The sequence below is a fragment of the Mustela nigripes genome, chromosome 1, assembly GCF_022355385.1.
Source record: "Mustela nigripes isolate SB6536 chromosome 1, MUSNIG.SB6536, whole genome shotgun sequence".
Classification (NCBI taxonomy): Eukaryota; Metazoa; Chordata; class Mammalia; order Carnivora; family Mustelidae; genus Mustela; species Mustela nigripes.
Window position 1 is genome coordinate 10,997,864 of NC_081557.1, and position 143,082 is coordinate 11,140,945.

Here is a 143,082-nt window from a genome sequence, read left to right on the forward strand (position 1 = left end):
CCTTTTTAGAAGTAAGAGATTATGCTGAGTGAAATAAGTCAAGCAGAGAGAGTCAATTATCATATGGTTTCACTTATTTGTGGAGCATAGCAAATAGCATGGAGGACAAGGGGAGTTAGAGAGGAGAAGGGAGTTGGGGTAAATTGGAAGGGGAGGTGAACCATGAGAGACTATGGACTCTGAAAAACAATCTGGGGGGTTTGAAGTGGGGGGGGGGGGGAGGTTGAGGGAACCAGGTGGTGGGTATTAGAGAGGGCACGGATTGCATGGAACACTGGGTATGGTGCAAAAACAATGAAAACTGTTATGCTGAAAAGAAAGAAAGAAAGAAAGAAAGAAAGAAAGAAAGAAAGAAAGAAAGAAGGAAAGAAGTAATCAACGGGAGGCTGGACGGTAGAAATTTACAGCTGGTTCCATGGGCTGTTGTCTACTCTCCAAGGATGCCAGGGTATTTGACCCTTGGTTAACTCTCCTAACATTAACTCAGAGAATTGTTACGAATACTTACAGGAGATGCACAATAAGTGACAATCTAAAAGAAGACTATTTACTGTTTCATTGCTGCTACGCCAGAGAACGGAAGCTAGTCACAGATACCTGAGGGCCTGTGTCACTAAACAGGTAGATATAAAAGGTGAGAGGAGACCCCGGCACTGATGGTTCCCTTAAGCTAAGGCTGTCCACATACGCTCAAGCCTCATGTCTCATGGCCATGCCCATCTCAAGTACAGACTGAATGGAACATCAGAAGCTGTGCCTGGGAGTCATAACATCTCCTCTGTGTTGATACTGAGTGAGCACGCAGAGTAGTTTCATGTCTTGAAGCCTTCCTTATAGCTAAGCAAACTTGAGCCAGGGTGAAGCCTATTGCGCCTCATGAGTTGGATTGTGAATTTGCATCTAACCTCACTTCTGCTGGAAGAACAGAGGAGACACTGCCAAGGCAGTGCCAGGAGACTAGAGGTTGAGAGAAGAGGAGGGTCTGTGGGGTTTCTCCCCTGAATCTCTTATCCTGAGACATCTACAGTCGGTCTACCTCCTGCCAGGCAGCCCTTCCTTTCCATGGGTCCCTTGCATCCATCAGCCCCTCCAGGGCTGGGATGGTGTCTCTCTGCAGTTGTTAGATTGAGTTGCCTTATGTTCTCCTATTTCTTCTTTCAGCTCCCACAAACCTCAAAAATATAACCCCCATATTAAAGTACTCTATTGAGCTATCTGGTGTGTTTTCTGCTTTCCTAACCAGACCCTGAACAGAATAGTTCAAAGCAGGAGCGGTCTTACAAAATACAGCCTTAAGTTACAATCTGGGGATTGAATGCTTATTTATTTTTGTAGGAATGCAGTATCACCTCAGTGTTAGTAAAAAATGACATTTTAAAACCCGTGGGAGGGGTGCCTGTGTGGCTCTGTTAGTTAAGCAAAGGCTCTCCATTCAGGTCATGACCCTGGTGTCCTGGGATCCAGCCTCTGCTTAGTGGAAGTCTGCTTCTCACTCTCCCTCTGCTCCTCCCCCAACTCACGCTCGCTCTCTCTCTCTCTCTCTCTCTCTCTCTCAAATAAATAAATTAAATATTTTTTAAAATAACCTGTGTTATATGGTGGCATCACATTGGTTTATCGGTCACCTAGTGTTTCTTAGGGTGATGGGCCTACTGTTGAGGGCTAGATTTTTGGAGATCAGTTAGTTTCTGCAGTTGCCTGTGATTTCAGCAATCATGATTAAGAGGAATATGTGGTTAGATGCTGATTTCAGCAATCATGACTAAAAGGAATATGTGGTTAGATGCTGATTTCAGAAATTATGATTAAGAGGAATATGTGGTTAGATGTTGCTTCCGACATCATGGATCAGCTTACAGCAATAAAATTATAAATTCAAAATCTTACCCTCTCTGTTCAACTTAAATCAGAAAACCAGACAGCTTCTATATGAGCTAGACAAGATGCATTTATTTCTTATACCCACAGGCCATGGGACTTAGGAAAATTAGAGCACAATCTAATTGTACAGCTTGCAGAATGAAAGTTTAGTATTTAGCCTACCAAATCTCCATGGTAAAGATGTGGCCATTGACAAGGAAGGAGTGGGATTCTGAGACTCAAGGTGAGAATTTTGAATATACTTCAAAGAATCTGAGAATCTTGAATCACCCAATCGCTTTGAAACTTCCTTTTTCACAGAATTAGATTTTCCCATCAAGACTGAAAGGACTAGTCTTCCTTTGCTTGGAGGCCCTGACATGCCTGTTCTGCCTAAACCTGTGCCTGTGATTACTCATTACTCAGAGCCATCACTATTGTCAGATCCCAGTGTGACCCAAGAAGACAGGGGCAAAGTTAGACTCAAGAGAAGATAGTTTAAACACAAAACTAATTACAAGATCTTCATAATTAACATTTACAGAAACCTAAAAAACATGTGTAGAATTGGATCATTGATGTGTTAGACCAAAGAAAACAGAATATAATGTTGGATGATGCCAAACTTATCAATATAGATGCAGTTAGCAGAGACCATGAAGTGTCAGCACTTGAGCAACAGCAAGTGGCTCCACCATTTTTCTTGGTTGTTAGTATGGAAGCTGGACTCAATAATGACCTACATGAGTAAGAATGTGATGCCCAAAAGGCACCATCAAAGTCTTAAGGAGATGGCCATACTGAAGAGGATTTTTATCATGGGCAACCCATTCACATGACTCTTTCTTCCTTGGGGGAGAGTCCAGAGTCACAATGACATTAGGAAATCAATTAGTGAAATAAAATGGTTGGAAATAATAGAGATAGTCATTCCAGTTATCTCAGTTGGTATAATGTCACCCTAAATCAGCCAGATGTGATGACAGTACTTGAATCATGGTTGGAGTTGGACAAGGTTGGAACAGGCAACAGAATAACAATAGGAATATTTTAACTCACAGAGATCTATGAAATCAGCTAATGAATCAGGAGGTACCTAGGAATGAAATAGGTGATCAGCTTCCTAAAGTATTGCTTAAACTATATAACTGGAAAAATTCTAAATATTGCATATAATTTATCTACTGCTGCAAAACTCACCACTCTGAAACCTAGTAGCTTAATACAATCATTTTCTCACAAATCTATGGGTCAGCAATTTGACGCATATATTTAAACCATCTAGGTTTAACTAGATACTCTATTAATTTTGACCAGGATTATTCACATTATTTTATTCATCAGGTGGTTCAACCAATGCTAAATGAGCTAAAAGCTCCTCACACAATATCAGGCAGCTGGCAGGCTGACAACTAGAATGTTTGAGTTCTCCCATGTGTGGCATTTACAGCAGGCTAGTTCTTGTTCCTACATATAGCAGGTCCAGGATTCAAACCACAGAATTCAATTGAAAGGCAATTTTCAAACTTCCTCTTACATCATATTTGCTAACTTCCTATTGACCAAAGTAAATGACATGACCAAGGCTAAATTCAAATCTAAAATTAAATATACTCCTGTACAGAGGTAGAAAAAATTGTTTATGCTCAGTTAGCCAACATATAGTACATCATAATTTTTTGATGTAGTGTTCAACAACTCATGTGTTGCATATAACACCAGTGCTCATCACAACACATACCCTCCTTAATGCCCATCGCCCAGGTACCCTATCCCCTCCTCCTCCTCCTTTCTATAACCCTCAGTTTATTTCCTGGAGTCCAGAGTTAATAGGACCATAGGGGAATGCAGGGAAACTGAATGGGAAGAAATCAGAGAGGGAGACAAAGCATGTGAGATAGAAGTTTTTAAAACTTTAGCATGTAGGTATCATTTAAAACCCTGAGATTTAATAAGACTACTAAAGGAGAGAGAAGAGTTTTGGAAATTGAACCTTAGAATATGACAACTTTTAGAAAATTTAGGTGCATTATGAGGAACCAGCAAGAGAACCTCAAGAAGGATCTGTCAGGACAGTAGAAAGAAAAAGAAAAAGAAAAACTCCATAGAAGGATGAACTTCTAGCCAAGTAAAGTAAGTAAGGAAAAAAGAATAATCAATGTCAGGTGAGATAAATGAGAATTTTATTTATTTGTTTGTTTATTTTGACAATTTTATTTATTTATTTGTCAGAGAGAGAGAGAGCACACAAGCAGACAGAGTGGCAGGGAGAGGCAGAGAAGCAGACTCCCTGTTGAGCAAAGAGCCGGATGTGGGACTCAATCCCAGGACCCTGGGATCCTGACCCAAGCAGAAGGCAGCAACTTAACCCACTGAGCCACCCAGGTGCTCCAAAAATTTTTAATCAACATTGAAAACAGCAGTGTGGAAATGATCCTGATAAGATCAGTCTTAGTGGAGGGGTCCAATTTCAATTAAGAAGCTTACAACTTCTACTTTCATTTTTATATATTTTAAGGCTTTGCCCCATCAAATCTAATCCATCAGGAGACATAAACATAACTATGATGCTGTACATTAGATCCCCAGAATTTGTTCACTCTATATCTCAGAGTTTGTACCCTTTGACCAACATCTCCCCAATTCCTCCAGCCTGTAGCCTTTGGCAACCACAATTCTACCATCTGCTTCCATGACTTTTGACTTTTTTTTTTTTTTAAGATTTTTTTTTTATTTATTTGACAGACAGAGATCACAAGTAGGCAGAAAGGCAGGCAGATAGAGAGTAAGAGAAGGAAGCAGGCTCCCTGCTGAGCAGAGAGCCCGATGTGGGACTCGATCCCAGGACCCTGAGATCATGACCTGAGCGGAAGGCAGCGGCTTAACCCACTGAGCCACCCAGGCGCTCGTCTTTTGACTTTTTTAAAATGCCACATGATATCATATAATATTTGTGTTTCTTTGCCTCACTTATTTCATTTAGCATAATTCCCTTGAGATCCATCTATGTTGTTATAAATGATAAGATTTCCTTCTTTCTCATGGCTGAATAATATTGCACCATATATACATACCACATTTTCCTTATCCATTCATCAGCTGACAAACATTTAGGTTGATTCCACTTCTTGGCTATTGTGAATAATGCTGCAGAGAACATGAGAGTGCAGCTACCCCTTTGGATATATATTCGGGATTACTGGGTCATATGGTAGTTCCCCGTTTAATTTTTGAGGAACCTCCATACTGTTTTCCATAATGACTATATCAATTTACCTTCCCACCAACATTGTACGAGGGTTCCCTTTTCTCCACACCCCTGCCAACACATACTATCACTTTACTACCAGCCATTCCAACAGAGTGGGTGGTGATATCTCACTGTGGTTTTGCTATACATTTGCCTGATGGTTAGTGGTGTTGACCACCTCTTTATGTAACTGTTGGCCATTGGTGTGTCTTTGATGGAAAAATGTCCATTTGGGTCTTTTGCCCATTTTCCAATGGGATTATTCGGGGGGGGGGGTTGTGATTAAGCTGTAGGAGCTCATTATAGATTATTTTTCTGAATACCTTATTAAATATATGGTATCTGATTAAAAAGAATTTGTTTACATTCTATAGCTTGCCTCTTCATGCTGTTTATTGTTTCCTGGCTATGCAAAAAGCTTTCCAGTTTGAAGCATGCCCACTTTCTATTTTTTGCTTTTGTTTTTTGTGCTTTCAGTGTCAGATCAAAACAAACCATTGCTAAGGTCTATGTCAAGGAGCTTCTTTGCTTTGTTTTCTCTCTATGTATGTTAAGTCCGTTTATTAGTTTTCTTTGGCATCATGTTTGCTTGCTTTGTGATCTGTCTGGCCTTATATTTGTGTCTGTGTGTTTGAAGGAGCAAGCACCTATCCATCTTTACAGCCTGTTTTTGACAGGTAAAGACCTTCTCCTGTCAGACCCAGGGCTGATGGGATTCTCTCCGGGATCACAGTGACCAAGGTTGGATGAAACTGGGTCACCTTGCTGCTGCTGGGTCCTCAGTTAGGTCTGCAAACCACAAGTCTATTATCAGGTACATGACAGTCCTGGCTCCTGCTGGGTCACTGGAGAGATCCCAGCATGGGCAGGATTGTCCCTGAACCATAGCTGAGAGGGGATGGAGCCAGGTCACAGGGTCCATTCAGGATCCATAGGTGGACCATCGTCAGCCAGTCTGCCTCCTAGGCACTGAAGAGTGTGTCTTCTGCTAGGCGCCTGGGTGGGAAAGACTGCTCCCAGACCATGGCTCATGCTGTACCCCAGTCATAGCGCTTCAGGCTCCTCAGCCCTAACCAAGGTCAGCAGTCCTATCACCCAAGGCTCAGGTGGGCATGATTCCTTCCAGGTCCCTTGGCCGATGGTGCAATTCACAGAACCAGTGCCAAACACTGACAGAGCCAAGTCCACAAGGGGATGAGGCTGTTTTCTGGTCAGTACCCAGGACCATGGTCAGTGAGCCTGGCTCTTCAGGGTACAACAGGGAAAAAGCCAGGAAGAAAAATCAGAGCAGGCAAATTCTGTGCTTTAGCTTTTGTGAATACAAGTCTTTCTTCTTTGGTATGTCCTTTCATCACAGCTCTCCTCAGCAGCTGCAATAAGGTTTCTGAACCTCTTACTTGGAACACAAAATTCCCACATAGAAACCCCTGTCCATGGATGGCTGCTAAAATGACTGTTGCTGTGGGGGGATATTCCACCATCTGGCTGACCCATAACAAACATTTTAAGGCCAAACTGATAGTATTCTCTAATAACTTCTGGGAGACCTATGATAGACAACACATCTTACATGGAGCTTGTAGCATCTTTCCTGGCACAGCAAAAATCCACATTTGATGTGTATCTCTGTAGTGTTCCTCCTGGGCTATGAAACTGGCAGGGCATCTATCTTAGAAAAAATCATGCATCAGAAACCACGATGCCAAAGATCCTCAGGTGCCAGGCTCCCGCAACTTGCCTGGTCAATTTCAGTCTTACAACTTCTACTTCCATTTTTTTATGTGTTAAGCCCTTGCCCATCAAATCTAATGTTTCAAGAGACATAAATAAAATACAACCAAACTGGAATGGAAAAAGAGGGAAACTTAATTTATCCTCACTGGGTTGAAGGAAAGTAAGGACTGTGAATCCTAAAGTTTGGGATGGGGAACAAAGAATATTAGTTCTTCTTCCTCCCTGACCATTTATCTTTCAAGTCTTCTTCCTGGTTTATCACAATTCTTGGAAAAATACACTTCACCACACCACACCCCCTGACATTGCTCAATATTTGCTTAAGTGAAAGAGGCTGAGGCAAGCTAAAGGAGGAACTCTCATTACCATCTGCCATCACCCAATAAATAGCCAGACAAGCCCTCACCATTCCAGAACACTTGGAAAGATGAGACAATCTCACCAGCTGCCCCTACTGGGGCTCCTATTGTTTTCTCTTATTCCAAGACAACAATGCGAGATCTGTGGTAAGTACGCATTGAGCTAAAATTACTCCTTGTGTGATAGTCTTCTAAAGTCTTCTGGCAGAGGACTTGTGTAGAGTGACCTGAGAAAATATCCTATTCCAGTTCTTTTTTATTTTTAAGATTTTATTTCTTTATTTTACAGAGAGATAGAGAGTACAAGTAGGCAGAGAAGCAGGCAGAGGGAGAGGGAGAAGTGGGCTCTCCACTCAGCAGGGAGCCCGATGCGGGACTCGATCCCAGGACTCTGTGATAATGACCTGAGCAGAAGGCAGCCACTTAACTGACTGAGCCACCCAGATGCCCCCCTATTTCAGTTCTATATATGGTTGGACTGAGTAATGTAAAATTTGGCAGGACATGGCGAGGAAAGTTCGATAACATATGTTGTTTTAAGAGGCGTTGTAGATTTAATGCTAACTTGCCTAACTATTCTTCCTATATTTAGATTTTCTCCACCATAGGAACCCTACCAAGAAACTGTCTATTCCTCTTCTATTCAAGGATAGACTATTCAGGATACCAGAAATTTTTCAAGATCATAGAAAGCTTTATTTTGAATTTGAGATGCAATCTATTTTTTTGAAGTTCAACCCATGGGTTTTGGGTTAACCCCTTATAACTGCACAGAAAAAAAATGTTAAAAATCCCTTTCAAATAACAAAAACTTCTCCCTTGTCATTATTGAGTTTAGATGTTCCGAGGTACACATCAGCCTCTCCAATTCATCCCCACAGGGCATGCATACAAGCCCATCACCTCTCCTCTGGGTATAGGAATCCATGATTATGAGGTTCTATTAAAAACTACTAAGTAGGAAAATGAAAAACTGGTTCAGGTATAGTCTGACCCCTTACTAGCTGTACGATCCAATGCTTTTGAATATTTTTAGCTTTATCCATAAATTGAGGAGAGTTGGGGAAGGGTGTTGGAGCAAGTGATGTTATGAAGCTTGGTATAGCTCTCAGCTTCATGTTTTCTCTTTTGTAAGTCTTGACCCTGGAATTGTGCTTAAACCCAGTCCAAAGATGACTATGTGGTGCCATTGGTGGCTACATGCTCCTGGTGTTCTGTAGCCTACAAGAAGAGGTCAACACCACAGCTGAAAGACTTGTGTTCACACAAGCTAAAGCAGAAATGCTGCCAACTCTAATTCTTCTTCCTGGCCTGTCATTTCCTTTGTTGTATCCTAAGAATAGGGGGTCTCTGTGGAGGTTTTGAAGTTCAATCCACTGTAAAAAATAATTACCTGTCTTTAGTGGACAAGGAACCTGATGAGAGGTTGACCAGGAAATGAAAAGTCTGTTTCAGTGCCGGAAAATCTGCTGAACTGGATGTTTCCATAAAATCTCAGTCATGACTCAACAATTGTCCAGTTGTTCTTCTAACAAAGAAGGACTTTTCTACAACCACTGGTCCAGATCGCCCTGTCTTTTAAAGAGAAGAAAGATAGAGTGGTGCCTGGCTGGCTCGGTCAGCAGAGCATATAACTCTTGATCTCAGGGTGGTGATCCTGAGCCCCACATCGGGGATAGAGAACTCACATTGCCTCAGTTCCCTAAGTATAGTGATCGAAACTACAATTGAGCTAAGAGTGATAATATGTGTGGTACTTTATAGTTTGTTAACTGATTTCTTGTCCAATAACTATAAAATAAAGGTTAATATCCACAATTTTGAAATGAGGGAACTGAAGGTCAAGAAAGTTACATAAGTCACCCATAGTCATAAGTTAGGGACCGGAGAATCCAGCCAAAGTCTGGCTGAACAAAGAGCTCGTGCTATTCTCAGTATCCCCACTAACCCAAGAAATAATCTGGAGATGGGTAGGATTTTTCTTGGGAGTGTTAACAAAGTACATTTTTTTTAAAAATGTATCTATTTATTTTAGAAAGGGACACAGAGAGAGAGGAGAGAGAGAGAATGACCATGATTTGGGGGAGGGCAGAAGAAGAGGGAGAGAGAGAATCTCAAGCAGATTGAGCCCAAAGTGGGGCTTGATACCACCACCCTAAGGTCATGAACTGAGCTGAAATCAAGAATTGGCTGCTTAACAAACTGAGCCACCCAAGCACCCCTAAGCAAAGTTCATTTAAAAATATTTTAATTTGGAGCGCCTGGGTGGCTCAGTGGGTTAAGCCGCTGCCTTCGGCTCAGGTCATGATCCCAGGGTCCTGGGATCGAGCCCCACATCGGGCTCTCTGCTCAGCAGGGAGCCTGCTTCCTCCTCTCTCTCTCTGCCTGCCTCTCTGCCTGCTTGTGATCTCTCTCTGTCAAATAAATAAAATCTTTAAAAAAAAAAAAATATTTTAATTTATTTTTTATTTTCAGCATAACAGTATTCATTATTTTTGCACCACACCCAGTGCTCCATGCAATCTGTGCCCTCTCTAATACCCACCACCTGGTACCCTGACCTCCCACCTACCCCCCCCCCGCCACTTCAAAACCCTCAGATTGTTTTTTAGAGTCCATAGTCTCTCATGGTTCACCTCCCCTTCCAATTTCCCCTAACTCCCTTCTCCTCTCTATCTCCCCATGTCCTCCATGCTATTTGTTATGCTCCACAAATAAGTGAAACCATATGATAATTGACTCTCTCTGCTTGACTTATTTCACTCAGCATAATCTCTTCCAGTCCCGCCCATGTTGCTACAGAAGTTGGGTATTCGTCCTTTCTGATGGAGGCATCATACTCCATAGTGTATATGGACCACATCTTCCTTATCCATTCATCCATTGAAGGGCATCTTGGTTCTTTCCACAGTTTGGTGACTGTGGCCATTGCTGCTATAAACATTGGGGTACAGATGGCCCTTCTTTTCACTACATCTGTATCTTTGGGGTAAATACCCAGGAGTGCAATGGCAGGGTCATAGGGAAGCTCTATTTTTAATTTCTTGAGGAATCTCCACACTGTTCTCCAAAAAGGCTACACCAACTTGCATTCCCACCAACAAAAAATATTTTAAGTGGTAACTCTTAGAACTCTTAAAACTAACTCTTCTTATTTTCCTCCAGTTATTGAGGTCTCGGGACTCTTAATTCCACAGCAGAATGTGACTCCTCCATCCTTTCCTTTGGGATTTGGTCATATTACAGGCTAAGACTAGAGGGTTTTCTGAAAGGTACAGGTTGCTGAATAACGATCCTGATGCCAGATCGGTTGGACAACCAGACAATTCAGATCTCTGGGGTCAGTCACCACCGTACCATAGAACTATTGCCCTCTTTCCCTCAGTATTAATAACCTGATTGAGTTAGAAGATGGAGAAGGGAAGGAACTCAATCCAGCAAGTAGTGAGGACTACAGACTGGGATTGGGAAGACCTGTATTTTAGTCTCCATTAAGCCTTCAATTATGGAAGTTTCTTTAAGGACACCCTGGCCTCAGGATTTCTTTAGGGGCACACAGGCTTCCTCCTCAAAATCAGGGAATCCTACTAGATCTCCCAGGCAGGACTGATAATCTGCCAATACACAATAATAAGGCTGAAAAAGCTGTTAAAAAATTGAAACACTTCCACGCTGCTAAAGGAGCAGAGACTCCAGACCCACCTTTGTATTGTTCCAGCAACACAGTCAGTGACCACTGGGTTGTTCTCCCTGGGCCCTGTTACTAAACATGTCTGTTACAAAACATTTTAATACCAACACTGTTCCTAGGGTTCCTGTTCCTTAATATTTTCTTTTTTTTTTTTTTTAGAGATTTTATTTATTTGTCAGAGAGAGAGAGGGAGAGCGAGCGAGCACAGGCAGACAGAATGGCAGACAGAGGCAGAGGGAGAAGCAGGCTCCCTGCCGAGCAAGGAGCCCGATGTGGGACTCGATCCCAGGATGCTGGGATCATGACCTGAGCTGAAGGCAGCTGCTTAACCAACTGAGCCACCCAGGCGTCCCTTCCTTAATATTTTCTTAGTGTGCATTTCTTATTTCTTCTTATTTCCTCCTTCCCCTGCCACAGAGGTAAGCAAGGAAAACAAAACTGCTCTAAAACCTCTGATACATACAATGATCAATTCAAATTATACCGAAAGAATCCATGCCGCCAATGCACTGCTGTCTCTCAGACTTTGTGGGTCCCTGAACCAAAGCCAAGATCAACATCTGACTGAACAATTCATACTCACTGTGAACAGTACAGGTGAGTAGCTTTATTCTCTGGAAGTTTTAGGAGAAGACTTACCTATCCATAAAGATTATCTCCAGCAACAGATCTTTAGACATAATTTTGTATCTAAAGTGTCCCTGCTACATCTATTCTAGCTGTATAAAACTTGAAGGGACAGAAAGATACCTCAAAAAGTGGAGATGCAACATGGGGGGGTTTGAGGGTAGGGAAAGAATAAATGAAACAAGATGGGATCCAGAGGGAAGCAAACCAAAAGAGACTCTTAATCTCACAAAACAAACTGAGGGTTGCCGGGGAGAGCGGGGTTGGGAAAGGGTGGTTGGGTTATGGACATTGGGGAGGGTATGTGCTATGGTGAGTGCTGTGAAGTGTGTCAACCTGGAGATTTACAGACCTGTACCCCTGGGGCTAATAATACATTATTTGTTAATTTAAAATAATTATAATTATAATTATAATAAAATGAAAAAGAAAGAAAGAAAGATACCTCAAATCCTCTTGCTATTTACTGCTAGGCCTTACTTGTCTGTGTCCTGAAAAATATTTTCCTTTAAAGAGTCACAAAGAAAATCAAAATAAATTAAAGACTCTTATCTACTAATACTGTTCTGTAAGTTACCTGAGTTCACAACCAGGAGGGATATGGCCCACATGTAAGAAACTGGACAATAGCAAGGAAACCGCAGGGAAATAGAGATGAGGACTGGGTCTTCTTGGTTTTGTTTCTCTTTTTGCTCTTTGTTTGTTTTAGAGAGGTGGGGAGGGACCAAGGTAAAGGGAAAGAGAGTATCTTAAGCAGACTCCATGCTCAGCACTCAGTGCAGACCCCAATACAGGGCTCAATCCCACAACCCTGAGACCATGAACTGAGCCAAAATCAAAGAGTCAGATGCTTAACCAACTGAGCCACCCAGGCACCCCAGATGAGCACTGGGGTTGAATGCAGGCTAGATGCTGAGCCCTTCATGTCAATAGGGAGCCTTAGCTTTCTGATTGAGATAAGGGAGAAATGAAGCCACCCCTACCTACCTCACAATATTATTCTAAGAGTTACAAGAAACCTGAGAATTTTGATACTCTACAAGGCAGAACATCCAAGTCAATTATTACTATCTTGGCAAGATGGCACCCACAAAGAGAGTAAATCCCAAAGTTTTATTATCTATTCTTTTCCTTTTAAAATTGTTATAAGGATTGCAGGATTCCCAAAACACTTCATGATTTCATGGGGAAGACTATGATTTAGCTGGCATTTATACAACACTGCTAGAAAAGTCTCTGCTTTGGGAATAAAGAAGTAAATATTTGTATAGAGTGGAAAAAAGGACAGAATTGACAGGTGAAGTAAGACAAGATGCCCAAAAAAAGTCACAAACATGTACCTTGTTAAACTCGAATACTTTTCTTTTCAGAGCCATCTTTAACCTCGGGACAGCTTGCCTTGGCTATACTGGCTTTGGGAGCATGTAAAGCACCTGATGGGATGTCTATAAATTATTCTGAACTGGTCAAAAGACTAGGAAATAAATACAAAGAAGAAATCAGAAATATGGGTGAGAGTCAAATGTTCAGAGTCCCTGGACAACTTGTCTTCTCCTCCACTGATCCAGATCTCAAGAAGTTTCCCTTCAGTCTTTCCTTCTCCTCGTCATTCTGTTCATCCCACATAACTTTGATCATTTTCCCTTCTTCTCTCTTTCAACACACATCTTGAATTTTCTTTTCAAATAGATCCAAATGAGCATGGACTTTACATCCACCTTACATAAGATGATGAACACACACACACACACACACACTAAAGGAACACAGTTTTCTTGTTCTCTAGAAGCTTGACTTTTAGACAAATAATGAAATACACCAGAAATGGCTGATTAATACAAGACACTATGTCAGAAGTACCAAAACATATGATACTAGTGGAAGAGATAAAGAGATAAAGATGGCCAAAAGTGCTTTATCACTGGGAAAAATAGGCTGATTGTGATCGTGGCTACTGAGGTGCATTGTTTTTATTTCAACACCCAACCAGTATTCATCCTGTTATCCATTAAGCTGTTCTAATCCCATCTTCTTGTGAGATGGCCTCTACTTCTTCTACTTCTTCTACTTCCAGTTCCAACACATTTCCATTCAAAGTGCAAGAAGCTTAGTGGTGGGAAATCTGTATTCTAGTCCTACTTCTGTAACCACCTGAGTATCAGGATGGTACTTTAATCTCTTTAGTGCTGAGTCACCTCAGTTATAAAATGAAAGGAGTTGAGTTAATTTGGTGGCTCTTAACAGCCTTTACATTTCTTAGGTTTGATGATTCTATGAGTGATCTTTCTCCCTCTATTACTCACCTTTTCTTAAATGTAAAGAAATTCTAAAAAAGCAGGTAGGAGTATATTGAAAGTTTATTACTCCACTATTACTTCCATGAGTAAGGTATTTCTTCCCTCTCTAACAGAAGATCATAATGGCAATCCACTGACTAACTACTACCAGCTCAGCCTGGACATTTTGGCCTTGTGTCTGTTCAATGGGAATTACTCAATCACTGAAGTGGCTAAATTCCTCAATCCTGAAAATAAAAATTACTATTTTCATGGACAGTTCTCAGTAGGTGAGTGATTACACCCAGTTCCCTTGGCATAGAGGACACAGTCACTGGTAAGTCTTTTCCTTTGAGTTTTTCTACCTGTAAGTACTTGGACTTTATTTTTATCCTTTTTACCCTAGTGATCAGGGAAGAGAATTTTCTTTTTGAGAAGAATGAATATTGGCGGGCATTTAAGCATCTTTCTAGATATCTAATATAGTAGAAAGATCCAGTTCCCACACTACTCCTTCTTTGAATTATATAACCAGTGGATATTAACCCTTGACCTTAATTTTCCCATCTGTAAAATAAAGATAGATTGTGAGAATCTTCATATAAGACATTTTAGGAAGTGTAAGTATAGAGGCAGGAAAACAGTGGAATTCATTTAACTTAACTTCACCTCTTTCTCTAATTTATTGGGAGCACTGAATGTGTGGGCTTACTTGGACAACACAACTTCTCCATGGACAAGGGCCCAATATTTTGTTTAATAAAGTCTGTACCTTCAATAGACAAGGACTAGAAATTTTCTCCTGGGTCAGTTTATACATCCAAAAGGAAGCCCCCTCTAGACAACTAGCATTGTTGCTCAGCCCTTATGGATCCAGAGACACAAGCTCATCTTTCTCCAAGAAGCCCAAAGAGAATCACCACTCAGTATCTCTGGATAGTGAGGTGATATTTCTTTCCATGGGAGAGGGAAGGTACGACACTTAAAGAATCCAGCAGGGGAACTAAGTAACAAGCCAGAAAAAAAGATTTTATCCCCCTTTCTTCCAAACTGTTGCTTCATGCTCCCGCTTAAGAAGCTTTATTGGAAAACAACTCTCTTAAGTGCTATTTTTCTAATCAGCCTAATGGAAACATTGGAACATTGCAAAGACATATGTTGCTTGGGGTATCATCATGAATTCTCCCAATTCCTTTGCCAATATGGCTGAGAGATGAAAAAAAAAAAAATGAGAACAGCCAAGATGTAGAAGTGGAAAACTGTCCATGTGTATGCACCTGCAAATCTGTATGTGTTCCTATGACCAACAGGTGAGTTATTGTGTACAAGGCACAGGGATACTGAACATAAGAAAGGGATATTGAAATATTTGAGTGTTTAGTGCTGAAGAGATGATTGCTATCTCTTCAAATCCTTCTCTCCCATCATCAACTAGGATGACCAATCTTCCCAGTTTGTCCAGATATGAGAGCCTCTTTTAGTGCTGAACATCCTACTTACCAGGAGACCCCTCAGACCAAGGCAAACTGGAATGGTTGGTCAACCTATCACCAATGTTTTGTTTCCTGGCAGATACTGGCGCGATGGCTGTCCTGGCTCTGACCTGTGTGAAGAACAAAACAAGACGGCAGAAACAAATAGATAAAAAGGATATAGAGAATATTAATAATTATACAGAGTCACTGATAAACAAGATTCTGTCTCAGAAAACAGAAAATGGTCTTCTTGGAAACATATATAGTACAGGAGAAGCTATGCAGGTAAGTCAGAGGGTAAAACAGGAGACAGAGAAGAGAGTTATGAAGGAAAGAAATATCTGTATCCTTTCTTCCTGGCCCCAGAAGATATTATCCACTCTGTTTCCTATACGAACTGATCTTATGTGATTCTTCTCCTCTGATGGAAATGTATTCTCCTCACCTTAGATCCTTAGATTTCCATGTCCAGTGCTTCCATGAAGCTTTTCCTGACTACAACTTTTTTTAATTTTAGAGTCTACTCCAACCTCCTATGTTGTTCTATCACATGCAATTTCACCATATGCCATATGCTAGCGTTTGGTGCTTGCCTCTTATCTCCTAAATTAGATTATGGCTGTCCAAGTGATAAGAGGCAGTGCCAGTAATACCAGCTAGTATTTACTGGCATGCTCATGAATGCACACAACAGCCTAGTGAGGAAAATATTATTAGCTCCATTTCCCAGAATAAGAGCATGAGTCATGGAGTATCAGTAACTTGCCTAACATTACAAGGCCAAAATGTGATTTACATGGAGAGGGAACCTAAACAGTTGGTTTCAAAACTCATACTTGGCACCCACTCTGTCCTGTATATGTTCCTTGAAGTCTGGGGCTTTATTCCTGCATTCACTCACTGGTTTACATGACCCTGCGGGGTAGATACAAGAAGAGATGAAGGAAGATTGACAGGAAACAAAACTTCACTGAATCTTTAGTATGAGTAGGGGTCTGCCAGGCCCCCCCAGGATGAGAGGGCTTTCCAAGGGAGAGAGGACAGCAAGAAGCATGAAAGAACATTTTAGCAAGATCAAGGTGTTCAATGTGGCCAGTGAGGGTCCTTGAGAAAAATTACAAGAAGCTGGGGTTTAATAGTGGTCCAATCACACAGGCTGTCTTTACTGTTGGTGAGAGGCTGTTGTCTGTTTTGCTGAGTTTGGCCTTCATAGAACACTGGTTGTCCATTCTGGCTGCACATATGAATCATCTAGAGGAGCTTTTGGAAAACACTAATATTTAGGCTCCATCAGCCAGTCAGTAGAGAAACTGAGAGGTGGAGCATGGGCCTTGGTCCAATTTTACTTTTTTTTTTTTCATTTAAATTCAAGTAGCCAACATATAATACATGACTTGGTTTTTGATGTAATGTTCAATGTTTGATTAGTTACATATAACACCCAGCTTGGTCTGGTTTTGAAAACCTCCAGGGGATATTTATTCACAGCAGACTTGGGAACTGCATGCCTACAAGACAGTTTTGAAGATGAAATGAAATATAATCCTTTTTATATTTTTTTAATTTTTTTAAAGATTTTATTTATTTATTTGACAGACAGAGATCACAAGTAGGCAGAGAGGCAGGCAGAGAAAGAGGAGGAAGCAGGCTCCCTGCTGAGCAGAGAGCCCAATATGGGCTCAATCCCAGAACCCTGAGATCATGTCCCAAAGGCAGAGGCCTTAACCCACTGAGCCACCCAGGCACCCCATAACCTTTTTTTTTTAAATATCCCACAAATGCTTGTTGACTTCTTGGTTAACTTAAAGAGTCTTCAGGAAAAATGAAAAGAGGAACCATCCTTCCCTTAGAAACTACAGAGCAACATCTGCAGGACCAACCCATTTTTGTCCTTGTCTTACTCACTCTGATACCTTCCTAAATTTTCCTACCCCATCATGCTGTCCCCTCCGGTTTACATTTGCTGCTTCTATAGTTTCTATTCAAGAATCTATCTGACTCCACACTGTTAAGGAAATAATGTCAGACACCTCACTCTGAAGCTCAGGGATCCACCAATGTGGCCCCAACCACATTCTCTGCCTGTTCTTCCACAATCACCCTGAGTCTCCCCTGTACACCAGTCCTCCAAGGCCATGAGGAATTCCCCAGGGATTTTGCAGACAGTGTCATCAGAGACAGGCCATGCCCTGGCCTCACCTACTCTAGCATCCTTGATCATGCTATTCCCTCTGGGTATAGTGCTCCTCTCCTGTCTCCTACTGGAATGCTGTAATATCGTCAAGGCCTACCTCAAGTATTACCTTCCTCAAGTATGTGCTCTCCCTCTTCTGAAAAGCCATGGCACTAGATGCTTCTCTTAAGGCATTCGCCTTAGGGACTCCTTCATGATTGTCTGTTAACAGCATTTATCAGGTATCTCCCATGTGAAAGGTATTGTTCCGTGCCAAGGCTGCAAGAGTGAATAGGTAAAGTCTGTTCTTATTGATGCCATTACTGGTTGTGTTATTAAGCAATTCTCCATCTCCCCCCAAGCTAGTTTTTAAACTTCTTGGTGTCGGGAAAGGTATCCTAGTTATCCAAGGTTCTTCCCCTGTGGTCAGTTTCCAGTAAACATTCACTGAATTCATTAGATGTAGGCTTTGCCCCTATTTGACCTTTCTCTCATTCATTCTCATTCCCTTTCATTCTTTCTCTCACACTTTAGGCTCTCTTTGTTTCATCCAACTATTATAACAAAAATCAATGGGTTTGCGAAAAAACACGGGATACAGTGCTCACAGAAATTTCTCGAGGAGCATTCCGTATGCCAACTGCTGCAGCTCAAATCTTACCAGCCCTGAAGGGAAAGACCTACTTGGATGTTAACAAAGACTCTTCCTGCGTCTATAGCTCAGGTAGAGTACTAAAGAGCAGAATACCCAAAGAATGTGAGACTAAGATGTTCTTAGGGACCAAAACTGACCAGATAAACCCCTAAAGCATAACAGTTCCCAGATAGAATGCGGTCCTCCATGTGTCACCAGTGATTATAACCACCTGAGGATTTGTTCTTAACAGTGTCGTAGATGGTTGTTCTTGTTTCAAACACTGATAAACAATGTAGACTTGATTCAGTAATGTCTGTCTTCAAAGGGATGTTTTCTGATGGTTAGAGAGATGTTCTGAGCATCATTCCCATTCTAAACAAAGTATTCTCTCTGACTCTCCGTTATGCACAATGAGTGAGCCCTCAGGGAACTCAGAGGAATATGGAAGGAATATGAAAGGGTTATAAGAAGAAAATTAGAACATGAATCATTTATTCAAACAACTGATTATTAAACCAGGGATGAAAGAAGATTTGACTTTTATCTATGTTCATTCCTGGCTCAGCCACTTGCAGGTTTAGAAACCTCAGACAATATTGAGGTATGTGCCCTCTATCCCTACACTTTGAAGAGTTTTGATCAGGAAGGGATGTTGTACTTTGTCAAATGCTTTTTCAGCATCTATTGAGAGTATCATATGGTTCTTGTTCTTTCTTTTATTGATGTGTTGTATCACATTGACTGATTTGCGGATGTTGAACCAACCTTGCAGCCCTGGAATAAATCCCACTTGGTCGTGGTGAATAATCCTTTTAATGTACTGTTGAATCCTATTGGCTAGTATTTTGTTGAGTATTTTCGCATCTGTGTTCATCAAGGATATCGGTCTATAGCTCTCTTTTTTGGTGGGATCCTTGTCTGGTTTTGGGATCAAGGTGATGCTGGCCTCATAAAATGAGTTTGGAAGTTTTCCTTCCATTTCTATTTTTTGGAACAGTTTCAGGAGAATAGGAATTAGTTCTTCTTGAGAAAAACCCACCGCAAATATCATTCTCAATGGAGAAAAACTGAAAGCTTTTCCGCTAAGGTCAGGAACACGGCAGGGATGTCCATTATCACCACTGCTATTCAACATCGTACTAGAGGTCCTAGCCTCAGCAATCAGACAACAAAAGGAAATTAAAGGCATCCAAATCGGCAAAGAAGAAGTCAAATTATCACTCTTCGCAGATGATATGATACTATATGTGGAAAACCCAAAAGACTCCACTCCAAAACTGCTAGAACTTATACAGGAATTTAGTAAAGTGTCAGGATATAAAATCAATGCACAGAAATCAGTTGCATTTCTCTACACCAACAGCAAGACAGAAGAAAGAGATATTAAGGAGTCAATCCCATTTACAATTGCATCCAAAACCATAAGATACCTAGGAATAAACCTAACGAAAGAGACACAGAATCTATACTCAGAAAACTATAAAGTACTCATGAAAGAAATTGAGGAAGACACAAAGAAATGGAAAAATGTTCCATGCTCCTGGATTGGAAGAATAAATATTGTGAAAATGTCTATGCTACCTAAAGCAATCTACACATTTAATGCAATTCCTATCAAAGTACCATCCATCTTTTTCAAAGAAATGGAACAAATAATGCTAAAATTTATATGGAACCAGAAAAGACCTCGAATAGCCAAAGGGATATTGAAAAAGAAAGCCAACGTTGGTGGCATCACAATTCCGGACTTCAGGCTCTATTACAAAGCTGTCATCATCAAGACAGCATGGTACTGGCACAAAAACAGACACATAGATCAATGGAACAGAATAGAGAGCCCAGAAATAGACCCTCAAATCTATGGTCAACTAATCTTCGACAAAGCAGGAAAGAATGTCCAATGGAAAAAAGACAGCCTTTTCAATAAATGGTGCTGGGAAAATTGGACAGCCACATACAGAAAAATGAAATTGGACCATTCCCTTACACCACACACAAAAATCGACTCAAAATGGATGAAGGACCTCAATGTACGAAAGGAATCCATCAAAATCCTTGAGGAGAACACGGGCAGCAACCTCTTCGACCTCTGCCGCAGCAACATCTTCCTAGGAACAACGCCAAAGGCAAGGGAAGCAAGGGAAAAAATGAACTATTGGGGTTTCATCAAGATCAAAAGCTTTTGCACAGCAAAGGAAACAGTTAACAAAATCAAAAGACAACTGACAGAATGGGAGAAGATATTTGCAAACGACATATCAGATAAAGGACTAGTGTCCAGAATCTATAAAGAACTTAGCAAACTCAACACCCAAAGAACAAATAATCCAATCAAGAAATGGGCAGAGGACATGAACAGACATTTCTGCAAAGAAGACATCCAGATGGCGAACAGACACATGAAAAAGTGCTCCATATCACTCGGCATCAGGGAAATACAAATCAAAACCACAATGAGATATCACCTCACACCAGTCAGAATGGCTAAAATCAACAAGTCAGGAAATGACAGATGCTAGCGAGGATGCGGAGAAAGGGGAACCCTCCTACACTGTTGGTGGGAATGCAAGCTGGTGCAGCCACTCTGGAAAACAGCATGGAGGTTCCTCAAAATGTTGAAAATAGAACTGCCCTATGACCCAGCAATTGCACTATTGGGTATTTACCCTAAAGATACAAATGTAGTGATCCAAAGGGGCACATGCACCCGAATGTTTATAGCAGCAATGTCCACAATAGCCAAACTATGGAAAGAACCTAGATGTCCATCAACAGATGAATGGATCAAGAAGATGTGGTATATATACACAATGGAATACTATGCAGCCATCAAAAGAAATGAAATCTTGCCATTTGCAACAACGTGGATGGAACTAGAGCGTATCATGCTTAGCGAAATAAGTCAAGCAGAGAAAGACAACTATCATATGATCTCCCTGATATGAGGAAGTGGTGATACAACATGGAGGCTTAAGTGGGTAGAAGAAGAATAAATGAAACAAGATGGGATTGGGAGGGAGACAAACCATAAGTGACTCTTAATCTCACAAAACAAACTGAGGGTTGCCGGGGGGAGGGGGTTTGGGAGAAGGGGGTGGGATTATGGACATTGGGGAGGGTATGTGATTTGGTGAGTGCTGTGAAGTGTGTAAACCTGTTGATTCACAGACCTGTACCCCTGGGGATAAAAATATATGTTTATCAAAAATAAAAAATTAAAAAAAAAAAAAGAAACCTCAGACAAAATGTTTAATCTCTAAACTTCAGTTTACGAATATAAAACATGCAAATGATAAACATACCTAACATGGATATGTTGTAAGGACTGAATAAGATAAGCTATGTGAAATGATTAGTACAGTGCCTGATACTTAATATGTCTTCAATAAATGTTAAGAAATAAAAGGCATCCCAAAAAAGGAAAGCATCATTATAGGCTATACAAAAGAAAAGAAAGAAAAGAAAAGAAAAGAAAAATTCAGGAGTGTTGATGAGAAAGAAGAGACAGGGAACCTGCACTGTTTAAACAGCTGGGAGTGAAGCTGAACCACACATTTACAAGCTGATGCCTATCTGGTTTAGGCACACAAGAGATCCTCCCCTTGGCTGATGATTCTTGCTCCTTGTAGCAATCCTCCTCTACCTAAAGAAAACTCCCCCTCTACCAGGCCTGGGGGAGGGGTTGGATATGTTTGTAAACTTGAACATCATTTTTATTTTTCTGAATAGTAATTCTTCTCTGCTTTTCTGTTTCTGCCAGATTCCTTCCACCCTTCCACTCAGGAGCCTATTGTATCAGTGACACCTGCTGTCTCACCTTCACAAATCCAAGTAAATTACTCTGTGGTAATTGATAAAAGAAAAGATCGCATTGTGGTCTCTGTGACAGATGGTTCTGTCTTCCTAAATGTGATGGAACAAGCTCAGAAAGAAAATCCAACTCTATTTAGGTATGTCTGTGCCTAACCTAAGGTGAAGGTAGTTGGTGATTTTTGAAAGACTCAGTAAGAACACATAAGTACCTGAATAGAAGTATATTTGAAAAGTATATTTGAAAAGTCTCATTAGTACTTTGCTCTCCATCTATATCTCATGGCAGGGGTTAAAAAAAAAGGTGAGACTTTCCATCTTCCAACACACAGTAGGTACACTAAATTAATGGTCACTTAATGGGTGAATAAGTCCAAGAGATCTCTCTTCTGTCAGTAAAATTCCTTCAACAAAGAGAACCTCTTAGCTCAGCCATTTTGTGTTCAGAACACTGGGTCATTATCTTTGAATCACTGACCCCTTTGAAAATCAGATGAGTGCAGTGGCTTCTGATTCCACACAAGTAAACACAGACACAAAACTTCCTTTAAATCAGAGGTTTCACAAATGCCCTGAGTCTCTCCATGTTCCTCCCTTTCAGATTCATGGAGCCCAAATTTAGATTTCCTGGCCTAAAGAGGTCAAATATTAAAATTAAGATATTAACTTTGCCTCTGAAAGGTATGATTCACTTGACTCCCTAAACCTAATCAGCAATTACTTTGTCTAGTAACATAATGTAAGATGCCATAAAGAAAATTTTATATATATAGTATGTACTGTAAATGTTATGCGCGTGTGCACACACACACACACACCCACATAATGTAAGTATTTTAAAGGTTGCTTTCAAGGGCTCCCAGGAAGGCAGAGAAATGTGTCCCGGGAAACAAACATTGGCTATGTCACTTTTTAATAAACACAACATGAAATATTAAGTTGCTCTTTCCTGTTCTTCTTTCCTAAGAGAAAACCTACTTACTTATGATGCCTCTAGGATGTGAGTTTAACATTTTCTTCTGCTGCTTTTGTCTCTTCAACCATTACTATCTTGGGGTAGAAGATTAGCAGTTGTTAAATACAGAGTGTCTACCACAAAGGGAGGCAGGGGCAGAAATAAGATTCATTCCTCTAATTCAGCAGAGATTGTGCGGTGCCTGCATCAGAACCACCTGGAGTGTTTATGACACATGCAGATTCCTAGGCACCACCTATTTACCTACAGAATCAAATTATCTGTGGATAGGGCCGGGAAATCTGCTTTTCTTGATAATAGCTTCAAATGATTCTTAGGTCCATTGGAGTTTGAGAAATGCCCATTAAAGTTGCCCTTGAAAGTTCTAAGTTCTTGAAACCCATTTGCTGTCCCCACAGGTTCAAAACAAAGGAGACCGCATGGGGCCCCTACATCATCAGTGTTCGAGGCATAAAGGCCAGCACAAATGACAGGACCTACTGGGAGCTCCGGAGCAATGGTGAACACCTGAACCAAGGTAAGGGAGAGAGGGCTAAAAAGCCCCACAGAGTGACAATGCCCCCAAACATCCAGAAGTGAGTGTGTAAGCTCTGGTGGGGAATGTGCCAAGGTGTTGGGAAAGTGAGAACCATTATTTGGTGATTTGGTAGTTAAATCATTTGAACCATTGGGCACCTGGATGACTGAGTCAATTACGTGTCCATCTCTTGTTTTGAGCTCAGGCCATGATCTCAGGGTTATGAGATCAAGCCCTGAGTAGGGCTCCATGCTCAGTGAGGAGTCTGCTTGACATACTCTCCCTCTCCCTCTTCCTCTGTCTCTCCCCTTCCCTGCTCCTATTCTCTTTCTCTCTAAAATAAATAAATCTTTAAAAGAATAATTTGACCCACTTTTCATTCTTCCTTTTCAGGAGCTGGTAGTTATGTTGTCCATGCAGGAGATGATTTGGAGGTTCGCTGGAGCACATACTAATAAATTCAAACAGTGGACTTACAGGCAGAGATTGGCCTCATCCCTTCCTTTTCTCTCATCTCCATTTTAATAGGAGCGTCAATAAGCTCCCTTCTCTCTGTAGGTGTTCAATTAAAGATCAACAACAATACAAAAGGAGCATTTTCTAATCATTTCATTTTAAAGGGGGATTATTGGTAGAAGGAAGGGGAAGGGAAAAGAGATTAGACCATATGTCTAAACTGAGTTCTACTCACGGTTCCACTGCTAACTGGGTGGGTGACCTCAGGCAGTGCGTGGGAATGGAGATAAGGTTCTAGATCTAGTGTTGAAGCAGCAGCCAATGAGATCTGGTAGAAAATCTCTAGGGAGGCAGTTCTCTGAGGCCCAGATGTAAGGGACTGACTGAGTGGACATATTGACCTCAGAAAGGCAGTGTGTAGAGAGAAAAAGGTCTGAGAAAGAGGGAAAGGTGAGACTTCTACATAAAAGACCAGTCCATAAAGTCTCAGGAATAGTCTCCAGCTACCTCCCTTGGGTTCCATTTTTTTCTTCTTCCACATGTATTTTCCTTTTATTTCACCATAAAAATCACTCTGATATTCATATCATCAAAATACACATGAGGAAAAAATCACCTTTGATGATTTCAGTAGAATTCACATTTTTAAAGTATATATATATTAAATCAGGGGCACCTACAGGTGCCTGGGTGGCTCAGTCAGTTCAGCAGCTGACTCTTGGTTTTGGCTCAGGTCATTGACCTTAACACCCTGGGATCAGTGGTGTTGGGCTACCTGCTCAAAGAGGAGTCTGTTTGAAGATTCTCTCTCTCCCTTTCCCTCTCCCTCTGCACCTCACCCAGCTCTCTCTCTCTCTCTCTCTCTCTCTCTCTCTCAAATAAATAAATCTAAAAATAAAAATAAGTTAGGGGTGCCTGGGTGGTTCAGTCAGTTAAGTGTCCCATACTTGAGCTCAGCTGTCATGAGCTCAGTGCAGTTTAGCACCACGGCTAGCTCCATGCTGACCATGAAGCCAGCCTGAAATTCTTTCCCCCCTTCCCTCTGCCTCCCCCTCTGCTCCTTACCTCGCTCTCTCTCAAATAAATAAATAAAATCTTTAAATAAAGATACCCCAAAAGGAAGACGCCTTCAGGCAGAATTAGTTCAATTACTTTATAAGTGCCTCCCTCATTTCTCCTGTGTTCCCTTCATGATACTCTTAGCTTCCTCCCATACCACCAGCAACCCTTCTTCATAGTCAGGCTCTGACCATTGCTTTCTGATACTGGTCCTCAACCCTCAGGGTCATCTCCACATGATTCTTCATTAACTGGATATGACAGATGCCTTCATCACTAGACAGCAATGGATTCTATCCCCTTGGGTCTGGGTTTCATCTTGAAAGCTAAGCTAGAGACAGGAGACCTTCATGGTGCTGCTCATATTGGGGCAGCAGCTGTCAGACATGCTTGTAGACTCTACAAGCTATGTGAAATTGAGGGATAATGGTTTATGGTAATAAATATGCAGAATGTTACATAATTGCTATTCCTGACTATGATACACAGTGTGACCATACAACTTATCATCCAACCACAACACTGTAAACAGTGTTGTTTGTTAACAATTACGCTCAAAAAGACAGATTAGAAACTGGTAATATCCTGGGGGGAAAAACAGTACATATGGCTGGTTTTGTCCATTAGGAAAAATAATGAAGCTCCAGCAAAAAATTACAGGAAGTACTGAACCTGCAATGGACCACTGAAATTGAATTTCAAAATAATGAAATTGGAATGGGTCCTTTTGAGATTGCAGACTATCACACAAAGATTCTAGGTCAATTTCGATAATAGTCACTCAACATGAGTAAAGCACACAATTTATATTAGACCTATTCTCCCGAACGTGGTATAAGGATATTCTAGTTGGCACACTGACACAGAATCAAATAACAGGTTATCACAGCATGAAAAAGTCATTTCCTTTACAATTCTCATTTAATTCCTTTCGTTGGATCAAACATAAAATCTCCATTAATACCACTGTGTTTCTAACACTTCCCTGTAGCACCAGGAGCCTCCATTCTTAGCAGACAGAGCTCAGTTTCTCCCAATCACTGGTCCCATAGTAGAATATAGTAACATTGCTATCTGATAGGAATGCATTTAATCACAGAGACAGACATGGAGAGAAATGGAGTAACATTCCCTTTGCATTCTACTGACATTGCCCAGGGAATCCTAGCTCTGGCCACACCTGCCTTATGAGAAGCTCTAAGGCTTAACACTATGACAGAACCGAGAGAGTCTGAGGGCAGAAACTTCCCTCTGCTGTCACAGCAGAGAATAATCAACACAAATAAACCTCTCAGACGTCCATTGAGAGTCTGGGTGCTTGGATACCAGACAGTGAGGCACAGGAAAAAACAGACAAATAAATTGATAATTTTCCATCAAGGGATGCCTGGGTGGCTCAGTCAGTTGAGTATCTGACTCTTGATTTTGGCCCAGTCATGATCTGAGTGCTGAGAGCAAAGTCCAAGTCAGGCTCTGTGCTCAGCATGGACCTTGCTTGAGATTCTCTTCCTCCCTCTCTCTCACTCTGCCCCTCCCCCATCTTCCCCCAACACCCCCACCCCGGTCTCTTAAAAAAAAAAAAATAGTTCCCTCAATAGTTAGTCAAGGACTGTCGAAATATATGAGTTAAGAAATGTATGGCCTGTGTGGTTTCTGCTCCGGAAGTTACTTGCTAAGTGAGACAATTGTATCATAATCAGTCTTGCAACAACCACAACTGTGGCAATTTATAAGGAAAAGTGTGTTTAAAGAGCAGGCACATGAAGGGGTTGTGGCTTATCTCAGGATGGGCACAATCAGGCACTGAAACCCAAAGTCAGTGCCATGCTGGGATCCTAATCCTGTGTTAGATTCTTACTGCTGATGCAACAAATTACCACTAATTACTGGCTCAAGGCAAACACATCATCGTACAGTTGTGGAGGTCAGATGTCAGAAAGGGGTTTCACTGAGATAAAATCAAGGTGTTGAAAGGGCTGAGTTCCTTCTAGAGGTTCTAGGGGAGAAACCCATTTCCTCACCTACTCCAGCTTCTGGAGGAAGCCAGCATTCCTCCACCTTCCAAGCAGCACTCAGATCACTCCCACCTCTGTTCCCATCACCATATCCCCTTTTCTGACTCACTCTGCTGCCTCTCTCTTCCATTGATAAGGACCTCTGATTACAGTGGATCCTCTGATATAAACCAAAATAATCTTCTTATGTTAAAATCAGCTCATTTTAGCAACCTTAGTTCCCCCTTGCCATGTGACCTAACATATTCATAGATTTCAGAGATTAGGATGTAGATACCTGTATGGTGTTGGGGGGAGGGCATAATTGTGCCTACCACTCCTTCACATGACATGCAAACCCCTCAAACTGTCTTTCTGGCCTCACCCCACTGTACACTACATAGTAGATAATAACACAAAACTTGATGGCTTAGAACAACAAGATATATTATCTCAAGTTTCTGTGGGTCAGAGTCTCTCAATGAGGCCACAGTCAACATGTCAAATGAAGCTTCATCTAAAAGCTCAACTGGGGAAGAATCAGCTTTCAAGATCATTCACATGGTTGTTGGCAGAACTTCTGCTTCCCTGGCTGTTGACTGGAAGCTACCCCCAGTTCTTTCCATAGAGACTTCTCTATCAGGCAGCTCAGAACATGGCAGCTGCCTTTCTCAGAGCAAGAAGCAAGAAGAACCAGAGAGAGACTTCAAGCAAGAGGGGATTTGGACCTTTGTAACATCATATAACTTTTCCTGTATTATATTCATAAGAAGTGAGGCCAGCCCACACTCTGGGGAAGGGGATTTCACAAGGGCATGGATATCGGGATGTGGGAACACAGGGCCATGTCAAAAGCTATCTAATGCACTCCAATATATATCCTGTGCTTTCATCTCACAAAACCACCAACACTCCCCTGAGAAAGAAAAAAAAGTCCTATATTTGTTCATTAATTTGCTCATCCAAAAATTATTTATTCTGTTCCTACTGTGAAATAAGCAGTACAGTAGCTCAAGGGCTGGAGATAGAACAGTTAACAAGAAACAAAGACCCTTCCCCCTTGGAGTGAACATTCCAGTGGAGAGGGTGACAGACAGTAAACAAACCACACAGTGTGACAGAGGGTGAGGAGTCATAACAGGGAAGGGGCACAGTGAGTGTCCATGGGGGTAACACTGTCTTCTACATAAGAGAGATGGTCTGGGAAGACCTCTTTGAGAACTGGTCCTTGAGCAAAGACATGAAGGAAGTGCGGGAGCCACAGTGAGAATATTTGAGGAGGAGTGTCCCGGGAAGTGCGGACAGCAAATCCAAAGGCAGGTGATGGGTTCAGGGAACAGGAAGCTCAGTGCCGCTGAAGCAGAGGGAGCAAGGGGGAAGGAAGTCACAGGGGATATCCAAAGGCAACCAGGAGCCAGAACTGACAGGGTCTTGTCATTAAAAATGACTTGAATTTTATTCTAAGATCGGAGTCACTAAAGAACGGCCCCGCCAAATAAAGCTACTTAAATTCCAGTAGTTACAAAAAAAATTAGCCCCTCCCTTCATAATTTCAAATACTATTTCTAGTTATATGTTATAGGAAGGTATACTTTGCTTTAATATAGCTGCATTTAACATTTAATATAGTCCATTGATCCACATTTTCTAATTACTTACTTTAAAAGATAATAACTGAAAGCCCTAGGTGTTTGAAACTGCTTTGTTCCCAGATAAAGAAAGAAAAGTCCAATGAAACAATCTCTGGGCGGAGCCTCTGGGTGGCTCAGGTCCGCATCCGCTCTTGCTGTCGGCTCAGGTCTTGATCTCAGGGTCATGAGCTGGAGCCCCACCTTGGGTTCCACACTGGGCATGGAGCCTACTTAAAAAACAAACATACAGTTTCTGGGAAGCTTGGGTCCATTGCTCACCTGAAATCAAACAACCTTAAAGGGCCTAGGCTGGGACTCAGGTCACAGCAACTTATTAACTGCATAAAGGCCAACTTCACAAAAGCAAGGTGGTGCCTTAAGAACTGCCTAACCTTTGGTGAAGTGGCTACTGACCAACAGCCAGGAGGCTGTCTGGGCAGGTGTGTACAGGCCCAGGAGGAAGGCCTGTTTACACTCACTCGCACACCAGCCACACTCCTGATGTGATGACCCAGGACTGTGGGAAAGGACACTCTGTCATGGCCATCACCCCACACTCAGCCCCAAGTGTCTCCTACGACTGTCCCTCCTAGAAGTCACCTCCACACTCCTGGGAGGATGGATAGGCGGGAACCTAGATAAGCATATGGAAATCTGTTCTATCAGAGAAGGAGGGGTCAGCTTAAGTGGTTAGGAGTGGTCAGAACGGGAAGGACGCCAGACTGTTTGACAAAAAGAAGCACATATAAGAGAAAGTAGAGAAACACCCTGCTTTCAAACACGGGGATCTGTACACGGGAGCCGTAGACTAAACAAGAGAGAGTGGGATGACCTGGTTCACCCTCCCCCTCCTGAACCTTCTCTGGGCTGCAGCTGGGACCAGCACCTGGACCCGAAGCTCATGCTGTGAGTATGGTGGTTTTTCCAGAGAGGTCAGGGGAGCAGTTCCCCCGGAGCACAGGGGGAAACCTCTCACACGGAGGTCTGCTGAGGAGAAGGTGATTGAAAACGGCAATCACGGGGCGCCTGGGTGGCTCAGTGGGTTAAGCCTCTGCCTTCGGCTCAGGTCATGATCTCGGGATCCTGGGATCAAGTACAGCATCAGGCTCCCTGCTCAGCAGGGAGCCTGCTTCCCCCTCTCCCTCTGCTGCTCCCCACACTTGTGTTCTCTCTCCTTCTCTCACTCTCTGTCAAATAAATAAATTCTTTAAAAAAAAAAAGAGAGAAAAGAAAAAAAGAAAGAAAACGGCAATCACTGTAGGAGTTCCAAGTGGGCAAGTCAGAGTGAGTGTGTGCTGCATCCTTCCTGACTGAACCCCGTAAGTGCTTGGAGAGGCAAGTCTATGCATTTTACCTTAGAAGAGGTTAAAATAGTGGTGCAGGAGCAATGGATGGCAGCACAAAGAGAGACGCTCAGAGCTGTTCTGACCAAATGCCACTGCTGGGGGATGTTTGGAACTCACTGAGGACAGCTCGTATCCCTTGTCTTCCACATTTTCCATGTAAGACTGAGAAGAAAAGGGGGTGCCTGACTGGCTTCGTTGAGGAGCATGGAACTCTTGATCTCAGGGCTGTGAGTTCGAGCCCCATGCAGAGTGCAGAGATTTAAAAAAAAAAAATCTTTTAAAAAGGAAGGTCACCTGGGTGGCTCAGTCAGTTGAGCATCTAACTCCTGCTTTCAGTTCAGGTCATGATCTCAGGGTGGTGGGATCAAGCCCAGCGTTGAGTGCTGCTCTTAGGAAGGAGTCGGCTTGTCCTTTTCCCTCTGCTCCTCTCCCTGCTGGCTCCCAGGTCACTCTCACTCTCTTTCTCAGTCTCTCTCTCTCTCTCTCTCTTAATCTCTCTAACAATTAAAAAAATAAATAATAAAATCCTTTTAAAAAAAAAAAAAGGACTTTTTTTTTTTTTTAGGATTTATTTATTTGAGAGAAAGAGAGAGTGAGATGGGGTGGGGAAGATGGAGAGAGAGAGAGAGACTCTCAAGCAGACTTCATGCTGAGCACAGAGCTGGACGTGGGGCTCCATCCCAGGACCCTACGGTCAGGACCTGAGCCAAAAACCAAGAGTTAGACACTTAATCAACTATACCACCCAGGCACCTCCCTGAAAAAAAGCTAACTTTAAAATAAAAGAGTGAGAAAAAAATACAAGGAAATCAGTGATTTCTAGGAATCTGCTAAAAATAATATGAAATGGCCATGAGCCATATTGCTTGAACTTCCTAAGTGAGAAGTCACCTTGTTAAACATAAGGGTTGTTTGAGGAGATCCAACTGGTCTACCTGGCCTCAAAAGAAAATGTCAATGTTTTCTCCACCTCTCTTTATTTTTTTTTTTCTAAGTGAAACAGATATAATTAACATGACTGATGTATAATTTTTTTTTATAAACATATATTTTTATCCCCAGGGGTACAGGTCTGTGAATCACCAGGTTTACACACTTCACAGCACTCACCAAATCACATACCCTCCCCAATGTCTATAATCCCACCCCCTTCTCCCAAACCCCCTCCCCCCAGCAATCCTCAGTTTGTTTTGTGTGATTAAAAAAAACAAACTGAGGATTGCTGGGGGGAGGGGGAGAGGGAGAAAGAAGCAAGCTTCCCACTAAGCAGGGAGCTAATCCCGGGGCTTTCTCCCAAACCCCCTCCCCCCAGCAATCCTCAGTTTGTTTTGTGAGATTAAGAGTCACTTATGGTTTGTCTCCCTCCCAATTAAGTGGGTAGAAGAAGAATCCACCTCTCTTTATTTTTTTAAAGAATTTATTTACTTATTTATTTGACACAGAGAGAGAGACATCGAGAGAGGGAATACAAGCAGGGGGAGTGGGAGAGGGAGAAAGAAGCAAGCTTCCCACTAAGCAGGGAGCCAGATGTGGGGCTTGATCCCAGGACCCCAGGACCATGACCTGAGCCAAAGACAGACGCTTAATGACTCAACCACCCAGGTGCCCCTCCATCTCTATTAGGGACACTAGAGGGTGTCCCTGAAAATGTTAATGCTAACTAATCCTGTCTTCTAACAGAGTGACACATGGGAAACACGTTTCTGAGATGAGAGAGAGTAGATTAGGGGTTTAGTAAATGGCTTTTCTCTTCTCAGCTGTTCCCCCAGCACAGCAGCCCTTGGTTCATGGCATACAAGTGCTCATGGAGAACTCTGTGACCAGCTCAGCCTACCCCAATCCCAGCATCCTGATTGCCATGAACCTGGCTGGAGCCTACGACATGGAGGCCCAGAAGTTCCTAACTGACAAGCTCATGGCCAGTGACAGTGCAGGTGAGAAATCAGAGCCTTTCTATACACTCCCTGATTCTCCAGGCTCAGATCCCAACTTCACATTCCCACACACACCAGTGCCACCTGTGATCATCCCTGAATCACCCAAACACCTTTCCTTATGTACCTGGAACGAAAGGTTCGTGAAGTCAGAGCATCTGTAGAGTTACACAGGAAAGCAGAATAAGCTCTAGACCAGATATTAAAAAGAGGGGGCTTGCAGCTCTGGCTCCACCATGTATTAACTCTGGAACCTTGAACAGGTCACAAATCCAGACCAACCTCACGCCTTCATTTTCAAAATGCAGCTGATTCTAATAACAAGGATTCTAACAGTAATAATAACAATGATAATAATAATCAAATCTCTGTTCTGCCTACTTCACAGGAGTTGCCTTGAGGATCAAGTTAGATAGTAAAGTTAAAATTATTTTCAGGTCTGAATTTGTATGGGTGCCCATGCTGCTTTTCTAAATAGATACCAGGGATTGCTGAGGAAGTTGTCGAGTCACACAGTGGTCACTAGATTAAACCCTCCTTGAACATTTCTCCATACTTCTTTCCTTAAGAAAAACAAGATCAAAAAACTATCTCGAGGTAGCTGGCTGGCTCCATGGTGGGAACATGTGGCTCTTGATCTCCAGATTGTGAGTTTGAGTCCCAGGCTGGGTATAACAATTACTTAAAAAAAAAAAAAAAAAAAAAACTTTTTAAAAAATTATCTAATCGTATTGGGTTTTTTTTTCCCCTCTGACAAGATTTGGTATTTTTTAAGAAGATTTTTTTTTTTTATTTCTTTTCAGCGTTAACAGAATTCATTGTTTTTTGCACCACACCCAGTGCTCCATGCAATCCGTGCCCTCCATAATACCCACCACCTGGATCCCGCAACCTCCCACCCCCCTCCCCTTCAAACCCCTCAGATTGTTTTTCAGAGTCCATAGTCTCTCATGGTTCACCTCCCCTTCCAATTTCCCCCAACTCCCTTCTCCTCTCTAACTCCCCATGTCCTCCATGCTATTTGTTATGCTCCACAAATAAGTGAAACCATATAACTGACTCTAATCGTATTATTAAAAAATCAAAATGATCTGGCGATCAGATCAGAGAGCTCAGCCCTGACCCCTGGCACACTCTCCCCTGAGAATACCTTTGTGACTGTTTTGTTCTCTCCTCCACAGACCTGACCATTGGTCAACTCGCCCTTACCATCATGGCCCTCAACTCCTCCTGCCGAGACCCTGGGAATAAAGTGTCAGTTCTACAGAGACAAATGGAAAGTTGGCCACCCTCAGGTAAGACCTCAGCAGAAGGGAGGGGAGGGTGAGGCGAATGGTCCTTCCTGAGAGTATTAAACCTAGAACAAAAAAGATGGGTGAGGGGCACCCAGGTGGCTCAGTGGGTTAAAGCCTCTGCCTTCAGCTCAGGTCATGATCCCGGGGTCCTGGCATCGAGCCCCACATCGGGCTCTCTGCTCAGGAGGAGCCTGCTTCTCTCTCTCTCTCTCTCTGCCTGCCTCTCTGCCTACTTGTGATCTCTGTCAAATAAATAAATAAAATCTTAAAAAAATAATTAAAAAAAGACAGATGAGTGGAAAATGAGGGAGAGGATACAAGTTATCTCCACTCAGGATTCTTTGGATGACCACACAGTGAGATATTCACTTCGATTCCAAATGTACTAGAGAAGATCACCATCCTGGGAAACAGACTTGTGCCGTCACCTGAAGACAGTCATCCTTTTTATTCTCTTGTCCTGCTGGCTGACATTCTTATTCTGAGAAATGTTAAAGTTAGCTTTTGCCAATATGGAGTCTTTCTTTTTTGGACAGGTTTTCTGGAAATTGCTGCTTTAAAGGTTTGACTTTTACCTTTTTCACAGATGTCCTCCATTATGGTGAATGTTAATCTTACAGAGACCCTCTGTCCCCTTCCCAGGTCCCCGTGCTCCAGCTTCAAACTTCTATGGGCCCAGTCTGGCGGTCCTGGCGTTGTGCCAGGAGAACCCAACAAGAGCCTTACCCATAGCAGCCCGCTTTGCCAAGATCCTGAGGTTTGGTTCCTCCCCCTTCAATACGGGTGAGTTGGTTGCCACTTCCAAACACTGCCCTGAGCTGGGAATATCAAGGACACTCAGTGGGGGAGGGGGGCAGGAGGGGAAAGTGGGAGGGGGAGCTTTCCATGGCGGAGGAGCCAAGGGTCATGAAAATGTCTGCAGATGGAAGGCACTGAACAAACATTTGCTGGACATGTGAATTAGGGAATAAGTGAAAGGGAGACAGTAAAACAAAGAAACGAGGGCAACGCTTGAAATGTCTGACAATGACAGAATCTCCACCGGGAACAATAAATAAGTCACACAAGTCAGCAGTTATTCCCAGACAAATTCTTAAACGATTAAATCAATGTCTAGACCCAAGTCTTATCCTGAAACCTTTTTTTTTAAAGATTCATTTATTTCTGTCAAATAAATAAATAAAATCTTTTATATATATAATATAAATATATATTTATGCATATATATAAACATATATATATTACATATTATATATAGTTACATATAATATATTACATATATATTATATATAAAAGATTCATTTATTTATTTTAGAGAAAGGGAGAGCAGGGAGAGGGGCAGAAGGCAAGGGAGAGAGAGAACCTCGAGCTGACTTCACCCTGACCGCAGAGCCAGACACAGGGCTCCATCTCACGACCCTGAGATCATGACCTGAGCCAAAACCAAGTCAGACACTTAAATGACTGGGCCACCCAGGCCCCCTGAACCCTCTCTCTTATCACTACTGATGATTCTACTCTCTGTTCCTCTCCATGTTTCTTCTTATAACATCCTGATATTCTCTTTCTAGTAAACAGATAATCTCTGAACCCTAAACCCATGATGCTCCTCCCCTTCAAGGACACACTGGAACCATGTTACTTCTTCATTCTGTAAGAGAAGCTTTTTCCCCTACAGCACCATGTCCTTTTCTGTCCACCCTTCTGCAGGTCATGATACCTGCCCTGAGTAACACCCTCTCTGTGGACATTATCACACGCCCTTCATTCATGGTCACCTTTCCTCCTTTGGACTCACAAGCAATAGCATATCTCGGGTTTTCACCCCGTTAACCACCCTGCCCCTGCAACCTCTCTTGTTTCAGGCAAACTCTCCTATTTCAGTCTCTTTCAGATCATAATCAAGTACTCTAGTGCCCTCCCTGTGGCTCAAGAGCAGACAGGCCTCTGTTTTCCATCTGGGACCTCATGCATTGCTAGGGAGTCTGTCAGTTCAGGAGATTTGACTTCTTGGCCACCAATGGTTTCAACAACACTGTCATCCTTAATGAGGTTATACAATTCAGGTGGTGATTATAGGAGGGAGAAGATCAGAGAAGTCATCTGGCAAGTCTTTCACTTGTTCTCTCTTGTCCTGCCGTAGCTTGCTCATTCAATCCACATACACTTTCCCATGCAAATAATGAAAATGCCCCTGTGCCAGGTGCCCCGGGGCGTGCAAAGTTCCCACCATCCAGTTGCTCACAGAGCACAGTAACGATAAAACAGAGCAGAGAGTGCTGAGATGGCAAAACAGGTCCGAACAACACATGATAAAAATGCTCAGGAAAGAGGGGCACCTGCATGGCTCAGTTAAGTGTCCAACTCTGGATCTCAGCTTGGGTCTTGATCTCAGGGTCAGGAGTTTAAGCCCCACATTGGGCTCCATGCTGGGTGTGGAGCCTATTTTTTGAAAAGTTCAGAAAAGAGACTGTACCTGTGGCACTGGGCAGACCAAAGGTTTCACTGAAAGGTGGTGATGGCCGGGCCTTCCAGAACCAGTGAAATTTTTAAAAGATAAACACTGGGACAAGAAAAATGAGACTGAATGAAGCACCAGTCTACATGAATTAAAAACATGAGCCTTAGATCTGGGTTCAGGTCCTGGCACTGCTACTTACCAGCTGTGTGGCCTTGGGCCATGACTTGGCCTCTATGTGCCTCCATTTCCTTATCCCTTCAGTGGAGTTCATTATAGGTCCTATCTCACAGGTTGTCCGGAAGAATAAAGGAGATAATGTAGTTGGAACGCAATAAGCACACAGTAAATGTTAGCTGTTCATATTGTTGGGTGATGGTTGTCTCACCCACCTCCCACCAACCATGATTCACAGACACAGGAGCTATGGCGACCTTGGCTCTGACTTGTATGTACAACAAGATCCCAGAAGGTTCAGATGAAGGTTTCAAAATTCTGTTCAGTGAGGTACTACAGGAAGTCGTGAAGAATGTCAGCATGAGGATCAAAGACAATGGCATCATTGGAGACATCTACAGTACTGGCCTGGCCATGCAGGTAAACACATCACCTATGCTTCTTTGTTGAGCCCATGCCAGTATGATAAGACTTGATTGTGGGATCAAGACACCAGGTTCTTACAATTATATCTCTGGGGAAGATAAGCTAGTATGACTTGAGGTAGATTCCTCGTGGTGTTTGTCTCAGTTTCTCTACTGGGAAAACACAGGTGTTAATTCCTTCTTACCTCATAGGTAAAGGGTGAAAATAAAATTATAAGAATTCCTTTCTCTTTCTTGGAAAAAAAATAAATCCCAGAAACATATCAGGTTATTACTGACAATGATCAGTGTGTTCATAATAATCATAGATTGATGAGAATTTGATGTATAAAAAATAAGATATTAAAATAGGCCCTCCAAAAAATTAAATTTTCTAATTCCATCTTGCCAGTCAAGTGTTCTTTTTTTAGCCCTTTATCTTGATCCAGAAAATGTAGGCTTATGTTCAACCTTAACACAGGTTGAAACAACCTGAACACAGCAGTGAAAACACCTAAAGCTGACCTGTCAAGCTCCTATAATCTCGATCTCACTGCAACTTCACACAGTGTTCTAAATGGGAATCAGGTGTGTCTGGTACTCTGTCCATACTCAATCCTATGTTTCCCTAGTACAGAACCCAGGCTTGGACTCCATAAGATGCTGTTTGATATATCTCCAAATGCAACCCTCACCCCATTGATTAGGGTTGACTAAGGCAGCATCTTCCCATGGAAGACATACTAATGATAGTGGGGAGAGGTAACCAGCTAGAATCAGAAATTAAAGGGTCATCTGTGGCCAAATCGTCTAGACCAAACTCAGAAGTTCATGCTCCGAAGTCATAAAATGCCTTATGTGATTCATGGAAAAACTGTACCATGACCTTCTCAACTCAGAAAGCCCAGGAAACAGAGAACCCTGGAGTTACAATGCCAGGTCTAAACCTAATATACCTCTGGACTAGTGGTGAAAAGAAATCCTTTGGGGGAGAGGAGCAGAGACTGCCCCTGATGTTCCACACATTAGAAATTAGCAAAGGACATAAACAGATTAGAAATTAGTTTATGTTAAACACAAAAGTAAATACAATATCACCACTCCAATGTGCAGTGTATTGGAGCAACTAATCGGCTTCCATGGCATGTCAAGGTGAATGAAGTTTTGTCGTGGAAAAAAAGACTGTTACCACGGCTGACTCATACAAGAACAATCCTGGGATTCAGGGCTAGAAAGCCTTGTGGAATATCAGAGGCAGTGTGGACAGGATATAAGATGGGTTTTATCTATACCTCACTTAAAATAAACTTGCTTCCCCTTAGTGCCAGACAGAGAAATGTTTGCTTTTGCTAATTAGGTTTATGAATTCCGTTTGGGATTTTCTCACCCACAGGGTACACTCTGATAAGCTGTACCTAAGAATTAAAGCTTTATTTATGAAAAGGCAAGACCTCATCCTTATCTGATATCATAGGTCATATGTATTTCTAATCAGTTAGGATACATAACCTCTCCTTACTCGAGTTATGGCACATAACGAGAATTTACCCAAGCAGCCTGAAGTCTGAAATCACCAGATATCTAATACACGACTTTTTTTCTAATTTAAAATGTTCTTCTGTGGAAAAGCAAAGGGCTCTCAAGATGTCACAACTTGAGTTTGAATCCCAGATCTCCCACCACCGTGGGCAAATATTGAATTTTTCTGAATTTCACTTTCCCCATAAAAACAAGGTTGCAAAGGTATTTTTTTAAAACATCACAAGCACAATGTGATGCCAATAAGTGTTCATGGTTTCTGCCAGTGGAAGAGTGGTGATATTAAGCTTCCTCTCCAGCCTTCATTCATCCTCTTTCAGGATGCCAGTGCCCTTCAAGTAGCCTGGGCCACCCACCTGGCTTCCCTAGGCACTCGGGAGGCACTTCCTCTGTTGTAGAATTTCTTCTCTGCTTTCTGTCAAGAATCCAAAGCCTTCAAAGTTCCTCTTAACCTGGGGATTTAACTTGGAAAAAGGATCTGATAAACATCTTTATGCAAAGCCATTAATGAGTTCTCATAGGTAATGTGTTATTCCTCTCTAGAGTGTTGGCATTGGTAATATTTTATCCCAAGGGGATCCATCTTGCTTTTGGGATCTGAGAGGTGAATATGGCAAATGAACAAGATCTGGCTGCTGAGGAGGATCTACCTGAAGCCCCTTAAGCCAAGCTGCCCCGTAAAGTGACCTCTGGCAGAGCAAAGAGGTCTAACAGTGTTGGTCATGTCAAAAATTGTTGGGTCGTTCATCAGCTGCCTTTGGCTCACAGAACCATTTCTTTTTTTTTTTTTTTTTTTTTAATTTCTTTTCAGCGTAACAGTATTCATTGTTTTTGCACCACACCCAGTACTCCATGCAATCCGTGCCCTCTCTAATACCCACCACCTGGTTCCCCCAACCTCCCACTTCCCGCCCCTTCAAAACCCGCAGATTGTTTTTCAGAATCCATAGTCTCTCATGGTTCACCTCCCCCTCCAATTTCCCTCAACTCCCTTCTCCTCTCCATCTCCGCTTGTCCTCCATGCTATTTGTTACGCTCACAAATAAGTGAAACCATATGATAATTGACTCTCTCTGCTTGACTTATTTCACTCAGCATAATCTCTTCCAGTCCTGTCCATGTTGCTACAAAAGTTGGGTATTCATCCTTTCTGATGGAGGCATAATACTCCATCGTGTATATGGACCACATCTTCCTTATCCATTTCTGATCTGACTCTCTTCTCTCACTTCCTTTTCCAAGCTTCAGGTGAATCAGTCACCAGCAATCTCAAACCACTGACTTACTCTGAGGGTTATGGTCAGCACAACCCTAAAGGGAGGGAGGTGGTGATAACAGCTTACACATTACACATAACAAAATGCTTTTGCTTATTGTCCCACATCTGAACCTCAAATGAACCCACAAAGGTAGGAAGAAATTGTGATTTCTATTTTACTCACGTGATACAAATCTCAGCAAAGTAGAATGAATTGCTTGGAGCATTAATCAAGAACCACTGTGCAGATAACAGAAACCCAAATAATTTTTGCTTAAGAAAAAAATGGGGATTTACTATTTCATGTTATAAACTAGAAGGTCCACGGCTAGATTAAATGGTTTCAGGATTAAGCAGAATAAAGGGCTCAGATTGTGCTTTTAGGCACTACTTTTCTTTGTCACTCAGCCCTGGTTTTCCTCACTGTCTCCTATGGCATGGTTTCTTCAAAGGGGCTGAAGAAGATGGTCACAGCCCAGTGATTACTTACATGGTCCCAGCTGAATACCCCAGCAGGAGGAAAAGACGTGCTTCTCTCTCTGAATGTCTGTATGTCAGGGAAGGATGCTGGCTAGTGGGGTGCCCACTAATCACTGTTAGCAAAAGGATGGCACTCTAGGATTACCCCAGCCCAGGCTAGGAGTCCACCCCTGTGGCCAGGCTTGTGGAACCTCTGGCTAACTGTCCTGACATGATCACAAAGTACGGGAGGAGTCCGCCAAAGGCTGTGCAGGACAACACAAAACAAAGAGCACTGCTATGTTTGGATGACCAGATGTCCCAGACTAACACTGCTCCTGGAGCTTGCTTTCCCTGGGACTCACCTTCATTCTACATTCAAGAACTGTTTTATACACATATACTATAAATACAGCAGCCCCAGTAGTGTTCCTCAAATCTAACTGGTGCACTGATATTTGTTGTGTGACTGCTATGTGACAGACCCTGAGCTAAGAGGTGGAGACACAGCAGGGAACAAGACAGACAATGTCCCAAACCTTGGGCAGCTCAGTTTTGGACTCTGAGTGATCCCCCAAGATTAGTGATCAAGTATATCTCTTGTAAAGCTTATAGAGGCCAACTCTCAGCTATGCCTAATCAATCTCTCATTCCCTCTCTCTCCTGCCCCCAGGCTCTCTCTGTGACACCTAAGCAACCTAACAAGGAGTGGAACTGCCAGAAGACCATGGACACAATACTTCAGGAGATTGAGCAGGGAAAATTCCACAATCCCATGTCCATTGCCCAAATCCTCCCTTCCCTGAAAGGCAAGACATACCTGGATGTGCCCCATGTGTCCTGCAGCCCTGGTAAGAACTCTTAACATCTGCCTTTCCTTATGTCGTAAAGTAGTGGCTCCTTATGTGGATCAATTTTAAGTGGCACACAGGCTTATTATGTAGGCAGAGCCACATCTGATATCCAGTCCCCAACCATTGTGTGCTAACACACAGCCATGGCAGCCTGTCCTCAGAATTTAGCCCCCATGTCTACTTCACTCAGTACACTTTAAGTGAACACCTACTATACACATAGCATTTTGTGAGACGCTAGTGAAGAGGGGACATCCATGGTCCTAACAATCAGATGATGCATAACTTCCTTCATTCGTTTGACAAATGCACCAAACCTCATGCACTATCTTATGATACCTGCTCTTTACAAGGTCAGGATACAGATATGTAGACAAAAACTACAACATTTGGAAGAATGAAATAAGTATTACATAGAAATAGAAGCCACATGTAGTGCATAGCAAAGAAAGTGTGACCAATCATTGAGCTGGTCTGAGACACTTATGAGAAAAAGAGCTGGATTTTAAGCCCAGATTTGGGGATCTAAATACAAGGCCTGGTGCTCCTGGCACACCAAAGGAATAGGGTGGAAACGAGGCATTAATATGCCTTTTTATTTTAAATATCTCTATTTTAGCCAATTAAAAATATAATATAGGGCTACTTAAAAATTCAAACTTTGTAGAAATATGCACAAAGAAAGTGGGAGTCCTGCATAAAATTTTATCTCTCCAGCGATAATGAGTCTTGGCAAAGACAGCTCCAACTCCTCCTTCTAGACAAATACTAGTATAGAGTACTGATGTCTTATGTTACATGGATTTGTTGAGATAAGCAGAGATTACTAAATTCCTTTCCTATCTCAGAACAGAGTCTATACAGACTGTAATCAAGCAACCCAATCCTAATCACACCAAACACAGCTATATTCACCAAACTCCTGCTTCCCAGTGATTTCCCAACCTGAACAAGGTGGCCATGGAGTCTTTCCAAGGACTCTACACTATAGCTGCCCAGGTGTTTTGTTAGATGGTCTGAAACTTACTACCTTTGTTTCCAGATTCACAGTGTTACCAAAAATCCCACAAATCCACAGAACTCAACCATGTAAAACACATGACTTAGGGCTAACCATCCTCCTTTCTGGTTATAAATTCTTTTTTTTTTCCTAAAGATTTTATTTATTTATTTGACAGAGAGAGAGAGAAAGAGAGAGAGAGAATAAGGAAGCAAAGAGGCAGGCAGTGGTGGGGGTGGGGGGGAGCAGGCTCCCCGCTGAGCAGAGAACCCGATGCATGGCTCCATCCCAGGACCCTGGGATCATGACCTGAGCAGAAGGCAAAGGCTTTAACCAACTGAACCACCCAGGTGCCCCTAGTTATAAATTCTTTTAACAAAACTAATGTTCAATATAAAATGAGCATCTCCACATCACTCAGCTTCAGGGAAATACACATCAAAACCACAGTGAGATACCACCTCACACCAGTGAGAATGGCTAAAATTAACAAGTCAGGAAATGACAGATGCTGGCAAGGATGCAGAGAAAGGGGAACCCTCCTACACTGTTGATGGGAATGCAAGCTGGTGCAGCCACTCTGGAAAACAGCATGGAGGTTCCTCAAAAAGTTGAAAATAGAGCTACCCTACAACCCAGCAATTGCACAACTGGGTATTTACCCCAGAGATACAAATGTATACGAAGGGGCATGTGCACCCGAATGTTTGTAGCAGCAATGTCCACAATAGCCAAACTATGGAAAACTATGGAAAGAACCTAAATGTCCATCAACAAATGAATGGATAAAGAAGAGGTGGTATATATACACACAATGGAATACTATGCAGCCATCAAAAGAAATGAAATCTTGCCATTTGCGATGACGTGGATGGAACTAGAGGGTATTATGCTTAGCGAAATAAGTCAATCAGAGAAAGATAACTATCATATGATCTCCGTGATATGAGGAAGTGGAGATGCAACATGGAGGGCTTGGAGGGTAGGAAAAGAATAAATGAGACAAGATGGGATCAGGAGGGAGACAAACTATAAGAGGCTCTTAATGTCACAAAACAAACTGAGGGGGGCTGGGGGAGGGGGGTAGGGAGAGGGTGGTGGGTTATGGACATTGGGGAGGGTATGCGCTATGGTGAATGCTGTGAATGAAGTGAGTAAACCTGGCAATTCACAGACCTGTACCTCTGGGGCTAATAATACATTATATGTTTATGAAAAATAAAAAAGATATTTTAAAAAAGAAAAGAAACAGTTAAAATGAGCCATCAGCTCTTCAGCTATGAGCAATTCTCTAGATTGGAATGAGAGCTTCATAGATCACATGAGTTCCTCAGAACCACACACAAAGGACACAAAATCTTTGCCATTTCTTGAAATGTTTCTTTAGGATAAGTTGCCAATAACAAAGATTTTTGCACCTATAATAAAAGCCCTGTAATCATTAACAAATGTGGCCTCTTCGCTCTTCACAGGTGTTGAAGTGCAACCAACTCTCCCCACTCAACCCAGCCCTGTTCCCACCACAGCATACAACATCACCATCATATACACCATAAATAACCAGTTGAGGGGGGTGGGTCTGCTCTTCAATGAGACCATGGACATTAGTGTGAAAAGTGGATCAGTACTACTTGTTGTCCTAGAGGAAGCACAACGCAGAAATCCCACGTTCAAGTGAGTGCTGTAAGCAATGTTCACCATTCTCCCCAAACCCCACCTGAATTCCCATTCTCTCCCACCTTCCTTCATCTTCTTACTTTTTTTTCCTTCTGATAATTTAACACCATTTCATCCCCCCTTGAGAAGCGTGCAATCTAACTATCGAAGCTGGCTCAGGGAAATTCAATCACCCCAGTCAACATACGATGGAGTTTTACAAACAGGAATTCAAAGGGGGGAGAGTCTATTGTGGGTTAGAACAGTCCAGGAAGGCTTGTGGCTTTGGAGCCCATTTGAAAAATAAGTACTGTTAGGGAAGATGGGGAAAGATGGTATTCTAGAAAGAGGGAATGGCTAGGACAAAGCATTTGAGACAGGAATAAGCAAGGACTTCAGGGTCAGTGGGTAGGCCAGCTTGACTAGAGAAGAGAATAGGGGACTGAATCAAGTGAGTAACTTGTAAGGATAGGCTGGGAGACACAAAGTCTGAAAAACCAGGTTAAGGAGATCAGACTTCTATTAGAGAAAGCACTGCAAGTTTTCAACTAAGAAAAGTCACGTTGTAAAACGTTAATTGGTTCGAGAATGGGACACAAGGAGAGATCTGGGGCTAGCCTGAGGTGACGAATCTGTGAAGTGATGAAGACCTCTTCTAGGATAAACAGACTCACACCAAGGAAGACGCCAGTTGGCTCTGTGAGTACTGGGGGAGAGGAGACAGCAATAGAGAGAAGCTTCCAAACTTTGGATAGGAGTGTCAGGAGGAAAGAATGTCTTTCAGAGAAAAAGACTTAGTTCCTTTAGACATGTCTAATTGCGGGTGTTCACAACAGCAACATTAGGGAGCTTTTGGAGGTTTAGATGAAGGCCTAGAAAAAGAGGTCAGGACAGGCGAAAGAGGTCAGACGGTCATCTGATAGAGGGGATGACTGAAGTTGAGGAACTGTGCAGAGGTAGCAGAGACAAGTTCCCAACAAGCCACAAGTCCAGAGTGTCTGGCTGGCTCAGTCAGCAGAGCAGGCGACTCTTGATCTCAGGATCGTGACTTCAAGTCCCGTGTTGGGCGTAAGTCCACTTTAAAAACAACAAACCAACCAACCATGATCTATATGCCCATTTTACAGATAACACCACATAGTCCCAAAGAGGCTAAGTAACATTCCTAAGATGCCATGACATGTAACTAGTTCAGTTGACTGTGAAGCTCACGTTCCTTCCACTGTTCCTTCCACTTTTTTTCTTCTCTTGTCAGGAAAGGACAAAATATAGAAATAAATCCTGAGAAATAAAATTAAACTTGGGATGTCTTCATAATATGCAAGAAGAGGAAGCAGTAGAGAAATATGGAGAAAACTAAGCTCACAGAAAGAGCAGAGGGGAAATGCCAGGTCCTGGAAAGGAAAAGAGGAGAGGCCTTCAAAGGACAATGATGTGACCCAAATTCTGCAGAGAGATGCCAGAGAGAAAGACTGACTAAGCCCAAGGAAGTAACACCTGAGTGGGATGTGGAACCTGTTCCACAGGATTAGGTTCCATACATTGTGCCTGCTGTCCACAGCCCAGCTCCGTAATTCCCTGACTCCCACAGACAGGTCAAGACAAAAGTTGCGTTTCAAGAATACTTGGATTTTAAATACCCTCAGAATATACCTTACTACTTCTCCAAGCTTAACTATAATTTTGCCTGATTTTTCTTTTTCTGACCGTGCATGTTATGAATACATACAGTGGACCGTTGGGGGGTGATGCATAATGAACAAAACCTCTAAAACTAGTAGTACACTGTCTGTTAATTAACTGAATTCAAATAAATTTTGAAGGGGCGGGGGGTGGAGGTTGCGGGAACCAGGTAGTGGGTATTAGATAGGGCATGGATTGCATGGAGCACTGGGTGTGGTGCAAAAATAATGAATACTGTTACGCTGAAAAGAAATTTAAAAAAAAAAAAGAAATTTTCAAAAAAAAAAAAAAGAAAGGAACAAGACAAAGCATGTACAGTATGTCCATAATGTAATCACTGTTGACATTTCTTTATGATTTGGTAGGTGTTTTCTTCTGTGCATGTTATAGATAGCTGTGACCCCTCACATGGGCAGGATAGTTATTTCATGTAAAATTTGTGTCCCACATTTTCACCTAACAATTGTTGCATGAGCATTTTTTTTTAAAGATTTTATTTTTATTTATTTGACAGAGAGAGAGATCACAAGTAGGCAGTAGGCAGAGAGGCAGGCAGAGAGAGAGAGGAGGAAGTAGGCTTCCCGCTGAGCAGAGAGCCTGATGCGGGACTTGATCCCAGGACCCTGGGATCATGACCTGAGCCGAAGGCAGAGGCTTAACCCACTGAGCCACCCAGGCGCCCCTGCATGAGCATTTTTAATGTCACTTAAAAGTGTGGAAAAATACAATTTTGTCAATGCCAAAAAAAAAAAAAAATTCAGTCTTGAATATTCATCTCATCACTCATGTAAGTATTCACCCATTGTTGGGCGTTTACATTTTTAAAATTTGCTTATTGATAGGTTTTTTTTAAAACCCATTCATTTAAATATCATTTAGTACCAAGTGAAGTGATTTCATATCCATTAGTCATTAGCAATTTCTCTTTTAAGCATTTTTAAAAATAAACATATTTTTAATTTACATTAATTTTATTTGTACCTAAAGGGAGACATTTTTTTAACTATGTTTGGTTAGCCACTGTATAGTACATCATGAGTTTTTGACCAGTTTTCAGTGATTCATTAGTTATGTATGACACTCAGCGCTCATCACAACACGTGCCCTCCTTAACACCCATCACCAGGTTACCCCACCCCCCCACTCCCCTCCCCTCTGTAACTCTGTTTGTTTCCCAGAAAAGCAACTGATTCCTGCGCATTAATTTTGTATCCTGCCGCACTGGTGAATTGCTCTATGAATTCTAGTAATTTGGGGTTACTTTATGTGGATGACATGACACTTCAAGGCTTTTATATGATCTCTAAAGTCTTTAGAATGTCTCTGTCCGTTCACCTTAACACCTTATTGCCTGACATAAATGAGGTTAATCACATATATTTTTATTCTTACAGATTTGAAACCACGATGACATCCTGGGGCCCTGTCGTCTCTTCTATCAATGACATCACTGAAAGTGTTCATGAGCGGACATACTGGCAGTTCCTTAGCGGCAAGACACCTCTGAATGAAGGTGAGAAAAGGAAAGGAATCTGGGACTTTCTTCCATAGTCTGCAGGCTGCTTTCTTTCATTTACTTATTTAATTCATTCATTCATTTAATCAAAAACTGTGAGACTGTATGTCTCACATGTGAGATATGTGAGATACTTGTGTATACAGTGAAAAAATATACAGGTACATGTACACATGTATTATGAATATATATATTCATATATATTAATTGATTTGATTGAATAACAGATAAATGACGAGTAGGTAGATGGATGATAGAACAGGTGGCTGGCTTTCTAAAATAGCTTTTTCGAAAATGAAGAATCCTGACTCCATCCTGAACCAATGGGGACATATCCAGTGACCAAGAAAAGTGGATTGAAATACTTAAAGCAATAGGAGCTGAAAAAGGAAAACCCAGATAACATGAGACACTAATAATAATAATAATAATGTAGAAAAAGTAGTATGTGATCCAAGAAGGTGGCCACTTTAGGATTTAAAAATTAAATATCATCATGTAATATAAAACCACCGTGACTTCATAGCCTGTGGGAAACAAACATGAGGAAGGGGAAACCTAGCTCTTCGTGCAGTGATGTTATTGTATGCCACATGTCAACTCTGTAGATATCAGTGATTCTCTTTTTACAGAGAGAGAAACTTAAGTCTCGGAGGCGTTAAAGGGACTTGACAAGTCCTGCATCTAGGGTGGGACTGAGCGATCATCCAGACCACGCTTCCAAACTGTAGCATGACTGTCCTTCCCCCACAGCTTCACTCAGCATTCATTTTTCTTCCTGCTCTAATGTTTTTTAAAAATCTCCAAATAGAAGAAGGTTTATACACATTTTTGTGGGGAAGAGGCAAGAATAAAATTCAGACTTCAGCAAAACCTTAACATTCTTTAAAATTTTGCACAAATACTAAAAATAACTCTAAGTTAAAGAGCCATGCATGCTATTTTGTCTAAGGAAGATGTTCGCTAGTTAAAGGATGTTAATCGTCACCGTGCAGGGAGATGTGAGGCCACATAGGGTCACAGCAGAGCTGTGGCTGCGGCTTTGTAAGATGCTTCATTATCCAAGATTACGATGGGAGAGATGTTTTCTTAGAGTCTGTCAGGTATGTAACAAAATCTGTCCAGTCAGAATTTGTTGAATTGCAGCAAAACACATAATAAAGACCTCAAGGTTACATAAGGGTTCGTTAGAAGCCCCCTTCTCCTACTTACTAGCTGCTTTAGGCAAAGAGTGAATCTTCTCAGAACCAGTTTCCAGAGCTATGAAATGAACACAGTAATAGCCATGTCTTGGGTTAGTATGAAAATTAAAAATAACATGTTTAAAATGAGTAAGTACAATGTCTCCTGCAGAGCACGCACTCACAAATGCTCAGTATAAGTATTATTAGTTCTCCTATCACCTTCATCTCCAGAATTACCCAGGAACCTAAATCAGGGTTCGTCTCATGTCTGCCAATTACTTTTCTTTTCTGGGGAAAGAAGGGGAAACAGACAGGCCTCTGAAATCCAAAAAGTTCCCAGAAAGATCTTATTCTTTCTGATGCCCGGTGACTTGAAAGCTAATCATCAATACTGCCATCATCTAACTTCTCTGCCCTGAAACACAAGAATTCTCAACCCACTGCCCTTCCCTACTTTTGGCAAAATCTTCAAAAGTGAACATGAGTTCCTACCTTGAATGTTCTAAACTTGGCTTAACTAAGTCATTTTCTTGCACTCTTACCATGTGTCAGGTACTATATTAGGCATCTGGCAGTCATTATTCCTAATACTGAAATGATTCTTTGGGGTAAATATTATTAGTGCAGTTTTAGACATGAGGCAAAAGAGGATCTCACAATTTAAGGGGCTTGTCCAAAGACATGCTCCATGTGGCAACTCTGAGCCTGGAAACAAAGACTCCCTAAATCTCAATTCCATGCTCTTCCATAGTCATCAAGCTGCCCATTGCACTCTGGGATGATTTTCCTCCTCTAGGAAGGGGGCTGGTCCTTTGGGAGGTGGGGGTGGTTACATGCACCATGGTCTCCTCATGTTCTTCTCTGCTTGTTTCCAGGAGTTGCCGACTACAAACCCGCCGACCATGAGCACATCACGGCCAATTTCACACAGTACTAAGGACAAGGTGGGTTCAGGTTCTCTCAAACATCTTCAAAAGATGGTGGAATTTTTGTTCACTTTATTCCAAGTCTATGCAAAAATATCCTGGATATCTACAATGCTGCTATATTCCTGCTAAAAACGCAGAAACCACTATGTAGAATAAATGATTCAAACTTCCCAGGAGTCTTAACATCTGTGACCCATGAAAAAAGGTCCAGCTTCTCAAGGCAATGACTGCCAATCATCATTTAAACCTAGGATGAGGGGAGGAGAGAGAGCCCAGGTGTTGTCTTTGGAGTTCATTCTGATCTTCATGATTAATTAACAAATGGATTCCTTTATTTCTACAAATGAAGTGATATATATTAAAAATTCCTATTTTTAAACAACCTATTTTTGTTTCTTATGCCAAGTACTGTTTTTCAAATCACTTAGTGAAATGACCAAAATTATTTCATGAGTCTCCCAGATGGTTTAGAACTAAGTAAATCATGTTCATACTCTCCCCTTGCATTTCTAGTGCTCATTCTGGGTAAAATTAGTTTAAAATGTATATTTTTATATAATTTGTAGTTAAATACACACATTTAATATGTAAGTATAACCTACAGTATGTAATATAAAATTTGATATCTATTTAATATTTTATATCTATTTTATATATTAAATATAAATATACATTTAAAATCCCAAACCACACATATAACATATGTATTTTACACAGTAAATAGAAATACAGATCTATAACCACACCCCATACCTACATTTGAAAGAAAAATTAAGTTTTCAAAGACAGTCGTAACTCTATTCTCTGCTGGTAGGAGTCAACACTGGTAGCAACTTTCTAGTGAAGGATATGAAAATTGTATCAAAAGACCTAAAACAGACTCAAGTACAACCTCCAAAATCCCAATTCTCAAAAGTATACAAAGGAGAGAATCACAATAGGGCACAGATATACCGGAATCAAAATGTGTGCTGAGGCAATTACAGAGCAAACCCTAGAGATGGAGCCTCAGTACATTTCCTTTTTTTTTTTTTTTAATTTTTTTTTTATTTTCAGCATAACAGTATTCATTATTTTTGCACCACACCCAGTGCTCCATGCAATCCGTGCCCTCTCTAATACCCACCACCTGGTTCCCCGACCTCCCACCCCCCCGCCACTTCAAACCCCTCAGATTGTTTTTCAGAGTCCACAGTCTCTCATGGTTCACCTCCCCTTCCAATTTCCCCCAACTCCCTTCTCCTCTCTAACTCCCCTTGTCCTCCATGCTATTTGTTATGCTCCACAAATAAGTGAAACCATATGATAATTGACTCTCTCTGCTTGACTTATTTCACTCAGTACATTTCCTGAACTGACCCCAAGGCAGAGCTCCACCTGCCCCAGCCCAGTCTTCCCGCCCCAGCTGCTCAGAGCAAGAGCCTGCCCTCTGGCAACAGGGGCTCCCAGGAGAAGGAGATGTGAGCCACCAGCCCAAGCATACCATTAGGTACATCACTGAACCCCAGGAAAAGCCCAGCGCTGGTGCTGTGGTGGAAGGCACCCTCCAGGAATGTGAATAAGTGATCTCTCACAACATGCCCTGATAATCATAATATAGAAAACACGCAAACAGCCTACATGCCCAACAACAGGGCAATGAAGAGATAAACCCTGGAGGATCCATATGCTGGGATACTTAAAAGTCACTGAAATTCTTAAGTCCACATATGACTGAGGACATACAGTATCTATCTTTCTCTGACCAACTTCACTTAGCATTATACCCTCTAGAGCACCCATGCTGTTGCACATGGCAAGATTTCATTCTTATTTATGGCTGAGTAATAGTCCATTGCATAGCTACACCGCATCTTCTTTATCCATCATCTACGAATGAACAGCTGGGCTGCTTCCGTAAATTGGCTATTGTAAATAAAGCTGCTATAAACATAGGGGTGCATATATTTGTTTGAATTAGCATTTTCATTTTCTTTGGGCAAATACCCAGTAAAGGAATTACTGGCTTATATGTGGAATTTAAGTAACAAAACAAATGAAGAAAAAAGAGACCAAAAAACAGACTCTTAACTAGAGGGAACAAACTGGTGTGGCCAGAGGAGAACTGGAGGTGGGGATGGGTGAAATAGATGGAGAAGGTTCAAAATACACTTATGGAGGGGCGCCTGGGTGGCTCAGTCTGTTAAGCGTCTGCTTTCAGCTCAGGGTCCTGGGATCGAGTTCCATATCAGGTTTCATTGTTCAGAAGGGAGCCTGCTTCTCCCTCTGTCTGCCACTCCTCCTGCTTGTGCTCAGTCTCTCTCTCTCTCTCTCTCTCTCTCTCTCTCTGATAAATAAGTTAAAAAAAATTTTTTTTTAATGTACACTGGGATGCCTAGGTGGCTCAGTTGGCTGAGCATCTGCCTTCAGCTCAGGTCATGATCCCAGAGTCCTGGGATCAAGTCCCACATTGGGCTCCTTGCTCAGCAGGAAGCCCGCTTCTTGCTCTGCCTGTACTGCCTGCAGCTCTCTGTGCTCCTGCTCTTTCTGACAAATAAATAAATAATCTTAAAAAATTTAAAAAAAATTTTTTTAAAGGTACACTTATGGGGATCAGCATTGAGTAATGTATGAAGTGTTCAATCACTACTTGTATACCAGATACTAATATAGGTGTATGTTAATTATACTTTTTTTAAAAGTTAATTAATTTTTTTAAAGTATACAAATTAATTTTTTTAATATTTTCATTTTTATGGGGGGGAGGGGCAGAAGCCTAAGCAGACTCCACACTGAGTTTGCAGCCAGACCAGGGCTTGATCCCATGACCCTGAGATCATGACCTGAACTGAAATCAAGAGCCAGATGCTCAACCCGACTGAGCCACCCTGGCAGCTCTTTTAAATTTATTTTCTTAACTGTCAGTAAAATTTGTGCCGGAGATAAATACTTGCTGACATAGAAAGACATTCATGATCACCCTGATGCCATGCATGCCAGAGTATTAGAATGGTTAACTGTGATGGAATTACTGGTAACTGATTTTGTTTGTTTGCTTCTCTAGTGTCTACATTCTCTCCATTCGATACAATAATTGGACTAGAAAATGGGAAAAATTACTTTTAACAAAGATGACTTTTTAACTTATCAATAAATTAGGCAATGAAAGGAAGGGGTGTGTGAGAGAGAGAGAGAGGGAACCACTGTCCAACTTTTGCAATGAACTGGGTGTGCTTATTTGTATTGGCAAGGATGGGGGACAGGTGAGCAAGCTGACAATGGCTCTATGACAAGTTGCGATTCCACTTTGAGGAAGTGCTGTAATAAAATGTAGTCTGTGTGTGTTCATTGCTGCATAACTGTCCAAGCACGGGTTTGGTAATGCTCTGAGAGACTATCATAAGTGTTTTTGCCACCTCTACTGGCCATGGATGGTAAAGCCTAAACTTCCTTCAGGGAAGTGGTCAATTTTCTGCGTTACTGTTTTTGTGAAGATGCAGGGGAGAGGTGGGAAGATTGTTACCAAATCCAACTGTACTTTCCTTTAACTAGATATACGAATGATGTATGCCAAGTTTGTGACTGAAGATCACACCCTGGTGAGGAAGTGGAACTACAGAGATCCTCCTCCAGCCCCTTCCAACTAAGATCCTGTAAGTCTTTGAAATGACAAAGAATCTTGCTCAGAAGCACAAACGCCTTTGAGATTTCTAAGAAGAGGAATAACAACAACAACAACAAGAATCCTGGCCAAGAAAATAAAAATAGAAAGGGAGAGAGACTAGAACAAAATAGTTCCAAATTCTATCTTGAAGACCAAACATGCAAAACAGCCATGATGTTTTTTGGACAGTAAAGTGAATTTGACCAAACATATAAAAATATGTAATAAAGTAACGATAATTAAAACAGTCTAACCCTGGTTTCAGATCAGGGAGAGCAAGGGAATGGAATAAAATGTTAAAAAATATATTACATGAGAATTTAGCGTATTATAAAATCACATGTTTTTTAAAGATTTTATTTATTTAGAGAGAGAGTGTGAGCCTGCATTAGCAGAGAGGGGCAGAAGGAGAGAGAGAGAATCATAAGCAGGCTCCATATTCAGCACGGAGTCCAATGCAGGCATCCACTTCATGGACCTGAAATCATGACCTGAACTGGAATCAAAGATCCAACACTTAACTGACTGAGCCACCCAGGGACCCCAAAAAATCACATATGAAATGAGAATTTTCAACTTGCCAAAGGACATCCCTACTTCTGGCCTTATAAGCATCTTAGCAAAGTCAAAAACTCTTAAGAAAATAACTGAAAGATTTTACTGCATGAAAATTTAAAAATTAAAGAATATAATAAAATAAATAATATAATAAAATTAGAGGATATAATAACACTGTAAGAAACTGAATCATACAAACAAGAGTTAATATGATCAATATACAATAAGCTTTTAGAATTGATAAAAAAGAAACAGTACATTTGAATCATACAGAAAGTACACAAACAAATCACATACGAAAAAATGGATAAACATATAAAAAAAGGTAGGAGAAAAAGTTCAACATCACTAGTCATTAAAAAATTGCAAACTAATGTATATTCAGTGTGTAAATTATATGAAGTAGGACTCAGAAAATGGTATTGGAAATCAAACTTAGGAGTGCCTGGAGGGCTCAGTCAGTGGAGTATGTGGCTCTTGATCTCATGGTTGTGAGTTCGAGTCCAGACTGGGGGTAGAGATTACATAAAAATAAAATCTTTCAGAAAAAACAAACAAACAAACAAACAAAAACCTTTAGGTTACCCTGCTCCTACTTACCCAAACTCCAAACCAACTTTGTCAGACTGGGGGGGTGGGGTGTCTGTATTTTCTCAGTTCTCTGACTTAAAAAGAAAAAAGAAAGAAAAAAGATAATTCTGATTTCAGTAACTAAAATGCCCAATACCGTGTAATAGTCACAACTCTGAATTCCGTCTAACAGTGAAGCTGCCTCCCTCTGCTAGTTCAGGCCTGCTCCAGATAGGGTGACTGTAGCGGAAACAAAATGGGAATGAGGTCGGGTAGAGGGTTCTCTATTTCCTCAATTTGCTCTTTTACCAGTCATGTAAGATCTCTCCTGCCCCTCATCTCTCACCTCTGTTGCTGACCCCTCTGGGAAGACTGGCATAGCACCTGATATGGGTTGAAGTATGTCCACCTCCCCCCTGACCAACCAATAAGTGTTGGAGTCCCAATCACCCCCTCCACCCCCCTATTCCCCACTTCTGCCCCCATCCACTGTACCTCAGAGTGTGACATTGTTAGGAGAAGGGGTCTTTACAGAGGTAATCAAGTTAAAATGAGGTCAATAGGGTGAGCCCTAATTCAATATGACTACTGTTTAATAAAATGGGGAAATCTGGACACAAAGACACATATAAAGGAAGAGAGAAAGGGAGAAGATGGAGAAGATGGCCATCCACAAGCTTGGGAAAGAAGTCTAGAACAGCCCTCTCCTCACGGCCCTCAAAAGGAACCAATCCTGCTGACACCTTGATTTTAGACTTCAGGCTTCCAGAAATGTGAGGCAATAAACTTCTGTTGTTTAAGCCCCCCAGTTTGGCGTACTTGGTTAGAGAAGCCCTAGCAAAATGATACAGCACCCAACAGTAGTTGACTCAGCTCCTGGTATAGTTTAAAGTACACTCATTCTCTCAGGGGAGCTTTATGGATTCTTCAGAGAAACACAAACACACACACACACACACACACACACACACACACACCCTACCCTAACTGCTGAGGCTATATCTCGATGCATGCAAATTCATCTCTGCTGAATGACTGGCTGGTTGCATACAAGTCTTCCCTCGGGCCCTAGACACCCATCATTTCATCTCTTCCAGCATCTTTCTCCTTGCTTCTCAGTGGGGGCCTGTTAGATGGGATACAAGAAATCCCTAAACCAGTACACTGCCTGGGGGTCCATGTCTGGTGAAGAAGGTATGCACACCTTTGACCCACCATCAATGGAAATGTAACTACTTCCCAATTGCAGCCCTCTACTTTGCATCAAACCTCCAAACACAGACTTTTGTCAAACACCAATCCCTCTCAAACAGTGGGTTCATATCAAGCTGAGTGGTCTTGAACGCTCTCTCTCATGAAGCTTGATGGAGCACCCCAATCCCGAGCCATTAGAGAGGAACAGTGGAACTCACAATATACCAACAACTCAGTCCAAAGAAATCTTTAATGTAATTTCCAGTCTCCACTTCTTTTCTTGATTTTCCCAGTCCTTTTTACAGTCTGGAAAAAAGTAAGGAGCTAAGAATAACAAAGCCATTTCCTACCACCTCCTTTATAAATCCTACCCAGGGGGCTCCTGGGTGGCACAGATGGTTAGGCTCCGACTCTTGGTTGTGGCTCAGGTCATGATCTCAGGGTCCTGAGATCAAGTCCACACTTGGCCCATGCAGGCTGCTTGAGATTTCCCCCTCTATGACCTCCCCCTGAGCATTCATGCTCTCCCTCTCTCTCAAATAAATAAATAAAATCTAAAATCAATCAATCCATCAGGCCTGTCCAGATGGCCCAGCACCTCACTCTGGAATGTACAGATTACCACATACACTGGGGCTTCAGGCAAAGTGGAGTCAGACACAATCCTGTTCCAACAGCCTCTTATAAACATAATATTGGGTATAATTTCTCTCCTTTCATATTGGCAGAGCTCTAAACAAAGCTATGCAAGACAACTCAGCAAGGATGTGGATAATAAGCACTCTGATACATTGCTGGTGAAGATCATTCCCTCTGGAAATTTCCTTTATCTCTACCCACCCCCCAAGATATATGCTAGCAATTATCATTAGCCCCCTGATCTGCATCTGAAGGGTCACCAAGAGTCATAGAAACCAATCCAGAGAGATTGTACTGACACTTTACTTTCTATCCAAGATAAAATTACACAATATTCAGCCTGAGATTTTTAAATGCCTGAGCACATTCAGGTCTCCCACTTTGGGTGGAAGAGAGTAGGGAAGAGCTCTCTAGAATCTGACACTGGCTTGGGAGTGGGGGACAGTTAAACCTTTTCAGAACTGCTCTACACGGCCGGAAATGGCTAAAATAAAGTCCATTAACTCTTTTTTGAGACAGCTTTTATCAAGAGCGCCTAACGCTGTGGACAGAGAAAGTTCTCCCAGTAACTTTGCAAGCATTAGAGGTTTTAGTTTTTGCCATTTCTGAAATTAATCCTTTGGGAAAGACCATACACAGATGCAGCGTGATTTAAATACAACAGACATCAGTCTCCATTTGTTAATCCCATTTGTGTCCCAGAAGCTTGGGAAAAGAGCCTCTCTCAGTCTAAGTATTTAAAGGGTTCAGACCCATGATTTTACCATCATCCTCCCAGACGAGTCAGGCATGACTTTAACTTGATCATCAAATCTGGATCCAGTCCAGTCCCTCGGGTCCCTGGAGTGACAGACTCAAATTCTGATCTTACCGTTTTCTGCTGTGTGACCCTAAGTGAAATCCTTCGACCCCTGGCACGTTATCTGCACATGGGTGCCATGACGTCATTAGCTCCTGAACTCTGAAGGACACAGGCAATGACAGGGTACTGAACGCCTACCACACTGCCACCGAACACTGACAAGTTCAAGCAATGGTCAGTCAGTGGGCTTTTCCCAATGTCTCTGAGCTTCCCCCACTAAAGAAGCAGCGGAAATCCCCACCCCGCTGCCCGCATCCAGGGAGAGACCCCAAGAGTATACGTATTGAGACTTCCAGAAACCTAAAGCGGCGCTGGGCGTGACTTGCACACGCCGGCGCGGGAACCCGAGCGAGGCGGCCCGGTTTCCTCTGCTTCCGCCGGGATCTCTGCGGGAACGGACCGTTGCGAAAGCAACTTCCGGCCCGACCAGGTCCAGGGAGTCCCTGCGTTCGCGGTGGGAGTCCGGCGGCGGTGGACCCCGCGTGGCCATGTGGCGGCTGCTGGCTCGTGCTGGGGCGCCGCTCCTGCGAGCGCGGGTGTCAGGTCAGGAGGCCCTCGGTCCCTCAGAAGACCTCCCCACCCCCCGTGCGGCGCCTAGCCGGCTCCGCCGACCGCTGCCCCAGAGCTGAGTAGCTGAGTAGGGGCCGCGCTGTCCCGCCGTGGGGACTCGTGCCGGGGGGCCACGGCCACCTGCGGGGGTCAACGTTCGGAGACCTCTGCTGGCTTCCCCGGGGGCGGGGGGTGGGAATTGGTGCTGGGCCTGTGAGCGCATGTAGCGGAACCCCACGGCCCCCCCTCGGGGCCCTGCGTCAGGACTGACTTGGGTCTGGGTCCGAGCAGGCCCGGGTCTTGTCGCTTCCGGATCTTTCTTTGATTTGCTTTTGTAGATTCTTGGACCGTCCCGCCCGCCAGCGCTGGCCTCAAGACGCTGCTCCCGGTGCCGACTTTTGAGGGTGAGCTTGTGTCCCTTTCGGGTTTGTCTTCTCTGATGGGACCCGAAGAGGGGAGGCGAGAATGAAGGCGGGTCCTGCGTTCCCCCCTCCATTCACTCAGTGAATAACCCTAGAGGGCCTGCTGTGTGCCAGGAAGTGGTGTAAACGGTCGGGATAGAACAGGTGCTGTTATGGCGCGACCGTGTAATGGGGTACCTCCCCTGTGGTACTGTGTGGGGCGGTTCCCCCCAGCGCACCCCTCGTCCCCAGCCAGCGCATATTGCCATCAAATTAGAACTTCTGACGTTCTCCCTAAAGGATGCTACACTATGCAGTCATAGAACTATGGGGAAAGCATTAACTTGTTAAATACAAACGTTAAGGTAAACCACAATTTTGTAAATATAATTTACCATGTCTTTACTGTATTGGAAGTCTTAAAAAAAAGAAAAACAGTTGGAAAAAAAATATGAAAGTGTCCTTGAGCTCTGAGGATTTTATCTTCTACACATAATTGTGAAACTACTGTATGCTCCAGAAGTTCATGTGGATTTGGAGGGGACAGCATCACTAAATTTCTCTGTAGCTGCTTATAGAAGGTGGAGGAGAGAGCTGCCTGGGTGGCTCAGTTGGTTAAGCAGTTGTCTTCTGCTCAGGTCATGATCTCACCGTCCTGGGATCCAGTCGCACTTCTGGTTCCCTGCTCAGCAGGGAGCCTACTTCTCCCTCTCCTTCTGCCTGCCACTCCCCCTACCTGTGCATGCTCTCTCAAATAAATTAAAAATTTTTTTTTTTAAAGAGAAAAAACTGGAGGAGAGCAGGTGGCAGTTTCTAGGTCCGTATTAGCCAATTAATAATTTGGTATTTCCTTGAAGGCCCTTGTTTTATATTTGACTCCATGATAAAGCTGTGCCTGTTTTACCATAGACGGGTTGTTGTTTTTTTTAAAAGATTTTTATTTTTATTCGACAGACAGATCACAAGTAGGCAGAGAGACAGGCAAGAGAGAGAGAGGAGGAGGAAGCAGGCTCCCCGTGGAGCAGAGAGCCCGATGTGGGGCTCCATCCCAGGACCCTGAGATCATGACCTGAGCCAAAGGCAGAGGCTTTAACCCACTGAGCCACCTAGGCACCCCGCCCCCAGAGACATGTTTTAAGTGCCTTTCAAGTTAATAATTTTTTCCCCCAACTTGTCAGAATGTCTACTATGAAAAAGATGTACCATGTCCAGCCTGCATTTCAATCCATCCACTCTCAACACAGCAAGCTGCTGCACATTGTAGGAAATGCACAGGTGCCAGCATGAAAAGCCCCTGTAGAAATAGAGCATAGATCAAAGGATTCCTAGGTTCTAGGTTTCCTAACAATCTGGCAGAGCAGAACTTAAGTATTTTCATGTACAGTGTAGTATTCTTTCCACCACCCCAATTAACATCCAGAGATGCTGTGCAGTATTTAAGAAAAGAAAAAAAAAATCCATCTGGCTTTGCTGTTTTCACTGGATGGCCTAGACAAGATTATAAAATGTCTCTAGGTCTCAGGTTCCTCTTTTATAAAATGGAGATTTAAAATAGTACTTGCCTAGGGGCACCTGGGTGTCTCAGTGGGTTAAGCCTCTGCCTTCAACTCAGGTCATGATCCCAGCCAGGGTTCTGTGACTGAGCTCCAAATCTGGCTCTCTGCTCAGCGGGGAGCCTGCTTCTCCCTCTCTGCCTGCCTCTCTGCCTACTTGTGATCTCTCTCTGTCAAATAAATTAAAAAAAAAAAAAAAAAAATAGGGGCTCCTGGGTGGCTCAGTGGGTTAAAGCCTCTGCCTTTGTTTCAGGTCATGGTCCCACGGTCCTGGGATCGAGCCCCATGTTGGGCTCTCCGCTCAGCGGGGTACCTGCTTCCTCCTTTCTCTCTCTCTGCCTGCCTCTCTGCCTACTTGTGATCTCTGTCTAATAAATTAAAAATCTTTAAAAAAAAAAGTACTTGCCTCAAGTTCAGTTTCTTGAGCAGGGTGACTGTTAATGTGGATGTGTTTATGCATTCACTTTCTAATAATTCACTGACCTGTACATTTTTTTAAGATTTTATTTATTTATTTGACAGAGAGAGATTACAAGTAGGCAGAGAGGCAGGCAGAGAGAGAGAGGAGGAGGCAGGCTCCCCGCTGAGCAGAGAGCCTGATGCGGGACTCAATCCCAGGACCCTGAGATCATGACCTGAGCCGAAGGCAGTGGCCCAACCCACTGAGCCACCCAGGCGCCCTTCTGATTATGTGTGCCAAACTTCAAAGTTCAAAATTTTAAAAAGGGAAGGCCTAAAAAATTACCAAGCCTCTAAAGTGGTTTTAAAGATTATATGAGGGGTGCCTGGGTGTCTTAGTTGTTAAGCATATGCCTTTGGCTTGGGTCATGATCTCAGGGTCCTGGGATCGGGCCCACATCAGGCTCCCTCTTCAGGAAGGAGCCTGCTTCTCCCTCTCCCACTCCCCCTGCTTGTGTTACCTTGCTTGCTATGTCTCTTGCTGTCAAAAAATAATCTTTAAGGGGCACCTGGGTGGCTCAGTGGATTAAGCCTCTGCCTTTGGCTCAGGTCATGATCTCAGCATCCTGGGATCGAGTCCCGCATGGGGCTCTCTGCTCGGCAGGGAGCCTGCTTCCTCCTCTCTCTCTGTTTGCCTCTCCGCCTACTTGTGATCCCTCTCGGTCAAATAAATAAATAAAATCTTAAAAAATAATAATAATAATTTTTTTTTAAAAAAGATTAAATTAGATACCGCACATAAAGCATTCAGTTCAACATCTAGCACTTAGTAAACATTAAGAAAAAAAAAAAAGTTAGCCAGTGTTATCTGTGACAGTCTCAATCTCTGTACCTTCCCAGATGGTCTCTTTTCTAGTGTTATGTAGAGTGCATTTCCTTTGAAAGTTGAAACTTCGTTATCTTCAAAGGTTCAGAACCTCTCCATTAATACTTGTCATAATCAAAAGATTCGAGTGTCAATAAAAAAGCAGCCACAGGAAAAACCTAATATACTTTTGAAATTATTTTTTTCAGTGGTAACTCTTAAGACTTCCACTTGATTAATATAAATCTTTGTAGGAAGAAATTGGATCCTTGGAGATGTGTGGTTTTATTTCTTCTTGGCTGTCTGTGCTCCTTTTTAGATGTTTCCATTCCTGAAAAGCCCAAGCTTCGATTTATTGAAAGGGTACCACTTGTGCCAAAAGTGAGAAGAGAACCTAAGAATTTGAGGGACATCCGGGGACCTTCTACTGAAGCTACTGAGTTCACAGAAGGCAGTTTTGCAATCTTGGTAAGTGAGTTCAGTGTCAAGCAGCTGCATGATGGAAGCCAGGGATTAGCAAAATCTCATGCTCTTAGAGTTAATTCTCGTCCTTCGTGGGTTTTATTGGAATGGCCACCATTTGCTCTTTAAACTGATGTGCACTACCCAGTGAACAATTGAATTTCTTTTTCATGTCAAGTGAAAATAATACAAAAACAGGAGAAGGCAGGCTACCAAATTGGCCCCTATAATCAGACTATGAAATCCTCACAGGCTTCTGGTGAAAATAAAACTATCCATGACTTAAGATGCAGGACACGATTCCTTCCTAGAGTGGCTTCCATGGAGACTTGATGTCAGTAGCTGCACAAATGGGTGTGGACTAGGACTGATTTCCTATCAGGATGCCAGAGCAATAGTTTACAGTCCTTCCCGCCACCTGCTGATCAGCCCTGGACTGCTTCTCACAGGCCCAAGCCCATACCCTGTCCTTCACTCTCTTCCAGCCATTCTGCCTTCTGCTCACACTCACCAAGCCATTCCTCTTCCTTTAACTTGTTTTCCCTTGGCTGGTTCCTACCATCCTGGTCTCAGCTTTATATCACCTCCTCGGGATGCCTGAGTGACTCATTGGTTAAGTATCTGCATTTGGCTTAGGTCATGATCCCAGGATCCTGGGATCATGTCCCTGCTCCCCTTGCTTGTGCTGTGTGCCCCACTTCTCTCTGACAAACAAAATCTTTTAAGTAAATAAATACCAGCTCCTCAAAGAGGCCTTCCCTGGTTATCCATTGAAATGGGTCCACCTTGTTTTCATTTACTTCTGTACCCTAGGCTTTTCTCCATGGTCCTTACCAGAACTTTTTATTTTTTTGTAAATTATTGAAGCCACAGTTACTGTGAAAGAGCACATGCAAGATAACTAAGTCCCCACGTATTTCTAATTCTTTCATCCACTTTTAGGCACTGGGTGGTGGTTACCTCCACTGGGGCCATTTTGAAATGATGCGCCTGACGATCAACCGCTCTATGGACCCCAAGAACATGTTTGCTTTATGGAGAGTACCAGCCCCTTTCAAGCCCATTACCCGCAAGGGTATGGGACAGCGCATGGGGGGAGGCAAAGGTGCCATTGATCACTACGTGACTCCCGTGAAGGCTGGCCGTCTCATAGTAGAAGTGGGTGGGCGTTGTGAATTCAAAGAGGTACAAGGTTTCCTGGACCAGGTTGCCCACAAGTTGCCCTTCCCAGCAAAGGCCGTGAGCCGGGAGACTCTAGAGAAGATGCGGAAAGATCAAGAGGAACGGGAACAGAACAACCAAAACCCCTGGACCTTTGAGCGCATAGCCACTGCCAACATGCTTGGGATACGCAAAGTCCTGAGCCCGTATGACTTAACCCAGAAGGGGCGGTACTGGGGAAAGTTCTATATGCCTGAACGTGTGTAGTGAGAATGGGAGACACAAATATACAAAAGCTACCAAAAGAAAATCTACATTTTTATTCCCCTCAGCCTGCCTTTAACAGTCTATGGGTGGTACTGATAATCTAACCCAGGAGCAGTACGAGTAAATGATTTGTGAAAAATTATAGAATATCCATTGATTTTTTTAAGTGCATTATATTTATATAAAATAAAGTCTGAGTATCACCTCAGGATGTAACTTCTCATTGGTCACTCCTAATCCTTAAATGATTACTGAGCCAGCTTCACTGATTGTTAGTGGGTCCAGTTCTCCCCAGCTGTAAGATGTATATCTTCAGGGCTGAAACAAATGCCTCCATCTCCCATCTCTGTATAAGTTGGATTTAACATCTGCCTGGGTTTCCTTGCTGTCCAAGTCTTCTTCACATCACTTCACTTTTACCAAAGAGCTACATTGGTACCTGTTTTCCTCAAACTGAAAGAAATCTGAAGATTTTTGCTTTCACAAAATGGTAATTTTTCACTGTACATTGTTTCAGTTTTAGGAACACTACTTTTGGACACTGGGAGAATTCTGTACCACCTTTTATAGCACAGGAGCTAGTTGCTGTCTTTACTAGTTACAGATGTTTTTGGAAAGCAAAAACACACCAGTCCGTACATTAATTCAACAGATATTTATTTATGCCCAACTACCCATCTCTCAATTTTAGAAGACAAAGGGGAATGTTGGACAATATGATAAGGAACATACCCTTGCCTTTTAACACAAGTAAGTGATAAAAGTTGAAGTTGGCCTTTCCTAGGTCTGAAACTCCGAGGAGGGCATGTATTTGGCTCTACCTTTGTGGCCCCACAGGTTCTAGGACAGTGCGGTGCCGCACAGCACTCAACTAGTTACTGTTGGATGAATAAAGGCCCCATGTATCTCAAATCCCCATGGCTCCACCTTCCTGTCTGGTCTGTAACAAGATTCATCTCTTCCAGAACTACCCAGCAGGTTTCTATCCCCTATTCAAACTGAAAGAAATACAAATGGACAGAAATCATACACCATTTGCTTTTGAAAATGGGTAGAAAGAGCACACTGACTTGAAACGTCAGCTTTTTTTTTTTAAATCCCGCTTTCTTAAAAAAGACGTGTGGCAAAGAATAATCTTTCAAAAGTGCAATTATATCTAAACAGTTACATGGTCCTCAAGAGTTGCACAAGGTGGTGGTGGTTAATGTATTTGTAGTGAAGCTCTTGTAATATAATTACTAAATTGCATTAGAACACATCTGAACTTTGAATTGTTCAGGATAGTTTTAGGCACACTGCTGGCCAAGAAAATTCAGTTTCACCTAGCAACATGAACCATGTAAGAAACGATGCAAGTGGTAGCTGCCTGTCACTTTTCTGACCTGACCTCTCCTCTCTGTTACAGTTCATAGAGCATGGTCCTGATGCTTGTTGGGAGTTCAGTCATGGTATAAACCTGTTTCTTTTGTTTGGGAGCCACAATCCTGGGACCAGCAGTCTTTGAGAGTGAGAGACTGTCAACTCCCATCGCCATTCATAAAAAAAGACCATGTCACAGTAGTGGGAAGCCTGTCATGTATTTGCATAAGTGAATCAGCCCCTTCACAGGTATTTGCACACAGCCTCTCATACTAATAAACCCACTTACCACTGATGCCTTAAAAGGTTTCAAAGTAAAACCCACGGACTCAACCGTGAGCAGAAATCAGAGCTTAATTACAGCTAATTAAGTCAACCCATCCTTGAACATCTGGAAGTGGCAAGCACTGTACTAAGGACTGGGGACGCAGCTGTGAGCAAGACATGCGTGGCACCTGTGGTTAGACCATCTTCACTTTAGACTATCAGACCCTGAAGAAGGAAGTAGATGGAGTGTTGGTCGAAGGTGAGACCTAGAAGAACCTGAAGACCAGACGTAACAGGCCTGGTACTGGTCAGAGAAAATTAAATGCTAATGAGCTGGATGTGCTCCAATACCTGCCTGGCTCTGTTTTATTTCCCCAACAAGCACGTGTTCTCTACCCCTCAGCCTCTCCTTGACACCACCTTCCTAACCAGCTCGTGTTCCTTCAGCCCTGCCCCCCCCCAATCCCGCACTGTCCTAAGTCTACCTTTGCATAACTTTTAAGAGGTGGTTGATGGAGACCCTATGTCATAGGTTTCACAGTGGAAAGGAGTAGCTGTTGAGGAATCTGCAGTGGAGAAGTGATGGCACCACAGAAAGTGGAAGGAGGATTAAAAGTGCCGGCCGAGGCTCCATCGGTGAGGACTACAAGGGGTAATGGAAGGGGAAGAAAATCACAGGTTATACAACAGGAGGTTTGAATCCAGGATCACCAAGTGCTTCCTCTGCAGGGGCAAAGAGTCTACTCGGCAAGTCTGCACTAATGGTCCTAACCCTCAAAGAGAGGACATTAATTTACTCTGGGGTTACTGGCTGGCTCTCTCCTACTAAAGAGGGGTGCTTCCAGTGCAAGAACTAATTCTTTCTCCTTTAGCCATTCCCAGACACCACCACCCAAATTTTGCTGCTGGAAGTCAACATCCTTCTATAAATCATTCTAAACAGAGCAGACTGCCCCCTGCCTCCCCATCTATGGCCAACTCGTTATTCATCCGTACTTCTCTATGAAACCTTTTTTCATAGTTCTCTCCAGCCTTTTTCTAGTCTAATACCTGTTCCCTCCCAAATCTGGGGAACCAGCGACAAGTGCTTTTAAGCATGTAAGAGTTTCAAGTAAGTGAAAGAAAAAAATCATCTCCCCACAAATGGCTCACCTTTTTCAGGCAAATATGCCCCCAATGGTAGAAGCTAAGATGATCGCAAGGATAATACAGCAGATCATGATCATGATCTTCTTCTGCTCATCCAGACAAGGAAAGAAAAAGCATGTGAGAAGCAGCATCACTGCGCAGAGTTGCAGGGGAAGGAAGGCGAAAGTGGATCCAGACACGGAGGAAGACGTGAAGGGAAAGGGTGATGGATCTGGCTTCAAGAACCCAGGATGTTACTAGAAGCGATGCTTTCAGGCAAGAGATTCAAAATGAGATCAACAGCAGTCTCTGAGGATGTTCAGTATGTTGTTCTGCTTTCTGGTTCCCACCACACCAGAGCTACCCCATCTCCTCCTAGAGACAGATACTCCTGATGAGTCAACTGAATTCTTAGGGAGACCACCTTAAACCTGAAACTCAAATATAGTTAAACCATATTCTTGAGAGTTAACGCATTTTCAAAAATTAGAACTTTTGATCCATGCAGTCTGGCACATGGATAAAAAGCACTGTTAACCCTTGTTTCCAAAACCTAAACAAAAACCACCACATGGTGGCACCCAACCACTATTTTGTAGGGAAATAGAGCAAGAACTGTTTCACGATCAATATAAAGACATTTATTTTTAAATTATCAATAAAATAATCAAGTTTACATTTAAAAAACACAAATGACAAAAAAAAAACCTTCACTTATTGTATTCCAAACTAAGCCCCAGGGCTCAGCAAAGGCCTATGTTAAGAGCTTGTCTTCCCTCGTTGCTGGAGCCAGTCCACTGTCTGACTTCATAGCCATGGGAAGAGGGCATCCCTTTGGCTCTGTCGGAGTGCTGAGCAATGACGGAGTACATAGCCTTTGCAAAGGAAGCCCAGGGCAGTGCCTGGATTAGGTGCTCACTCTATCCTAGAGTGTCGAAGTTCAATTATACATCAGGGAGACTGGCAGGGAATCTAAGGGGCTCACCACTGGGTCACCATAGTCACTACACTTGAAATCATTTCCTGGCTGTTGCTTCCTCCATGATAAGAATTGGGGAGGAGACAAAGAACCTGTCAAGCTTATTTACCTGGTAGCAATACCAGCTACTCAGTAGTCCCCGGTCTCTCCCAGCTGACTCAGCCCTGGAGACAGGATCATCCTAAAGGCCCCAGGAATGATCTAAGATTGCTGTGGGATACTCCCAGGACAAGCCTCACCTATGCAGCAGCAAGGAGAGGTGCCAAAACTTGTCATAGCTGTATGCTAAGCAGAAAAACTTAGTGGGATCAGTGTAGTCCTAACCCCAAAGATCTATGATCGTCCCAGCACTCATCCAGAAAACAAGGTTTCTCAATGACACAGGAAGATCCTATTTCTGCTGTGATTCATTTGCAAATAAGCAAATGTCTTACCTAATTTTTAGCTCAGCCCAAGGTTTTTGTTTTTGTTTTTTGATGTTATAATATTCTCCATTTCTAGTTTCCTACTTCCTGAGAGAGACAGGCAAATATATATGTACGTCTCACACACGATTATAAAAGTACATCTGGAACATATGAAATGAGTGACTGAACACTCGCACCAATCTAAGCATTTCCAGAGCCTCAGACTCAAGCACCTTGTCCCTGGCCCAATTTTAAGTGCCTGATTATTTCTGGCCTCAAGGCAGTGGCTTCACAAAGCATTGCTCCAAAGGAGAACAGCCGGTTTCCAAGACTCAGAGAGGCAAACAAATATCTCATACCTTCAGCCTTTACAAATGATAACGTCAGACAACCGTATCATCCTGGTGCCTCCTTGAGTAAACATGAGAGAACACAACATAAAGACTGAAGTTGGCCATGAAGCTGAACATACCAAGAGCTTAATTTAAGATTGAACTTCAAACAAGTCAGCTGCTAAGACCAAAGTGACACCTGCCAGTTCCACATATTTTCAAGACATAGGGACAACAAACTATGAGGACCAAGACCCTGCCAAGTACAAGGCTCGAGCTGAGCCTTACTGTCACCACACTTGGAAGGGAAGAATCCCTTTGTGTTGTTAAAGATACCCCTTAAAAAATACGTTGCAATTTCTGGGAGAAGAATACTCCATGAGGTAGAAAATACAGCACCCTGGGAAGGTTTGGAATCGGCTTTCCAAGGCGCAAGGCTTACTTTGACACATTCAGAGGGAACAAAGAAAAGCTGGGTTGGTTCAAACTGTCCGGGAGAGAAGGTACTTCAGAGTTGGTGGGGCAGGAGAAGGTTCTGAGAACTCAGGGTTACATCAGGCAGATTAGCTTCCTCCGGGGCTAAGTTGTTTGCTGGGTCAGGTCCAAGGACGGTTACAAGGAAACAAAGGAACAGGTCCCACTCTCTCTCAGGAAAGCCATTCAAACTCCGTTCCCATCTGAAGACAAGGGTGGCCACACCAGGCTGGAGTGAAATCGGGTTCTAAGAGAGGCACAGGAAGGAGTTGCTGATCAGTGCACAGAATGATGGTGGAGAGCAACATTAACACTTAGTCACAAACCTAGAAGGTGGAGACAGAAGATCAGACGTCACCGCAAAAAAGGAAAGTGATAGAGAAGTCAACACTAAACCTGAGAAATCCTACAGACAAACCCAAGACAGGACGGGATATGGGATCCGGAACTAAATATCCTGCTGTGACAGAAACAAAAAGCTGTATTATGAGAGGGGGAAAAAAAGTCCCTGGACTTCTTGTAATCCTTCCACACAGGCTGTCACATCAGTGGGAGGCAGTCACTGCACAAAAGCACCTGTTCTCTCTACAGGGTCCTCATCAGCGCTTTTCAAATACAAGCTGCAGAACTGGAATCTTCTGCTCCATTACTCCTCTGCTCCACACTTCTCTTACACCGTGAAAAGAATAAAGAGAAGTTCAGAGGTCATCACGGCTGCTCCTCTTAAATGGCTGGGTAAGCCTGGACAAGTTTCTTGACTTCACTGAGCTTCAGAGTTTCCCATCTGAAAACAGGGACCATGTTACTATCTTAGAATAGTACCTGGCACACAACTAGAGAGTCAAAGGTAGGCTGTCTTCCCTCCCTCCTGTTCAGAGACCTTGTCCTCAGGCCACGTGGGAGGGACAGGTGGGTCCAGACCTAAAAGGAGCAACCAGTCGTGACTTCATGGACATGGAACACACTACAGTAAATTCAACACTGCTCAGCGAGAGGCAGCCTCTTGGACATCAGGTAAGTCAACTAAAAACAATACATTCATTAGTCTCCTCATTTAAAAAAGGGATTCATTTACATTCTCAAGAAGAAATTGTTGTTCAGTGCTCTAATTATCTGACTTTGAGACCCTCTGGCTCACAGGAGCAGGAAGAAGGAAGAGGCACACAGAAGCTAAAATGAAAAGAAGGATCAGGTCTGGGCACCAACATGGAAGTAATGTGACGAGTACTGAAGACATTTGTATCTATTACCTCAGCAATCCTAATTCTCTAATTTCATAATAAAGAGAAAATAAAAATGAGAAAAATATAGATTAGTCACACCATTCATTATAGTAACATTGTAATCGCAAAACTCCAACTTTGGGGAAGTATTAAATAATTCAGAGTATACTCACAATCTTGCATTGGAAATTAGATTCACCAAGAGATTTTAGTGATGTGGAATGACACACAGGATTTTTGGACTGGGTCTAAAACCACTGATATACTCTGAAGTCTGTGGACCATGTGTGAGTGTGTGAGCATGCCACAAGGTCATCAACAATAATATTAAAAATTAATTCTGTTTACAGTTTCTGTTTTAGAAGTTTTTGTTAACATTACATCCTATACTTTATCCAGAAAAGTAATATTTAGGAAGTTACAAGTGTGTTAACAGGGCCAATTAGGTCATTCCCATCACGCTGCTATGCCCATGAAGCCCTGATTCAGTGGTCAGCTCTATTCTTTTCACCAGATTTTAAAGAAAATGATAACCTAAATTTTAAACTCGCTCTCCTCCAAGGTTCTCTAGACTTTGTAGACAATGATAAATGGCTACCTGATTTCACAAAGAGAAGCTAAGACGTAAGAAAGAACTCTCCTGAACCCCCCATCAGCTGTGTGTTCAAACTTGCCCTTTGACTTAAGATCTCTTTATAAGCCTGAGTGTCTTTGTCTGTAAAATATGGTAAACGACAGTACCTACCTCCAGAAGGTGTTGTGGGGATTCAAGGACGTGTGTATGAGGTGTTCAGTACATGGTCCGGCATGACTCAACACTCAAAAACGTTAACTGCTTTATCATTCAAGATCCAACCCATCAGCCACAAACAAAACCGCGCCACCCCACACCCCAACCCAGAGCTTTCTTGACACTAAAAAGGATATGGAAAGCAAAGCCCAACATCCATCAAAGTCAGCAAGAATTCAGAAGATGAACCCCAGACCCAGGACACAGATTGTTCCCAATTAGGAGCATGCTTCCTGAGCGAAAGGAGCAAAAATGTGGTGCTCAGGTGTGTCAGGAAAGGTGGCGAAACATGGTGTAAGAAAAAGGGCTGGGACAGAGTCCCCAGGAGAGGAACCAATGGGAGCCTGGCCCAGAAGAGAAGTTTCTCCAGGGCTAGAAGCCCAGAGGAGTATTTTAAGGAGATGAAAGAAGGCACAGGCGATGGAAAGTCCGAGCAAGCTCTGTGAATCCAAGGACAATCACAAAAGAAGAGCACTGCCATGCGAAACCCCAGGCCAATTTCTCAAGAGAAAGCCAATCCAGAATCCCCAAGAACCTTCCATTTACTTACATTTCAGTGCAGCAGCCACTCGGGCCACCATTACTTCAGCCCAACGGAAAGTCCAATAATCAATGCTAAAATGCCCAGCAACACCACTACTACCACAATGATAATTATCAATTTCTGGAGAGGATAAGAGAAACAAAACAAACCATCATTAGAAACAACCAAATAACAATTCATCCAAAACCCAACCCCTCTCACCTCCACACTGAAAGACTCTTATCAACCCAAAAAAGACTATAGCTCTACATTAAGACATTCTACTAGGATATTTTACATATCTTAAGTGACTTCCTGGCTCGCAAGGCCAGCAAATGGAAATACGGAGCTTCTGTTGACTCTTAGCTCACACTTCAGTCTTGTGTGCATGCACAGATTTAAAAAACCACCATCACAGGATCTCTTAGCAACAACCGGCCATGGTATCAAGGGACCAATTTTTCCTGTTCAAAAAGAAGTGTATATTTTCAAATAGCTCTAATTTCAAACTTCTGTCTCTCCCCTAAAGCACACGCCCACCCATCAGACCCAGTCCAGGGACTAGGGAACAGAAAGCGGGACTGCGGTCCGGTTGTGAGCCAGCCTGGATTCATCAGGTAAAATAACTTCCCAACTCCTTGAATCGCTGCACAAGCAATGGGTGAAGTAGAAGAAAAAGAACTGAAGAACGAAAGTATCAGAGCCCAGGAGAAGTAGTCAGAAAAGAAGAGTCTAAAAAGTGCAAGCCACCAGAGCTGGCTACCCCAGTGGGCAGAGAAGCTTCGAAGTCCTCAAGCAACAGGGGCAGCGGAAGAGGGTAAATAATGCTGGTACAGTGGAAAGCGCGTGACTGGAACCTGAACCGGAATCCCACTCCTATACTACTCGGTACCATGAAGCCAATTACGGAACTTCTGACCCTCCACTGTTTCACCTGTAAGTAGGAATAACAGGTGTTCCGTAACATAGGAGGTCATGTTGCACGGACATCAGCACAGCACGGGGTTCACAGCAGAGAAAAGAGGGCTGGGCCTGGTTTAATGGAATGGAGGAGAGTGAACAGGTTTCTGAAGAACAGAGGAGTCAAGTGTGACATCTGAAAGGATCATGAGCTCTGTGCAGGAGAAGACTAGCAATGACACTGGGCAACGCATCCACCCTGCAGAACTGCCTTCAAGTGTGGGTTCCTGGGTAGAGAACATGTGAGCCAGATCCATGCAAGGCACGCCAGGGAAGGAAGGAGCTACTCTCTGGGAAAGGCTGACACGGGTGTTGGGATGAAGCCGGGACAGAGAGAAAAAGCATGGGCTTAAGGACACGGGTGGGGAGGACCAGAGAGAGGAGGAGCAAGCCGGACCCGTGGAGACTGAGGCGCTCACCCTCCGAGCTTCACTCTGATACTTGACAGCCTTTTTGGTATCCGCCACGGCCCGCTCCACAAAGCCTACTGACTGGTCCATGTTGTTCTCGATACGGTCAATCATGGCTCCCTTTGCCCGGATGCAAGAGGTGGTGGCAGCAGAAAAGGAGACAGGCAGAGGGAAGAGAGAAAGAGCGAGAGAGAGCAAGCAGAATGGACTCTCTTCTCTGAAGGCAGCTGGAGAGTCTCACCTTCCGGGCCTGACCCTGGTACTTCACAGCTCTTTTAGTTTCTTCCCGTGCCTTCTCCACATGGTCCACTGTGTGCATGACATTCAGCTCTATGTTATCTAGCATCTCACCCTGCAAAGGACAGACACAAGTTACACCCCATAAACCTGCCCCAGGACAGTCAGAGCTCACTGGGGACAGGGCTTTCTGTTATAATCCCCAGTGCAAAGAGGAGCATGGGGAAGTCCTTTGTGGGGCACACGTTCCATCTTCCATGGGATTACCTATGGCCCCCCCAGTCCTTGGTGGTGGTCACTCACACAAGCAACCCTCAGTACCACTTCTCTGGGGACAGGCACTGCAGGGGACACTTGGAGCACACTGTCAAGATGCCTGGTAAATATGTGTTCTAAGACTGATCCCACCACCACTGTTCTGTTTTTAATTAAGCATGAGGAGAGAAACCAAAATAAGAGTATCTTAGGGCATAACTGGGATGCTGGCCTCTTCCTGGTCGTGCAGACCTGAACCAAGTTCATCTGGCCTGAGGCAAGTGTGTGGACTTGTGCTTCGGAACAGTGCTAGCAAACGGGAGCTATAAACACCCATGGTTGGGAACATTCGCTTTCTCCAAGAGATACTCCCAAGCCCCTAACTGACAGGCACGTGCTTTACCTAAGCTATCTGGTTACATCTTATATCTATGAGGTTATTAAGAGACAACAGTCTCTTGGTGAGGTTCCCAACCATCTCCCGGCGATTACTTCCTGACACAAAAGTCTGGTCACTCCAATGAATTCTGAGCATCTTAGGATGGCAACAACCCTCCCCTACCAAGACCTGCCTCGACCCAACCCGTTGCTTGACGACACTCTGTAAACAGAGAAAGGCACTTACCAACACCGACTCTCAAACCAAGTCCTCAGCAAGGCCGCGAGGAGAGAAAAAAAGAAGAGCAGGGAAGAGGGCACTTAAGGAATGGTCCGAAAGGCCAGAAGGGGACAGAGGAAAGGCAGCCGGGCCCTGAGCAGGGGACAGCTGTCAGAAACTAGCCAAGCAGTGCTCAGGCTTCAGTTAGGTTTTGCAGCCCCTCCACAAGGAGCAGTTTTCAGTCCTTCCCAGGCGGCAGAGCGACCAGGGGGTTCATGGTAACGGTGGCACACATGGACACCAAGGCATCTCTGACTGCGTCTTAAGGACCAGTGGCCGCCTGACCATGTGGAGCCAGCACCGCATACAGGTGACAGGGACGCACGGCCTTGAGCGAGCAGCCCAGGGACAAAATAAGCTGTCAAACCATGGGTGTTCCGAGTGTTCCCATAAATATTATTCTACTGTTCCTTCCTTCCTTTTGTTATCTGCTCTTGTTCCTTAGCAAAAAGTGCCAAAATTTTGGGGAAAACACACAGAAGATAAAACAAAAATGGGGAAAAAATTAAAGCCTCTGGGAAAGCTAACTTTTCACCATGAACTGGGGAAATGATCCTGTCTTTGGTGTCACCCATGAAATAGTTCCCATCAGGAGGCCGCTTTAAGGCAACCCCATTATGAACCCACATCCCGGGGCGCCTGGGTGGCTCAGTGGGTTAAGCCACTGCCTTCGGCTCAGGTCATGACCTCAGGGTCCTGGGATCGAGTCCCGCATCGGGCTCTCTGCTCAGCAGGGAGCCTGCTTCCCTCTCTCTCCCTCTGCCTGCCTCTCCGTCTACTTGTGATTTCTCTCTGTCAAATAAATAAATAAAACCTTTAAAAAAAAAAAAAAAAAAAGAACCCACATCCCCAGGTAAAAGGGCACAAGAGGTGCTGAGACAGTAGGAGGCAATACTTGACCAAGCGCATCGAACCCCACAGTAGGCAGAAGTGAGGCCGACAAAGCGGGCAAGAGGACGAGGCTGAGACGGACGCGGGAGGGCGTTCCTTTCCAGGACACTGGGATCCTGTTACCCCATGTGAAGATTCCCGAAGATTCCCCCACCGCACCTCACCTGACTCTCCAGTCCACCCTTCTCAGGAGTGCGCCCTTCTCAGCAGGACCTGAGCTTTCCTCCCTCTGCCCAGGGTGGTGCCCACGGCCGGTTACCTGATTCTCCACCAGCATGGCGATGTCCATAAACATGTCATGAAGCTCCTTGATGCTGCTCTCCAGCCTCACGATGTCCTTGTGCCGCCCTTCGATCTCACTGAGGGCTTGCTTGGAAATCTGAGAGTCGATGATCTACAACAGGCCACACAAAGACCATGAGCCAGCACCCCTGCCACAGCCCCCACCCCCACTCCAGCCAAGCCCGCTGCCTCCCTGCCCCTGCCCCTGCAGCCCCGCCCTCACCGACCACACACAGCTCCACAGCAGCCTCCAGTCTCCACGACAGGGACTTGCATCCCAGCTCCTGGACACTCACCCCAGAAGTGAAGATGGCAGGGTTCCCACTCTCCAGCATCTCCTCCAGCTCCTCATCTGTGGTCTTTTTGCCAGCTTTATAACGAAAGAAGTAGAGCATCAAATACAAGATCAAAGCACACCAATTCAAAGTTCCCTGAAAAGGGTGCCTGGGTGGCTCAGTCAGTTAAGCACTGGCTATCAACTCGGGTCATGATCCCAGGGTCCTGGGCTCGAGCCCCACATCCTGAGCTCCCTGCTCAGCGAAGAGTCTGCTTCTCCCTCTCCCAGCTCGTGCTCGCGCATGCTCTCTGTTACTATCTCTGCCTCTCTCAAACAAATAAAATCTTAAAAAAAAAAAAAAAAGATCTCTGGAACTTTTACCATGTGGGAACACGGTAACTTCACTCTAAAGACAGTGGCCTCTATAACACACCCCTGAGAGCCCCCGATGCGTCTTGCTTCCTTCTGATTTCTCCCCTAATCCAGTGCACCCTTAGCATGACACGCAGTTACTTCCTGAAGCACGAGTCTGACCACATCCCTTCCTGCTCAGAGAGCTGACCGGCCCATGCACTGTGCCTCGGAGGATCGGGAGCCAGTTCCCAGGCGAGCCCGCCCTCCTCCACCGAACCCCACACTGCTCTTCCCAAGGGCTCCCTCTTCCCAGGCTGCACAGGGGCAGCACTCCCAGACACACTCGCGTGTCTCTGACCACATGCTGCTTCACACACTTCCTCCACTTAGAACCCTTGGCACCCTGCAGCGCCCTGAGTCCCTGAATGTCATGTCATGTCCGTCACATCTGTCACGTTCCTCACAGCACCCTGCGCCATACTATCATCTCATAAATGTTCTCTGCTGTCAAAGACACAACAAAAAGATGTCACAGGTCCCCAGGACAGCAACTGTCAGCAGGCGCCTCCCCTCCGTGTGAGGAAATGCTGGCGCCCCCAGGAACCAAACAACCGGGGCCCACAAGCATCGCGCCACCCTCAGCCACGACGGGCATCAGACACGCCGGTGACCGAAGGCCTCTCCTGGGCTCGGGTGCGAATGCAGGCAGAAGGCCAAGCGGGGGGCTGCCGCTTGCTCTCCCAGTTCTCCCGACTTGGGACAGACAGCCCAGGGCAGGGAAAGGCACAGGGGCGTGCGCCAAACTTCACACACGTACTGATTTCGAGCTGCCGCTGGATTCGCCCTTTACTGCGTTCGCGGAAGTCCACCTGAGCCTCGTTGTATCTGGTCATCACCTCCACAAACTTCCGGGACAGGACGGAGTGCTGTGGGAACCATCCGAATGCAGTGAGCCCCCGGGAGCGGAAGGCCGGGGAGCCCTCAATGTCAGAGAGCCCGCGCCCCTCGCCCCACACGGCCCAGTCTGTGGCAGCGCTGCACTTGGAAGGGAAGACCAGGTATGAGACTCAGCGTTCCGCTTTCCTAACTTCACACCATCAGGAGAGTCTGCTGACCTTTCCAAGGCATGTGTCCAGTATCTGTCTGCTGACCTCACGTGGTAATCCTGAGGCCAAAGGAGAGCCCTGCATCCACACGACTAGCTGCCTTTTTCTGGCACAACCTTTGGCTTGCTTTCTAAAGCTGCCAGACTCCCTTCCAAATCCAAAACGTGCCAAAATTCTTGAGTTCTTACCCAACCTGACCTCCCTATCTTCCCCTGCCTATAACGCAATGCATTCGCTCAACAGCCCCCTGTGCCTGTGTTCCAGTCTTCACCATGATTTCTACTCCTTGCCCACCTCTCCCCATCAAGGCCTATGGCTTCACCCTTGCAAAATCACCAGTATTTGCAGCACGCACATTCAAACCAAAGTCACTGCAGAAGCCCAGCAAGAGACACCTGCCTCTCAGCCCTCCCATACTCTGGTCCCACTTTCGGGAGGCTCCCAGACTGTCTCCTAACAGAATACAAGCTGAAGGAAATGGACACAGGCTATCTGGTTCCCCAGACAGGTATTCAGAGATCTCTGAAATACAGCACTAAGTTCTTGATAAAAACTCAACAGCCACGGGGCACCTGGATGGCTCAGTGGATTAAGCCTCTGCCTTCGGCTCAGGTCATGATCTCAGGGTCTTGGAATCAAGCCCTGCATCGGGCTCCCTGCTCAGCAGGAAGCCTGCTTCCCCCTCTCTCTCTGCCTGCTTCTCTGCCTACTTGTCATCTCTATCAAATAAATAAATAAATAAATAAATAAAACCAAACCTCAACAGCCACAAGCCCACAACTAACTTTTCTCTCCAGACAGGCTGTTCTCTCCATGCCTGCCCCTCACCCCTGCCCCACCCCCATCACTACCACAACTGCTACTAACATAACCACCACTCCTGTCCCCACGCCTCTTAAAGGAACCTCTCTACCCCTGAGCCACGTTGCCACTCTTGCCCACCCAAGGCCCAGCCCCCTCTGACCGCCCCCAACTCTGCCCAAGCTCTGTGAATGCTGAGAGCACTGTGCACGTCACTGAGTCTTCCCACCGCTCTGTTGGGTCCTATGTGACAGCCTCCTCATGCCACTTGAACGTGACTGACAGTTCTCTGAGGACACGGATCATATCTTTGATCACCACCAGAGAGCCTAACTCCAAACTGGACAACTAATGACCATAATCTTCAGAGAGAAAACCTCCATGCCCTCAGGAGGCGAATAATTCTGCAGCTGTGCCCAGGGGGACCCTCAGAAGTTCTCTAAGGGCCTCCTTAGAGAAGCCCGGGTAGCAGAGCGGCCACAAGGCCTGGCCTCTGGCCCCTCTCCTGCTTCAGCCTGGGCAGCAATCCTTTACCAGTTCTTCCAAATGAGTCCAAACAAGAACTGTACTTGGGGTGGGGGGGGAGGCTCCACAGCTAAGAATGACAACAACAACAAAGTTAAGACTGGATGAAATGATCAGGGAACATCTTACCTGGGATTTCCGAATCCGAAGGTCTGCGGACGACCGGACCTCATCTTCCTCAATGTGCCTCTCCATACCTGCGGAGCACAGCAAGCTTACTCTGGCAACATCATCGCTGCTCTCCTCCAAGACGCATAGCTCAGTGCAAGGCTCCCGCACCCCCTCTCACACCCAGCCCGCGGATGTAGACATAACAGGCATCCACCATCCCGACACACCAGCTCACCAGGGAGCCACAGGCCTCACGTCCCACACCCATTACTGGACCAGGTCTTGTCTGACTATACCGTGACCCAGCTAACAGCAAGAGTCTCTGTCAGCAGGAGGCTCAGGCTCAAATCCTTGCCCTGCCACTCGATAGCTGTGTGACTCTGGGAAGGCCATGTCACCTTAGTGTTCCTGTCCGCTCGTGTGCAGAACGGAGGAAGGAAGCACCTCCCCCACCCAGCGGGCAGTGGATAAGAACACACAGGGCTCTGCACACTCTCCCAGCTACTACTGGAAGCTGCCCCTAGCCACCTCCCCCTCTGCCCAAGAAAACAGGGACTGTGATTCATTTGGGGGGAAGAAATGCTAAGTGCTGCCTCCACTCCCTGACCAACAGCCTGCATTCCCAAAACAACGGGGCAAAAGTGCAGCTGGAAGAAAGGGACCTTTCTGGCCCCAGGGGTACCCCATCTGTGACCGGGGTCTCACTGAACAAAGGTCTAAACTGAAGCGGTGGAGACCTGGCCCTCCAAGAAATGACTGCACACTGAATAATAACATGTTCTGCATCTAGACAGCTCCAGCATTTCTGCCCACAGGGATGCAGACGCTGGGAAATAGGACGAGTAAGAGAAAAGTCAAGGGACTAAGTTAAAGCACCAAGTCACGTAACAACTCAGCAGCCGGCAGCACACTTCAGTTCTGCACTCTCTCGACTGCCGTCCTGCTTCCAGGACAGGCAAACTTTCAGGGGCAGTGCCCAAACCGCAAGGAAAGATGGGACGAGTGTATCATCTGGATGTGTTTTTGTCCCGAAAAGCTGGGTCCACAGATGTGAGGGGCTGGTGCTGGGCCCTGCGACGTGAGGGGGTGGTGCTGGGCCCCGCGGAAGTGAGGGGGTGGTGCTGGGCCCCGTGGAAGTGAGGGGGTGGTGCTGGGCCCCGCGGAAGTGAGGGGGTGGTTCTGGGCCCCGTGGATATGAGGGGGTCGTGTTGGCCTGGCTTGTTCCCTTTGCTCCCTTCGTACTCTTCAGTTTGTTCCGGACGTTGTTGGCCCTTTTCTTGATCTCGGTCGTGAGCTGCTCTAGGTCATCCTTGGTTTCTGGGTAAACAAAGGCAAGCAGAATCAGTAAGACTAATTGCTTTGTGAGCCTCACCAATCAAGGGGAGGTGGGAGCTTTCTCAGGCTCCCACCCCCAGCAGTATTTATCCTGGGATGCTCCCAGGCATCTGTCCTTAGAATCACAGACAGCTCACTTAAAAGGCACTTTTCCAGGCACCCTGGTCCCAGACCTACAGAATTAAAACCCCCACAGCTGGAGCCCTACAGGCTGTCTTTTAACAAACTTTCCCAATGCTTATTGCAGCAATGTCAACAGCCAAAATATGGAAAGAGCACAGATGTCCACTGACGGATGAATGGATAAAGATGTGGGGTGCGCGTGCGTTCATGTGCGCGCATGCACACACACACACACACACAATGGAATATTACTTGAATCAAAAAAAATGAAAGCTTGCCATTTGCAACAACATGGATGGATCTAAACAGTATTATCCTAAGCAAAATAAGTGAGTCAGAGAACGACAAATACCATGTGATTTTACTCATATGTGGAATTTCAGAAACAAAACAGATGAGCATGGGGAGGGGGAAGGGAAGGAAAAGAAAGATAAAAACAGAGAAAGAGGCAAACCATAAGAGACTCTTGACTCTAGGGAACAAACAGGGTTGCTGGAGGGGAGGGAAGGAAGGCCCTTGATGTAATGAGCACTGGGTATTATATGCAACCAATGATCACTGACCTCCACCGGAGCCTCACAATATACTACATGTTAACTAACTTTAATTAAGTTGAATTTTTAAAAAAAGCTTTCCCAAGTACTCTCCAGCACACAAAATTAAATTATGAGAAAATCATCTGGTTTACCACGATGGCTTCAACTCAAAGGTAAGAGAGAGTTTCATGGGATTCAGGCAAATATTTATGACATACCTACCACGGTGCACAATGCTGTTCTAGGATCTATGGAGCAAAGTAAGCACTGGCCAGGACTATTCATTCAGAAACCATGTTTCAGCCCCTGCTACAAGCTTGGACCTGAGCTAGACACCAAGCCTTCAGAGAGAAGACAGAGATCCTGCCTCCAGGGGCTCAGGGTCTACTAAGGGACAAGGGACGAATCAATCTGTTGTTCTCATGTGCAGTGTGGAGTAAGGTGTGAGTTCTGGTCAAGATGTGCACAGGACGGTGATGAAGAGGCTTGTAGCACAGCCTGGAGGGATCTGGAAACGCTTCTAAAGACAGATGACAGTAAGACCGCGTCTTGATGAAGGCAGGAGTATTAACCAGGCAGGAAAGGAGGAGAAGAGCAGAGTGTCTGGGAGAAGGGACAACATGTAGAAGACATGAGACAAGAACTACTTGGGGAACAGCCCAAGTTCAATCTGGCTAAAGTAAGGGAGACGTGCGGAGGTGGCAGGAGGAAAAGGTCCAGAGGATGGCAGGCATGTGACCAAGACAATTCCAACATGCTCCCCTGAAATGTTCCAGCTTTAACCTTCAGGTGCTAGGGAGCCACTGATCAATTCAGAGCAAAATAATACTGTCTGGCTCATTCCTTGTCCTTAAGGAACCTAAAATTCAGCCTCAGGCCCCACTCTAAAAATGTGAAAGTTTGCCGAGGCGGCAGCAACAAATGGGAGGACACTTCATGGAAAAAAGGTGGCCCTGATCTGGCAGGATCTGGTTGGGGACAGGGAAAAGCATTTCAGGTGGAGAAACAGCACACGCAAAGGTACTGCCAAGGGTGGGAGATAGGGGACGTGAGAAGCAGTCAGCGTCACTGCAGGCATGAGAGAGGCTGGATGGGAGGAGAGCAGAGCAGAGCCACGTGGATTCCGCAGGACCATGAAGACAAGCGCTGGCCACGCTGGGGGTGTGAGCTCAGGCAGGGAAAGGGGAACGGAGAGCAGCCAGTGTGTCCACAGTGTGGGGCGGCGCACACACTCCCTGCTGCTCACAGGAGCAAGACTGGCTCAGTCCCAGTGCCAAGGGCCATCGCTGGATGACTCAGCTCTAAGGAAACACTCACTTGGCTCAGGAATCGGTGCAGACAGGATGATACTGTAGAGTTTCTTAGCCTCTTCCACGTGCTCTGAGATCTTGTCGATGTTCTGACGAGTTTCCTCGATCTAGAATCACAGAGACAATGGCCTTTGTTGGGAGAGGAAGAACATGTCCACAACTGAGACAAAAGCTTAGCAGAGCTCACTGGTGAAAGCTGTCCACCTTCTGGGTTTGTGGGACAGCTAATGAGGACTGAAAAGTCTGCTGCTCCTGGGTAAGCGCCCTTTGCATGGCCAGATAAACTAGCATCCAGAGCAGTCACCAAAAACCCACACATGCTGCTCCTCGTGAAGAACACATCCGCCCATCTGGGACGGGAGGCTGCAGACCAGAGACAAGAAGAGCCGGGAAAACCCATGAAGATGAGTCGAAGGACAAGGCCAATAAGCCCCATCAAGCAGACCCGTCAGCCATCCCCAGGATGAGAACAGCAGAGGGGGAAAGAGGGCAGAGAGGAGAAAAGGAAGAGGAAAGAAAGGTAAGGAATGGGAGAGAATAAATATAGAGAGTGAAAACAAAGAAGAGAGAGCGAGAGACTAGGAAGCATGGCCCCCTCAGGAGATGCCAGAGCTTCCCTTGGACACGTGTTCTGCTGCATTTCCCCAGATGATCAGCCTCCAGATGCTCCAGGAGCAAGACTGGCTCAGTCCCAGTGCCAAGGGCACTGTCTAAAGTTCCTGATTATGCAAGGTGCACATCATAAAATATTTCCAGCATCACAAGACACGGATGCACGAGCACTCAGGCACCATGGCCCCTGCTGATGCAGGAGCCTGACACAGACCTCAGTGCCCTCCAGGTCTAGCTGACGCACTTCCAGAAGGTCGGGCTTGTCAACACTGCAGCAATTAACCAACAAATTCTGTAAAATACCATCTGGCAGGATCTTACCGTCAGGGATACAGTAAAATGTAATTCAGTACGCAGTGTCCAGCATGCCTTCTTCCAGCACATAATTCACTTGTGTCTGAAAACCTAGTCAGAGCTTTCCAGATTTAACAGACAACAGGAAAAATAAAACTTGAGTTCTCTAACCCTCAAATGAGCCCTGCTGCCAGTGGAACCGTGGAGTTTGCCTCTCTACAAACACAGTGGTTGTGAAGAACCACAGTTTGAGAGCCGACTCTCTTGCTTCAGGATGCAGGATGAACTGTCAATGTAACCGTGTGATCAGAGTATAAATCAAAGTACAAGTTGCTACCCACGCATTTGCGAAGCACGTTAGCAGCTGGCAGAACCAACCACAGTGATGCATGAGGTCCACGTGAGGAACCTAAAGGTTGAGGACATCACAGGTCACATAGTATGATGACACTCAAATAGGGATGTTTGGATGTTAGAGCACTCCAGACTCTAACCTGATTTTTGCATGTTTTTTGCATTATTTCTAAAACTTGCATTATTTTGCATTAGCATTTTTTGCATTTTTTTGCATTATTTCTAAGACTTTTGCATTATTTCTAAGATGCTTTTTTGCATTATTTCTAAGACTTGATCTTTTGGCTTCTCTATACTCTTTAACTTGTAGCAGAATCCCAGACCACCCATCGCTAACAAGGGTCTGTGTTACCACCTGTGAATGTTGGCAGGCTCTAGAGGTGTGACCACCTCAGAATCAGGCCCTCGGGTCAACCCAGAAATTGCCACTTTGCCCCTCCCTTCCCTTATCTCTCACAACTCATAAAAGGTCATTGCATCACACCACGTTCCATTTCTATCATGGGACTGTCTTGCCAAAGTAATTCCATTACATCACATAGGACTGAGGGAAAAGGCTGTCTGGAATAAAATGCACAAACCACTTCAAAAAGGGTTTCACACATCTAACACACCATAAGGCCTCAGATTTTGCATGTTCAACAGATTGGATGTCTTAGACTATATATTCTGGAATATTATTTCATAAAGCAAAGAATATCCTGATCTGAACTTTGGTCAATGGTAGAAAGATGAGATAGGAAGCTGTTAGCTGCAGGGCCTCACGTCCACTGTCACTCCAGATGTTCGGAGACCAGCAGGCAGATGGCCTATCGGACCCCGTGGATGGGAGAGCCGAGCCCTGGGTGCTGCACCCTCAGCTTGCCTGTGGAACGTCCCACCCCAGGGAGCACGGGCTCCCACTCCCAGCAACTCCACCCTCCACCCAGTGTGGGCTGGCTGCCCTCTTTCCTCTGTCCCCATCAACCCTACCACTTGGAGGCATCTCGGGGATTCTGATTTAATAATACAGGAACTGTCAATTCACCAAACAATCACAGAGCCCATCTAGACCTTCAGGAGGGGCAACTGGCTGATCACAAAGCTTCCCTTTTTTGAACTCGGTGTCTCTGTTTTTTCTTGGAAGTGCTGGTTTTCCTCCAAGGTGACTTTCTGGGTATTTCATGGTGGCAGCTACATGCAACTTATTTTCTTTTGTGCATTTGCCAGATAACTGAAGCCTCACTGGCGGGTGGTGGAGCAAACCTGGTATGAAACCTACCAGGCTGAATCCCAAAGCCCCAGGGCTGTTTGTGTTTGTTGGGGGCTGTTCCCGTGTCCTGACATCACCTTATACAAGAACATATTTAAGAACTGAACTGATTTAACGAACTTGCATGTCAGAGACAAGCGGACACTTCTGTGAGCTCACCCTCATTAGCCCCTTTTTGTAGCCTGAGAATACTGCAGCTCACAGGACGGCGCTCACTGCGGGCCATGCTGCAGAAAGAGGTGAAACCGGGTGTCTGTTAGACCCCAAACCCTGTCTCCTGAACCAGGTACAGAGGTGCAAGAACTGCCAATGGGAGGCTCCTCTCTCTTCTCTCCCTCGTCCCGGTGTATTCAGCCAGTGTCACATTAACGCTCATGTTCCACTCCCTGTCTTGTGAGACGGGCTCAGTTGCTGTTTACTGGGTTCATGTGGCTTATTGCTTCCTTCTCCTACAGAGAGCTTTAAGCACCAAGAGTCCTCAAGAATCATTGCTGATGGAGGGAACCCATCTGAAAGTTGTAACTTTTTTAACCATCATGCTAAATTTGCAGCCAGTACTTCCTCAGTGCCTACTGATTATATGTTACTTTTCAAAATGTATTTTTTGGGGCACCTGGTGGCTTCGTTCAGCATCCGACTCTTGATTTCAGCTCACGTCATGATCATAGGGTCATGAAACTGAGCCCCACATCGGCCTCTGCACTCAGTGGGGAGTCTGCTTAAAGATACTCTCCCTCTGCCCCTCTTCTCTTTCTGTCTCTCAAATAAATCTTTAAAGTGATTTTTTAAGAATGTATTTTTCAATGACTTGTCTGTAATGTGGCCATTCAGACAGTACAGTTCAGAAAATGTTAAGAATCAAACAGGCCAGGCTCAAGTTTCGGCTCCATGTCCCAGCAGTTTTATAACCTTGAACAATCCACTCACCCCCCTTTCACACACACACACACACACACAGCCCTGGTTCTTTTCTCTGTGAAACGAGGATTTTCCTGTTTCCCACTGTTTCCCACTCCGTAGAGTTTCTGCGGGGATAAGATGAGATAACACATGTCAAAGGCTTAACGAGAAGTACATGCTCATGAAGTGAATTGAAATGATGAGAAATCCAGGAACAGCCAGAAATTACCGCCTGTGTACGACGCACCAGGCGCTATGCCTGCCTTCACAAGCGCGCCTCATCTACACCTCCCAGCAATCCCTAGCGTTAACAAAATGCCCTGTGATGCTGTCCGCAGCCACCCCAGGAAATCAAGTAGGGCAGCAAGTCAGTCGCTCTCCACGTTGGGTGTTGCCTCAGGGAACCAATTATGACTACCAGATTATACTAATCACCACCCTCTAACTAGAAGGAGGGAGTTATTTTCAAGGCATGGATGGCCTCCTTCTTCTAGACCTAAGGAGACAGTGGAATCTAATTAGATAATGGGAAGCAGAGAAAGTCCCTTCTTTGGAGAAGCGGCATGCTGCCGTGGGGGAGGGTGGAAGGCTTTGTCCACTGTACTTACGAGTATCTGCCTCCCCTAAGTTCCCACATACTCTGTACCCCCAGTTAGACATACATTAATTCCTGCATATTTATTATGTGCCACCTCGTTACGGTGACAAAGTAATGGGATTGTAAGGGTCACGGTTCATACACCTTCTAGTCCTCAGAACTAGGAGAATCCAAAACAGTTCCTGTTTCATAAGTTCTCAGTCAAGTCCTCTTTGATTTGTTTGCTTCTTGGCTTTGGAAAACAAACAGACTAGAAGGAACAAAGAGGTCTCAGCCCAAGCAACAGAAGTCAAGTCTGTCCGGGGTTTTATCAAGACTAGTGATAAACCAGTGAACTCCCCTTTCACGAACCAAAAGAAATTAGCAGTCTCAGAGTCATTCTGACCGATGAAACTTGTATTCTTAGATAACAATCTCAAATCAATTAAGTACGTTCTGGTTTTGCATCACTCAAAATGTGGTCAGGAAAGCAAAAATCTCTCTAGTTATTTTAGCCAAAATAACAGAATGCAGGGATTCTTTCCCCCAGGATGGAAGGGCCAAGAGGCCGAACAGAGGACGGTGAGGCACGCTGGAAATCACCAACAGCAGGGTCACCAGAGCCCAAGGCCAGGGGCCCTCTGATGGGAGCCAGAGCATGCTGGAGCTGCCCAGCAGAACGGGCACCATGGAGGCAGGCTCTCCCCAGCAACAACGGAGGCCACAGAGGAGGCATGTCTGGGGAGGAAAACCATGGCCTCTTCCCTCCTCCTTGAGTCTTCTGTCAGTGCCTCCCCTAGGGCAGACGCACCAAAGCCAGCGGGCAAGGGAACCTGGGAAATGAGTGACCTTCGGTACGGAGCAGAGCCCAGGAAGGGCAAACAGACACGCGACGGGCAAGGGCTTCACACTGCCCAGCTCACTGATTCACCCAAATATTCCACCTGTAGAAGAAACTAAAGAGTCCTTAACCTGCCAGATTTGACTCGATCCCGAGGTTTCCATGTTACTTTCACTCTGAGGTTCTTAGTTTTAATGAAAGTTAAGCCTCTGCAGAAATGCCTCTGCCTCCAGTTCCTCTAAGTAGGCATCGCTGCGCCCTGCCAGGCCCCCAGCCCCTGGCACACACGCCCTGCACTCTCACCTGTCCCAGCCCTGACGCAGTGACCTCCTCCTGCCTGCACTACCTCACAGCCATCACTGGCCAAGCACGGGGCGTGACGCAGTGTAAGTCTGTTGACTGAGTACATAAGTGAATGCAAGTAATTCGGGAGACAAGCAAGCTTCATAGACCATTGGAACTGCCAAACAGTCTCACAGACTTTTTTTAAAAACACTTCCTCTGGGGCGCCTGGGTGGCTCAGTCGGTTAAGCGGCTGCCTTCGGCTCAGGTCATGATCCCAAGGTCCAGGGACTGAGTCCCACATCAGGCTCCCTGCTTGGCCGGGAGTCTACTTCTCCCTCTGCCTGCTGATTTGCCTACTTGTGCTACTTGTATCTCTGTCAAATAAATAAATAAAATCTTTAATAAAAAAAAAAAACCACCAAAAACTTTATAATAGCATTTTCTGAAACGTCACTATTCACCCCTGCTAATAGAAGTTATGCATCAGAAAGCATTCTGTGAAAAAAAAAATGCTCAGATAAGCAAATTAAACAGTTTTCTTTATTACGAGACATCTCAGAGCCTTTAGTAAATTCATGTACATTTTAATTCCCCACAGGAGGAAAAGAGTACGAAGCATTTTCAAATATATTTGCTCACCAGCTCTGACGAGCACTCTGATGCACCAAATAGCCATCCCCTGCCCCTGCCCTTCCTTGTGAACAGAACTCGAGTCTGCCTGGGCGGCAATGTCGTCAGCCCCACACGACGATGAGTCAGGATCAGTTCCACGTCAATCCCTGGTGCCCCTCCCAGCTCAGTGGCCATGACATGTGATCCACTGCTGGTCAGTGGGCCCCAAGGGGAAGTCAACTTAGAGGATCTGGGTGGTTTTCTCACCTCATAAAAGGATCCGGGACTGCTCTGGCTTCCCTGTTTCTGACTTCTTGCGATGCTGGTACACGGTGGTGTTGTATCATATGGAGCTGTGGCTCTGGAAGTTTTTAAAATGTGGCACTGGTTCTTTAATGGCCCTCCCACTAAGAGGGGGTATCTATGCACCACTCTTGTGAACCTGGCAGGCCTGTGACTGCTCTGACATCCGAGCACAGAAGTGATGTACCATAGGACCTCCAGAGCCGGAACCCTGCGTTGGAGCCCTGAGCCTCCATGTGACAGAGAGGAGACCCTGAGGATGCTGAGTCGGCCGGGCTAAGAAACCCAAGTCGCAGAGACGGGTCAGACAGAGGCGCTCTGATGGAGGGTCTCTATGGAGATTTCCCTTGAGTCAGCAGACATCTGAATAAAGAAGTCACTCTAAGTTCCAGCACCCAGCTGTTCTAGTCTTCCCAACTAAGTCCCCGGAAATCATGTAGCAAAAGCCACCCACCTCCACTGTGCCCTGTGCCTGAATTCCTAATCCACAGACTCTGTTGGCACGATAAAATGGTTGTTTTGACACCCTAAATACTGGGGTGATTTGTCATATGGCAACAGGGAATCAGAACAGACTCTATTTCCCAGTCCCAAGGGAAAAGCCAAGAAGATCACAGACATACTGACCCAGACGCCCACCACCTTCAACCCACCGCACCAACCTCAACGCGGACGTCTTCACGTGGGAACTGATTATGCACCTTTATTGCTTAAGCCACAATAACTCAAAAGCACCCCAGACGGAATGCCGTGGTATGACCCCTAGACGGTCCAGACCCGGGTTAGAGTCCTCATCCCCCTTCCCACAGGCTGCTGCACCAGCCAGCCGCCTAGTCCTTCCACTGCTGGCCTTTCCCCCACCTCCACGAACTGCCACCAGAACGATTTTCCTGAAACACAGTCTGTGCCCAGCATTTTCTTGCTGAACACCTTCAAAGGCTCCCCTGTCACTCTGACGCAGTTCATAGCCGCAGAAGCAGAAGACGCATCCTCATCTGGACAGACTTCCCAAAGACCTGGAAGTCTAAACCATTCCAGGCCCCCTGAACGGGGCACGTGGACAGGCGGGAAGCTCCGCAGGTGAGTCTGAGGGGGCTTCCCTCACCTTCCGCTCTCCCCTGCTGTGCTCCCCCGGGGCCTGATGTCTCTATCTCGGTGAATCACCAGATAAAGGGACACCAGAGGGCAAAGGACCCTGTCACACAGAATGTTGTTAGTCCCAGCCCTTAACACGCCGTGTGAGATGTAAGCCTGTGTGTATTCTCGTGAATGGACGAACGGATACAGAGTAAGCCCCTGATGCTTCTGCCTTCGCAGGCAGGTCCGTTTCCTCTGCAAATGTGTTCTCTCTGCCAACTGAGCAAACAGAGCAAAGAAAATACAGACAGGCACAAATCAGACACTAATCGGAGGTTTATCATTTACCGGCCCCTGGCGTAATCATCACAGGCCTGGGGACCCAAGGGCCAATTCTTTTCTGTAACAGCTGAGAAGCTGGAGAACCCATTTGAGTTTTACGGTGCAGTGCACATTCTGAAAACGTCCTGGTCCCATGACTTCACCTGCACCTTGCACCCGCCCCTCTGACCGGGTTGTGATTCACACACTCAGTCCTCGACAAACAGCAGCGGGGACCTGCTTGCTGGAACAAGTCCAGAAAGCAAGGCATCTCACAAGAGTGCTTCCCAAGCCATCTATTTGGCTCTACTCCCGCAGGATGCACTCAGTGTGTCCCCAGCCACATGCAGGGGCCCCTCCTCATGTCCAAACCCCCGTCACCTGGCACGTACTTTATCCCACTTTCAAGGCTATTTCCAGTCCACATTCCCAAACACATCAGGAACAGCGAGCACAGCTCAGACAGATGAAGACATACTGTATGTCAGCCACCATGCGCGGTACATCTACATATATTCTCCATTTACATTTATAATATCTAGCAGGGGGGGTGGCTGGGTGGCTCAGTGGGTTGGGCCTCTGCCTTCGGCTCGGGTCATGATCCCGGGGGCCTGGGATCGAGTCCCGCGTTGGGCTCTCTGCTCAGCGGGGAGCCTGCTTCTCCTCATCTCTCTCTCTGTCTGTCTCTCTGCCTATTTGTGATCTCTCTCTCTGTCAAATAAATAAATAAAATCTTTAAAAATAATAATAATAATATCTAGCAGGTAACACCACTAGTCCTGCTTTAGAGGAAGCTGGGGTTCAGGGTAGTGAAACAACTTTTCCAAAGTCATGCTGCTGGTCAGGGAGGTGCTGAGATCTGGACCAGGACCCGTGGACACAAGCGGTCCAAGGCCACCCTTAACCCTCCCCCCGTCCCCGCCCCACTGCGGCGTGATCCTCACGGGGGCCCGTCAGATGGAAAGCAGGGGAGTGACATTTACCTAAGCCCAAACAAAGCATTTTCTGGGGGTCAACTCTTTTACTCCCCAACAAATCTGCAAGGTGACTGTGTTGCTCCCCATTTCACAGACCAGCTCATCGAGACTGGGGGAAGTCAAGAAACATGTCCAAGATCACACAGCTAGTAGCAGATAAAGAACTTAACTCCAAAGATGACTCTCTTTCCACCCCACTGTGTAGTCCCCTCCCCCACCCTAATTATGACAGGGTTTGGATTTGTTTTTTGTTTTTTCCTTTTCCTCAATGACAGAAAAGCATCTGGTAAGAAGAAAGCAAAAAAGAAAAGCAGCCCTTGAGGTCTTGTTAAGATTCCAAACGTGACTTTGATGCAGCCAGCACTTGTCTGTTCAGAGAACCCTTGCCGGATGTCTGAAACCCACGTTACCCCCATAACTACCTTGAAAGTACGTACTGACATTCCCAATTTCCAGAGCAGGAATTAGAGGCCAAGGGCGTTAAGTGACTGGACCAAAATCAACTGCTAAGAAACGCTTGAGGAACTGGGACCACGTTGTGGAGGCCCACCATCTTCCCACCTCACATGGGACCCTGCCTTCCGGGGACCCTCACGCTGGCTTACAAGGGGCAAAGCACTGTTTCTGGCAAAGCTGCCTTATCTAAGGGAAGATGTTCTCTAACGTCTCTGCTCCTCCAAGGCAAGATCAGAACAAGCTACCGTGCCTACAGGGGTCCTCCCCACCCCTGAAAAGATCTGTTCCTGCCACGATCCACACCTGGGACAGCACTGGACTCAAAAAACTCAAGTGCTCTTGGGTCTCACAGGGACTCCTGGGTCTCACAGGGACTCCTCGACCAGAAGGACAGACCCACCCAGGGAGAGCGTGGGGAACTGCGGGCGTTCACAGACAACTTCCCCATGAGGCCAGCACACGCTGCACTTCGCTCCTACCTGCTAACGACTCCCACAGACGACCTGCCGTGAACCGCCATGCTATTTAGACAAGAGCTCGAGGGCGACTTCCCACATCCCCGACCTAGAGACAGGAGGCACCCCCATTCTTCCTGCGGAAAGAATGTAGCGCTCCTTGTCTTCTTTCCAAAAATATAAAAAATTTTATAAAATTAACAAACAAAAAACCCACAGTATGATGGCAGAAACTTCCATCATGGAACTTTTCATGCTTTTGTTTTGAAGGAATATCCATCAGACCCGAACAGGTCTGATACTACACTGAATGCCTTACAAACATTATTCCAGGATATCATCGTAATAACCCCACGGAGGATTATAGTATCGATCCAGATACGGAAACCATGTGTGGGAAGGAACCACCACAGGTCAGCAGCAGGGCTGAGATGTGAACCCATGACTCTACTCCACCACTCACCATCGAACAACGGCATTCCCCACGAGGACCTTCAAGATCAAAGATTATGTGGATCTACAGATGGGGATCTCTGCCCCTGTTGAACTTCCAAAAACATAAACTGCTTGTTTCTTAAGTGCTACAGTTATCACTAGACTTAAGTTAAAGAGCTTGAGTTTTTGGAAACAACAAATAGGATCTATCTGAATCATGGACCAAAAAATGTAATATTTTTTTCTTCTACACTCTTGACGTGACCCCCATGGCTGATCCTGTATTGAAATCACAAAATTTAGGCAAGAAAGGGTATCATGAAAATGGTGTCATGTAGCATAAGACCCTAAAAACATCTCTTTAGGTATAATTTAACCCTCCGTTGACTTTCTCAGTAAGATTAAAGATCCAGCCCCTCCCAAGTATGTATGGAAGAGAATCTCTGGGCAACTGCTTGACCTGGCCGCCCCCACCCCAGAAAAAGACCAACCATCCTTTGCTACCCTTGAAAGAGCCGAGTTTCCTCATGGACATTCAAGACAGTCTCCTACCTCTGCAAAGAACTCATCCATGAAAGCCGTGTTGTCAATGGCAATCTCGACCTCATCCGCATCATCATCCTGTGTGAGCTGCTTCTGTGGGAGACAGAAAGGAGCAGAGTGAGGCTCAGGACCCGAGACGGGGCTAAGGGCACCAACTGGCGCTACGCCCATACTAAGCATTATACATATAGGATCTCCCTTAAAACTCAGAACAGCTCTATGAGGCATCAAACTCCAACCTCACACTGTGTGCACTTCAACCCCGGCTGCACCGCTTACTGACTTTTGGCAGTGGGGTGGGGGAGAAAGGGAGGGATGGGTAAGCTACCGACCTCACTGTGCCTCGGCTTCCTTATCTGTAAAATGTGGACAATGCACTAAAGAAGGGGGAGTGGTTAAGAAATGAGACAATGAAGCTAAAACACGTTTTCATTGTGCCTGGCATACTGTAAGTACTCAATAAATGCTAGGTTTTAATGTTGTTGTTACTGTTGTTGTTGGAGGTAGTAGGGTACGTAGTAGTAGGGGTAGTATTATAACTCAATCCAGTTGGAGAACCTAAAACAGAGAGGTTGCACAACTTGGCCACAGTCACACAGCTAAAATGTGGAGACAGATTCTAGCCTGTCTCTTGGATTTGGACCCCATGTTCCCAGCGCCTTCCCCACAGTGTTCAAATGCGTGTCTGCCCTACCAGAGATCTCTATTGGAACAGTTTCTAGCCTCAGTTCCTCCACAGCACTCGCTTCTGATCCTCACAGTGGGAGCAAAGATTTTCCTGTTTTCATAAACCACCTATTGCAAAAAACCCGGCACTGTGTGTTGTTCCCTGTCAGAACGCATGTTTATAAGGAAACGGAAGCTCTCCCCTCAGCCCCCGGCAACCCCTGGGGACCCCAGGTTTCTTGATCTCATTCCACTTCCTCTGCAAAATCATAAAACGGCTACCTAAAGGAACTGATTCCACTCCCACTCAGCATCCAGGGCCTCAGCTGTTTCTACGTTCTCCCCAGCGCCACACAACACACTGGCCACTTCTAAGCACAGAGGGAAAACGGGTCCTTGGCAGTAGAAGTGGAGAGCGGCAATCCCCCTACACCTGCTTCTCCACGACCTCCAGGGGGCTTTCTAAACCAAGATGTGTCACCCAGACACTCTGAACCCACCAGGGGCCTCTCTTCTCTACCTGCTACCAACCTCCTCCCCAACACACACACACACACACACACACACACACACACACACACACATACACACACCACCACCACCACCACCACCACCACCACCACCACCACCACCCACGCCCCCCAACCCCACCCTCAACAGATGATGGAATTACTAGGAATTCCCACTGAAATCTGAGACTCTCCAGACACCTGCAGAGTCCGTTCTGACCAGCTGGCTCCCCCATCGTGGCATTCTCTGGCTTGTCTGGAACCATCAGCAACCCAAACTTGACAGCCATATTCCAAGAAACTGAATTCGAGGGCAGCGCTACAGCCCCTGAAATCGACTTCCTAAAAAGTCATTCTTTCTGTTCATCTCCTCCAGGACTGAAAGTCCCATTGCCTAAAAGAGCACACGGGACCCATTAAGGCTGGCCCCACCCACACGCCACCCTCTAGGGTGAACTCTCTAGACCAGGCACTGGCAACTCCTGGCTGTTCCAGGACACACCATTCTTTCATTTGCTCAAATGTCACACAAGGACCAGCTGGAAAAACTGTACCTAGCCTTTAAAAGTCAATCTCAAGACCAGCTTCTCTGTGTGCCTTCCCGGTCCCTGCTAAGGTCACAGCGCACCCAGCACAGCCTACTGTTAATTATTCCTTCGCTTATCAATCTTCATCTCCTCCCCACCCTGGCTGTAAACCCCGAGGGCCAGGGTTGCCTCACCTACTGTAACAGACACTCTGAGTGTCCCTGCCTGCCCAGAACACCTTCCTAGGTGCAGAGGACCTTCCCAGAATTGTGTGGGAAAGGTAAAGGGGACCGACCTGGACCCCGGCTCCCTGAGGGATCTGAACGGCACAGTGAACAGAGCTGAGTCGGCCAGCAGCAGTGCCCAACAGAGACACCTGCTGGTTTTGCAGTCACCCTTGCCTCTACCCTTCTGAAGCGGCATCTCAGCTTCCGGCATGTTCCACAGAGGTTCCTAGCACTCCTCCAATGAGCTGAACAGTACTCTTCTAATATTTCAAAAACTCCGTTTTGGAGGAACTGGCTCTTGTCATTCATTCAGGTGTATACTGAGCACTGACCAGGGGCCAGATATGTAAAAAAATGGAATCAGTTTCAGCCCATTGATAGACTAGCCTCTGCAGAGATGCAGCCTGCACTCAGCAGTTTCTATTTGTTTGTTTGTCTGTTTGTTTATTAACATATAATGCATTATTTGTTCCGGGGTTAGCCAGCAGTTTCTAAAGTAGAGACAGAGCACTTCCTTTATCAACTATCATCAGTACGTGGGCCTCTTGGCAGCCTCCAGAGAGAGCTCCGTGTCCCGTGAAGGATCTCTGTGACCCTCACTGGAATACAAGGTCCCAGTCTTCCTCAGGGAAGGTGAGTTAACAAGTGTTTGTTGAGTTTCCTCTCTACAGACGTCATGGAAGTGGGATGAGGCTACCACCCTGGCATGGACAGAGGGAGGTTTCTGGAAGCTGAGAACAACTGTGTCCTGGAGCATGGAAGGCAGGCACCTAGCAGTCCATTGTAACATACATCTTTGAGGTCCCTGGAATTTGCACAAAGCTTCCCCCCATCCGAGACATCGCTTCTTGGCTTGGAGAAGGCCTGGGGGGTGGGGGGGGGGGGGGCACAGACTGCTCCATCTCCAGTGAGAGAAATGTGTGAGCCAGGAAAAGAGAAGTCTTTGGAAACTCACAACCTGGGTCTAAAACATGTTGTTAACCACTTGCTCGCCGTGAGACCCCAATCAAGTCTCCTACTGCTCTGGGGTTCTTACCTATAAGTGGTAATAACACTACACACCTTACGACATTGATGGGCATTAGAAAACAGCACATCTGGAAGGTCTCCAGCACAACACTGGGTACACACCAGTTTCCCTATCATCTTGCTGTAAAGACATGTTGTCTAAAAGAGTGAGGTCTCCTCCTTCAAGGAAGTTCTCACACTAACAGCTAGGACAGTAAGGTCAGCTCCAGGGCGTCCAGGCGAGGTGGGATCCAAGGCTCACATCAGCACATACTGGTCGCCAAGCCTTACACGACTGGTTTAGCATCTCTGAGCCTCAGTTTCCTTACTACAAAATAGGGATAATAGTATCCACCAATGCTTCTGTGAGGATTCAATAATATTTTAAAGTTCCTTAGGCAACAGACAGCACGTAGTTACAACTCAAAAATGCCGCCATACAGAAGATCTAGCCAGCTTCTCTACAGCTGCAACCTGAATTTAAGTATCTTTAAATGGGGAAGGGAGGGGGAGAGACATGACTCTTAGAGCTGAAGGCAACTGTACAGATTCTATCATCAATTCTCTCACTTAGAGATGAGCAAATCAAGGCCCACAGCCAAAGGCTGAGTTATGGACACAGCCAGGAAAAGAGCTCGAGTTTCTGGATTCCCATCTTCCCCTGCACAGTCTTTCCCACCAGGCTGGGCCACTTCCAAAAATGTAACACAGCAACACCAACGACAACAGCACAGCTTGAGTCCGGTCAGAGAATCCAAGCAAGAGCCTGTCATCACGGGTTATCCGGAGTCGTGGGACATGGGGACTCCCACCAGGCTTTTACACTGGGAGATCTAACTGGTCCCAGGGAGACCCTTTGTCCCTTCTGACACAGCCAAGGCTCTCTGGACTGAGGCCTCAGGGACCCCAAGCATGCAGCACCCTTTCTCTTCGGCCCACAAGACTGAGCACAGCCAAGAAAAGAACTTCACCATCTTTATCAAAGAATCAAGGCGTGTGGTAACAGGAACACTGCAGGAACTGCAACGTGGGGCCGCAGCAGAAACTCTGAGAACCTTGAGCTCGGCCACTTCCTTCCCCCTCCCATAGGCACAGCCTCCTGCTGCCCGCCCCACCCCACCCCCACCCCAGGAGATGGGAGATCTGCCAGGGGGCAGCGCTGGATCTGCCGCCCACCCCTGCCTCCCAAATGTGCCCCACAGTCCTGTGAAGGAGCCGTGACCACAACCTCCTCCGCAGAGTGGGGAGAGTTCAGGGCCCTAGAGCACAAAGTGCAGGGGCCAAAGCCCTAATTCCTCTCACTCCACACTAACCGCCTTCTCTGTTAACCTCAGTCCATTGGACTCGGGTCCCCCTTGTTCGCCCCCACAGACCCCTGGCCACGACCCCCTAGCTGCTTCACGTTCATCATGTCAGCGAGCCCCGTCCATGTTTTATAGTTGAGGACCTGCAAGCCATGGACGTGCTAAAGTTCCCCAGGGTCTCCCAGCCGCTGATCGGCAGCGTCTACGCTCACACCTGGGTTGTCTGTCTTACGCCCTTGTTATTCCAGTGCACCTTCCCAAAGCGGCCTATCGCCCAGAGCAACCAGCAGCCAGAGCGAGCAGCAGCCCAGCTGGGCGCTTGTCTCATTAAGCCTGGGTTTTCTCACCAAGTAAGGAGCTTAGCTCTCCAGCCCGGCTTTGTGGAACCCCAGGACATTCATTCGAGATGGGCCTCCCAAACCACCCAGGGAAGCCAGGGTACTCGGGGAGCCAAGCAGGCAGGCCCTTCCCTACTCTGAAATCTGCTCACCTTCCCTTTTATCTGCTTTATACCCCAGGGCTGAATATAACATTGCATTTGAAGAGTCCCGTTGTCAAAAAAGAAAGGAAGAAAAAAGGAAGCGGGCAGGCAAACCAGCAAGCTTAGCTAGCCAGGAAACCACAGGCTTCAACAAATAGATGCCTTCTGGAGCACAGAGATAGAGAAAGCAAGCCTCTCCCTCCTTTCCAGGTACAAACTTCCGGTTATAAAATAAGCCACGGGATGAAAGGTATGGCACGGGGATTACGGTGGATACTGTCATAAGGTTGTATGAGGACAGAGGGTAATCACACTTACTGTGGTGAGCTCTGCGTAACACAGAGAGTTATCAAAATCTCTGTGTTGTACGCCTGAAACTAAGATAACATCATATTTTGACAGTACGTTAATTAAAAATTAAAAAAAAAAAACAATATGGCTGCAATGTAAGTTTAAATCATCAGCCATCCCTCAAGGATCATACACATCAGAGCAGCAAGACGGTGGGGAAGGACAAAGAAAGAAACAGGGAGCATCCCAAATGAAGACGTCCCCGATTCCCGCCTTGCCACAGCTGCCAGGCCGCAGGAAGACAGGAGGGTCCCGGGACATGCCAGAAGGCCCGGGATGAGGGAAATACTCAGAGGGGAAGGCCACTAGCAGTCTGGACTAGGAAGGGACATCTGGTCCTTAACTTCCCCCAGTGGGGTATTAAAGGATTGTGGCTGGAGCCGGGGGCAGGGCTCTCCTGGCTCAAGCAGGTGAACACAAATTTGTACACTTCCTCCTCCACATGCGGGAACAGCTCTTTGCTTGGGAGCTACCCACTCCTCTTCATAAACCCGGATTCTGCCCCGGTTAAATTCAAAGGGACAATGGCGTGAGACTTTCCCTGTCCTTGCTGCCTCTCCGCCATCCGCTTCCCTCTGGAATGAGCCTCTGTGCTGTGGATTCCCAGAGACAAAAAGCACCAATGAGGACTCTAAGTGTGCACGCACACACACACACATGCCCAGGACACACTGCCCAACATCTGGTTTTTCCAGTCCCTCTTCTTCAATTAAAAGAGCCAGAAATTCTGAGTAAGCGTGTCAGCTCTCAAGAGGTACTCGGTGCTCGTGTTCCCCACTTACAGCGGCCGATGGCCCTTCTCCAACACCCATGTTCCCTCCCAGCCTGTTTTCTCCTCCAGTGAAAGCCTCCAGGGGGACACTTCCCCTTCTGACCGAAGCCTGCCAGAGGAATCAAGAGGAAATCCACCGTGAACAACACCCTAGCGAGCCTCGCGCTTTTACTTTCAAGATGTCTTCCAGATGAGTAACCTGAGGCCCACACTGGCCCTGTCTGGAAAACGAAGAACTGAGGAACCAGCCCGGGGCCAGGCTGGCCAATAAGGCCAGCGAGTCCGTGGACAACCGAGCAGGACCCGAAGTCCCTGACGGCCCCACGCCACAGGTTCTGCCTCAACAACACTACTTCTTGTTGTAGGTGTGTATTTCGTCACTGACACGAAGCCACCTCTCGAGCAGGCAGTTAAACACTGTGTCCACAGGGGTTCTGGCCAGTAAGGGGCAGCAGGAGGGCTTGACAGAGGGTCTGCGGGGACCAGCGCTCTGGTCCCTCCCCTCCGCACTCCACCTGCAGCTCCTTCCCACTCCAGCTTCTGACACAGCCTCGCTGACTTCAGGGGATGCTGTGAACTGGATTAATCTATACACATGAATGAAAAAGTTACCAGAACAGGGGTGCCTGGGTGGTTCAGTCAGTTAGGCAACAGGCTCCTGGTTTTGGCTCAGGTCATGATCTCAGAGTCATAAGATCAAGCCTGACATCGGGTTCCACACTTCGCAGAGTCTGCCTTGGGACTCTCTCTCCCTCTTCCTCTACTCTCTCTCTCCCCCCCAAAATAAATAAATTATTTATTTAAAATTTATCCACGTATGTAAATCCTATGAATCTTACACACCTATACAGAGACACACAGACACATCTGACATCCCAGGTTAAGAACCCAGCTCTGCAGCTCAGCTGCTGTATGATCTTAAACAAGTCACTGAACCTCTCTGGTGGGGCTCCCTCCTTTGCAACATGAAGAATCTGCTCACAGAACTGTTGTGAGGATTAAATGAGTCAGTACATGTAATGTTGAGAGCAGTGCTGTGTACATATTAAATGCCCAAGACCATGCCACCTAATCTGAACAGAGTTTCTACCAAAGGTGGTAGAAATAAATAATACCAATTCTCAGGTGAGGACAGAAGGTCCCTCAGCCGGAACTGAAACTTCCTTCATTTATTTGAATAAAGTCATTTTTCTGGAATATGCATTTAAAGAAATAAAGCTGTCTCTGAATTTGGCTTCTGCCAACTTCTAGCAAATTTTGATATACACTACTCTTTTTTTTTTTTTTTTTTAAAGATTTTATTTATTTATTTGACAGACAGAGATCACAGGTAGGCAGAGAGCCAGTCAGAGAGAGAGGAAAGGAAGCAGGCTCCCTGCTGAGCAGCGAGCCCGATGCGGGGCTTGATCCCAGGACCCTGGGATCATGACCTGAGCCGAAGGCAGAGGCTTTAACACACTGAGCCACCCAGGCGCCCCTGATATATACTACTCTTATTATCACTCTAAACATTCTGTCATTTCCTTTTTGGTTTCTTCTTAATCCAAGAGTTATTTAGAAAGATGTTTTAAATTTCTAAAGCAGGTAAGCCTCCCAGGGGGAGGGGGTGGGGCAGGGGGGAGGATTATTGTATTGTTAATTTTATTATGTCATCATCAGAGAACATGGCCTAAAAGATTTCATATTCTGTGCAATCCGACATATATTTTCTTCTTGTCTTCATACACGGTCAGTATTTTTCAGTCTTCTACATGTGTTTGAAAAGATCCTGCTTTCCATTTTTTGGATATAAAAATCATTGAAGTTTCATTCCCAGTACCATGTTAACTGCCAACTGTTTCTGCTTCTCGGGACCTGAGCTAGGTCTGGAGAAGGAACAGTGAAAAGGGATGGAAGTTCACCCAAAGAAAAGGAGGTGGGGGAAAACGTCCTCTGGGTAGATGTCTATACAGATGAGGAATCTGTGGTAGGGGGTTAATTCGTCCAGAATCATACGGCTAACATGGAACCAAGCCAGGATGGAACGCTGCTGGCCCAATCCACTGGGCTCATGGTGCATGAACTTAGAGAGATGATGGGATGTCACAGCCCACCCCACAGCCACACATCCTCTTTCCCACAGGATGAAGTCCCATCCATTCATTCACCCAACAGTATTTACTGAACAACCATCATTTGCCAGACAACAGTACAGACACTGGAGATGCACAGACCAAGCTTGGCACGCCCTGTCCTCCAGGACCTCACTAGCTCCACTGGGAGGCACACCGGTCGTTACAGCTCCACATGCTGAGCGAGGATAGCACTGAAGGAATCACACACCCAGGCGAAGATGGGGTGCCCAACCTTGCCTGAATCTAAGGGGATTCCTTCCTGGGGAGGAGAGTGTCTATTAGAGAATGTTACAAAGGTGACCCCGTGGGGAAATGCTAAAAGATGAGTAGGTTTACCCAAAGGATACCTGCAGGAAGGCCACCGGAGTGAGAAGTCCACCCCTCTTCCTGTGTCCTCTCATATCCCAGGAGCCATTCAAAGAAACTGAAAAATAGCTTCTGCTTCTCCCTGGACGGGTCAGGTCCCCTTCCAGCTCTTGCCCCCTACTCCAGCCTTTTCTGACTTCCTCTCCCTCCGCACCCCACCCTCTGACACCCCCACAGCACCCCATTCTCAAGGACACAGAATGGAGGAACTAAAACCATCTTCCTCTCGACTCATCCCCAGCCTCCTGCTCAACACTTCCTTTCCGCCCCATCCCATCACGATCTTTCTAGAACACTTCACCATTAGGTACCCGAGCTCCCATCTACTGAGCGCTCCCCACGGGCTGAGGACTCGTCTAAGACGTGCAGTTTACCTTTACCATTTAACCTCGACAGCGATCTTCTGGGGACCCTCCCCATGTTACAGCTGAGAAAATAAAAGCAGAAAGAAGCCAAGCAACCTGCCCAAGATGGCGCAGATGGTGAGCGCCTGAGCCAGGAGAGCCCTTGCTCCCACGGCCGCGAGCGACGCCTCCAACCGCCACTACACCCCCGCGCAGGCATGCAGCGCTGGCCTCCCGAAACACGCTTCCAAGGCATGAAAACAAACACCCAAGCCGTGGAAACACCAACCAGGCTGTGGAAAACAAGGAATGACAGAGAAACCGTCGCAGGCCAGGGAAGGTGAAGGAAGCAGGACACCCAACTGCCATCTGGAGTCCTGGACCGGAGCCCAGGTCAGAGACAGGGACATTCGTGGGAAAAGGAGTGGAATCCAAATCCAGTCTGGAGTTCAGTGGGTAGTAACAGGCCAATACCAGTTCCTGAGTTTTGGCAAGCGCACCATCATAATGGAAGGTGTTATCCAGGGAAGACACCAGATGCAGGTAGACAGGGTCTCCCTGCCCTGTCTCTGTAATTTTTCTGTAAATCCAAAATTAGTCCAAAGTTACAAGTTTATTTTTTTAAAAAAGCAAGCCCAATGCCCCACTGAGTTGCCCTGACCCAAGCAGCTAAGCACCCCAGAGAGCAGCTGTTCCCCTCACCTCCTTTAGGCTGAACCACATTCACAGTGCCCGCAGGGGAACGCTGCTGTGGAAATGGCCCATTGCCGGAAAAACGGCCGACCTGACCAGGGAGACTGAGGACACTGGTGACAGGAGGAAGCCACATAGACCTGAAGTCCAAGTGGCTGTAGGTATGGCCCCTCGGGGGCTCCAGAATCCCAAGTCAGCTCATGTGCAGACTGTCCCCATTCATTCACTGGATGCATGGTCTACAGCCTTCCCTGCTGGGGGCTCTATGGTCTGTGCTCCCCCAGACAGCACACACACCAGGCAGGCAGCTTCCAACACTCGGTCCCTGCTGTTACCCACCAGCAAGAATAAAGAGTTCGAGGAGTGGGAAGTGCTGCCCACTCAGGGTCTGGAGGCTGCCCTGCGGTGACCCTGGACCGGAGCATTCAGAGGTGTCTAAGGCTTTGCCAGGGGAAAAATGGGATGAGCTACATTTTCACCCGTGGCATCCACATCTTCTCTTTCACTGTCCTTCTGAACAGGGCCATGCTCCATGATGAACCAGGCTGAGGGTTTAGGAACAGCTAGGAGCCTCAGAACTCGACCATCCTGTCCTTGAGGGTGGAATCAGTGACCCCTGGCTTCTTAAGCAAAGTCACAGGCTTCCTGAGTAAATGCTGCATTTCACCAACCTATAGGTACTGGAGAGGAAAGCCGAAGCCATAATCATGAGTAAGGGCTGTGTAAGGGCCACGCCGTGGATTTGTCAATACACAACACACAAATGTTGGCTAGATGACCACCACGCAGAGTGCCAGGCACTGGAGCCCCACAGGAATCTCCTCTCTGCCACTGCATCAAGGGGCGTGCAGTGCAGTGTGGCTGGGAGACGATCAAATACGGACGCAGGAAAACCTAGAAAAGCCAGACATGTTCGATTCTTGATCCCAACATTTCCTAGCTGGGAACGTCAATCAAATCTGAGCCTCAATCTCCCTACCTGTGAAATGGGAACCATAGAAACCATCACCTTGCCTTGCACAGTTGACAGGGTTAGTTTAGAGACAACGTCCATAAGGCCCCTAACACAAGTCCTGTCAGAGAGTCAGTAGCTGCTCAAAAAAGGGTCATTTTTACAGCAGCTGATGATATGGTGACAGCAAGGAAGAGAATTAACAATTTTTAAGATTTTATTTTTAAGTCGTCTCTACACCCAGTGGGAGCTCAACTCACAACCCTGAGATTAAGGATAGTCTGCTGTAGAGTCCCAGCCAGCCAGGTGGCCCTAGAATCATCAATCTTAAAGACAAGAGGACCTAGGAGACAAAGAGTCCAATTCATGAAAAAACAAATGAAGGTGGTTTCAAGCCTGCTTCGTGGTGACAAAAACCCCACTGGCCTCACAGGAGAAAGGCATTTGCTACAAAGCAGTGCAGACCATGTGGGCACCTGGAACGGTAGGAGGAGATCCAGGCTGCAGTTAGGGAGGGGGAGTGTCAAGAATGTGTTTTGGAAGATAGGTAGGAATTTTGATAGTTGGAGAAGGGAGAGAGCATGACACAAACAAGCATTTCTCCCACAGCTTCTGCCAGGCCCCGGCCTCCCCCTCACTCCCAGAACAAAAATAAATCTAATCCCCTTCTCGGTCCAAGCGCTTTCTCTTCTGGCCTCTGGCTGATGAGTCCGTAATCCCTGCTCAATCCCCTGTCACTCAGCCCCGTGGGGCCTCCTGTCTGCTCCAGCTCAACTGCTCTCCCATGGGGTGAATCCTCCCAGGAGGAAACCACTGACCAGTGAGAAATCTTATCACTAAAGGACAGCAGCTCAGTGAAAAGGTTCTTAAGTTGAATCTCCATCAAGAGATTCTCAAGTCAGGATGTCAAGATTTGGTTATGAGCCAAAGCACCTGGCACACCAGAGGAGCCCAATATATATTTACTGAATGAAGTAAGCTTTAAAGGGGAAGTACAGCCCCATGCTTCTGACGGGGTTACCCTCAAACCCTTACCATGGGGGCCCCCCCATCCCAAGGAGACCCCAGAACGTCAGATGCAACAGGAGGCCAAGGAGCCTTTGGGGGATGCAGTAAGACACAAGACAGAACAGAAAGAAAAAAGAGTCCGTCTGGCCTTTCGAGCCCCACGTGGTTGATTTCATTAGTGTGTCCCTGTTGGCACTGGCTTTGGAGGGCCTGGTATATCCCAAGTTATTTCTAGTCCTTCACAGGCCAACTTCAGGGGGTCCAAAGTCCTTGACCTCGATTCCCAACATCATTGGCTTCCCACTATCATAACCTACCTTTGATTTGGGTTCTTCTTTCATATGTGACCATTTACTCTTTAAGACCCAGACTCTGTGTCCTAATTCTGTCTAACATGATGTCCAGGAGGAAGAGGTCCAAGAGGATGAGGCTGAGCCTTCCCAGCACATACAAGTCCCAAAGCACTGATCGTGGTGAAGAAGGGAAGCGCTCACGAGTGGGAGAGTGGCTCAGAAAATCCCAGAGCCTCCCCTCTCAGATTTTACGTGTCCTGGAGAGATGAGACTTGGTCTCAACAAAACCAGCTAACTATCCCTTCTGGCAAGCACTCTCTAGTGCCTTGTCCCCAGAGGCCAGTCAACAGGCTCTTCCCACTGTAGCGTTCCCAAGGACGGGATTGTCATCTTCTGCTTCTCCTGCATCTCCCTGTCTGTGAACTTCCTACGAACATGCAGAACAGGCGGTAATCGCCAGTAAAGCCAAATACCCATCACTGGTGCTTGGGCCATGGCAGGTGCTCGGTACATGTTTGCGGAATGAAAAGGGAGCACAGACAGGAACTGCATGGACTCCAAGGACCCCAAAGTCAGCTAAGTGAGAAATCAGCAAGAACGGTCTTGTGAGACGGGCTGGGGGTAGGCAGTGCCCATTCCTGGTGAGCCTGTCCTCCTCCCTGGGGAAGCAGGCTGCTGACTAAGCCTACCAGGGAGAACAGGGAAAGGGATGAGTCAGGTCTTGTGACCCTGGCCTCTGGAAGGAATGCCCCTCAGTGTGGACGGTGCTCCCAGCAGATCAGGTTGGGGAACTCACATGTCCTATGGCCGATGATTATCTCAGATTATCTCATTCAACTTCCACAACGGCACTATGGGGGGACCGTACAATGACCCGCTTTATGGGTGCAACCCTGAGACTTCAGTCCTGGAAACCTCAGAGCCTCACCTCACCTAGAACCGACTCACATACAACAAAGCATCCACACATCATTAGGGTGAATGAGGGCCTGAAATCTTTTCATTTGCCTTCACTGCTCAAATTCCTACAATGTTCAACCTCCCACAAGCTTCCTGCCTCACCCCACCCCCACCCCCCCACCTCCAGTTTGAGGGTTCCCAACCTCTCCGGCCAGCCCAGTCTGTCCTTGGGCAGCTCTCACTACTGACAAAGCTTTTGTGCAGAGAGTCCTTCCTTCTACGCATCAACTTCAATCTCCTTTTATCTACAAGGACGAAAGCTAATCTCCTGCACGTGACATCCCTCCCACTATCTGGAGGCAGTTATCAGCTCGCCTCCCCTAAAGGTTTAGAAAGATCCCACAGAGGAGATTGCACAGGACTCCTCCACGTGAAACGGGTTTCTTGCAGGGTAAAGAACGTCCTTCACCCCTTCACCGATGAAAGCAACCAGAGGAAGGGTTGCCCTGCTGCAGAGAAGGCACCTCTCACCCGCAGGGGGATAGGGGCGGGGTGCGGACTAGAAACAAAAATCCAAGCAAACTTGAACAGACCTCACAGAAGACGTGAACCAGGAGGGGCTTCTGAGGTGAACAAAAGTTTGTGTTTAACAAAAGAGGAACAGAGAAGCAGAAGGATAAAGGATAGGAAGGAACACAGCTCTTCAGTGGCTGGGCCACAATCAGAACCTTTGAACCTGCAGCCTGGTCCTCTCTGCTCCAAAACACTAGGGCGGCACCCTGACCTTCCCTGGAGGCGAAGCCCCATTTGACAGAGGGTGACAATGAGACTCGGGGAACCAACCCAAAGGGACTTGCTTGGCTTTCCTGGCAAGGAAACTCAGAACTCAAAGTTCTCTGCTACTTGTTGACAGTTGGCTTAAAAGGGGCTGTGGGCTATCTTCCTCTGGAAAGGGATTTTCTAACACAAGGAAGGGAGTTGCCTCCGCCCCCTGTTCAGTTCAGCGCTGTTTTAGGACTGGTGGGTGTGCTGGCCCATAGAGGAAGAGCTTCAAAACCATACTCTTTCCTCCCTGCCTCCCCAGCCAGCACACCTCAGGAAAAGAGTCCGGTGGAGAGCGTCAGGAGCCTGGGATCCTCTCCGGGTTGTGCCCTGCCCAGCTCTGGGATACCCCTCCTACCCAAGCTGGGTTCTACTTGCCTCTTGTATGAAAATAGGGGCAATAAAATCTGTCCCGTCAGTGACCAGGATGTTATGAGGCTCAGATGACGAGGCGAGCGGGAGGCAGGGAGTCTCCCTCCCACTCTCTGCAGCTGTGCCTTCTGCATCCTCCGTTCCCCATCACCCTGGCCCCCTCTGCAGCCCTAAGACCCAGAGCTGGCAGAGCAGGCGAGGGGGGCATGAAGGTCCCACCAGAGACAAGGGAGGAGAAAGAAATACCAACCCAATGCCCTCCTGGCAGTCCCTCACGCTTGTAGGAGGACTGGATTTTTCCAAAGAGCTTTTACAGCTACCAGCATAATATTTACCGTATATTAATCCTACCTGTGCTCTGTACCTTGAAAAGGGGTCTGTGTGCTCTCCCACTATCAGTCCTCACAACCACACACTTTACAGATGACAAAACTAGGCTCCGAGTAAGCAGTGCAGCCAGGAGGCAACCCCAGTTCTATATATTCCTGTGCTCCCCAAAGCTGAATGTGGTTTTGCCTCACTGGGGAGATTCCTGAGTAATCAGATTGATTTTGTAGGTCCAGGTGGGGCGGGGGTGGGGAGAGGCCTAGACTTCTCGCTACCTAACAAGCTCCCAGGTAGAGGGACTGTTCTGTATCTGCCAAAGGCTAGATTTAAAATTCCATCAAGACAGAGCCTGTGTCACCCAATCCCCAAGGCTTAGCACAGGGCCTACCCCATAGAATGTACTCAGTAATTATTTGTAGAATGAGTCAATGACTCAAATACCCATGCTTTAACAATTCTCTACATCAAGTCCCATTATGTCATTTGATATCATAACAAATCTCTAAGGCATGATCATCCTCACTCAAAAGATAAGGAAACAGAAGTTCAGAAGGGTAAGTAGGCTGAGTTTTTCAGCTTTAGTGCGGTGGGACCAAAGACAGTCTATCTTCGGATCCTTTGCCCAGCTGTCCGAAGGATGGGGGAGAAATTAATAATTATAGACCTCGGAATGGCGGGGAGCAAAGCCCTTCCTGGCACATGACCAGCTCCCAGCTCAGGAGGTCACCCAGGGGAGGGGCAGCCTGACTCGACGCCCCACTGAGGGAGACAAGGAGGGTAAGAGGAGGCCGATCCTGGGCAGAGTGCCAGGCAGTAGCAGGCAGGTGGAGGTGAACCCTGACTTCACAGAGAATCCCGCAGGGCTCAGGCAGCCCCGGCCCGCGGACCCCAGCTCCGGAGTGACAGTCCAGCTTGGAGGAAGGGGCGGGGCGGGGGAAGAGCGGCAGGCATCCACGGAAATCGCAGTCCAGGGATGAATCACCGCCACATGACCCCGAAGAGGAGGGGAGGGGGGTGAGGAAGGGGCGCGGATGCGGCTGGAGCTCCGGGAGCTCAAGCCTCGCACGGGGGCCCCCCTCTAGCCCCGATGTGGGAAGCAAAGGGAAGGCCCGGTCCCGCGCAGCTGCAGCCCCGGGGCCGCCAGTTCCCGGGGGCGGCGGGACTCACGGCCTTCAGCTGCTCCAGCCGGTCCTTCATCCTGGTGCCCAGGCGCCCCGAGGCAGGTGAGCGCGTCCCAGGTGAGCGCGTCCCAGGTGAGCGGCCGGAAGTGGCGGCCGGCCGGCCGGGGCGACGGAGCTGGAGGCGCAGGCGGAGGCGGGCGGCGGCCGCGGGCTAGGAGGAGCGTCCGAGGCCACGGGAGGCTCCGCCGCACCGCCCCCTGCGGCCCTGCCGGCGCCCAGCGCTCCAAATCCGGCTCCCGGGCCGGCGCCGGCGCGCAGCGCAGATCCGCCCGGCGGGCCCGCCCCTCACCTGGGCCGCGCCCCGCGCTCCTCCTTAAAGGGCCCGAGCCGGTCCCCGCCCCCACGGCTCCCGCTACCCGCGCGGCGGCCCCCTCAGGGGGCGGGGAAGTCCTGAGGGAGGGCCGGGCCCGCGCGACCGACGGACAGCCCACCCTTTCCGTCTGCCCGCCCGCCGTTCCCCGGCTGCTCCAGGCTGTGCCGGGCCCAGCCCCAGCCCCAGCCCCAGCCCCGCGCGGTCCGGCGAACCGAGAACTCGGGCGACGCGCTCGGCGCCTCGCAGGTGGGCGGGAGAGCCAGGCGCGCCGCCGGGAGGAAGGGCGCTCCGGGTGCCGGAGCTGGCCGTCCAGGGGCCTGCGGGCGGACGCTGTGGACGCGCGTTCCTGGAGGAAATAACTGGGCATGCGACGGGACGGGGCAGGTGGGGGCGAAGAATTTGGGTCTGACACAGCCGGCAGTCGGGGCTCCTCCGAGGAAGGGGCGCAGTCCAGCGCCGACGCCAGCACCTGCCGCTCAGAAGGTGTACAACTTTGGGGAAGTCGCCGTTTCGCCCGGGGACTCGGTTTCCGCGTCTGTAAGGCAGAGTGAATCCCCACTTGGGTGTGCCGTGAGGCCCGGGCGACGGGGGAGGAACGACTGGCTCGCGCCGCAGAGCGCGGGGTGCTGAGATGGGGACGCGCGCGCGTGTCTCGGTCTCTTTGGAAAGCTGAAGCCGCCTCCGCTCCTCCGCGGTGCGGGTCCGCAGGTGGGATGTGTCTTCGGGAAAAGTGGGCGGGTTCTTCGTGCGGACCCCTCCCTGCATGCCCCGCCCCACGCACCCTTCCCTCTTTCCCGTTCGTCTTCCTCCTGGGGAACCGGTGATCCGTCCAGCCGCGGGCCGCGCTCCGCCAGTGGGACTGGCGTTCCGGAGACTCGATGCTCAGGTCAGGACTGTGCGCTCTGTATTCAGGTTAAAAGGCTGTAAGTACTTTCGTCATTCTAACAGAACTTTGCCCTCTTCTGCGATCTCGGTGCATGCTGACTTCATCGCCTCCCATAAAGATACGGTCTGCAAGCGGTCGGTGGGTGAACTCTGGTTCTCAGCCCGGATCCTCCCTGTAGGGTCCGCTTCCTTCCACCCCCGGCCTTCCCTTAGAGGAGTTCCCGACCTTGATAAAGGCAGGCTTCTGCGCCCCCTGGTGGTCATACATGGAAAAGGTGAGTAAGTCAGAAACCGTATCCCACCTTCCCTTAAATTTTTGTTAGTGGGGATGGGATAGCGGGATCCCGCGCCTTAGAAAAAGAGAGTCTCCTGAGGGAAATATCCCAAGATATTTGAAGAGCTTTACATTAAAGTCTGGAACGGGCCATAGGAGTCTGGAATAAGGAGCAAGGATAGCCGTTCAGCTTCTGCCTGAACACATCCACAGATGGAATATTCAAGGCCTCCTTTTAAAAGATAATTGTTTTTAAAAAGATAAGATCAGGGGCACTTGGGTGGCTCATTCGGTGAGGCCTCTGCCTCCGGCTCAGATCATGATCCCAGGGTCCTGAGTCAGCTCCCTGCTGGGCAGGGAGTCTGTTTCTCCCTCTGCCTCTCCCCCACCCCAGTGCTCGCTCTATCTCTCTCTCAAATAAATAAATAAAATATTGAAAATAAAGATAAAATCATGACTCTCAGACAACTATAAAATGAACACACATCAAAGATTTTATTTGACGAATTAATGAGGGAACCATTAAGGTGTCAAAAAACTGTTAAGGGAAGGACCCAAGGAACACCCATACACAGGCAATCAGGAATGCTGAAATGAGTATGTTAAATGCAAAACTGGCTTCTCCATGGGAAAGATCTCATTTGCATCTCTATGGACAAGAGTTATTTGCATTCTGAACAGTTTTCTACAATTTACAGAATTGTAAAATAGTTACAAGACCACAGGAGGCACAAATCAGTAATAAATGCAAATAACCCAGAAAGGCCCAGCATGCCATCTGATACCTAATAACCTAATAATTCTTTTTTCCATTTTATTTCGCAGTTTTTCCAGACACCTCAAGGAAACATCTTTCCTGGTTGAAAAGTTCCAACTTTTGTTCGTGTATTGCTTTACAAAACAAATATCTCCCTCCCTGCTGCTATTTCTTGCTCCTTGCCTTTGTCCAAACCTTTAAGAAATGTAATCTGTGCTTTCCATGAAGGGAGAGCTGCTATGGCGTTGTAGAAGGATTGCTGACACAGAGCCAGGACGCCTGGGTTCTCGGCAGACTTTCTGCCACACAACAGCGGTCCCTTCACATCACACAACCTGCATTCTCCTTTGTGACATAGGGGCTGGTCAAAACTAGTGGTTCCCAACCTTTTCAAGATTAAGAATGTCCTATTGTCTTTGTTTTCATTCATGCATCTCTTATTTCAGAAGATTCCATAACCTTATCAAAATATATTTATGGGATAATCAGAAATTTGGATTCCTCGAACTCAGAGGCATAGACCAGATCGGTGGTTGCCAGAGGTGGGGCTGCAAAATGGAAGGAGGAGGTCAAAAGGTACAAACTGCGAGTTAAAAGTCCAGGGGATGGGACGTACAGCACGGTGACCAGAGTTAACAAGAATGTGTTGTGCATTTCTAAGTCGCCAAGACAGTAGATCTTTTTTTTTTTTTTAAGATTTTATTTATTTGACAGAGATCACAAGTAGGCAGAGAGGCAGGCAGAGAGAGAGGGGGAAGCAGACTCCCCTCTGAGGAGAGAGCCCGACGCAGGGCTCAATCCCAGGACCCTGGGATCATGACCTGAGCCGAAGGCAGAGGCTTAACCCACTGAGCCACCCACATTCCCCAACAGTAAATCTTAAAAGTTCTTGGGACCCCTGGGTGGCTCAGTCAGTCAAGCATCTGCCTCCGACTCAGGGTTCTGAGAGGCTCAGGGTCCTGGGATCGGGCTCCCTGCTCAGAGGGGAGTCTGCTTCTCTCTCTGCTTCTACCCCCCACCACCACCCTGCTTGTGCTCTCTCTCCCTCTGCAAACAAATACATAAAATCTTTTTTTAAAAAAAGTTCTCATTACAGGAAAAAATTTTAACTATGTGAGGTAACAGATGTTAACTAAATTTATTTTTCCGTGTGTATGTGTGTGTGTGTGTGTGTGTGTATCACATCATTATGCTGTATACCTTAAACTAATACCATGTCTTGGGGCGCCTGGGTGGCTCAGTTGGTTAAACAAATGCCTTCTGCTCTGGTCATGGTCTCAGGGTCCTGGGATCAAGCCCCGCATCGGGCTCCCTGCTCAGCAGGGAGTCTGCTTCTCCCTCTCCCACTCTGCTTGTGCTCTCTCTCTCACTGTGCCCCCTCTGTCAAATAAATAAATCAAATCTTTTTTTTTTTTTTTTTTTTTTTTTTTAAAGAGCTCTCTTAAGTGCATTTGGAGTCCAGGAACCCAAGATGGGCCATATCAGCAGACATCTTTATTATGTTTTTCTGTTTGAAGGCAGTTACAGACTTGAGGCCTTTAAAACTCTCATTAGGTGGGGCACCTGGGTGGCTCAGTGGGTTAAAGCCTCTGCCTTTGGCTCAGGTCATGATTCCAGGGTCCTGGGATTGAGCCCCGCATGGGCTCTCTGCTCAGCGGGGAGCCTGCTTCCCCCTCTCTCTCTGCCTGCCTCTCCGCCTGTAATCTCTGTCTGTCAAATAAATAAATAAATAAATCTAAAAAAAAAAAAAAAAAGACCTCTAGTTGGGCAAGAATCCTGTTTTGTTCATTTTCTATTAGTATATTAATGTGTGCTCTTCCCCACCAGGCAGAAGTATGGATTCCACCTGCTAGCTGTGTACAAGGAACTGGAAAAGTCAAGTTCAGTGGGATATGGGACCTGGGCCAGGGGAGCCTGGGGGCTTCTGGGGGCTGGTGAAAAAGACTCTGATATTGAGCCCAAGTGGACTCTAGGGTCTCCAGGTAGGTGGACAGGGACTCAAGGTTCCAGACTCGCTAGGAGCCCTTTCTCTCTCAAGTATTTTTATTTTTCTGCCCCACAGAGGAACTTGGTTTCCCACCCACTCTGTCTGGGTGTGGCTGTTTCCCCATTAAACAAACCTCGTCCAGGTCAAGTGTGCATTTTGGCTCTGTATAATTCAGCCAACACTTAATTTCACTTTCACAAACAAACCAAAGAGAGGATCCTGGCATCTGGGAGCTCCACTTCCTTCTCTCTCCTCCCTCTGAGTCTACTTTTCCCATTGGAGAAAAGGACTGAGCCCTACCCCATCTGGACCTCAAGAGGCTGCTGCAGAACCAGTGAGACCACTTTCTGGCTGCTGCACCTTGAGGTATGGTGGTGAGTAGAGATAAGGGGAACAAGAGAATTTAAGGGGAAGGTCCTTTCTGTTCCCCAGCTCTTCCCCACCACTGGGAAGGATGGAGAATAAACTTACTGACCCATGGTTTTCAACTCCTTTAGCATTTGTATGGCTACATACTGCTGCATAACAAATTGCCCTTGAACCCACCAGCTGGAAGCAACAAACCTTTATCATCCTCTGGCTTCTGTGATTTGGGAATCCCCGTGCAGCTGAGCTTTGTGGCTCTGTGGCACAATCTCACAGACCTCAGAGAGCAGTGTCGCCTGGGGCAACAGTCTCATCTCTTGGCTTGACTTGGGGGGGTCTCTTCCAAGGTCGCTCTGCATGGCCAGGATTTGGTTCCTCAAGAACTACTGGCTAGAGGCTTCCTTCCGTCTCCTGGCCATGTAGACCTCTGCCTAGAGCAGCTCACAACATGGCAGCTGGTTTCCATCAGAGCAGGAAGATGAACAAGAAAGGGTAAAGGAAGCCAAGGTGTATTTGTAACCTAATGCCAGCTGTGACATCACATTTGCTGTATTCTGTTCACTAGCAGTGACTCTGCGGGCTGCAGACCACACTCGAGGTGAAGAGGATTACAGAGGAGAATGAAAGCCAGGAGCCATCTCTCAGCTACCCAGTACGAGGTCAAATCCCAAATTAATGCCAGAGTTACACTCTTCACCTTCCTACAGCTTGCTTCTCCCCCATACACCTCCTGGACAACCCTGATACATTCTCCAGGCCTCAGAGTAAAGGTTGCACCCTCCAGGATTAACTTAAGTGTCCCCCTTAAGTCCCCCTGATGGCCTGGACTTTATCATAGCCCATACCTCACTGCCAGTTACGTGGTCTGCCGTACAGGCCACTGGTCTGCCTCACACTCCTTCTGTAAACTCTGTGAGGACAGCAGCTTCATCTCTCCTCTTCACCGACGTGGACCCAGACCCAGCCGTAGGGCCAGAAATATACTAGGCACTCCGTTAACGTTGACCACATTTAATAAGTGAGTCTTCCCATGATACGCTCCATACGTCTCTCTTCGGATTGGAACTCCTCAGTGGCTTCTCGTTACAAAGAAGAGGGAGTCCATACTCTTAGAGTGGCATTCAGGCCAGGCCCTCGCCCCCTCTGGCCCGGCCCCGAGCACTGTCACCCCCATGACACACACAACCCCATCGTCCGCCTCACCTAACGCCCACCTCTTCTCTGAGCCAGATGTGCCCAGGATTTCCCACCTCCCTCTGCCCTTTTTCCACTTCACATCTGTCAGATCCCTGCTCCTCCTTTAAGACCTAAACCCTCCGGACATTAGGGGAGGGAAATCAGAGGGGGAGAGGAAGAACCATGAGAGACTATGGAATCTGGGGAACAATCTGAGGGTTTCAGAGGGGAGAGCGTTAGGGGAGGGGGTAGCCGGGTGATGGATATTAAGGAGGGCACGTGCTGTATTGAGTACTGAATGTTATATACAAATAATGAATCATTGAACACTACATTAAAAAAAAAAAAAAAAGGCCTGGAACCCTTCTGTTCGCTCAGGCAGCCCCTTGGCCCCCATGGCCTGCCTGCTCCCAGAAGAACTTGTTCAGACCTCTTTTGAAAGCCCACCCTGTGTTGTCTTATATCTAGCTGCTTACCACTCTGTCTCCCTGGCTAGACCATAAACTGCTTAAGAGCAACAAACCAGTATTATTCACCTCCTAGTGCTACTACGAAGTGGAATGCAAATAGTTGGAGAATAAACCAAAGAATGGTTGGCTACTAACACACACACACACACACACACACTCTCTCTCTCTCTCTCTCTCTCTCATGCATTCCCTTCGGATCCTCCTCTCTTCTCCCTGAGGAAGAAAGATAATCCTTACTTAAAACTGAATGCAATTGCAATGCCACATGTTTTGGAGAATTGAGTTTAAAATATTTGCAAACGTGTCTCTTTTTTTTTATTTTTTTCAAGTAGGAGCCCAACATGGGGCTTGAGTTCATGACCTTAGAAATAAATGCATATATCTCTGGTCAACTGATTTTTTTTTTCCAGTGGACCAAAGGGACTGCATGGAGCCCATTGCAGGACTTGAACTCACAACCCTTAGATCAAGACCTGAGCTGAGATCGAGTTGGATGCTTAACTGACTAAAACATCCAGGTGCCCCTTACAAAGAAAAAGGTCTTATATTGTGTTGTTCAGATGTTTTCCTAGCACAAAACTCCACAGGCCATATACCTGTGCCTTCAACTTGACACTGTAAATAATTTGAACCTTATGCATTTCTCACTTTGTTTATATAAACTCCTCAATCCCTAGAGCCTAAAAGCATGAGGTGCTCCCCTGAAGAACCTAGAAAAGAGGCCTCACCCAGAAGAGCTTATGGTTACTTTGAGTTGCAGAAGACAACTTCTTCTTGCTTCTTGCAACGTCTTCAAAACACCTATCAAGAAGAACAGATAAACACAGTGGAGCAAAGGGGAAAGGCAAGTGAACCACTATGGCTTTAAAATGTTTATAACCAGGGGCGCCTGGGTGGCTCAGTGGATTAAGCCGCTGCCTTCGGCTCAGGTCATGATCTCAGGGTCCTGGGATCGAGGCCCACATCGGGCTCTCTGCTCGGCGGGGAGCCTGCTTCCCTTCCTCTCTCTCTCTCTGCCTGCCTCTCTGTCTACTTGTGATCTCTCTCTGTCAAATAAATGAATAAAAATCTTAAAAAAAAATGTTTATAACCAAAAAAATAAGTCATGTCATATATTTCTCCATTTGGATGTTGTGTTTTTAAGCCCAGTGTGGGGCTTGAACTCACAACCCTGGGATCAAGAGCTGTGTGCTCTACCAGCTGTGCCAATGCAGGCACCCCTCCATTTGGATATTAAACCAACCATGCTGAATCTTTTATTGTATTTTTACAGTTTTTCCCTGTCCCCCAAAGATGTCACAATAATTTGGAGGAATAGAGTAGATACTACTTCCCTCATTTATTATGAAATTAAGTATAGAAAAATGAAGGGATTTCCCAAGCTTCCATAGTACAGGGAGAGCTTGCTGAGAGAGGCTGTAGTTTTGTTCCCTGGGCTTTGAAACCACACACCATCTACACCAAAATCCCACATTCTGCCTGTCCTGGCTGTGCGACCTTGAACACGCTACTGAAACTCCCTGTGTCACAGTTTCCTTATCTGTAAGCAGAGAAAACAACAGGGTCTGTCTCCTGGGTTTTTGTGATGATAAATGGGCAATCATTAATTCCCTTGTGCAATCCTTGAGAAGAAGCCTGCAAACCCATGATAACTACACTTGTTTTTCTCAAGGAGCACCAGGAATTGAAAAGTACCTAGACTATTTCAGTCCCTAGTGAAAGAAACCCCCCTCTGAGTAGTCGATCAACCTCAGCAGGTTCAACAGGGTAAGGAATAGAAGAGTTTGGTGGGGACAGAGTTCAGAAAACTAAGAGAAATGCACCCCACATCCTAGAGTCTGACTGCATATTTGCACATTACAGGCACTGAGTGAACCTGTAGGAGACCACTGGTGGGGGTTTGATCAACACAGTGCTCCTCACACCTGTTTGACCACAGAAAGTTTATTTCTCCCAAATAGAAATTATTCAACAGGACTCATGTCCTGCAGAAAACACCGACCTAGTGAAATACTGCACTAGAACACGGGAGAGGCCCAAAGTGTCCGTAAGTGAGCCAAAGAAGATCCTTTCCAGTTCTTGTCTTTTTGTTTTTTTCTTTTCTTTCTTTCTTTTTTTTTTTTTTTTTGTTTTATTTATTCATTTGATGGAGAGAGAGAGAGAGCACAAACAGGAACAGGGGGAGCAGCAGGCATAGGGAGAAGATGATTCCCCACTGAGCAGGGAGCCCGATGTGGGACTAGATCCCAGGACTCCAGGATCAAGACCCCAGCTGAAGGCAGATGCTTAACTGACTGAGCTACCCAAGTGCCCCCCGCTTCTTGTCTTTCAAAGAAAGATGGGAACATTTTAGTTCCATGTAACACGAATCCTGGCCATGGTTTCTGCCTTCTAAGCCTATGATACATTTTCAGAACAAAACAAAAGAAAAAAATGTAGCAAACATTTTTCAGATAGGAAACAGAGGTACAAAGAGCTCATTCTTCTGCCTCTACAATCCCCCCTTCAGGAATGCCCTTCCTGGGTGCCTGGGTGGCTCAGTCCATTAAGGGTCATGAGATTGAGCCCCGAGTCAGGCTCAGCTGAGTCTGCTTGTCCCTGCCCCCCAACCCTCCCCGCCCCCGGCCTCCACACCCCCCACACATGCACTCTCTCGCGCTCTCTCTCTCAGATAAATAAATAAAATCTTTTTAAAAGAAAGAAATGCCCATCCTGCTCCTGTTTGCACACAGAGAGACCTGGACACCTGCATGGTCAGCTCCAATGCCTCCTCCCCAGACACACTTGCCTTGATTCCTTTCTCTGTCCCTCGTCAGAAGCTAACTGCATTCTATCACTTGCTGTTGGGCTATCATGGCCCGTGTTCTTCAACACTACCAGACTTCCCTTCCTACAAGGCAGGAACTGCCTCTTACCTCTCTACATCTTGCCCAACCTACCACAGGTGGGTACATAGTACATAGCAGAGTTCAATAAACAGTTGTTTACTGTCTTCTTAAATGTTGTTGGATGAATGAATCACTCATAATTTTTTTTTATTTTTTTAAGTAAGCTCCACACCCAACATGAGACTTGAACTCAACCCTAAGCTCAAGAGGTGCACATTCCACCAACTGAGCCAGTCTAGCACCCCAATAAATGACTCACTAATCAATGGGCAGAGGAATAAATGAACTTCCACCACCCTACAAAAAGATAGTAAACCATCTATGTTCTGATGTTCCAATGCCATTACCCTGAAACAAGGATCATCCTACAACAGTTATGCTCCCACTCACAGCCACACTACAGTCCTTTCCCTCCATTGTGCCCAGCCAGTGTTTATCTCCACAGAACGAGCTTTCCTCAACCCGAATTGAGATTTGAACCAACATTACCCCTCCCTGACCCAGAGAGGCTCAATTAAAAAAGCAAACCTCCCAATTATGTCCACTTCATGTCTTCGTCCAACTGGGCTGCCATTACGAAGTACCGTAGTTGGGGTGGCTTTGGAAACAACAGAAATGTATTTCTCACAGTTTGGGAAGCTGCAAGTCTGAGGTCAAGGTTGGGTGAGGAACCTCTTCCAGGTCACAGACTTCTTGTACCCTCACATGGTGGAAGGGGCCAGCGAGCTCTGTGGGGTCTCTTTTATGAAGGCACTAATCCCATTCATGAGGTCTCCATCCTCATGACCTAAATACCTCCCAAAGACCCCACCTCCTGATATCATCCCACTGGGGATTAGGATTTCAACAGATGAACCTGAGGTGGGCGGACACAAATATTCATACCACAGCATCTAGGGACAAAGAGAAATGTGAGACTTGTGTGTGTGTGTGTGTGTGTGTGTGTGTGTGTGTGTGTGTTTGTATCTGAGACAGAAGGAACTTGAGGGGAGGATACCCAATGGACATGGGGAGAGTGAGTTAGACTCAGACTAATAACTAATGCAGAGTCAGATACTAAGATGGAGACAGATTAGCTCTGGGTATAAATGTAAGAAAAAAAAACACAACTTTTAAGCTCCTGCTCTTTCCCCATCACTTTTCCCAGGAAGAAGAATTTAGGATGAAAGAGAATTCGAGAAGGTAGGAGCCCAGCATTTGCACCACAGGAATCAGCAGAGTGGTTGCAATGGTCTCGGTTTGATATGTATCTCATTCTTGGTTCTGTCCCTGCTCACATATACATATGACCCTGCTAAGAACCTGAGAACAAGACCTAGACTCTACACGTAATGATGAGGATAAGCAATGACCACATCCTGTTGTCATCTCCCTTTTAAAGTCACAAAGTATTTTCACTTTGGGTCCTCACAACTACCCCAGGTTTAAGTCTGGTGGGCGTTTTCATCCCCATTTTAGAGATGAAGAATCCAAGGCTGAGAAAAGAAAAATGACTTTTCAAAAATAATATAACAGGAAGAAGTAACAGTACAAATCCAGTGACCTCTTAGCTCCCACCTCCTCATCTTCCAGAAAGAACACTCATTTGTTTCTTCCCAGCAATGTTGGAGAAGAACACCCAGAGTCTTCACTGTATTTAGGACAACAGGAACCTGATCATTGTTCTCTTCAAAGCATCCTTAAGCTCTCTATTTCTCATGCTGTAGATCAAGGGGTTCAGCACAGGGGTGATGAATGTGTAAACCACAGACACTACCTGGCCCCTCTCTGGAGAGTAGCTGGAGCTGGGGCAAAGGTAGATGAGGCTCCCACATCCATACTGGAGCAGGACCACAGTCAGGTGAGAGGAGCAGGTGGAGAAAGCCTTGTGCCTCCCCTCTGCCGAGCGGATCTTCAGGATGGTGGCCACAATGAAGACATAGGAGAGAGTGATAAGCAGGAAAGGGATGGTGAGGACAGTGACACTGACCACAAACAGCGTGACCTCATGGACCCAGGTATCTGCACAGGCCAGTCTCATGACAGGGAGGATATCACAGTAGAATAGGCTGATTTCTTTGCTGCTGCAGAAGGGGAGTTGGAAGATGAGCACAGTCAGCTGCATGGCCAAGATGAAACCCAGCACCAGAGACCCCAGGGCCAGCTGGACACACAAGCGCCAGCTCATCATGAGGGTGTAGTGCAAAGGATGACAGATGGCCACAAACCTGTCATAGGCCATGACAGCTAGTAAAATGCAGTCAGTGCTGCCCAGGAAGATGAAGAAGAACATCTGGGTGCCACAGCCAGGCAGGGAGATGAGGGCTCTCTCCATGGACAGAACACTGGCCAGAGTCAGAGGGGCAATGGTGGAAGAGTAGAAGATCTCCAGAACTGCCAAGTTGGCCAAGAAAAAGTACATGGGGGTGTGCAGAGAACGGTTAATCCAGATGATGAGAGAAATGGAGACATTGCCACTGATGCTGACCAGGTACATGATTAGGAAGGCCACGAAAATCAGCATCTGCACCTCAGGCAGTTTGGAGAAGGGGCGGAAGTGGAAGTGAATCATCCCAGTTTGATTTGCACTCTCCATGTAGTCAATGAGTTGGGCCTGTTGATGGTAACCTGCTGTGCCCTGAGGATAGATTAATGTCAGGACACAGAGCTCCTGCTGGGTGACCCATTCAACTCTTGGCTTCTCCCTTTCTTGAGCTCCCCAACCCCAACCATCTTTTTCTCCAGGCTAAACTCCACAATTGGGGCACCTGGGTGGTGCTCAGGGTCGGTTAAGCATCTGACTCTTGGTTACAGCTTGGGATCTCATGGTCCTGAGAGGGGATCTGTGTCAGACTTCATGCTCAGTGCAGTCTGCTTGAGATTCTCTCTCCCTCTCCCTCAGTTCCTCCCACTTGTGCATTCTCGTGCTCTTTCTCTAATAAATAAATCTTAAAAATGAATAAATAAGTAAATAAATAAATTCTGCAATGCACTTCTAAATCAGACTTTTTGTTGTAATCATCCAGAAGTAGTTCACCTCAGAAATCCTTTTCTTTTTTATTGTATTAGAATATACATTGCAAAAAAAAAAAAAAAGAATATACATTGCATAATATTCATGAGTTTAGCCGTGTGTAAGTGTACAATTCAAGGGCATTAAATACATTCACAATGTTGTGTAACTGTCACCTCTACCCATAAGCAAAACTTTTTTATCATCCCCAACAAAGACTGCGTACCCACTAAACAATAACTCACCATGTGTTCTCCTCCCAACCTCTAGTTACCTCTATCCCAATTTCTCTCTCTCTCTCTCTGTTTGCCTACTCTAGGTACCTTCACACAAGTAGAATCATACAATATTTGTCCTTCTGTATCTGGTTTATTTCACTAACCATCATGTTTTCAAGTCCATCCATGTGCTAGCACATACCAAATTTCCTTTATGTTTTATGGCCGAATAGCATTCCATTGTGTGTATATACCATTGTGTGTTTATCCATTCCTCTGTTCATGGACACTTGGTTTGTTTCCACCTCTTGTCTCTTGTGCATAATGCTGTCATGAACGTAGGTGTGTAAGTATCTGTTTGCATCACACCGAAATCTTAAGTCAGAATACCATACCCAGACCACAGATCTCTCTGTTCCCTAATTCCTCCCCTGGTTCTCAAGAGCACAGCCTCTGGGATTAGACCATCTGGGTTCTAATCCCTAATCTGCCACTGACCAAGAGTATGACCTAGAGCAACTCGTTGAGGCTTTCTGCTTCAATTTCTCTATCTTTAAAAATAACAATAGGACAAAACTCTTAAGATTGTTTTGAGAAGTAAACGTGTCTGGCCCCTAGTAAGCTCTCCATGACTGTAGTAATAATCATTAATATTTCATTTCTTCCAACTCTTCAAGACCACCTTGATGCTTCCAGTTCCTCCAAATAAGCCTCCTTCTCCTTGGGCGTTACTCCCTTCCACCCAACCAAGACCTATGGTTTATCTCTTCCATTAGTCTTTTTCCAATATTGTTATTATCCTTGGCTCCTTGACTTTTTGTCAACCCTGTTGTCTTCTGTAATATCCAACATACCTATTCCAGGCTGAAAGATTGCAAAACCCTGCTGACAGGGCCACAGCAAAGGGGCATTACCAACCCCAGCACTGTCCCCAGTCCTCTAAAGTGCAAACCTCCCTGGTCTCTTCAAGTCTTTCCTCTGCTACCTCCTTCCTCACCAATAATAGATGACCCAGCCTCCAATTTCACAGAAAGAAATAACAAAAGCTACTTGGAGGCAGCCCATCATCACCCTCACTAGCACTGGACCTAGAACATAAGACCTACACCATATCCGTAACACATTCCCGCAATCTTACATCACCCTCTGATGCCTCCCTATCTCCTTCCCATTATGACCATTCCCCACTTCTTGTTTAGTACAGGCAATCCAGTTTCCATCTTACTCCTTGAAACCACTCTAATGTGAAGGTCACCAATGACTTCCAAATCATTGAATCCAACAGCTACTTTTGACTTGATCAGCATTGCATTTGAAGCTGTCCCTACTTCTTGAAATTCCTCACCCATAGCCTCTGTAATGCTACTCTACCTCTCTAGACACTTTTACATTTTTTTCACTTTTCCATTTCTGTCACTTCCAGAGACCACCCTTCCTCTTAATAATTTGCAAAAGGAAGATTTTGTTGGTTATTCTAGGTCGGCTTCCTGATCCACTCTCCACCCTGCTCTGCCCCATGGGAGGCTAGTCACTAAGAACTGCATTAACCAGTCTCCCTCACCTTGTGGTTTCTGATTGAATTTGGCCAATGAGAGGTACTGGCAGGAGAATGAAGAATAGTAAAAAAACACTGGGTAGGGCGCCTGGGTGGCTCAGTGGGTTAAAGTCTCTCCCTTCGACTCAGGTCATGATCCCAGGGTCCTGGGATGGAGCCCCACATCAGGCTCTCTGCTCAGCATGGACTCAAAGCTCCATGAGGGAAGGGGTGATTGGGTCCCATTCTTCACTAATGCCCAGGACGCTAGCACAGTGCCAGGCACAATGTAATTCCGTATTGACATGAATACTAGAGATTTACTGAGGCCCTATCAATGCCAGCAACTAATACTGAGTACTTTTGAAGTAGAAATAGTAATCTTCATTTTAGCACTCTGATACTAAGCATATCCTTTCTGGAGGGATAATCAGCTGTTTTTCTTTCTTTCTTTCTTTTTCTAAGATCTATTTATTTGTTTTAGAGAGAGAGAATGGGGGGGGGGGGCATGGTGCTTCAAGGGGAGAGAGAATCCTCAAGCCATGTCCTCGCTGAGCCCCTGAACAGGGGCTCAATTCCCGGACTCAGAGGTCATGACCTGAGCCAAAATCGAGAACTGGCAGCTCAACCGACTGAGCCACCCAGACACCACAAAAATAATCAGCTGTTTTCAAGAAATGATTAAGATGTCACGTGCATTGGGGCATCTGGGTGGCTCAGTCGGTTAAGCACTGGCTCTTGATTTTAGCTCAAGTCATGACCTCAGGGTTGTGAGATCGAGACCCCCCTCCATTGGGTGCTGTGCTGGGCATGGAGCCTGCTTAAGATTCTCTCTCCCCTCTCCTTCGGCCCCTACTACCCCCCCACACCAAAAAAACAAATGAACAAACAAACAACAAAAAAACGGATGTCAAATGCACTGAATCAGCACTCTCATTAGAGGATCTACCCTAAGGAAATAGCCCAGAATATGGATCCAAAGGCACAAAGATGTGTATAGTATGTCTTAATAATTTCTCATAAGGAACCAAAACAAATGCTTAATGGAAAGTAACATTTCAGTCACTTAGAGTATATCCATGTGACAAAATATTACATTTCCCTTAAAAGTGTTATAATAAAGAGGTTTAATAAAGTAAGAAGATGTTTATAATATGACGTTAAATGAAGAAAACAAAGAAGCAAACTGCGTGCATGGCAACAACCAGTTCTGTTGCCAGCAGACAGGGCAACAGTACACTCTTCATAGTGTTTTTGGGAGAAATGAGGGATGATGTTTTCTTCATGCTTTCTCCACTTTTCAAATTTTCTTCCCAAAAATGTGGGTTTATTATTTTTTTTGTTATAAAAATGTTATCAATTTTTAGAATTCTCATTTGAGAAGCTATGAAACTGAAGAGACATAACACACCCCTAGTTATACAACCACTCATTGTCAGAACCAAGATTAACATCCAGATACGGCCATGGGATCTGCACACTTGCCAGTGAGGCAGACCAAGATGGTGCTAAATCTAGATATTTATTTTTATGTTTGTTAATTCCCAGGCATATCATACTCTTGACTTGGGCTAAGTTTATTGTGTCGCTTCCTTCCTTTTCCTCCCTTCTCTCCTTCCCCTCTTTATTTTTCTTTATCCTCATCTCTTTTTTTTTTTAAGACTTTTTTTAATCTACTCTAATGAGAGAGAGGGAGAGCAAGAGTGGGGGCGGGGAAGGAGCAGAGAAAGACAATCTCCAGCAGACACCCTGCTTAGCATGAAGCCTGACTCGGGGCTCCATCTCATGACCCTGGAGACCACAACACTAGCCGAAACCCAGAGTCGGACGTTCAACTAACTGAGCCATCCAGGCGCCCCATCCTCATTTCTTCTTAAAGCCAACCATTTAGAGTTAGCTCATTCTTCCAACCCGTCAAGATCTTACGGAAAATTGCAATTCTTTGCTCCAACAAGCAATCGATTTCTCTCCCATTGTCATCTACAAATTTAATGAACATGTTTCTGGTCTAATGCCCATTTATAGCTATATTAGATCAGATATGGAAGCCACATCCCTCAAGCATAATAACCCCAATATCCCTAAAACTTTTCTTCAGAACATCAATAGGTTTTCAAAGAAGTTTTGTTTTTGTTTCTTTTAAGATTTATTTATTTATTTATTTATTTATTTATTTGACAGAGATCACAAGTAGGCATAGAGGCAGGCAGAGAGAGAAGAGGAAGCACACTCCCCATTGAGCAGAGAGCCCAATGTGGGGCTCGATCCCAGGACTCTGAGATCATGACCTGGGCCGAAGGCAGAGGGTTTAACCCACTGAGCCCCCCAGGCGCCCCAGAAGTTTTTTTTATCCCCGTTCGGTTAGCCACCCTATCATTATCATATAATATCATTAGTTTTTGATGTAGTGTTCAGTGAATCATCAGTTGCATATAACACCCAGTTTTAAAGAAAAGTTCTCTGTGTGGAATGTCTTAAAAACAACAGCATATTCCACTGCAAAACAGAATCACACTGATTACAGAGAGATGTTCAACATTCCTTAGATAAGGAATTCTAATTCTCATTGCTTAGACTCACCTGAATCCACAACACATTCTCCACACCCTTGCCCAGACACACACGTTTCTCTCTAATGAACACATATATGTCGTCCTACTTGACTATTCATCCATTTTTGCCTTAGCTGTAAGGAAGTCCAAAACTAAGTTTTATATTCAACTGCTTATCATTCCTCAACTCCAGTAACTCTGTTTCTGTTTCGTTCTTGCCTTTATAATGCACAAGTGAATTTTGATCTTACTGTAGCTAGGGTTTTATTGCAAGGCACTCTATTTTTAGGAGTATTCAAACCCTAGTAAATATATTATATGAATAAAACATTTTTCTTGCCTTATGTGTCTTCATCCAAGGTATTGACAAGTGAATGAGAAATCTCTCCGCTCTCCATTCCCAATTTTGCTCCTTCTCTGGGTTCCTCTCAATGGTATAAAAATGACAACCCTGTGAGCTTGGTGGTAGTTAAATGTTCTCTTTCATTGTCTGCTTTCTTCTGCCTTTGCTGATGCATAATCCCTTGCGGCTTAAACATCGGATCAGGGAATTCTAGTTCTCTTTTTACCTGGGAAATATAAAGCCTCAATAATGTTGCATCTTCTTTGATGTCTCTTGTGGTACCAGTACTGCTTCCAAAGATTTTGCGAACACTCAAAGAAAGATCCCTTCCTCTTCCTTGATGAGAAGGAAGGAGCCTTGGCATACTCCTCTACCTTCTTCCCTCATACGGTATAATTAACAGAACTGTTCTGCATCCACTCGTTCGACAAGTACTTACTGAGCATCTACTACCAACTAGGCATTGAGCATGTAACTCAGAAACTGAGTAGATTACACTTTGTTTCCTGGGTGTCCCAATGAAGCATGTACCTCTCCTACAAGGAGGGTGGATAACACTTTCTCACCGCTCTCGGTTAACCTAGGAAATTGGTCACACTTTGAGAGAGAGGCAGACTTACTCTCTCACCCTCAGCAGTGGGCTGTCTGTTTTAAAGATTTGCTTGTTGTTAGAATATTTGGCATAAACTGTGTCACTTCATTTGCTCCAGGAGATGGCACAAATATTCCAACCCATTTGTAATTCCACCCCAGGAAGCCCCTCAGGGGATCAGGAATCCCAAGGTCGGTAAGGTTCATTGGTCCATTCCCCAGGGTCTAGACCACACAACAATTCAACCAGCCTGGTCTTCCCTGTGCTCTCCTTACCTTCTGCCTGGAGAACCTGGCAGCCACATCCTTCCCTGAAGCTGAGTGAAGCCCACAGTGGAATCCTCTTCTCAAGGATCTTGGGAATCGTGGAGACTGACACTCTGAGAAACCACCCAGTACTGAGGGGAGCACACATCCGGACACTGTTATTCCTTCCCTGCTGTGTCTTCCCAAGGGGGAAACATAGGACTTTGGGTCTTGCAGAGACAGAATTCTGGGTTCTCTTTTAGTTCTCAGTTCTTCTCATCTTATTTCTGGGGAATTCCCTGCCAGCTTTGGTTCAATAAAGCCCCAAGAGGCTAACTTCACTTTTAACTTGACCATCCCCTGTAGGTCAATGTTTGAACACAAATAGGAATTGTTTGGAGACTTGATATTCTAAATTGCTTTAATTGCTACTAGACTTAGCTATAGTCCAAGTATTGCTTAATTTTTACTCTCCAAGTTTGAGAGAGCTTAAAAGATAAACAGTTTTAATTTATCCAATTAATTAATATTGGGCATCTAGACAAATTATAGGAATCCTTCAGAACTCAGCCAAGTGTTAAATAAAGCCATATTCTGATATACACCCCTTCCCTTTCCCTCCTCCAAAAAAGGAAAAATCACTCCCTGCTTCATGCTCTGTGATGGCTTTGTCATATGGCATCTATCTTTGTTTTCTGTCCTGTAGCATCTATCACTCTATGTTGTGTTTATTATATTACTTGTCACTCCATCCCTACCACATAGGTGCGCAATGGGAGCAACTAATTCAACGAGATATTGCATTGCATGGTGTGGTATGTTGCACGACCCTGAGATCATGACCAGAGCTGAAAACAAGAGTCAGTCGCTTAGCCAACTGAGCCACCCAGGTGCCCTTAAATTGTTTTACAACAACAGTTTATAGTGATCCTGGTTAAGGCTTTTATAAAATGTAGGAAAAACATTTCCCAAACTTCAGACATGAATGAATAGTTTTCATGATTTATGTTTTATCTGAGTTACTGGTATGAACGACTTAATGTTTTTCTTGACTTAAATTCAACTTACTTTTTGTTACATATCAATGTATATTACATGGGTTCTCCTTGGTAATCTCTCATTTTTCAATAAATACAAACAAATGTTTAAATGCTCATATATGCGTCACCTGAAACTTTCCTTTCAAGAACCAGTAACTCTGAAGACTCTGTGAACCTGATCAAAATGAAGGCCTGCAGGGGTGTGGGTATGTGTGTGTGAGAGAGAGAGAACTTGGCAGGAGGCTGTCAAAGTAATCTAGAACGACAAATACAAAGCGATTCCTGAAACACAATCACCAGCCATTTTTAAGTCTCATGGTACGTACACTGAACTGAAACATGTTTCAGAAAGGAGAAGTAGTCAGGTGTCCACTCAGAGAAGGACCATCAGAACTGTTCTCTTGTCTAGAGCAGAAGGGGCAAGCTGCAGCTCACAAGATACCAATGGGCAGTGGGGGGCCTCAGGTGGCTGCACTCACAGTTTCATTGCCTTGCGGAAAGCCCCAGAATGCAATGCAGCAGAGTAGCTGCCATACTTGAGTTGGGACTCCATTTCTTTGGAGTCCAGATCTCTTACCACTATAGCCAGGGCCACAGATGTCTCTGAGTGACACAGCAGGCAATGTGGCAGTAGTTTATTCACGATTTCTCTCAATTCCATTCCTCTTTCTCTTTCTATTGCTTCTGCCTATTTTTCTTATTTTTTAAAAATTTTACTTCATTTTTTCAATTTCCAAGATTCATTGTTTATGTACCACACCCAGTGCTCCACGCAATACACCCCCCCTCTTAATACTCACCACCAGGCCCTCCCAACCCCCCTCCCCTCCAAAACCCTCAGTTTGTTTCTCATAGTCCACAGTCTCTCATGCTTCTTCTCCCCCTCTGATTTCCCCCAACTCACTTCTTCTCTCCTTCACCCAATGTCCTCTTGAGTTATTCTTTATGCCCTACAAATAAGTGAAACCATATAATTGACTCTCTCTGCTTGACTTATTTCACTCAGCATAATTTCTTCTAGTCCCATCCATGTTGCTACAAAAGTTGGGTATTCATCCTTTCTGATGGAGGCATAATACTCCACTGTATAAATGGACCATATCTTCTTTATCCATTTGTCTGTTGAAGGACATCTTGGCTCTTTCCATAGTTTGGCGACTGTGACCATTGCTACTATGAACGCTGGGGTACAGATGGCCCTTCTGTTCACTATGTCTGTAACCTTGGGGTAAATACCCAGTAGTGCAATTGCAGGGTCATAGGGTAGCTCTATTTTTAATTTCTTAAGGAATCCACACACTGTTTTCCAAAGTGGCTGCACCATCTTGCATTCCCACCAACAGTGTAAGAGGGTACCCCTTTCTCCGCATCCTCTCCAACACTTGTTTCTTGCTTGTTGATTTTGGTCATTCTAACTGGTATAAAGCTGGTATCTCAATACAGTTTTGATTTGACTTTCCCTGATGGCTAATGATAATGAACATTTTTTTCATGTGTCTATTAGCCATTTCTATTATTTCTTCTTTGAATGAATTCCCCCAGGGAATCCATCAGGGAATAATCTTAATCTTTCGGTATCAGTTGTGCCCTGATTTGTGACCCAATATGTGATCTATTCTGGAGAAAGCTTCATGTGTACTTGAGAAGAATCAGTATTCTGTTGTTTTATGGTGGGATGTTCTATATATATCTATGAGGTCCATCTGGTCCAATGTGTCATTCAAAGCTCTTGTTTCTTTATTGATTTTATGCTTAGATTATCTGTTTATTACTGAGAGTGTTGTGCTAAGATCCCCTACAATTAATGTATTCATATCAACATGACTCTTCATTTTGATTAACAGTTGCCTTATGTAGTTGGCTGCTCCTATATTGGGAGCATAAATATTTACAATTGTTAGGGAAATTAAAACTGGTTTATATATAGGGGTAGTATTGAATAGGGAAAAAGGATTACCTTGAAGCTTATATCTATATGTACACCACAACCTCCCACAGGCAGTGTGCACCCCCGCCACCATCCCAGCGGTCGCCCAAGGCCCCCGCTTGTCTCTGCACTCCCATGCCACTAAAACAGCGAGCAATATTGGACTGGGTGAGCCCGAATCCTGGTGACGGCCATTGTCAGGACTGCTGTCTGGGGTCCACGCCTGCACGCGGTGCACTCACCCCCGTTGGAGGCGCATGGGCCGAGGGACCCAGAACTGAAACCACACCAGGCTCTCTCAGGCATGGGCAGAAGTATGCTCAGCCCAGCGGTGGTGCGAGCAGCGGAAAACCATGGACTCAGGGAACATGGACTGGAGCCCCATTGGGCTCTCTCTGGCATGGTTGGTCACCGGTGGTGACCGTCCTGGAACCATGGGCGTAGGCCCATGCCTATGACCGCCCGATTCCACTAGTTGCCCCTTAAGATCTTTTGCTCTTTTTGAGTGCTTTTAACCAGACTCCAAGTTAATGCTGTCCCCAATCACAGGGCACTTTCATTATGGGGGGTTACTTTCCAATGGGTCACTACTGGTGGTTCCCTCCCCCTTCTGTTTATCCTCCGATAACAGAGTGTTCCCACTCCACTTTACCTCTCCACTGATGTCTTCTGCCCCTGTTGAGATCCAGAAGTGTATAATCTTATATCTCAGGCTGATTTCATGGGTGTTCAGAGTGTTCTGATAGATACTTAGCTCACTTTAGGGGACCGGTTGAAACAGACTCTCCTACTTCTCTACCATCTTGCTCCTTCTCCGTGCTTACTTTTTCCTGCAACCCTAATGATGGTTTTCTCTTTCCCAAATTTAATGTGCCTTTGCCTTATAGGTATTAAATAAGTATCATTTTTAAGAAGCTACAGGGAGAAAAATCCACTTGACTCCTTGGCAAATGGCACCAGCCTTGAGTCATCTTCTTATCCTTTTTCTAGAATCAGACTCCAGAGACTTTGGGAAAGAGAGTGAGTGCATCCAAGGGGGAGTCATCCAATGATGTCTATGATCAATGTACCTCTTTCCCCCATGGTCTCTCCACATTCTCCAGTGATTCATTGAGTGCATCCATCTGATCCCAACTTTCAGTCAGTTCTTCCACAGGCAACCACAAACCACAGTAGGCATAGCTGGCAAATTGTCTCTATGGGATGAGGGGAGTCAGTAAATCTTGCTGTTAATAGAGAAGCCCTTGAACTTCATCTTGACCAATATCTCACTTCTCTAGGAAGAGCAACCAGAGAGACACTATAGCAAACACTGCATGGCCCCAAAGATCGTTTTCCTTGCTAAGGGTAAAGACCAGGACTGGTGAGCTCTGAATTTCACTACAAACAAATCATAAAATCATTTGGCTTTTACTATTCTCTCCTAAAGCTTTTAATTTCTAGGTCAAACTTACCTGAGTAACAATCAAATCTTAAAATATACATACAGGGATTTGTGTTCAGTAACATCCATAAGTGAACAGGTTGTATTTTTCCAATTCGCTTGTGTATTTTACTTTATAGCCTGTTTTCTGTTACAACAGATTCATTTCTTTCAGAGCTGAGGCGCTATCTAGCTTGTACCACTTGTACTCTAAATATCTGCTGTTGGTCATTTACACAACCATTTCCCTAAGAGTGTTCACAGAAGATGATCTTGATCAGGTTAAGTTAATTAGGTGTGGAAGGAAGGAAGGAGAGAAGGAGAGAGAGAGAGAAGGAGAAAGAAAGAAAGAAGAAAGGAAGGCAGGCAGGAAGGAAGGGGAGAAGAGAGGGAGGGAGGGGAGGGGAGGGGAGAGGAAGAGAAGGGAAGGGGGAAGAGGAAGAAGGATGAAGGTTGATGTCCTCAATCACTCTCTTCCATCAGTTTGGTGAACAACAAGAAGTGGATCCACAGGGGCCCACCTAAACTTGAGTGACAGCCTGCCTGATATTTTTAGTTAAAAAAGGGAATGTTTTCTTAAATAACTACCTTCTATAAACTAGTTAGGCAGTAGGACCGTGGCATAGTTAGTTCTGGCTGTTAGAACAAAGTGGGTTGCTTCTAAACAACAGAAATTTATTTCTAACAATCCTGGAGGTGGGAAGTCTGACATCAGAGTGCCACATGGTGGGGTAAGGACCCACTTCCACACTCTCCTTATGTCCTCACATGGTGGAGAGGGCTAGGGAGCTTTTGTGGGATTTCTGGTATAAGAGCGCTAATACTGTTCATGAGGGCTCCACTCTCATGACCTAATTACCTCCAAACAGTACCAAATACCATCACATCAGAGATTAGATTCAGTATATACATTTTTGAAGCAACACAAACATTCAGAGCATACTAGGCCACTTCCCTTGCATAGCTAATGCCACTAGGAGTCTTTCCAGTAGGCTCAGACTGATGAGTAAATAAAATCAAATTAGAATATGATGACAGTATTTTGTGCTGTTCAAATCTAATTCCATTGGAACACCATTATGAAATTAGAGCATGCTGATGGATGTGTAATGAAAGAAAAGAAAACCAAATCGTGTCCAAATCTTCTGTACTAAGCAAAAAACTTCTTGGCTCATTATTAATGCAGAATATATGCATTCCAACTCTTGGATAATAATAATAACCTGGAAATTCCTCTTCTCCAATTCCTAACCAGATCCTGGTTGAGTAAAATAGTGTTTGTGGAAAGACGTGTTGGCCAACCATGCTCTAATAGTTTAGGTCTATTCCCCAAAATCAAGTTAGAAAATTTGAAAGATGCATCCTTTTTGACCATAATCATCCCTTCCAGAACTACTTTAAGTGACTTGAACACATCACACTATCAATTTACATGGAGAATTAACCCTAGAAAATTCATTTCATATTTACTGTATGTTACAGTGGTTAAGGTCACAGGCTCTGGAGTTAAGACTGTGACAGCACTTACTAGCTGTGTAATCTTGGGACAATTACTTAACCTCTCTGAGCCTCAGTTCTTTATGTGTAAAATATGGATAATAATGGTACATATCTTACAAGATATTGTAGGAATCAAGTGAGCTAACATGTACCAAGTTAACATGTACATATCTTATAAGATATTGTAGGAATCAAGTGAGTTAACATGTACTAAACAATGTCTGGCACATTATTCAGTGCTCAGTAAATGATAGTTAGGGTTATTATTATAATTGCAGGTAGGTTACTAAATATGGAATATTCTCCTTTGGAAGATTTTGGGAGAAGATTCTTTTACCTCTGAGATTTAACAAAAAAAAGTGTTAGATTTCTTCATATTTCTGCTACAAATTATCATATGAACTCTGAATTTTCCAACTGAATTGTATTTTATTCTTTTCCCTGGCTACTAGAAATCTCAGATACCTGTAGATCACCACTGTAGAAACTGCAGAGAACACATGGATTGCATTTCTACATAGAATTTTACTACTATATTCTCTATAATCCCACCTAAATTTTTCCTTTACCCCAATCTTCTTGCTTATGTGTTTTTAACATTTGTATCCAAGGTATTTTTAAGCTGCTTCACATCTTTTGTGGAAGCATATTGGAAACAGAATAAATAAAAAGTAGAGAAGTAATGTATTAATTCTAACAAACACCATTGCTATCAATAAAATATCTGTTGAATCTCCACACAAGCACAGCTGAAAATATTCAGATGCCCCAGGAATTCTTACCATCAGGATTCCATATCCCCTTCTTTCTCACATGCAAAACAATCAGATATGCGAGAGGCTGGTTTTTATCACCAAGTGCGCTTGAAACTTCTAGAGAGAATGGGATTCTTTTCTTTTGCTCTTATCAAGGAAGATGTCTTGGAAATACTTTTCCCTACTCTCAATCCTCCATCTGGTCCCTGCCACCAATGCCCTGCTCATTGCCCGCTATGGCTTGGGGTTCGCCTGTGACAGTCACAGAACCCACCTGCTGTGATGAGGAACCACTGACTCAACTGCTTTGGGAAGGGCTGATGGGATCAGCAGGAAGGCAGGACTTGAACAACTTAGTAAAAGCCGTTCAAGGGCAAGGGACAGAGGACATACATACATACATAACGATCGTGGCTTCTTCTGTACTTTCCTATTATATTTTCACACATCCATATTCTCACTTGTCTGTCCCTCCAACCCCCTTGAGGTAGGAAGCCTGTAGATATCACCATCCTCTCTTTTACGCAAAGGAAATGTTAGGACTCAAGTTTATAGTTGGACCTTAAGGCTAAGTATGCAGCACTTACCAGAAAATACGAAGAAAGACTAAGCCATTTCATCTATTCCAAGGGGCCTTAGAGACTTATTATAAAGGCAATGCCAAAACATATAAAACTTGGTTATAGGGGTGCCTGCCTTCAGCTCAGGTCATGATCCCAGGGTCCCTCACCCTCTCCTACTCCCCCTGCGCCCTCCTCTCTCTCACTGTCTCTCCCTCTGTCAAATAAATAAATAAAATATTTTAAAAAGAAAAGAAACTTGGTTATATAAAAAGAAGTGTGATTTAGTGAAAAGAGAAAGATCACTGTTGAAGGGGTGGCCAGACAAACAATAAAGTTTGGGACTTTAAAGTGGGACTAGACAGTGGCATTAGACAGTGGGACTAGAGCAGCTAAAGAGAAAAGTCAAAAGACGATTGGATACGTGAACGCATTGGCTCTGCGTACTGTCGGGGATGCAGGCTCTTAGGTAACAGGACAGCATCCATTATATGAACTGCTATCATGTCTCTATGTGTCCATTCATCCATCCTTTTCCTCACTGACACTCCTGTGCAGTCCTTATTCTAAGCTGTACGGTGAGAGAGGAGGCTGGCTAGGCAGGCAGGGCCAATCCAGGGCTTCCTCACTGGAATCCATGAAAAAGCAGAGGAATTTGCAGTGATAAGCATTTCACAGACTAAGATAGTCAATGGACACGTTTATCTCTCCACTCCTTCCTTTTTGCTTCGGAGCTTTTTGTCCTTCAGATCATGCTGCTCCTCCTGGTTTGGGCAATATTTTTTCTAGCAAGGAATATTTCTGGTTTCCTGAACAGCACATTCTTGCCAAAAGTCTTCTTACTGCGTCAGTCACCTCTTGATTCCTTATGCTGTAGATCAAGGGGTTTAGCAATGGTGAAAAAAAGGTGTAGACAACAGACACTGCCCGGCCCTCTTCTGGAGAGTAGCTGGACCTGGGGCGAAGGTAGATAAGAGTGCAGCTCCCATACTGCAGGAGAACCACGATGAGGTGGGAGGAACAGGTGGAGAAAGCCCGATGCTTTCCCTTAGCTGAATTCATCTTCAGGAGGGTGGCCACGATGCAGCTGTAGGAGAGGCAGATAAGGAGGAAGGGGACAGCCACGGCGGCCACACCAATGGCATAGACAACAGCCTCATATACATGGGTGTCTGCACAGGCCAGGCGCATGACTGCAGGCATGTCACAGAAGAAGTGGTAGATCTCATTGCGGCCACAGAATGGAAGGCGGCAGTTCAGAATGGTCAAAGGCAGTGACAACAGGAATCCCAGCCCCAGAGAACCTAAAGTCATCTGCCCACAGAGCTGCCAATTCACGATGAGCTTGTAATGCAGTGGGTGACAGATGGCCACGTACCTGTCGTAGGCCATGACAGCAAGCAAGACACAGTCAGACCCTCCAAGAAGGACGAAGAAGAACATCTGGGTCCCACAGGCCGGGAGGGAGATAAGCATCTGCCCCATGGAAAGGACGCTAGCGAGAGTCAGGGGAGCAATGTTGGTAGAGTAGCCAATTTCCAGCATGGCCAGAACAAAAAGGAAGAAATACATTGGGGTATGGAGGGAGTGATCTCTCCAGATGGTGAGCCCAATGGTGATGTTTCCAACAAGACTTCCTAAGAACAACAGCAAGAGGGCCACAAATATGAGGCGAGCCACTGCTGGGTCTGTTGAGAAAGGGTGGAAGTGGAAGTAGACCACTCCTGTCTGGTTTTCCTCTTCCATTTACCTGGTATGAGGAAAGAAGTCATGGGAAAAGTGACTGTCCTTGTCTTGAGCCTGGAACCTGCCCAGCCACGTTAAAAACACTGTCTGCAATCGTTGAGTACTTATCCTCAAGGCTTCCTTTGGAATCTAGTTCATGTTACCTCGCCTGGCTTGGGCTTACTCTACTAGCTGTGTGACCTTTAGAAGGAGAGTGGTGAAGTCTGTAACTTTACAGACTTCACCACTCTCCTTTTAAACATGAGGAGAGCAGAACATCCACCTCTGAGGTGTGACAATTAAATGAGATTCTGTGTCTGAAAGTACCAAGCCTAGTGCACCCAGTAGGTTCACAATGGGGTTTCCTGTTTTCCTATTTCCATTCCTTCCTTGATCTACATATGAACACTCCTGATCATTCACATGTCTGTTTAGTACTCTGATTATCCAGTTACCACAATAGCAACTTAAAAATACATATTTAGGGGGGCACCTGGGTGGCTCAGTGGGTTAAGCCTTTGCCTTTGGCTCAGGTCATGATCCCAGGGTCCTGGGATCAAGCCCTGCATCGGGCTCTCTGCTCAGCGGGGAGCCTTCTTCCTTCTCTCTCTCTCTCTCTCTGCCTGCCTCTCTGCCTACTTGTGACCTCTCTCTGTGTCAAATAAATAAATAAAATCTTTAAAAAAAATACGTATTTAGGGGCACGTGGGTGGCTCAGTTGGTTAAGCAGCTGCCTTCAGCTCAGGTTATGATGGTGGGGTCCTGGGATGGAGCCCTGTGTCAGGCTCCCTGCTCAGCGGGGATCCCGCTTCTCCCTCTCCCTCTGTTGCACCCCATGCCTGTGCTCTCTCTCAAGTAAATAAATAAAGAGTTAAAAATTTCATATTTATACAAAGAGCATATGATTCTCAGGTCAAACCTAGAAGGCAGGCAATACAGGTGTTACTTTTGGTCAATAGAAATGTGGATCGGGGTGCCTGGGTGGCTCAATGGGCTAAAGCCTCTGCCTTCGGCTCAGGTCATGATCTCAGGGTCCTGGGATCGAGCCCCACATTGGACTCTCTGCTCAGCAGGGAGCCCGCTTCCTCCTCTCTCTCTGCCTGCCTCTCTGCCTACTTGTGATCTCTGTCTGCCAAATAAATAAATAAAATCTTTTTATAAAGAAAGAAAGAAAGAAAGAAAGAAAGAAAGAAAGAAAGAAAGAAAGAAAGAAAGAAAGAAAGAAAGAGAGAAAGAGAGAAAGAGAGAAAGCACAAGTAGGGAGCACAAGTAGGGAGGAGGGACAGAAGGAGAGGGAGAAGCCGACTCCCTGCTAAGCAGGGGGCTCTACTTGGGGCTCGGTCCTAGGACCCTGAGATCATGACCTGAGCCAAAGGCAGACGCTTAACTGACTGAGCCACCCAGGCACCCCTAAACCCATCCCTCTTGAACACTTTTAAAATCATATTACTGCACCTTGACACTAAGCTTAAAAAGCAAAAGAACCTCAGTTTTTTTCAATTATACCTCAATAAAGCTGAAGAAAAAAAAAGCAAAGGAGCCTCTTATTCTTACAGTATCATGTACAATTATGAGAGGCTGAGTCACAAAATATTTTTATAAGTATAATGAGCATGACTCATGGGGTGGGATGGAAGTTCAGGAAATCACCCCATGAACATGCCCCACGGCTCCATCTCACCACTCATATCTTGACTCCAAGTCACTAGGTCCTTAACATGACCTTTAAATTGCAGTGAGTCTGAATTTGCTGCAAGGTAGGCTTGCATATGCATACAAGTATTTTCTGGTGTTTGTGGAATTCTCGATTACATTCCAATGGCCAAAGCTACGGAGCTCTCCTTGTATTGATCTTCTTGGCCAGGCCAAGCCAAAAATACTGCTCTGCTAAATTACAGGGGTGGTACAAAAATGGCAAAATAATTTTTTTTTGTTTTTTTAACACGTGAGCCAGGTTTTAATATTATGTTTTCTTTGGGTTTGGATCTTAAGGATAATCCTCAGTACTGTCGACAATATGGAGAAATTAGCCCTGCCATGCTCGCTGATGGAGGAGTGAAAGTTTCGAGACTTTGGGACAATGTCCTAACGTGAAAATATTGGTGATACAATACTACACAGAAAACGAAATTTTAAAAAGTTACAATCTCTGCACCACAGAAGAAATCCAGTCTTTGAGTGATGAGTCTGAAAGATATCTTTCCTGTTTTATATTCTCCAAAATCCTATAATAAACATCAAAACTCATCATCTTAATTACAAGCTTACAACACGATAAAAAGAGAGACAAGCAGTATTGCCTTCAAACTGCAGAGGACAATATTTTGCAAATTTCTAGAGCAAAGTGAAGGATTTTTAACAGAATCTTTCTTCAGGGAGAGTATCTGCCTCATCACGATGGACCACCACAGTTTTGGGAAGAAAAGTGACATCGCACAAATGCACTCAGTCCTTCTTCCAAGTCACTTGGAGTCGGTCATTCCCAGTATGAACGTGAAGGAAGTCTGTTGCTCCAGCCAGCCTGCTTTCCTTAAATGCCCACATAGAACAGGCCCAGCACATCAGCAATTCCCGGGAAACAGCCCCACCGAAGGAAGGTACCCAGAGCACCACGCACAGCCTCGGGAGGGCTGATGTGCAGACTTGAAATTGGCTCCTCTCACTCAGTGCATAGACCACCCACCCCCTCACTCTCCACTGTTCACTCTTGAGTCATCGGTGTACGCGCCTGTCCCCTTGGCCACACAACACACGTGGCAGCTTCTATATTTTGTCCTTACGTGCACACTCACACACGATTTGCCAAAGACAGACACAACTCAACTTTTTAAAAAGTAGGTAAGCCAGACCAACAGATCTTATCCTTAAGATCCAAGATATCCTGAATCACAGCCGGGAAAACTGAAAAAAGGAGTAAGATGAAAATAGTAGCCAGTATCATGGGGTGATGTCTCCTGCATTAGAAATGAGCATGACTGGGGCGCCTGGGTGGCTCAGTCAGTTAAGCATCTGCCTTCGGTTCAGGTCATGATCCTGGGATCCTAGGATCAAGCCCTGTTTAGGGCTCCCTGCTGAGTAAGGAGTCTGCTTCTCCTTCTCCCTCTGCTCCTGCCTCTGCCTAGGCTCGCTCTCTCTGTCTCTCTCAATTAAATAAAATCTTTAGAAAAATAAAATAAAAACCAAATACTAACTTTTATTGGATGTCGGGTGCTATTCTAAGCACTTTCTGCCAATTAACTCATTTACTTCTCATAATAAACTTATGAGGTAGGTGCTATTATTTCTCTCTCTCTCTCTCTCTCTCTCTCTCTCTTTTTAAGACAGGTGCTATTATTGACCTTATTTTACAGATGAAGAAATCAAAGTAGATTTCAACCCCAGTCAAAAGGCTGAAGATTGCATACGCTTAATCCCTGTTCCATGTGACTTGTCAGGAGTGTGTCCCCACATTTGTCACCTTCGTGGTGAAGCATTAAACCTGTGGACTTGCAGCAGAATAAGGATTTGCTGTATTCCATCTCTAGGAGACCGTGCATCCCCTGTTAGTTGGGAATCTTAAAAAAAAAAAAAAAAAAAAAAAAAAAATCAGGTACTTACTAGTCCCAATGCTGGGAGTTAATTCCGAAGAAGCAAGCCAAAGGAACAAGGAAGTATTCACATAAAGCTATTTCTAGAAATATAGTTCCTGTATCTAGAAGAAAGAAGCAAATCGCACAACTCACAAGGAACTAAAATGTCCAACAGTTAAAGAGTAATTAAATGTTATGGCGTATGAATTCAGTGGTTTAGAAGGCTTTTGCAAAGAAAAAAGTAGAGAAGACAGTATTGGAAAAAAAACAGGAAGTATAAATGGAGGACGGTCGGTCAGTTTAAGTATGAACAAACAAGGCCAAGTACCCTTCCCACCACGATCATAGGGCTGTGAAGTTTTATAACTGGACCAATGTCCTGAGAGACCATAAACAGTTATAAACATCTATTGACAGAAATGAGTATGTTTGCATGTGTTTTTGCAAATTTTTTTAAAGATTTATTTATGTATTTGACAGACATCACAAGTAGGCAGAGAGGCAGGCAGAGAGAGAGAGAGAGAGGAGGAAGCAGGCTCCATGCTGAGCAGAGAGCCCGATGCGGGGCTCGATCCCAGGACCCTGAGACCATGACCTGAGCTGAAGGCAGAGGCTTAACCCACTGAGTCACCCAGGCGCCTCGCAAATTGAGGGGGCTCAATCCAGGACCCTGAAGTCATGACCTGAACCGAAGGCAGATGCTCAATCATCTGAGCCACCCAGGCGCCCCTAAAGTATTTTTTAAATAAAAATGAGGGAACCCATCACCAGAGAGTCCTTTTCTAAACAAATGCCAAAACCTACCTCAGGCTGGTTGAGAATCACTGGGAGTGTAAGTTAGCAGAGGGCTCTTTAAACATAATTTCCTTCAGAGTTTGGCAACATTCCATATCATTTGGGGGCCAGGGAGGCTGAGCTGCCAGTCTCCTAAAACTTCTCCCGAGGGATGCCAGAGCCTGAGGTTAACCACGTCCTGTCTCTCCTTCACAAGACCCCTCACTGAGCCCATGTACCTGACATTATTTATTGAGCACCTACTGTGTCCTCTGACCCTGATGTGGAAAGTGGGGGTGGAGCCATGAACAGGAGAGAAAAAGCCTTCCACCTGGTGAAGCTTACATCCTCACAAGAAAGAACAGACAGGAAATAAGAAAATGTGTGTGTGTGTGTGTGTGTGTGTGTGTGTATACACAGGTATATAATATATAATTGTAGGTAATGATAAGTGCATATGGAAGATAGAGCAGAGTCATGGGGTGGGGTGGGCAATTTCCTCGAGGAAGACCCCTCTAAGAAAATGACTTGAATGGAGGCCGAAAGTATAAACAGAAAGAACAGGTGCAAGGTGACTATATTCTAGAAATCTGCTGTACAATTTGCCTATACCTAACAAGCCTATTTTGTACATAGATAAAGGGGATTTAAGGTACAAACTTCCAGTTATAAAATCATTAAGTCACAGGGATTAAAGTACAGCCTAAGGATTGTCATCAGTAACACTGTAACAATATTGTATGGTGACAAATGGTAATTACACTTGCGGTGAGCCTTTTGTAATGTGTATAATTGTCGAATGACTATGTGGCACACCTGAAACTAATGTAATATGATATCAACTTCAATCGAAAACTTTTTAAAATCAAAACAGGTGAACCAAGGGGAAGGGATGGAAAAATAAAATAAGATAGAAACAGAGAGGGGAGAACCATAACAGACTCTTAACTATATGAAAAACTGAGGGTTGCAGGAGGGGGTGGTTGGAGGATGGGGTAACTGGGTGTTGGGCCTTAAGGAGGGCTCTTAATGTAATGAACACTGGCTGTTATATGCAACTGATGAACCACTAAATTTTATCCCTGAAACTAATAATACATAGGATGTTAATTAACATTAATTAAAATTTAAAAATTTATGAATAATAAAATAAAATGACAAAAATATTCTAAAAGGTGGATTTCATATTAAGTATTCTTATCTCAATAAAAAGTAAAATAAAATAATTTTTACAAGGTTCCTGAATGTGTAAAAATAAACAGAAGGGGAAAAGTATTCAGGGAGAAGTATTAGTACGTGCAAGGGTCCTGAGGCAGTGAATATTTGACTGGCTTAGTGAAGCACAGAAACAACGATGTGGGTGGATGGATGCAAAGGGGTCAGCGATGGGGAAAAAGGAAGGAGGAAGCCAGAGGAAGGTAGCTGAAATCACGCAGAAATATGAGGGCCACAGTAAGAAGTCTGGATTCCATTGTAAGTGTTACGGAAAACCGCTAGAGGTTTTTAAGGAGAGGGATATGCTAGCCCTTGTGTTGCAACTAGGTCACTCAACTATGATGCAGAGAACATACTAGAAAGGAAGAGAAGTCAGAAAGATGGTCAGTAAGCTCAGATGCCATGAGATGACTGGTGGTCCCAGAATCAAACTCACCCATTTCCTTCTGCCCTTCCTGCTCCCCCTCAAATATCAATTTTATAGAGATCTTGCTAGATGTGAGGGAAAGATGCATAGTTCTCCTCTCCAACAGGTTACTTTATCTAACTGGCTTTATTTTAAAAAAAAAAAAAAAAAAGGTAGTTTGGATATTTCCTATTGCCTTCTGCATTTCCACAGGTTGTCAAAGGAAATTTGACCTCTAAAAGGTATTAATAGAGATGACAGTTATTGGATACTTACTATGGGCACATTCTCTGCTAAGCATGTCATGTGCCTTATTACTTATGATTACCTCTATTTTACAGATGATGAAACTGGGGCTTTCAGAGTAAATAATGGGACCAAAATTAGGTATCTTAAAACAGAGAAACCTAGAAATAGAATCTAATTTGAAGGACTTCAAAGCCACCCTCTAGACTACATGCTTGCAAAGAATACACTGGTATTCTTTTTTTTTTTTTCAGCATAACAGTATTCATTATTTTTGCACCACACCCAGTGCTCCATGCAATCCGTGCCCTCTCTAATACCCATACACTGGTATTCTAAGTGTGATATGGGTATCAGCAAAATCAGTATCAGCTGGGAGCTTGGTACTAGTGCAGAATCTCAGGTCCCACCCCAGATCCCTTAACAGACAGAAGTTTTAAATTAAAATTTCTTACATTTTCTAAGTGTAAAATCGTATCATCTGAGACCAATTATTTCATTTTCTTGTCTGACTGCATTATTTAGAACCTCCAAAAAGTGTTGATTAATCACGATGATGGCAAGCATCCTGTCTAGCACCTGGTATTTTGTGAATGTGGTTTAATTATTCTACCATTTTAATGACGCCTGCTGTGAGATCTTAATAGAGTCGTTTTTACATGAAGTTAGGCTCCACAGGAGTCAGCAAGTTTTCTCTGTGAAGTCCCAGAAAGCATGTGTTTTAGGCTCTGTGGTCCGTACAGCCTCTGTCACAGCTGCTCATCTTTGCTGCAGTCGTAGACAATGGGAATGAATAAGCACAGCTGTATTCCAATAAAATATTCTTTACAAAAAACAAACAGCCCAGGGGCGCCTGGGTGGCTCAGTGGGTTGAAGCCTCTGCCTTCAGCTCAGGTCATGATCCCAGAGTCCTGGGATCGAGCCCCGCATCGGGCTCTCTGCTCCGCGGAAAGCCTGTTTCCTCCTCTCTCTCTCTGCCTGCCTCCCTGCATACTTGTGATCTCTGTCTGTCAAATAAATACATAAAAATTTAAAAAAAATTTTTTTAAACAGCCCAGAGATGTGACATGTACCTGCAGTTTGCTGATTCCTGCTTTAGGAACAGCATAGATTTGAATTTTGGTGCCATCCCTTGCTAGCTACATCCCCTAGGGTGAGCTACTTGACATGTTGGTCCTCAGTTTCCTTCTCTGAAAAATAGAATAATAGTAGCACCTCCTTCACAATGTAATTATGTAGAGTAAGTGATACATGTGACATACTTAGAAGAGTTGCTTAGGTCAGAAGCAGCATTCAATAATGTAGACACAAGAGCAGAAATCTTTTCTGATTTATTCCCCTTTGTACTCCCAGGTCTTGGCACACAGTAAGTACTCAATAAATATTCACAGAACAGCTAAAGCTAACTATAGTATATTTAAACAGTTTACTTCTATTCTTATTTTATTCAGAGCTTTTATAAAGCATCTCTGCTGAAGTCCATCAGATAACTTTTCTGCAGTTCTGAGCATAAAAGTATTATCTGCCACTTCTTTTCGACCTAACACGGGAAGTCCTAGACAAAGTAATTAGGCAAGAAAAAGAAAGGAAATTCTGCTGTTTGTGAGAACATGGATAAACCAGAAGATTTTGCTAAGTCCAATAAACCAGACAAACACAAATACTGAGTCATATCACTTAATGTGGACTCTTAAAAATTGAACTCCTAGAAACACAATGTAGAGGGTGGTTATCAAGGGTTGAGGTGTGGGGAAATTGGGGAGATGTTAGCCAAAGATTACAAGCTTCCAGTTATAAGATGAATAGATTCTGGATACCACCTGTAACAACATGGTGACTACAGTTAATAATAATGTATTGTACACTTGAAATTTTCTAAGTGAAGAGATATATTAAGTATACTCACCACACACAAAAAAATAACTGTATGAGGTAATGGATATATTATTTAGCTTGATTGTGGCAATCATTTCACAATGTATACATATATAAAAAATCACATTATATATCTCAAATATATACAATTCTTATTTGTCAATTTCAGCTCGAACACAAAATATTGGGGACGAATATTTGGAAGTAAGGATGAATGAAATAAGTAGCTCTCAACATTCTCTGCACCACACGAAATATACAGTTTTCTCTATGAACCCCACAGTGATAAAGTTTAAAGAGGAGCAGTACTATCATTCCCACTTTGCAGGTAAGGTAAGCAAGGCTTAGAAAGCTTAATTAACTTATCCAAAGGCACACTCAGCCAGTGGCTGAGCCAAGGCTTAAATCCAAGTCTGTCTGAATTCATACCTATTCTTTTAGTCTTCTTTTTCTTTTTTCAAAGATTTTATTTATTTATTTGACACAGAGGGAGTGTGTGAGCATACAAACAGAGGGAGTGGCAGGCAGAGGGAGAGGGAGAAGCAGGCTCCCCGCTAAGCAGAGAGCCCAATGTGGGACTCAATCCCAGGATTCTGGGATCATGACCTGAGTCAAAGGCAAACACTTAACTGACTGAGCCACCCAGGTATCCCTCCTTTAGCCATTCTTTTACACACACACACACACACACACACACACACATATATATAGTCTCCAAACCCCATGATTTGAAAATTACTACCTACAACTTTTTAAAAAATGGGCTCCATGCCTAGCATAGAGCCCAATGCTGGGATCAAACTCACAACTGTGAGATCAAGACATAAGCCAAGATCAAGAGTTGAACACTTGGGCGCCTGGGTGGCTCAGTGGGTTAAGCCGCTGCCTTCGGCTCAGGTCATGATCTCAGGGTCCTGGGATCGAGTCCCGCATCGGGCTCTCTGCTTGGCAGGGAGCCTGCTTCCCTCTCTCTCTCTCTCTGCCTGCCTCTCTGCCTACTTGTGATTTCTCTCTGTCAAATAAATAAATAAAATCTTTAAAAAAAAAAAAAAAAAAAAAAAAAAAAAAAAAAAAAAAAAAAAGAGTTGAACACTTAACAGACTGAGCCACCAGGTGCCCCCCAACTCTATCAAATAAACAAAAACAAAGTAATAATAATAACAATAATATAAAATCATCCCAGGAAAATATACGACATGTTAGAGCTTTTGAAATACTAAATTAATAATCTCAAATGGCCTTTGAGATATGGGGATCAGAGATGGTAACACTTAGATGACCTCTAAAATCCCTTTTCAAAGTTTTATTGTGTAAAATAAATAAATAAATAAATAAATAACATCCCTTTTCATTCCGAAATTTTGTGAATGACCTTTCTAAAAAGAAAAAGCTCTAGACGGTCCTTCATTTCTCCAGGGAACACTAAAAGAAAACCATGTCTTTGGATGATATTGAATGAAGCATCAGTCTTCATTAATCTCAACAAATATTACTGAGAGACTACGGTCAGGATTTAGACAGTTCAATACAGGACACCCAAGTAGATAGTGAGTGAAGAGTGTCATGTTGGATGTGTGGAACAGAAGACACTTATTAGTGATCTAACAGAAATGTCAAATAGTGAATATACAAGTCTGAAGTTCAAGGACAAGTTTAGCTGGAAATAACGCATTTGAGAATTATCAGCCTGTTGCTGATAATTCAGCCAAACAACTAAATTGAATCATCTGGAGGAAAAAAATGTAAAAAGAAAAGAGGACCTAGGAGCGAGACCCAGCTCGAGTGGAAGTTAGGGGAAAAGAAGAAACCAGCAAAGTAGACCAAGAAGGAATATCAGAAATATAAAGTAAAATTAGGAGGAATTAATTTTCCGGAAGTAAAGAGAGCAAGAGATATTGCAGAGTATGGCCTCCCTGCTAAAAAAAGAAAAAAAGAAGGAAGAGGAGAAAGGTGAGGAGAAGGAGACGGAGAAAAAGAACGCTGCATGTAGGAATTAACTTTTTAAAAAACATGATTTCAAGGTGAGTCAAGTGAAAATAATAATTTTTTCTTTCCCCCAACTCACCACATCACTGAATTTACCAACAAGTTACTGAAAGACAATCCCCAGGGAAGATGTACCAATGGGATAATCCTGATGCAATTTTAATTCTTAAGAAACACTGTATTTAATCTTGTCGCTTTATGCTTCCCAGGCGGACCTCTGTCATCTCGGGAGACCAAGAATGTCCCTTTAGCCAGATTAGTTACGAATGTCCTTATTTGATGATAATTTCGAGTCTGAATGTCAGGGGAACTTCAAAGATAGGTTTTAGGCTACGGGGATGTAGTAGTAAAGCCTGGATGTTACCTTATACAAAGAAGAAAAAGGCAGGATGGAACATGCCTTCTTCAAGCTAAGAGTTAATTAGATAGGAATCGGTTGAGTTTGAGACGCGTTTTCACATAGTGCCCTGCATCAACGAGATATGTGAAATCTAGAAGTAGTGAGCATCCCTGCCCAGGGATCTTCTGAGGACAAAAGGACCTAGGGGCAGACTCCAGGGTCCTCAGTGTTCAGCAAAGGATCCAAGTATATCTGCAAATACCTGCAGTCCACACAAGCCCAGTATAAGGTAAGAATTTCCACCCAGACTCCAGATTTGAGATTAGGAAAATCCCTAGTTTGTAATTAGGTCAAGCTTTATGGTAGGCACTGGCCAGGGAAGAGAAACTACGGATGGAACGTTTCACAGACAAAGTTCAGTTCCTACTCAGAACCAATGTTTTATACCAGATGGTTTAAGGGGAACTCAAGAACTCACGCCGCAAAATTCATGCTCTTCAGATTGGTGAATGGCAAGAAGGAGGTTTGGTCCAAAATGGTTGAGGAATCATACTCTACATCAGATTAAGAGTTCATTGCTAAGTAGCACGGAAACATACAGATGTCAGTACTTCGAAGGCTTTCCCTAGTTTAAAAAAATCCATCATTCCAAACATCAAACTTACAGAAGCTAAAAAACTAGGAAACATCTATTACAAAAGGAATGACTAGAAGCTTCCTTCACATCAAGAATCTCCCTTATATGTTCAAAAATAATTCTAATTACATGCAATTTTTCAAAAAACGTTATTGCAAAAAAGAGCGATATGCCTGTGCTCCCCGGGCATGCTGTCCTTTACCATAAGGTACTTAAGTGAATTTAACATAAGGTACTTAAATGAATTTGACTTTTACTATTTTTATTGCTCTCAATTTTCAGCTCTTTGAACATTGGCTTCTCTCATTCTGTACACTTTTCCTTCTTTTCCTAGACCCTTGAGATATGCCTTGCATAGAGTAGAGCCTTAACAAATATTTTTAAAGGATTTATTAAAGTGAATATTGTTGATTAAATGGGTAGTTGGTGAGGGCGTAGACAAGAAGGAGCAAAAAGGAAAGCGAGAAGTCACAAATTAAGGGACTGAGCATTGACCTTGCAATGAACTGAGAAAGGTTTGTGGCACATCATTTTCCAATGAAATAGTTTTGTTAATAAGGATCAATTAGAATTTTAAAAGTTTTAAAAAAAGGAACTAAAAAGGCTTTCTCTCTAGGACACTTACCATTCAGCTTCACAGATAGTGCATTGCTCAGTGATGGTACAGTTTATTTGAATGGTAGAAGCTTACACTTGCTTCTAAACTGACATAGAAATTAAATTCTACCTTGACTGGGAAAAATCAGTCAAACCCAGAAGCCTGAATTTCTCCATCTGAAAAAATATAGACAACAAAGGTCCCTGTTGAATATTGTCTTCTGACCTGTTGAAAAAGACCACTGAGGTGAAATGATGCCTTTAAAATGATTAGCACAGCGTATCAGGGCCCAATAAATGTCACCCACTGGTATTCAGAAGGAGAATAACTTTTTGTCGCATGCCTGAATATCTCATTTGACATATTCAAAATATGTTTGTGAAATTGCCTGTATGCTACCATTAGTGGTT

General features: G+C 45.1%; 6 protein-coding genes across 14 annotated transcripts; 3 read left to right on the forward strand and 3 right to left on the reverse strand.

The window, feature by feature from the left end:
• The first annotated feature begins 7,208 nt into the window (after positions 1 to 7,208).
• On the forward strand, positions 7,209 to 23,975 carry TCN1 (transcobalamin 1). Of its 2 annotated transcripts, none has more exons than XM_059404788.1 (9): positions 7,209 to 7,350; positions 11,312 to 11,491; positions 12,892 to 13,032; positions 13,935 to 14,087; positions 15,370 to 15,557; positions 17,980 to 18,169; positions 21,843 to 22,032; positions 23,267 to 23,385; positions 23,779 to 23,975. In XM_059404788.1, the coding sequence occupies exons 1-9, from the start codon at positions 7,272 to 7,274 to the stop codon at positions 23,838 to 23,840; spliced, it is 1,302 nt and encodes a 433-aa protein (XP_059260771.1). In that variant the 5' UTR covers positions 7,209 to 7,271; the 3' UTR covers positions 23,841 to 23,975. The 2 variants fall into 2 exon arrangements, with proteins under 2 accessions (XP_059260771.1, XP_059260766.1); XM_059404783.1 differs by having other exon boundaries at positions 7,211 to 7,350; positions 13,932 to 14,087.
• A 5,320-nt stretch (positions 23,976 to 29,295) lies between these two features.
• Positions 29,296 to 52,515, forward strand: CBLIF (cobalamin binding intrinsic factor). The gene is made up of 10 exons (XM_059386907.1): positions 29,296 to 29,431; positions 31,629 to 31,805; positions 32,987 to 33,100; positions 33,743 to 33,883; positions 35,974 to 36,155; positions 40,069 to 40,246; positions 42,722 to 42,923; positions 45,983 to 46,101; positions 48,164 to 48,232; positions 51,749 to 52,515. The coding sequence occupies exons 1-9, from the start codon at positions 29,353 to 29,355 to the stop codon at positions 48,223 to 48,225; spliced, it is 1,254 nt and encodes a 417-aa protein (XP_059242890.1). The 5' UTR covers positions 29,296 to 29,352; the 3' UTR covers positions 48,226 to 48,232; positions 51,749 to 52,515.
• A 3,557-nt stretch (positions 52,516 to 56,072) lies between these two features.
• Positions 56,073 to 61,551, forward strand: MRPL16 (mitochondrial ribosomal protein L16). The gene is made up of 4 exons (XM_059404855.1): positions 56,073 to 56,226; positions 56,571 to 56,636; positions 59,770 to 59,918; positions 60,855 to 61,551. The coding sequence occupies exons 1-4, from the start codon at positions 56,172 to 56,174 to the stop codon at positions 61,338 to 61,340; spliced, it is 756 nt and encodes a 251-aa protein (XP_059260838.1). The 5' UTR covers positions 56,073 to 56,171; the 3' UTR covers positions 61,341 to 61,551.
• Positions 61,552 to 61,656: 105 nt separating this feature from the next.
• On the reverse strand, positions 61,657 to 104,608 carry STX3 (syntaxin 3). Of its 8 annotated transcripts, none has more exons than XM_059404829.1 (11): positions 104,491 to 104,608; positions 89,297 to 89,380; positions 79,001 to 79,100; positions 76,932 to 77,006; positions 75,708 to 75,775; positions 73,964 to 74,072; positions 72,812 to 72,885; positions 72,493 to 72,627; positions 70,202 to 70,312; positions 64,119 to 64,201; positions 61,657 to 63,609 (listed from the first exon to the last, which is right to left on the reverse strand). In XM_059404829.1, the coding sequence occupies exons 1-10, from the start codon at positions 104,518 to 104,520 to the stop codon at positions 64,124 to 64,126; spliced, it is 864 nt and encodes a 287-aa protein (XP_059260812.1). In that variant the 5' UTR covers positions 104,521 to 104,608; the 3' UTR covers positions 61,657 to 63,609; positions 64,119 to 64,123. The 8 variants fall into 8 exon arrangements, with proteins under 8 accessions (XP_059260812.1, XP_059260819.1, XP_059260786.1 ...); XM_059404822.1 differs by lacking the exons at positions 61,657 to 63,609; positions 64,119 to 64,201; positions 70,202 to 70,312 and adding exons at positions 66,444 to 66,533; positions 68,850 to 68,963; positions 70,434 to 70,544; XM_059404815.1 differs by lacking the exons at positions 61,657 to 63,609; positions 64,119 to 64,201; positions 70,202 to 70,312 and adding exons at positions 66,524 to 66,612; positions 68,850 to 68,963; positions 70,434 to 70,544.
• A 10,648-nt stretch (positions 104,609 to 115,256) lies between these two features.
• On the reverse strand, positions 115,257 to 116,195 carry LOC132011460 (olfactory receptor 10V1-like). The gene has a single exon (XM_059390500.1). The coding sequence runs from the start codon at positions 116,193 to 116,195 to the stop codon at positions 115,257 to 115,259; it is 939 nt and encodes a 312-aa protein (XP_059246483.1).
• Positions 116,196 to 130,051: 13,856 nt separating this feature from the next.
• On the reverse strand, positions 130,052 to 131,047 carry LOC132011985 (olfactory receptor 10V1-like). The gene has a single exon (XM_059391799.1). It carries the CDS (start codon positions 131,045 to 131,047, stop codon positions 130,052 to 130,054), a length of 996 nt encoding a protein of 331 aa, XP_059247782.1.
• Positions 131,048 to 143,082: the final 12,035 nt, after the last annotated feature.

Coding starts and splice junctions, on each gene's coding strand:
- CBLIF (XM_059386907.1), top strand. CDS start 29,353: ATGACCTGGTTCACCCTCCCCCTCCTGAACCTTCTCTGGGCTGCAGCT. Junction 31,806..32,986: donor CATGGCCAGTGACAGTGCAG/GTGAGAAATCAG, acceptor TCTCCTCCACAG/ACCTGACCATTGGTCAACTC. Junction 33,101..33,742: donor GGAAAGTTGGCCACCCTCAG/GTAAGACCTCAG, acceptor TCCCCTTCCCAG/GTCCCCGTGCTCCAGCTTCA.
- LOC132011460 (XM_059390500.1), bottom strand. CDS start 116,195: ATGGAGAGTGCAAATCAAACTGGGATGATTCACTTCCACTTCCGCCCC.
- LOC132011985 (XM_059391799.1), bottom strand. CDS start 131,047: ATGGAAGAGGAAAACCAGACAGGAGTGGTCTACTTCCACTTCCACCCT.
- MRPL16 (XM_059404855.1), top strand. CDS start 56,172: ATGTGGCGGCTGCTGGCTCGTGCTGGGGCGCCGCTCCTGCGAGCGCGG. Junction 56,637..59,769: donor CCCGGTGCCGACTTTTGAGG/GTGAGCTTGTGT, acceptor GCTCCTTTTTAG/ATGTTTCCATTCCTGAAAAG. Junction 59,919..60,854: donor AAGGCAGTTTTGCAATCTTG/GTAAGTGAGTTC, acceptor ATCCACTTTTAG/GCACTGGGTGGTGGTTACCT.
- TCN1 (XM_059404783.1), top strand. CDS start 7,272: ATGAGACAATCTCACCAGCTGCCCCTACTGGGGCTCCTATTGTTTTCT. Junction 7,351..11,311: donor ACAACAATGCGAGATCTGTG/GTAAGTACGCAT, acceptor CCCCTGCCACAG/AGGTAAGCAAGGAAAACAAA. Junction 18,170..21,842: donor TTCCTGCGTCTATAGCTCAG/GTAGAGTACTAA, acceptor TGTTTCTGCCAG/ATTCCTTCCACCCTTCCACT.
- STX3 (XM_059404798.1), bottom strand. CDS start 104,520: ATGAAGGACCGGCTGGAGCAGCTGAAGGCC. Junction 89,381..104,490: donor GGCTGGAGCAGCTGAAGGCC/GTGAGTCCCGCC, acceptor TGTCTCCCACAG/AAGCAGCTCACACAGGATGA. Junction 75,776..76,931: donor CGTCCGGAACAAACTGAAGA/GTACGAAGGGAG, acceptor TGTGCTCCGCAG/GTATGGAGAGGCACATTGAG.